Below are 144179 nucleotides of genomic sequence, written 5' to 3'. Positions count from 1 at the left end.
CCCAAGGTACCACTGTAATATCAGGCATCCTATATTCATATATATATATATATATATATATATATATATATATATATAGACACACAGAGAGAGAGAGAGAGAGAGATTATTCAAATTGGCAGAAGAAAATTTTGAAGAGCTTTCTGTGGAAGGAATGTTTTTGTTTCTCAGTTTTGGTGTGGTATGTACCGTACTGCCCCAAATATAAGCCACACCCAATTATAAGCCGCACCTTAAAAACTGGAGGGTGAAAAAGGAAAAAGGAAAAATACCCAAATGTAAGCCGCTGCTGCTCCTGACTGCATACTTTTTTGGGGGGGAGCCACTCTGTGTTGCCGGCGGCCTTTCCCCTTCCTCTCTCTCTCCCCCTTCCCGGCCTTGGGGGATAAGACAGAGGACTACGCACGGGGTGGGCGCCGCTTCGTCGAACTCCGTGCTGCATACTGTAAGGTCACAAATATAAGCCGCACTTTAACTTTTCACGGTCGAAATTTGGGGGGAAAGTGAGGCTTATATTCAGGCCAATATGGTATCATAAGAAAAGCATACACACAAACTGGCTCTTGCAGACCGATCAGGAGGAAAGGCAGAGAAGAGCAAGTCAAGAAAACGTGTAGAAACTTTAAGAAGAAAAGCCTAATGGCAGATTACTAAATTTGTATCTGCGAAGTAAATCTTTACCACACACTGATAGCAACTTGTTGTTGGCTTGGAGTGGTGGTGACAGTGGGGGTGGGCGGGCTCCCCCTCGGAAAAAAATAACGTGAATGTCAAGCTCTTTAATAATTAAAAGAAATAGCCCTGAGCTTTGGCAAGCAAAACACCTCCTTGTTTATTTTCTTGGACATTGAGATAGAAATTTATTTTTGAGTCTGGCAGAAGGAAAACCTTCGAAACACCCAAGAGAATGGCGGGTTTGCTTCAGAGCCGACTGTCTGCACCTGTCAGGAGCTTGATTTTCTTCTGCCGCACATATTGGCAGATTGGAAGGCTAACAAATAAGCAGCCTGCTTGGTGTTTTTTTAAAAAGGCACCCCCCCTCCCGCCACCATTAAGCTTAAAGCTTTATTGTGCGGGTGGGAGGGGGGAGCACAGATTTAACATTCTAAATTTTTTTTTAAAAGTCTCCGCAGAAACCCAGGGGCCATGCTAGAAAAGATTTAAGGGAGCGATTGAGAGTCAAGGAATCTGGGGGTGGGAGACATTGGAAGGAAATAATAATAATAATAATAATAATAATAATAATAATAATAATAATAATAATAAATTTTATTTATACCCCGCCCTCCCCAGCCAAGGCCGGGCTCAGGGCGGCTAACAACCAATAATAAAACGAGTTGAATGAATACAACTTAAAAACAAGATTAAAATACATATTTTACTGCCTATATTACCTAAGGGATTTTATCTTCCGGCTCAAGCAAGACATGCTTGTACTGTATAACATGGCAACGCAGTACTGAAATGGGAGGCAAAGGCTTGGGTTCAAATTCTCTTAGGACTTGTGGCTATGGTGAGGTTCAACTAATGAATCCCACCAGTGGACGGCCAGCACGAGGACTCCTACTTGTGCAATGGGGCTTTCCCCTGCCCCTCTTTCCCTGTGCCCCCAACCCCATCCCAAAATTGGCTCAGGAGAACCCATGAGGGGGGCGGATAATTCCATCTGGCAAGCTGCAGTGCTGCAGGAACGATCATGTTGAATTCCTCCCAATGTGTCCTACTTTCCAGAGGAAAGTCCTCTGTTCAAAACTGTTAAAAGGGCCAAGTCTGGTTTAGAGACGAAGAACCATAAGAAGAGAGCTCAGGAGCCTTGAAATTGTCTGTCAAGAGTTAAAAGGCTAGGGCAGGATGCAACTAATTATTAACACTAGCACAAGAATTAGTGGTGGCACAATGGGATTTCCTCCCTCTCCTCCTCACGTATGCACCCCGTGCTCTTCCTAAATCCCTTCTGGTGATATGGGGGGACACCCAAGCAGAATTAGGGAAGGAGAGGGGAGAATGCTCCATTGCACAAGGAAAAATCCTTGCAGTTGTGCAACAGCCACCTTTGCGCTACACGGAATGCAACCCCTAGACACAGCAGGCAGTCTTCCCCGCTATTGTGCTATGAACTGTATTTATATCGCAGTTACAATGTCAAGGAGATAAAGAACTATACAACTTTTAGAAGACATCTTGTCAGGGAACTGACATCGGAGCTAGAGGCGGAGGGAAGGCTCTCAAATGATGCTGGAGAAGGGCCCAGCAGGGAGAGAGGCAGCTCCGCAGATGGGGAAGCAAATCAGCGCAACACCAGGGATATAGAGGGGCTGATGGGGGAGTCGGTGAGAGGGCTCCAGGACTCTACACCGGACACCAGCGGGGAGAGCACGGGGAAGACTTCCGCACAGAGAGAGTAGGAGGAGACTGGGTGTCAAACAACTTTTATGTTGGAAAAGATTTAAGAAACGCCCACTGACGGATTCTGCTAGCGACTGGGGCAGCCACGAAGTGAAGGGCTGCCCAGACTGAAAGGTTTAGCAAGGCAACAAAGTCTGGAGAGGCGGCAACTTACGCACGAGCAACCCATACACATTACACATCTGAAGGCAGCCCTGTATCGGGAAGTTTTTAACGCTTGACATTTTATTTTACAGTGGTACCTCGAGTTACATACGCTTCAGGTTACAGACTCCGCTAACCCAGAAATAGTACCTCAGGTTAAGAACTTTGCTTCAGGATGAGAACAGAAATTGTGCTCTGGCGGCACGGAGACAGCGGGAGGCCCCATTAGCTAAAGTGGTGCTTCAGGTTAAGAACAGTTTCAGGTTAAGAACAGACCTCTGAAACTAATTAAGTACTTAACCCGAGGTACCACTGTATTTTATATTTTGCTGGTAGCTGCCCAGAGTGGCTGGGGAAACCCAGCCAGATGGGCGGGGTATAAATATTAATTATTATTACTATTATAACAAACTATTTCTAAATGTGCATCTGCACATTTTCTACAGATTTCTTCCATCTTTTGTCCTTCTTTTTGGTGACATGGTTCCTCTTTTTTGGCAATTCGCCATGGGCCACTCTACCTTGGGTTCCCTCTGGGTGGTCTTCAGTTAGGCATTATGATCTCGGATTTTCAGCTTCCTGCACCTAAAAGCAGGACATAAATGGCAAAATGCTTGCTACCGATCTGCCAATCTGTTAAAGATATTATGCGGTATTTCATAACAGATAATCAGGGCATGCCTCCTCCAATTGGAAGCTACCTTTTTGTAGAAATGATTCACTGAGCCAGCTTTTCTTTCATTCCAGGTGCCATATGTTTATCATAAAACCACTTCAGTGTGTTTTTCTAGCTTTCCAGTTACAAATTCACCCCCAAAGATACAAAATCTGGAAATTCCAAAATGGTTTTGGGACATTTTTGGTTGGTCCTAACAAAGGTACTACCCAGCTGTGTATTTTAGATTTCCTCCTCCACCTTCTTCTGGACCCAAACAGCTCTCTTGGCTTTTTATGGGCCTTCATGCTGGAAATGTTGGGTTTCTAGGAATGTTTAGTTTTATGTCAATGGATCATGAATTTAGTTCGGTTGAATTCAACGTTACCACTAAATGGGAAATGCAGTATATGAAAAATGGTAATTCCAGATGTGCGTCTATGAGAGAGTACCACACACACCCATGCACATTTCCCCTCTTGGAATAAATGGACTGATTGCAAGCAAGGAGATAATGACTGCTTCCAGTAAAATGTGTTTTGCAGACCTGATTTATAGGGCATGCCAGACCTGCAGGAGAAGTTTGTGGTTCAAAGCTTACCCACACTAGCAGTTAGCGAACACTGCTTTTAATGGCATTCCTTGAACACCAGGGCTAAAGAGACGTGTTCTTCTGAATGCTTTTTTTAACATAAAAAGTAGAATATTCCTCAAAGCTCATTACACTTAGCTTTGCATGCATTTAATCCCATGTCACCTAGAAGAACTAAGCATTACTATGACTGCAGCCTGAACTTTTATCCAATAGCTGCAGGGCTGAATGGAGCAACTGATCATTGCATGCACTGCCCTACTGTTTGCACCAGTCAGGGCAAAGGAGGGGGGGGCACAGAGTACAAATGCCCATTTTTGCTGCATAAGCTCCAGGCTAACACAGCAGAGAGGTCTGGAATGATCCCACATACGCAATAGCTGGTCTGACTTAGCAACTAGTGGGTCCTTGGTTAGCTCACCAGCTACACACCTATACACACACACACACACCTGTGCTTTCATCCAGCACAATGAAGACCCTGGGATAACCAGTCTCATGTAACCAACATGCTTAAGTCTAATTAATGCATGAAGGGGTTAAAACCATAGAGTAAGCTGTCCTGCCAGGCTTAGCTCACCTTGGGAGGGACTAGGTAGTCAAGCCTTTGTTTCCCTTCAAGTCAACCTGATGAACACAGTGTGAAGAGGTCTGAGCTTAATCGCGTGGCTCTTATAAGTTCTTGAGTTTGCATGGCTCTTATGAGGCTCTTGAGTTCCTATGCCAACAATTTAAGATCTTTCACTACTGTAAGTTTTACTGCCCATGCAACTTTTTCTGAATGCTGTATGAGGAAAAGCACATGATTCTGACCTTTGAAGAGTTTGTAAGTGAACCATTTTAAACTTGCCAAACACATGGTCTCTCTCTAGGGAAACTTTGGAAGGAACTTAGGAGGGCATATTTTAAAGGTCAAACCCCTCTGCATTTCCACAATTTATTTTTCTACATATTTGGTATCCAGGTATTCTCCTTTTTATTCCATTTTTTCCCCCTAGCCACCAACATACTATACCAGGGGTAGGCAACCTAAGGCCCGGGGGCCGGATGCGGCCCAATCACCTTCTCAATCCAGCCCGCAGACGATCCGGGAATCAGCGTGTTTTTACATGAGTAGAATGTGTCCTTTTATTTAAAATGCATCTCTGGGTTATTTGTGGGGCATAGGAATTCGTTCAAAAAAATTTTTCAAAATATAGTTCGGCCCACCACATGGTCTGAGGGATGGTGGACCGGCCCACGGCTGAAAAAGGTTGCTGACGCCTGTACTAGACTGACAGATACATTATCTCTGAGTTCATTTGCAGGTTTTTCTTTCCTCGTACCCTTATAATCACTGGTATACTTGCGTATACCCATGCAGTGTTGGGATGATCACATCAAGATTCCTTTTTTGCACTGCTTTCCCCAAGACACACAAGTGCAATCAATAAGCTGAAGAGTCGGGGAGGGACATAGATCAATGAACAGAAGGAACTACAAGCTGTGACAACCTGCGCATCTGTGGCAATCTTTAAGGAACTTTCACAATCCAGAGTAGAAGAATAAGAGTCTGGCGACCCATCAGGGCAATTCTGCAAATACCACTGAAAAATTGGGGAATATCCCCCGTGTGTGCGTGTGAACGCGCATGCGCATGTGAGAAGAAATTCAGAACTGCTTAAACATCCCTAATTTAAAAAGAAACCTTCATCCAAGCTAAAATAATTTTTGGTACAGCGTGTGTGTGTGTGTGTGTGTGTGTGTGTGTGTGCGCGCACACACACACACACACACACACACACAGGCAAGAACCACCTGGAATGCTGCATGAAACATTAAGGGTTTTCATTTGCTTACATATATTTCATTTTCCAATTTTTCTTTGTAGTTAAAACAAATCTATTATCAGCTGTGTCCTGAATGCCTATGCAAATCCCTGTATAAAAAAGCTTTAGAATATGAAAAGCAGGAGTTTAACAAGACACAAACCTTATTGTTTGTTCAAGCGGCAGATCTAATTGAGCTATAGTATTCTAAGCCATGCTTGTGTTCATACTGCAGAAACATAATTTCTCTCCCATTTGCTGCTTTAACCTTCATTTAAAACACTCCCATTTGGAACACTTCTTTCCTGCAATGTTTCCTCTGCTACACTCTAAATTTTTGAATGTTAAATTGACAGACCTGCGTGACTAAGCTGAGGGTAGTCATTCATGATCAAAATGAGGAGGCACATCAGCTATATCTGAAAAGCTTCTGTCGTCAATTCAATTAGTCACAAACAGAAGCAGCAAGAGTTCTGGGCATCCAGAAAGGTCCTGAGACCATTCAACCAAGCTTTACCTACAAGGCAAATGGTGCAAATACAACACTTGCCCTGCCTAATTCAAGATCATCAACTTTATGAATCAGTGTCCAACGTTTCCCAGTGCCCACCAATCATCAGCTGTCTGCCCCTGGTTTGCCATAAAATCGGTGGCATCATAACCTCTGAGCCCACGGAGAAGGTTGCAAGCCATGTGGGAGGCAACTGTCTCACTTGCCAGAGTCACTCTTGGGGGATTGCAGCAGAACAGAAAATGCATTAAGAAAGGTGAGCAGAAATCAAAAGCACAATGGGAGATTTTAAGAGTGAGGTCAGGGGACAAAGAGGGATTGCAAAACCACCAGCGTTCTGTTTCTTATACTTACAGTCCCTTAGTGCCACCAAGTGCAAGGTTTTTTTTTGAGCACCTGCAAACCTCTGGGTTTACTCTGAGCCCATTGATGTTGTTGTTGTTTAGTCGTGTCTGACTCTTCGTGACCCCATGGACCAGAGCACGCCAGACACTCCTGTCTTCCACCGCCTCCCGCAGCTTGGTCAAACTCAAGAACACCATCCAACCATATCGTCCTCTGTCGTCCCCTTCTCCTTGTGCCCTCCATCTTTCCCAACATCAGGGTCTTTTCCAGGGAGTCTTCTCTTCTCATGAGGTGGCCAAAGTATTGGAGCCTCAGCTTCACGATCTGTCCTTCCACTGAGCACTCAGGGCTGATTTCCTTAAGAATGGATAGGTTTGATCTTCTTGCAGTCCATGGGACTCTCAAGAGTCTCCTCCAGCACCATACCTCTCCTTTGTTTGTTTGTTTGTTTGTTTGTCTGTCTGTCTGTCTTTCTGTTTTTATTATATTTGGCCTTTCTGCCAAGGACCTCAAGGTCCCCTATATAGTTCTCTTCCTCTGCATTTTATCCGTATGACAACAACCCTGGGAAACTTCATGGCTCATTGGGGTCCTAGATATAAGAGAGGCAGTTTCAGCTCCATATGCATGAGTTCGCAGAAGTCTGAATCAGTATCAGATGGTCTATTATGATTGCGAAGGCAATTGTTGGCTTATTTCTTACTGCCCCAACCTCACGGGTGCCAGCCTATCCAAGCCAAATATTTTGAAGGACAGGCATACCATATTGATTATTAGAATATTGGATAACTCTAAGGCTTTGTCTTGGATCTCAGAGTTTTCATTGATAGAAACTTTGTTGCTTCCTTACTTCACTCCTGTGTACACAGCATGATTCCCAGACCTTTGCTATTACTATTTTTATTTCATTTCATTTCCCTCATTGATAAACCAACCATCATCACATTGCAACCCCTGGGTGGTTTCCAATGCAATGTCTAAAGCAGAGCACAGTAACTAAAGCCACAGGCTAATAAGAAAAAAAATAAACAATGCGAAATATGAGCTGCATGAGAGTGCATGTTGCATATAATCATATAACACTGAATTATGGCTATGTTTATGCCTACATGGGATTAAAAATATAAATCTAGTTCGGATTCCAGAGTAGCCTGTGTGGATTCATTCTGAAAGATACCTGCTGGCCACCACTGACAGTACAGAGCTCTCAACGCAGTCCTAATTATTTGTAAAAGTTCAATTTAAAAGATTATTTCATAAGGTCAGATTTATAGTTTTCAAGTAGCATCAATTTGTCTGTAGTGTCAAAAATGTACTTATCCAAACTGGGAATTTTGTAAGAGTTCCCCAGCAATATTTCCATAATATTTGAAGAATCTGATGTGTAAGCGGCGTAATTGTCCCAAAGAGTAGAACATTATTATTTCTTTCCAAATTCTTTTATCTTTATTCAAACTAAACTGACTTAAAAGTGCAAGGCGCGTTGCCCAAAATTCTGATTTCTGTGGGACTTCAACTCATGCCAAAACTCTAAGCCTGACCTTTGAGTTACTAGTTTGGAAGATTAACAAAGGTGATCAGTAGCTACTTGCATGAATGGCCCATGGAGGCTAATTTGGAACCTTTAGTTGGTTTTATATTAAGAACTCTGATTATTGGTTGTTGTTGTGTGTGTTGTTGTTTTTTAAAAAGCAGAATACTGTGATGAAATAATTATATGCAAATTAAGAGAACTGGACTGTTAAAGGAATCTATGCTTTAACCATGGCGTAGATTAAAAATAATTAAAAAATCAGGATTGGAAATTATGGGGGGGGGCTAAGTCATACTAACTTTTGGTTTTTGCATCTTTTCACGTTACTGTACTCTGTATCAATAGCTTCTGGCTGTGAAATGGTTAATAAATATATACAACACCAGCAGCAACTATCAACAACAACAAGCAAGGAAACAAACAAACAAGCAAAAGGCTAAATGAGATGACCAAGAGTTTACCATCTGGAATGTGGAACCATGTGAGGTGGCAGTTATTGATAGCATGTAGCAGTCCAGAAATTTAAAGAATTGATCATAACTTTACCTCAGCTATGCAGACAAAGCATGCAGGCCTCCCCACACTGAGCACAGGTACCACATAGAACTCTTGAAAGCATCTACTATAGTGACAGGAACCTGTAATTCCCATTAGCCCCAGCTAGCAAGGTCAATGACCAGAGATGATGGAAGTTCAAGTCCAACATCTGGAGGACCACATGTTCCCAACCCTTGATCTGCTGCTTGGTTTCTGGTGGTGCAACTCCACCCTTGTTCTGTAATGATGAAGAACCTTGATACTGATCCAAACAAAATCTAGAATGAAAAGCTCGAGGATACAGCAGACATTTCTTAATTAACCAAATGAAGCATGCTCGTCCAATAAAATCTTACTTTTGTAAAGCAAACAAGCTAGCACTTTTATGGATGTCTATAAAAATGAATGTTGTCTGTGAGATATTTATTAGCAGAACGCAAAGATGTATCCGATAGCTAGTCTAGAGACCTGCTGAATTTCATGGCACAAGCATGAAAAAAAATCCATTAGCAAGTAACTTGAAGGTATTAAGATGTGTGGAATTTTGTCAGTATAAACAGAATTCTGTTGGGCATGAATTATCTTGGCCTGGCAGTAGAACAGCTGACAGTCTTTCAACAACTTTAAAGATTGATTTACATTACTCCATAATTCCAGCAGTATTTTAAACCAGTTTAGGGCCCCAAATATCACTTGATAGTCTGATAAAAACATTTGTGCAGAGTTGTTCATGAGCTGAGTAAAAACAAACAGAAGATGTATGAAATCTATTATGAAAGGTTTGTGACCGATCGAGGCCTTAAGAAGAAAGACGCATTAGTTGTAAGAGTAATGATACCAACATGTGCAAGAAAAATTTAGATCTGTCACGCGTTGACTCTATGTAATTATATTACCAAAAATTCGATTAAAAACATCTGAAATCTGTGCGGAGGAAACGCTTACTCAAGAAAAACTGCACAAGTAAATAACACTGACGTATCTTTACTCATTTTAGATGAAATGCTATCATTTGCAGGTTTTCTGCAGGACCTAATTTATCAAAGGCAGAATTTTGGGGAGGGTATGTTTGTACAGTATATGTAACATGGAAGGGGAAAGATACACATTAGAATGACAGGTTTTCCCTCAATAATGTTCTAGTCACTGATTTCAAAGCCACTTCATGCCCCATCTTCTGTGGTCATTTGTGATCCGGCATATTCAGAGCAAGTTTATTCAGAGCACAATCATATACATGTCTCCTCAAAGTAGACCCCAAGCTAAGTGGGCACAAAATTGTATCTAGAGGTGTAAACAAATTGTCGCCTATCCATTGGGAAATCAAAGAAGAACCATTTCTTCAAGCTTCTCTAAGGAGCTTTCCCATATTGTTTCTTGAGTGTGAGGCTCACCATTAGCAGTGGCAGAAGTAGTACAGTTCATTTCTTTTTCTCTTCCCCTTAAGATTTTTGACAATGGTGGCAGCTATGTGGGCAATCTGGCCGCCATTTTGTATCTTCCACATTGCCCAAAACCTGTCATCATCACAGGGCATTGTGTGAGAGAATAGTGGAGAGGGTTGTTAGCTGCCACAGACAACTGAAAATATTCAAAGAAAATTCTGTAAAGTAGCCTTCTTTTGCAGGGGGGCCAGGGGGTGAGAAATAGAAAAATCTCAGAAGTTTGGGGGGGGGTTTCAGAAAAAAAGACTAAAGACAAATTTTGGTTCCGCTTTAATGGCAGCCTTACACCACAATCCTATACACTCTAACCTGAGAGTAAGTCCGGTTGAACACAGTGGGGTTTATTTCCTAGTGGACGTGCACAGGATTACGTTGTCATTAAATCAAATACATTTCTTCCTATTTCAGCATTGCATCCTCACTCTGAGGACTATTTCAGAGACTATTTTATTCAGCTGAAGAATGGGAGAGAAACTTGATTCAGTTCACATTTAAAAGTGAACCTACCTAGTCTGCAATGAATGCAAACTGAAACTTAGCTCAAAATCCACACTTCTCCAAATTTTGCAGCACAGTTATCCTGCCAAGTAATATGTAAAAAGGTAAAGGGACCCCTGACCATTAAGCCCAGTCGTGACCAACTCTGGGGTTGTGGCACTCATCTCACTTTATTGGCCGAGGGAGCCAGCGTACAGCTTCCGGGTCATGTGGCCAGCATGACTAAGCCGCTTCTGGTGAACCAGAGCAGCGCACGGAAACGCCATTTACCTTCCCGCCAGAGCGGTACCTATTTATCTACTTGCACTTTGATGTGCTTTCAAACTGCTAGGTTGGCAGGAGCAGGGACCGAGCAATGGGAGCTCACTCCGTCACGGGGATTCAAACCGCCAACCTTCTGATCAGCAAGTCCTAGGTGCTGTGGTTTAACCCACAGCGCCACCTGCGTCCCAAGTAATATGTACATAAATGCATATAAGTGAGTTACAGTATCCATAAAAAATTGCAGAGATTGGTGAAAAGAGCATACAAAATTGTATTATTTTAGGGGAAATGCCTCTGCAAAAAAATGTGCATATAAAAAAAAATTGCATGCAAACATCTGTATAATAGAAATTTGCACTAGAACGTTGGTGCATTTTCATGAGAGCTATTTTTTAAAAAAAAATATCACAAAATAGTGTGCAAATGTGGAGAATCGAATAAAAGAATGGAAAGATGAGAAGTAGAAAGAGACCAAAATTGAGAAATTCACCCACCCCTGAGTTCACAGAGAAAGATCTTATTTTAAGTAGCTCTGAGATTTGTGTGAGTCAAATGCTTGGTCTTTCCAGCTTTCCCTGGAAAACAACACGGGCCTGCTATTTTTATACCAGGGAAGAATTTTGTCGCCCTCTTTTTCAAATTAACACATGATGTAATGGACAAACACACATTGTATTAGTTAATATCCATAATGGATACATAGGCTTTTTATTGTTTTTTGGTTTTTTAAAGTTGGGATAACTGGGTCGGGGGGGGTGGAAATGCCCTAAAAGATAGGGGAGGAAAGAAAAAGAGTTAGCGTTGAATGAATTAATAGCAGGCAGGTGGCTGGGTGGGTGTCGTGGCAGATAAACAGTGTGGTGAAGCCAAGGTAATTATAATTATAATCTGGCCAGTAATGCTTTCAGCTGGGGGGTGCATAAACCTCCCTAAGTTAATGCTGAGTTAGTCCACTCCCCACCTGCTCCTTGCCCCCACCTCCCTGCAAAACAAAAACACCATCCATAGCCAAATTCAGACTTCACTCCTCTTGGAGCAATACAAAGCAGGGTCGATTTCTGAAAGGTTGCAAACCCCGGGAGGAAAACGCACACAAGCTTCTACTGATCTGAATCTGCCTCCTAGCCTCTCCCTACATTTCTGGACCGCATCCACTCCTTTCTGTGCTGCATTATTCACAAGGGTACAGCAGGCTCAAGCTAACAGAAGTCAATGGCAGATGTGTCGGCAGCATTCCTTTCTGTAATTTTGCTAAATGGATGTAGCCCATAAAAGCAGCCTTAATTAATGGGGGAAAAAATTAAACGCACTTATATTAGGAGGGGAAACGCAGTTGCCAAAAAAGCAAAACTTCACAGGTGGGAGGTGGTGGGAATCAAACCAACTTTGACGAAGATGGCCAAAGTAGAGGTGGCCCTCTGCTCTATAAAATGAATCTGTCTGAAATGTTGTTCACCGGCCCTTCGCAAAGGGAGGCATTTGTCTACCTGGGCTAATTAGTCACTTCACAGCCAGCTTTAGCTCTAGGTATGGTGCAAAGTGGAGATTTAAAATTAATCATCCCACTGTGTACTAGATATTGGGTGGGGGAGGTGAGCCTGCTTAATTCCAATTCCTCGGTCCATATGCAAACCAAAATGCAGCTATCGTCCAAATTTTGCGGGTCTCTTAATTTTGCAGAGCAGCGCCCGCCCCCCCAGTAACTTGTCTAAAATAATTTCTAAATGTTACAGTTTCCAGACAGACTTGGTAATGAATTGTTTAATTTTGTGTGTTCTTGTCATAGTTGAGGCAGGTTCAAGTAAGAAAATTTATTCAAAGCAATGCTTCTCAGCATACGTGAACTATAAACTACATACTGCAATTCAATGATCTATTCCTATTAATTGTAGAATTGTAGAGCTGGAAGGGACCACAGGGGTCATCTAGTCCAACCCCCTGCAATGCAGACATCTCTTGCACAGTGTGGGGCTCGAACCCATGACCCCAAGATTAAGATTCTCATGCTCTACTGACTGAACTATTGCCACATATATTCCTTGACTCATATGTTTGGAGTCTAGTAAGCTTTGGCAACACAAGTCTTACTGATGATATCCATGCTCTGCTTTGATGAGTGGTCATTTTTAATATAACCTTGTTATTAAACCAGCATTTAGAAAGTGCCTTGGGACAACTAGAGGTGATTTATCATAGGAAGTGATCTATACGATTCTAGCCTGTAATCATACTGCATGGACCAGGTGACGAAGTGTGATAATTTGCTACCCTTTCACCTTTGATGTCAAAGTGGCAGAGATTGATAAATCCAGACACCTGCATTTTCTCATCAGTGTTTTTATAGAATTAAATGTAAACTTAATTATTTATGTGCATTTATTTGTCTCCTCCTCCCCCCCCAAAAAAAAATTTGACTGGAAATAGCTAGAAATCCTCAAGCTCAACCATTTACCCAAACTCAGCATCCTCTTCCAAATTAAGCCTACATTGTCTATATTAATATAAACAGGAGCAAACAGCATGTATCACACCAGCTGGAAGTGACAATAGGGCAAATCCTTTTATAAATGTTGTGATTGTCAACATCTTCCCTTGTACATTACTTATGTAGCCCCACAGAAAACCTGATCCAGAGAGTGTTCAAAAGATCGGTTAGACCGTGTGTGTATGTGTCCCCAAGCCTTCTTTGAAATCCAAAATAAAAATAAAATCCCAGTAAGAAATAGAAAACATTGGGTTGTCCAGGCCAGGAGAAACTATTTATCCAGCAGACTTTTAACTATGCAAAATCATGAGGTGGTGGCAGAATGAATCGACCTACGGCAGATAGATGGAATCAGCAGAAATATCAAGTCGTTATTATACAGAGCCATTAATATGTAACTAGGGCTTTTTACAAGGTAAGCAGGAAAAGGCAGGGCCCCTGACCAAAGGAATGGCCTCCATTCATTGTTTGGACTATAACTCCCATCATTCCCGACCGCTTGCCATATTGACTGGGGCTGATGGGAGTTGGAGTCCAACAACATATGGAGGCCATAACATTGACTGCAGCCCCAGTCACATGAGCAATGAGTCTCCCATAATTATTATAACATCCCCTCCTGATTGTTAGCTCCTTCTTGTTCCTATGATACCTTGGCTACCCCTGCACAGTGAACAAGGCCCAAGCAAGTGGGATGACTAGCTACTGTCATCACCACCCAGCAGACATGGGACTGGTGGAGAAAGCCCATTCTCCGTCTCTTGGCCAAGACTCTCAAACCCTTAGAAATCTGACTGCATTTTTAATTACTGTTTTTCGGAAAGAGAGTGTTAGTAGTGTGCTTGCCAAAAGGTAGACACAATGCAGCCAAAAATTAAGAACTTTTTAAAAAAAAAATCCACTGAAATGTTGGCTCAATCATGTCTGAGATACACACACACACACACACACACACACACACCACTCCAGCCTGAAAGTCCATGGCAAATGGCACATCTCCCACAAACTTCAATAGGAACAGAACATCAAATTTGGAAAGTAGCTAAAGACCTAGTTATGTGCATCGCACAAAATGCTTTCAGATGGAAAGGGCTGCTTAATCTGACTCAAACTGACATTACCACTCAACAGTGCCTCCAGACTTCTGGACTACATCTCCCATCAGCCCCAGCCAGCAGGGCCAAGGTTCAGCAATGGTGGGAGTTATATTCCAAAACATTTGGAGGAACCTCCCCCCTCCCCACCAAGGTTGAGCTATAAGATGTGCCATGTCCTATGCGAGCAACAAGTTATTAGTATCATGTGGGACATTTTCCTTCCAGTGATATCAGCTTTCCATACTTCAGAGAAAGGAGGACGTTCAGGAAAGTAGAGTATATTTAGTCAATATATTTACAGACCCTCCAAGAGTCCCTATTTTGCAACGACAGCCGTCCCGGTTTCTTTTTTGTTCCCAGAACATCCCGCTTTTCCTTAGGACGTCCTCATTCATTGGAGAAATGTTGGAGGGTATGGTGGGATGTCCCTATTTTGATTGGATAAATGCTGGAGGGTATGAAATAGGACATCCCTCTATTCATCACAGAAATATTGGAGGGTATGTATTTAAAAGTTAAAGCTATGGTTTTCCCAGTAGTGATGTATGGAAGTGAGAGCTGGACCATAAAGAAGGCTGATCACTGAAGAATTGATGCTTTTGAATTATGGTGCTGGAGGAGACTCTTGAGAGTCCCATGGACTGCAAGAAGATCAAACCTATCCCTGAGTGCTCACTGGAAGAACAGATCGTGAAGCTGAGGCTCCAATACTTTGGCCACCTCATGAGAAGAGAAGACTCCCTGGAAAAGACCCTGATGTTGGGAAAGATGGAGAGCACAAGGAGAAGGGGACGACAGAGGACGAGATGGTTGGACAGTGTTCTTGAAGCTACCAGCATCAGTTTGACCAAACTGCGGGAGGCAGTGGAAGACAGGAGTGCCTGGCATGCTGTGGTCCATGGGGTCACGAAGAGTCGGACACGACTAAACAACTAAACAACAATGTATTTAAAAGCTAGATTAATGCTACAATTGCCAATTTGATTCTGATTTTTTTAAAAGGTAAGGAAGGGCTATTCATTTGACCAAGATTTATGTATTAAGGAGAACATAAAATTTGTCCTGTTAATCTAGTATGAAAAAGAATTTTAAATTGGGGGGAAGGAAGAGAGAGAGAGAGAGAAATACAGGCCAGGTAGAACCTAAAAGTAAAATGGAAAGCCAAATCTCTCTTTCTACGGTACCCATCTTAATATGAAAATTAGTGCAATACGATTAGCTCTTCGTCTCAACATGAACAAGAGGATATCATGGGGGATTATTCTGCACAGTGATAAAGCCAGCTGTATCTGATCCTAACCCAGGGGAAAATGGGGTTGGGGGGAGGTATATGGATTTCAATTTGTGCCATAATGAAATGGTAAGTGATATAGCTTGGGTCTTTAATGGCTGTATTAATTTCCAGGTGATGGCGCTAAATTAGAATAGAGAGGCCTAGGCAACAGCCATCTATCTGCACAGCAATCAATGCTACGTGTAGGGAAAGCTCTGCTTTGCTGGCGTGGCTTAGAAAGCAATGAAGTTAAAAGCAATGAATATAGCAGATTGTCTGAGAAAGAAGGTTACCATTTCTAAATCACCCCATTCACCTCTATAGGTTATTCTGGATCTCCAAACTCTAACACACGTTTTTGAAAATAGCAACTACCTACACGCAGACATTCCTGCTTTTATTATTTTCCCCAATACACCTTTATTTAAAAAAACACACACCTCCATTTATGGTAACTAAATTGAATTTGCACCTTTCACTTGGGTTCACATGAGACATTCAGATCTTATCTAACCATTTTACAAGTGAAAATCCACCCCAAGAATATTTCCCCCAGTGTAACTGTTTGACGTCCAAATGTATTCTTATTCCATAGACAACAACAAAATGGAATTCAGTGTAGACTGAAATTGTATTGAAATACTCAGTAATTTGCATGTATATTCTATGATGTTTTAGCATTGTGTAAAAATCAAGACACATAACCTAGACAAAAGTCAAGTGTCAGGATTGCTCAAGTTCAGGCTCGTGGAGAACAGATCAAGCTATTTCTGGTCTGTGACACTTTTGTGTGTGCTCATTCATAAACCCATTCTGCCCCATTGACCCTTTATTTATATTTCAAAAAACTGCATGAAAATTGTTATTTACATTTATAGGGTGTATCTAATATTGACCATACACAAGGCAGACCCATTGAAACCAATGGATTTAGGTAGCTTAAGTCCGTTAATTTTATTGGCTCTCCTCTGAGTCAGTGGGTCAGTTCTAACTAATATGGGATATCGCCCATAGTTAAATGCTTATTTATATACATATTTTATAACAAAATAGCATTAAAATACATATTTTATCTCAGTGTATGATTTCCTAAAATAAGCATTTTGGAACATTTCTTGACCTAAGAACTGTGGTGCAAAATTTTAAGAAGTGCAAAATTCAAGGATAGTTATATTAATTATACTTATATTTAGGAGGTGTGAATTAGGTCAGCACACTTAAAAATACAAACCAAGTGTAAAATCTACTGCATCCTCAGTTCACACACATCCAGAAACAGATTTATGTCTGGGCTCATCCGTCTCCTGTAGTCTTATAGTACTGTGCATATGTACCCAAGTAACAGGTCCTGTGAAAAGACCTTAGAAAACCCACATGTAACTGACTCAGTCCATGAACCCTCTGCCTCCCCTCCCCCACCTCTAACCCTATTTGAGCATTAAGTAGTAGTATATAAATTAATGAATTTGTAACTCAAGAAGACTGCAGGGGCATTGCCAAATAGTGAGGAGTCAGAATTCTGCACATCACCACACAATTCTTAAGAGAAAATATGTCTGGCACCAGAGACAATTTAGCTTGAGACACCATCACCTGGCTAAGTCAATTCCTTTTCTATGGTAGTAGTGAACAAAATAGATCGTTAGTTCAGTGAAAATATAATTGAAATATGCATTGCAAATAACAAATATGCACTGATAAGACTAGAGAAATTTATCAGGAAGTAAAATTTAGGCTGCAATCCTATGCCCACATTCCTTGAACTCAATGGGACTTACTTCAAAGTAGACAATACATAGGTTTGTGAAGTTATTTAACTCAGGTTAAATATAAAAAGAAGGTGTTTGTTTTGTTTGTTTAATAGAAATAATTCATTGGGAGGGGCACTACATAGGACTTCCTTTTGCAGGCCCATGAAAATCCCAGCTTTGTTCAATTGAGGGGGGGAGGTCCTTATAGTTCAGTGAGGTAGACAGGTGGGGTTTTCTTCTTTTTCTTCTTTTTACTTTAAACAAACATCTCCTGCCAATCCAAAGGGCTCGGCAGCTTGGCTGTCAAGTGCTTTGAAAATGAGAGCAAAAATACCCCATGACGACCAGGTAGCATCATCAGTGCACCACAGACCCCTCCAAGTTGTGCCTAATGTTCTACGTGCTTTCCCAACCTCCTTTGTGAGTTGTAACAACATAAACAGAAGGCAGCTAACAATAATTTCCTCATTTTAGTCTCTCCCCTGCCCTCCTGCGTGCACACACACATACCACAATAGGCCTGTAACAAATCCCACACATATACACACATACACTTTGTGATGAGATTTAGAAAGGAGCTGTTTTTTGTTGTTCAGCTTTGGTCTGTGGGCAGAAAGTTGTTTCATCAAATGTGTCAACATTGTCTGATTATATTCTGAAACTCCGCCGTCCTAAGCTGGTAGCAGCCTATCTGTAGCTGAATGATAAGACTGTATCGGCTATAAATAAAACAGCATCCTTCTCACACACACATACAGATGGATATAATGAAACGGCAACGAAATATCTCGCTTTACCAAATATAGAGCCCACTCAGAAATGATGCATTCTAGGTTTTAAATTCTCTCTGAAATTTGACATTCAGATTCCAGTTATCTCTGCAATAGATGTTGGTGGCGGCTCACTTGATTACAGTGGTGCCTCGGAAGACGAAATTAATCCATTCCACGAGTCTCTTCGTCTTGCGTTTTTTTCGTCTTGCGAAGCACGGCTCTTAACGGCTTAGCGGCTCTAAGAAAAAGGAAACAAACTCACAAGAACTCGCAAGACGTTTCGTCTTGCGAAACAAGCCCATAGGGAAATTCGTCTTGCGGAACGACTCAAAAAACGGAAAACTCTTTCGTCTTGCACGTTTTTCGTCTTGCGAGGCATTTATCTTGCGAGGTACCACTGTATTTTGTATTTTCTGTTCCAGCAGCCGATTATGTATGAGAATCAGTAATATTAGTGTTAGCAATGATCCCACTGTTAGCTTGATAGTGCTGGGACATGATGCAAAATCAAGGTAAAAGGAAAGGGGGGGAGTGCTCTTAAAACAGTCTGAAGGCCTGTCTAAGATCATATGATGAAGGGCAATATATAAATCTAATAAATAAATGAATAAAATTCATCAAGTGTTGGCTGTGCAGAGGATCAGCACATGCAGGTAAAAGGAAAAGGACCCCTGGATGGTGAAGTCCAGTCAAAGTTGACTATGGGGTTGTGGCGCTCATCTCACTCTCAGGCCAAGGGAGCCATGTGTTTGTCCACAGACAGCTTTCCGAGTCATGTGGCCAGCATGACTAAACTGCTTCTGGCACAACGGGACACCATGACAAGTGCCAGAGCACATGGAAATGCCGTTTACCTTCCCTACCTGTTTATCTACTCGCGCTGGTGTTCTTTCGAACTGCTAGGTTGGCAGATCAGCACATGCAGTGCTGCCAACAACTGATGCCACACGCTGACGTTGGCTTCTTACACACCACACTGCCACAAACTGCCAGAAAGCAGTAGTTGTGTGTGCGCGGTGGGGCAAGGATGCCCTCCGAATCACCAGCCTTACCGCTGTTTACATTGGCTGGACTGGGATTGGGAGGCGGTGAGGTTGGGGCTGCAATGTCGGGTCAGGTTGGCGATCATGGTCCCACCAGTGAGAACACGCTACCCTCCCCCATACCTCACCGCCCCCCTGCCCCTGTCCAGGTAAGCAGCAGTGATGCTTAGCCCCACCCATACAAACCCCCATGTCCTAAAAGTGTATTAGCATTGAAAACACATTACACAGAAGCAGAATGGGCAGAACCAGGACTGAATATCAGAGGATGCGGCTGCCGCCTCTGAGCGACAACTGCAGTAACCCCGTCATCTTACCTGAAGTAAGGGCAAGCTGCCACAGACTTGTATTCTTTGATTCTAAATCTATTTTTTGTATCCCACACATAGTAATGCAGCCTTGGGGCCAGAAAAATGAGGGGTGGTTCAACCATTCACTGTGAAAGGTACACTGAGTTTCTTATAGCAATCATAGAATGACACTGGGTATTTGATTCGCATGGGCCTAATTATTTTAGGAATTAAATGCAGAGATATGTTTCACTTTCTGGCAACATTACGTCAAAGTAGCACAAGGTTGGTGGCAGTGAAGGCTATTGACAGAGAACATATTAAAGTGTCGAGTAGGCTGTCTGTAATTTGTCATTTATGCATGGGGATATCATTTCTTACAAGGAAGAACTAAAACCTTCGTGGCAAAGTAAGATGTCGAAGTCCTTCCATATTGGTTATTGACACGGTTGTTGAAACACAAACTATGAAGAGATGATTGGTGGTCTCCCTAATATCACAAGATTGCTTAAATCTCAAAACAGAATGTGAAAAGCTGTGCAACCTATTTGCAAAGTAGGAAGCTAAGAGAGAGGTGTTCAGTGAAGGTTAAATGATTTTGGACCCGGTAGATATAATTCCGAACACAGGGAAACTGTACCCCATTTAGCTTGGCAGGTCTGGCAGCCTGTTCACACCATTTCGGTCTGCACTACAGATGGCTGACTCAACTGCTTTTCTCCTACAGTACATCATATTTCTCCCAGCATGCTGCCAAATTGTCCACCAAATTTGTAAACAGTCTCTCATTAGGCAGTGGGCACCCCCTCAGTTTCCCACTGAAATACACACAGGCACAAACTTGCCAGTGTGAAATAGCCAAACGTAATAGCAGAAACCACAGCACACATTAGTTCATAATGCAAAATGACCTACAGTACACGGGTTGGCAAATGAGGACAGATAAGTAGGTTAAGTGCTCTCTTGGCTAAATACTGGGTATGTATCTTGGCTCAAGGAACACTTCTAACACCATTGTGGCAGAGCACAAATAATCAGCCTTCATAACAAAAGAAGGTTGATCTAGCATTTTAGCCTTCAGGAGATACCACATGACCCCAAGTACCAAATGTTAAGAGAACACAAGAAAAAAGCACTTGAATGAAACATTTTAAAAGCAGCAGCTTCACCTGTCCAACACTCTGACCAGCTGTGTGGTCCTTGTTCAGAACAATGTTTATGATTTCACCTTCATGTTCCTTCGTACGGAACAACAGATTTACTGAAACACAAAAGTCTTCAGAAACTCAACACATCTGAGGCCTTTCAGCCCTTATTCGGGGAAATCATCTTGGTGATGAAACCCAGAGATTAAGTACATATGCATTTCAAAAAGCCCAATAGTAAAACTGAATAATTATATACAATTGTAAAAAACAAAAACCTGTCTTCTGGATTGACAACGGCTTGAAAATAACTATATCTATATCCAGGACTTTTTCCCCAGCTTCAGCACCTCTCAGGTGGGCGCCATTTCCGTTCTAAGAAAACAAGGAGTAAGTTCATTGTGAGCTCCAGAACTTCATTTTCTAGAAAAATAGTACTACTGAGATCTACATTGATATCAATTTCTATATTGATATCAATATCTGTATAAACACACATGTATATGTATACACAAACACACCCTTCAAAGTGCCTTAAAGGTTAGACTAAGTTAGTTCTTGGTATGAGCTTTCGTGTGCATGCACACTTCTTCAGATACACTGAAACAGAAGTTGCCAGATCCTTCTATATAGTGACAAGGTGGGGAGGGGTATTACTCAGAAGGGTGGTGGGAATGGGAGATTGGCAGATAGCTGAGATAAGTCTCATTATACATGACTAAGCCATTTTTCACCTTCTCACCCCTTGCCTTTTCCTCTAAAACCTATTGCAGTCGTTAAGAGTCGTCAACAGGCTCATCTCAGCTATCTGCCAATCTCCCATTCCCACCACCCTTTACTATATTGGTGTGTGACACCCCCCAAAAAAACCCCAAAAGTACCCCTGAGGATATGCAAACCACAACAAAAAAGGCCTAAAAATGGTTAACAAACATCACAGTGTTCCAACAGAAAGAGCATATGGCGACCTATCACTACTAATGTTTGCTGTACGCAGGAGCTTACAATGCCACATAGGGCTGAATAAGTTAACCTCTATCTAGGTCTGAGAAGATGCTCTACCACTGAGCTATGACTCCTCAATGGACCTTCACAAGTCACTCAAAATTCAGCAAGAGTTTTCCTCACAGGAACAGAATCTGCTCAGCTACAGGAAAGTGCACAACTATACTTTGCATGAAGAATCATTCTAACATCTTGCCCAGCTCCCAAACAAAACAAGGTCATACAGTACAAGTGAATTATTGTTTTTGGTTACACATTTCAATCTTACGGCTTAGTTAATTGACTTCGGCAGTTGTCAAGCCACCTTTCTTCCCCTGCTCCTTAAACTGAAATGGCAGTCTTGAAGACGGGGTGTGTGGGTGTGGGGGAAACCAATCATTTGATGAACTTAATCTAAGCGCCAACCACAGAATAAATGTCCCCTCTAGACCTTTCATCGCATTGGAGCGTTCAAAATTGTTGTAGAATGAGCAAAGCAAAGTCGAAAAAATACTTTCCAGATAAGAGACTGTAGCTTCCTATATGCACCCAGTGCACATGGTACACTGAAAAAGAAAATACTCAGTGGCTTAATTCAGCTGAAATGGCAACAATACCAAGCCATGATTTGGCAACCAAGGGTGCCCCCCGGGCTCACCCATTCACACGCCTCCCTTCTGCTCAGATGCATGTTGCGTTCCTCCCTCCTTCTATGATTCATGACAACACAAATTCAGTAAACTATGGTTAGCAGCAGAGAACATGTTCGGTTGGAAAACTAAGTCATGTAATATGGAGAAGTGCAAATTTTGAAGGATAGCTGTGTTTCATGTTGGTTTGGGATGTGTGAATTGTGTAGGCTCACATTAAAATGTGAACAAAAAAAATTCTCCTCAACATGCGGCTAAACCTGCAGCAGGTAGACTGGGGGCCGCCAGTTCACCTGTTCAGTTCATGCTACTTTGACATAGGAAAGGACTTAGGAAAGCAGGGGCATATTGGGTTTGTGCCAAAGAATGCCAACGCCACTCACGATACAAAGACTCACTCACTCTTATGCTTTATTTCTGTTCACAGGGAGAAAATACAGTTGTTTAAAACTCCATGCTAATTACATCCGCCCTTCTCAAGCTGGTATCTTTGCTAGTTTTGCAGGATGGTGGCGGGTGGGAGAGTCACAAACTATACAATTGCTTGAAAGCACTTCAGTATCATTATCCTTGCCCTCTTCTTTTTCAGTATTCTTCTCACATTTACATTTTATGTCTTGTCTCAACTTGTGAATTCTGGTGCATACGTATTTGTTTATTGTGCATGGTACTGTAAACCAATGTATTGTTTTCGGAATATTTGTAGCATCTCTTTCATGGGATCGACTAATTAACTCATTAAAATTAATAACAGCATCTCAATGCAGGGTGATATTCTAGGTATAGTAATGGAAATAGTAATTCCCTCTGCTCACATAGTACATAAAGAGCTCGGTCCTATGCATGTTCACTTGGAAACAAGTCCCATTGAGCTCACTTTTGCTAACAAGTTTGAATTAGCACATTCACACTTTGAAATAATTAGTCCGTTATTAATCATTACCATGGAAAGAATAGATTTGCTATCAATGAAATCAAGACCATTCATGAATGTGGCCTCATATTATGCACGGCATACCTTCAGAGAAGCCTCCAGATAGTCTCATTGTGCAGCTGTGTGCACTTCCTCACAGCAGGGGCAGGGCAAGAAATGGCCTTGGTTGGCACAACAATGCCCCTTTACTTATTATTGCTTTACATAAATCTCCCAGCATAGAGGCTTGTATTGAAGGTGCAGCCAAGCTGGTGAACTTCAACCCAGATCCTCGGAGCCTGCCCTACCATTAGGCAGAGTGAGGTGGCTGCCTCAGGCAGCCGATTTGGGGCATAATGAAAGGGCAGCACATTGTTCATTATTTAATTATTGTTGTGTTATTAACAATACAATTAGACAGAAAGAGACGTGCAGGGTAGTTTTTGCCGAAATAATTTGGCCAGGCTTTGTTACCATGAACCTGTCCTGTTCTGCCCCAGGCACCAAATGTAGGGGGCCAGCTGTGTAGATACTGTCTTTAATCATACAGACTTTCTTACTGGAGAGACAATGTGCCCACTCGGAGGCGGAGCTAACTGTGCACCCGGGGGCATGGCAAGCATAGGGGCGCCACCCACGGTGATGTCACACACACCCAGGGATGACACCCCGCACCCCCCTTCCTCCACCAGTGTGCCCACTCACTTTCTACCATTGTTATTATCACAGATTTAACCAGCATCAAATTTAGGGTTCGTTCGTTCTTTCTCTTTCTTTCAACATGTCCCTCTTCTAACCTTACACAGGACAGATCATAAAGTAGGAAGGGCACCAGGTAGGTACTGCTGACTTTTCAAGCCCCAATCCTATAGGTAGGGGAAGTGGAAATGTCTTTGCAAGAGTCTGTTTGGCTGCCTGATGCTCCCAGTTCCACGAGCAGCAGTGGCCCAGGACAAGTGACTTAGCAAAACCCTGTTCTTTGTAGCATTACAGAATGGTTCTTACAACCATTGAAAAGAAGTATGGTTTCAAGACCAGCTGAAAAGAACTAGGCTGGTATCCCACCCCGCTCTTACCCACTTCAAGCACTAAGAAAGCCCTGTTGAACAACAGTGACCTTAATTCCAAAGCAGGGCTTTTTTTGCAGTGGGAACTCACCGGAACTCAGTTCTGGCACCTCACAAGTGGGCACTATTGCCATTCTAAGAAAATGATGGAGGCATTCATGGTGAGTTCCAGCACCTCTTCTTTCTAGAAAAATAGCACTGATTCTAAGTAAATATGCATGGAATTGTTCTGCATGTCTGATGTATGAATCTAATTCCTTGTTTCATGATCTCAAAAAGGGAGGGTTCTTTCACTGTTAAAAATGTAATAAACATGTTGAAATCATAAAAGCGCTGTCATCATCTGGCCTTGGGCCTTATCTTCAATTCCGTCTCATATCTCCCAACACTTCCATGTTGGTTTTTGTTTTTAAGCACCTTCAAAAGCTTGAATCTGGACCAAAGAAAAAACCGTCTGCAGAAGAAGGTTTCAGAGTGTTCTGGTTGCAGTTCCTTAATGAAATAAAAAAAGAGCCCATCTATTCCCAAAGAACCAATTTGAACCAGTGGTTTGATCATTCCCAGTCAGAATTTGGTGAGTGTCAGTTATCACTAGCAACACTGTGAAACAAGATCTCTTCCTCAATTCGACAGCTCCTGTTCTGCACACGTTGTGGATCCAAGATGCACACACAGTTCTGTGGGTGTGAAGAGGGGCTGGCAGTTCAGAAACATGCAATCTAATTGTTCAAATCACACTGCTCAGCCATGAAGGTCACTAGGTGGCTTGGGGGAAATCACATTCTCTCAGCATAAGCAAATCCATAGGATGAAATGCGACAAAGAATGCACCTGCAAAGTACAAATGAGACAAACAGACAGGAGTCACCCACTTTGGGATACTATTCAATTGAGTTTTAGTCAGAATCAACCTGCTGTTTGTCCATTTCAATGGGTCTACTCTGAGTAAAACCTAGTTGACTACCACGCATGGGGAGGAATTCAACACGGCACTAAGTTAAAGTCCCTTAGTGGTGTACTATTTGCACTAGCAGAATGGTTTGCAAAAGGGAAGGGCAGGAATCCAGCACGGCTCTCATGGCTGGTTCTGCAACAGATTACTTGATGCTTCCCGTTGCACAACTAGCTGCATGACAAGCTAGTCCTGAGGAAAGCGTGCCTAGGATTGCAGCCTCAGGCCATTATATCTGTGAATATATTGTTGAGCACAGGAGGGGAAAGGTGTTGCAAGTGTTGTGTTGAATTCCATGTTGTCCGTCCATTATTCCTGACCGCACGCTAGTGCATCAGCCCTTGCGCTGGTGGCCAGAGAGAGTACTGAATCCAGGCCTTTGTCTCCAGTGACTTGTCCAAGGTCATACCTGTTCAAGAGCAGAGGGGGGAAAGAACTAAAATCTGGATGCAACTTGGTGAGACTCCCCTAATTCCAGACTGATGCTCAGAATGCTTATTATGCCTCCTACCTTGAATGAGAGGAAGATAATGGAAATACTTTGCCTCTGTTTGTTTTTTGTGTGTGTGTTCTTCCCCCCGCCCCCATGTATTCGAGTTTATCGCTTCGTTGTATCATCCCGCTTGGCATCTATATGGTACGGGAGGCAGGCTGAATATTAAGCATCCTGCTTCATCTGACTCATTCAGTCCTAACACAGGTTAATCCCTGTATCATAGGCTGCCACCAGTTTCCTAAGCAGCTTAAAAGGACATGTTATAACTTCGACAGTGACCCGCTAATGGTTTTACATTTCTCAGAAGTATTATGAGCTGTCTTTGTCACTTTTATCTTCTAATGAGATCAATAAATTTAGGGAGCAGACATCGCTGGTGCAAAATGCAATGCCTCAGTCAAGGACATGGCGTATAATGGCTATACTATAAATAATAATCTGGGAACTATCATCAGACCTTGACTCCCTCCCTCCCATCAGTGAGCAATACCGATACAGGTCCCCTGGAGGAAACAAATCTGCTTGTGCATTAGGAAAACAACATCGCCTGTGATTTTTTCTCCCTTTCAGATCGCACTGTGCCCCTCTTAATGAAAACTCTCACACTGGAAAACAGGTTCTAAGCATCACCTTTTCTTTCTGTAGGCTATTATAAGTATGGGGGGATGTCTTCTTCCCCATTTTATCACTGACAGATCTTGTTGGGTTTAAATGTGAAATAAAGCATGTAATAAAGGTCCAACTACATTGCGTTTCCCCCCAGTGTGGACCTTCTCCATTTACATGTAAATGTGGTGGGTTTATCATTTAGCTTTTATCTAAATGATAAAAGCTATGAATCCTAAAAATGCTGCTCCTGGCCTTGCAGGTCTTTCTCCACCTGGCCTAGGAGGGCAGGGCCCTGACTGACTCCAGCTACAAAAAGCTAAGGCTGCTGCACAGATAATTGGGTTAATTAAATCCCTAAATCCTAGCCCTCTAACTTTAGTCATACCAAGTCAAATACCAAGGCTAAATGCTCACAGACTGACCATTTAATTATTTGTTCTAGGACCTTTTGTGGTATTGACGTCAAGCTCACCTGGGTCTTCTTTCCTTCCCCCCGCTTTTAAAGATGGGGACAACATCTGCCTTCTTCCAGTCTGCAGGGACCTCCCAAGAATTCTCGAAAATTATAGACAGAGGCTCTGGGATTACACATGCAAACTCCTTGGTACTAAACCATACTTTGGTTTAGTGCTATGCATGAACTGAGCCATTGGGAATAAATATGCCTGTGATCCTAGCATGGAATCATAAGATACAGGTTAAAGATCAAAGCCAACGTTCACATTTGGACAAACACTGTTTTCCAAACTATCAAAAACTACCAAGGGGGTGGGGAGGGAGGGGTGGAAATCACAGGCCTCTCTGGATCGTCCATAGTGCATTAATTTTGCTCATCACACAAGAGGCGCCAAGGAAATGGCACTGAAGCCCACAAAGAGCCTCTCTCTCCGCAAGGCACAAGACTGGTATGTGCAGCAGCTGCTTCAAGGCGGCAGCATTTATGAAAACGAGATGTTATGAATATTGCACAAATCAAACCATCCTCATATTCCAAGTTCAAGCCACAGGAAGGTTCGGTGGACTCTTGACATATGGAAGGGGAAGAGGAAGCCCTGAGGTTTCCAGAGCCAATAAAGCAAATATGCATGACAAAGGAAAACCTCTGAAAGGCTACCATCAGAATGGCAGCATGCGTGCACATGTGCCCAATGTCTAAAATAAAATAATAACATTTCTGTTCTTGTCATATATTTTCTTGGTGGAGGGAATGGTATGGCATAGATATTAAAAGTGATACAGACCTTTGACTGCATGTGCTATTGATGTCTAATCATGGCCGGGGACAGGGGGGAGAGAACAGGCAAATTGACATAATATACAGATCCAGACAGAATCAGGTATTCACCCGCTAACCCTCCAAAGTGTTCAGAATTTGGATTAATGAATACAATGTTCTCCCAGATGTTCCTTCAATGGGCCAGAGTGGGAAGGAAAACTGGCTGCAGACCAAATCAAATTTTTATATTCCTCTAAGATAGTGCCAGACACTAAGATTTCATCAATGTAACATCTGAGGCACAGAGACAATGCACCACGGTTGGCTAACCCCCCATATTCAATCCATTTTGCTGAAGACAGGACAAATAAACTCAGAATCAGAGCATTCAACGACTCATATCAAAAGGTATAAATTGAAAGTCAAAACTTGTAGTGCCTATAATCTTGCCAAAGAAGAATTTATAGCTGAAAATTTTCCTATGTAGAGAAGTGCTGCTGTTTGCTGATAGGCTCCAAATGCTAGCTTTAAACATTTTGAGCCCTTTCAAGTCGAGAGTTTTGCTCTCTTTGCAATATCTGCTGCGTGCACACACCCTTCTAAGGCGTGAGAAAAAGAGGAAAGTTGGAAGAGAAATGAATGACTAAGAATGCTGTTTTAGTTATATTAAACGACTGGGGGGTGGGGGTGTAGGCGTGGGGGTGGGGGGGTGTAGGCCGTAGTTTAGCCATTTAAAGAAAATATAATAACAATGAAATAAGTCCCAGTGAGAAAAATCAATCAGGGAAAGGTTGAATGCCTACTAATTTTTCAGCCAAGGTGTTCTGTGCAAATGAGTCGTTTGTCAGCGATATCTATAATGACCACCACCACCCTCCTAGAAGGGAGATATCCATTCATTGCCTTATATAAATCCAGCAATATGTTATGCTTCATGTCGAGGTAAACTATTCATGTGAGCACAAAACCTTTTGTTTCCTAAACAGCAGCTTGCCAGGCATGCGCCAAGCATTTTGAAATGGAGGCTTCAGAAACAAGTTGGAATAGACACCAGAGTAATGCTCAGAAATAGCTGTTGAAAGGGGGGGGAAATCAAACATTTCACTGGTCTTCGGCAAACCTTATGCGTAAGACTAAGCAGCACTCGGAACCCTATCCAGGTGATGTGTTTTAATATTGTTGCAGTGTACTGGTTAGTTGCCTTGATTTTCTTTTGAAAATTAGACAGGATGTGCTTAAAATATAGTATGTCGTTTCCATTGGCACCAACAGAAAGGGTTAATCTCCTTCCTTCATGTTGTGGTCCTGATCCTAATCAGGGAGCCCAGCAGCTGCTATTTACAGCAATGAAAAATGCACTCCTTATTAAGCCACTGTTTAACCTATGTGCGGCTTGACCCTCAGACTCCAATGCAATGCAGTGTACTGAAGGAGTAAGTTTCATTGAATACAATTATATTGTTCTTTTTCTCTGTTGCTGCTTTTGATTACAGTGGTACCTCGGGTTAAGTACTTCATTCGTTCCGGAGGTCCGTTCTTAACTTGAAACTGCTCTTAACCTGAAGCACCACTTTAGCTAATGGGGCCTCCCGCTGCGGCTGCGCCGCCGGAGCACAATTTCTGTTCTCTTCCTGAAGCAAAGTTCTTAACCTGAAGCACTATTTCTGGGTTAGCATAGTCTGTAACCTGAAGCGTATGTAACCTGAAGCGTATGTAACCTGAGGTACCACTGTATAAGCCTCTTTGAACGGGCCTTCACTCAGACAGGGTGTCTTTAAAAATTTGTTTAAATAATAATTCAACTGGACTTACTTCAGAATAAACATGTATAGGATTTATATAAAGGTAAAGGTACCCCTGCCCGAACGGGCCAGTCTTGACAGACTCTGGGGTTTGTGCGCCCATCTCACATCTATAGGCCGGGGGCCAGCGCTGTCCGAAGACACTTCCGGGTCACGTGGCCAGCGTGACAAGCTGCATCTGGCGAGCCAGCGCAGCACACGGAACGCCGTTTACCTTCCCGCTGGTAAGCGGTACCTATTTATCTACTTGCACCCGGGGGTGCTTTCGAACTGCTAGGTTGGCAGGCGCTGGGACCGAGCAGCGGGAGCGCACCCCGCCGCGGGGATTCGAACCGCCGACCTTTCGATCGGCAAGCCCTAGGCGCTGAGGCTTTTACCCACAGCGCCACCCGCGTCCCATATAGGATTTATATACCAACCCTCTAATTACAAAATGTCCAGCAGCATGCTAGAGCATTGGCCCATAATGAATAAACGTGATCTTGACTGTACTTAAACTAATTAAAATTGAAGATTAATGCCCATCCACTTTATAAATCAATTTGTAATCATTAATATTTTGACAATGAAGGACATTGGCTGCAAGAAACTGCAGAGCTGTTCCAATAAGGTATATAAGAGCAAAGTAATTACAATTGTATTAATTCGGAAGGAAAAAGAGCCTTAGCTCTCAGTTTACTACTGCAGTCCACTTTTTGCACACGAAGAAAGTCTTCACGGTATTTCAGTGTAGAAATGGGATGAAAATAGCCAAGTGAGTACTCACCATGTTCACATTACAATCACACTTGCCTTAATAGACTGGTGGTGGGCAATTTGCATGCCTGGGAATTTGGGTATATGCCTCACCCTTGAAGGAGTCACAGTCCATCTGAAGGAGAAGGACTGTAGCCTAGAATTCCACTTGAATTACGTGCCAGCATTGATCCAGCTGGATGCCGTGAAGACTTCCTGTTACTAGTTCTGGCTGTTCTGTGCCACCTCTAGCTTTTCCTGGAATGAGACAGCCTTGCCACTGTGATCCTCGAAACCTCATGTCTAGACTACTGTAAGCTACCTCAAGGCGCATCTCTGCCTGTAGTCATATAACACCAACTTGGGGGGGGGGATCTGCACTGCTGGCCAACGTTACTGTGCCTGACTGAAAATGTCAATATTAGCCTTTAATGAGCTGCGACCCTGCCACCCGTCAGAGCTCCTCCCATATCAACCGGACTTCTAATTGTTCTGCGGTTGGATATAGCTCTTGGACAGTGACACAAGGTAGGACCTCTGTTGTAGCAGCCTACCTATGGAACTCTCTGTCCACCTGGAGATGTGATGATGAACGGTGTGAGGACACATTTGTTTTCTCACCTTTGGGTGAACTTTATTGGTTATTTCAGGCTTCAGGTTTTATTTATGCTGAGTTGTATTGCAATCTTGTGTTTTGTGGATGATTATTTTTATTTTGTTTGGTTTTGCCTAGTATAATGGTTTTATAATATGTTGTACACAGCCCTGCGATCTCTTGCACGATGAAGACATTTCATAAATAAGTGAATCAAAATTATACCTTTGGGCACCTGAAATTTCCATCCCTTGTCAGCTGTCATGGGTAGGAGCTTTCGTTATGGGATCATGAGGTTTGCAGGTGATGTTCAAGAGGTCCAAACAGTTTGTGGATGCTCTTTGAAGAACACTGAGCTCCACCAGAATAATACTGCTGGAATGTTGCATTATATATCTGCAACATATAACTGAAGATAGGTAGTTGAAAACTAAAAGGCCTCACATTGTTTGAGTGAGCGTGTGGTGTCATTGTGAAACAAATGCATAACAAAGCTTTGATCAACAATAGAAGATGCCATATGAAGCCATCTAAGAAAAGGACTGGATGAGACTCTTGAAAGTCCCATGGACTGTAAGAAGATCAAACCTATCCATTCTGAAGGAAATCAGCCCTGAGTGTTCACTGGAAGGACAGATCCTGAAGCTGAGGCTCCAATACTTTGGCCACCTCATGAGAAGAGAAGACTCCCTCTCAAGGAGAAGGGGATGACAGAGGACGAGATGGTTGGATAGTGTTCTCGAAGCTACCAGCATGAGTCTGACCAAACTGCGGGAGGCAGTGGAAGACAGAAGTGCCTGGTGTGCTCTGGTCCATGGGGTAACGAAGAGTCAGACACGACTAAACGACTAAACAACAACAAGAGAAGGACTCAAACAGAAGAAAGATGACTGCCAGATGTGAATATTATCAAAGGCCAGTCTTACTTATTCAACGACAGCCCTACAGATTTTGGCTAATCAAATGTACTGCCCCATTGGCTCAGTGTACCTTGTAACTAATTGCACTCATGAGGAAACATTGGGGCCTGTCGTTTATTCTGTGGTGAAACTTGCATCTCACTCAACCAATAGCATTTTACTGCTCCTAAGAATGTACCCATGCTCATAACAGTTTTAGTGAGAGTAGAAGATTAACAAAAGAGGAATTTATAGTGGGGCTTAGTAATCGTTAGGAAAAATCAATCTCTTTAGTGATAGGCGGTGTTGCTCAATATACATGTTCTAAGTCCCTTCAATGCAACTGATAACAAGTTTCTGGGTGTGGGAACATGCTGGGAGGAGAACACTGGGATTTTTTGTTTCACTGGGAATGCAGAAGTCTCAAAATATGGACCACAAACACTAGCAAGCGGCCAGGGCATTAATTAAATTACATTTAGGGATATGGGGAGGAAAGAAAATTGAAAAATAGCAATCTGGCAATCTGCTTTGACAAAGTGCACAGACTGTAGAGCAGAAACAAATTTTGGCAAGGGAAACAAACCAAGCAAAATCTCCTTAGTTGGAATTTCAAGTTCAGCATTCATTTCATTTTTAGTATTTCCCATTCAGGGTGCTGTGGATCTGGGGATTTAAGAGGGTGGTGGAGGTTTAAAAACATGTAATTAATTTTTTATTTTATTTTATGTCTTTAGGAATTTAAATTTAATGTCTAAGTTACGTGTCTCTGAGAGTCACACTTTGTAAACAAATGTTAGAAATTCTGATTCATAAATTCTGGTTTGTAATTTTGAAATGGCAAGAAATGTAAGTTTCCAATCCATTTACCTGGTGGGAAATGCAAAGAATCCTAGAAACTGCAGGTTCCTAATGCTGATGGGAATTGTAGCCCTCTGTTTCCAGGATTCTTTGGGTGTTGCTTTAAGTGCAAGGTGTGTGTGAGCCTAGACTTGAACCCAGGACTTGAACCCTAAATTCAACCTGCCGAATTTAGGGTGAGAGTTACTTGATTTATGGAACACACACCCCACACACATATGTTGGGCTTCCCTAAACTGCCTTTGGGACTCTTGCAGCTGAGAAGGAGGGGGGAAGTCCATGGATCAATTATTTGGCTTGGAGAGAGACCTTGATGGAGCAGCTATATTGACAAGGGAAGGAGAAGTTCCAAAACTGGCTTTACAGCAACATGGAAAGGGGATTAAACAGAGGAAGAATGGGAAAACTCCCTTACAGATCTTCAACCCTCCTCAGAAGAAATAACAAGCCCCAAGCTGTTCCCCTTCCATGAGCCTGTCAGCTTCCTTCCTGCATTTCTTCACTGTCCCCAAAGGGACAGATCTGACCTTGTTTGGAGTAGGACAGTGGGATAAACTGGCTGGATTTTACACTTTTTTAGTGTGGCGACCATACCCTCCAACATTTCTCCAATGAAAATAGGGATGTCCTAAGGAATAAAACGGGGACGCGGGTGGCGCTGTGGGCTAAAGCCTCAGCGCCTAGGGCTTGCCGATCGAAAGGTCGGCGGTTCGAATCCCCGCGGCGGGGTGCGCTCCCGCTACTCGGTCCCAGCGCCTGCCCACCTAGCAGTTCGAAAGCACCTCCGGGTGCAAGTAGATAAATAGGTACCGCTTACCAGCGGGAAGGTAAACGGCGTTCCGTGTGCGGCTCTGGCTCGCCAGAGCAGCGTTGTCACGCTGGCCACGTGACCCGGAAGTGTCTTCGGACAGCGCTGGCCCCCGGCCTATAGATGTGAGATGGGCGCACAAACCCCAGAGTCTGTCAAGACTGGCCCGTTTGGACAGGGGTACCTTTACCTTTACCTTTAAGGAATAAAACAGCACATTCTGGGATCAAATCAGAAACCGGGGTGGCTTCTGTAAATTTGCAACTGTCCCTAGAAAATTGGGACATTTGGAGGGTCTGTGACTCTTCTCTCAGATCAAGGGCCATCTAGCCCAGCCAACACAGCCAACAGTTAGGGATGACAAAAGGTGTTTATTTCTCAGTCTGCAAATTGAAAAAAATCTGTGTTCCCAAATCTTGCATGCATCTCTTACCCCGTGGCTGTAAAAAGGCAGTTTGGGAAGGGCAATTTTGAACTGGTTACACAATTTATCTCTGGCGGTCTGCCCAAGCTAATGTCAGCTTTTTAAAATGTGGCGTAGGGGGGGAAATGGACAGAATTCAGTGTAATATGCACTTTGAGCCCAAGATACTGGTATAACACAGACCTCTTCATTCCAATCCTGTAAATATATTACACTGCTATTTGGGGTTGCCAGATTATTATTTTTCTTCTTCTTCCTCTAGCAAACCTCTTGTAAATGTTCAGAAATTCAACAAGTGAGGCATATTAAATCCCTGCATCTCCATGTTCACAAAAGTGCTTCAGAAAGCTTTACGTTATTTTTATTTGTTTTTTCATATCATGCAGCAGTTAAAGTGCACAGGACGATGCCAGAAATAAAAAGGCATTCCTGCTGCTTTTCCAGAAATTATGTTTTCATCGAGTTTTAAACAAATCTCTTGGAATGTCTCCTCTATTTACCAAATACTTGTCTCTTTCCTCATTTTTTTTTCACTGCCAGCCATTGGAAGATTTCAGAATGGGCTATGTGGAGAAGCAGCCTATTCTGGCCACCGTCCTGTGCAAGGCTTGTGTTAATATTCCCTGAGGTAAATATTTTCACATAGAAAGAACAAATTTATTTAAAGATACTCTTGAGATAGCACAAGGGCTTTAATGTAAGCATTGTGTCTGTCAGGCACTCGTGTCCAAAGGTTTGAAAACACCCAGAGTGGAAACTAGACAGAAGATAGGCTGACAGGGTAAGGAATGGTCTGGCCATCTCCATCTGTGAAAGGTTACTTAGGGTATGTTCACTTACGCTTCATGTGAACGCAGCACATGTCGAGTGCAGTATTTTTGTGTTCACGTAATGTTCTCAGAATGCATGCACACCCTGTTTCTTTTTGGGTGGGAAATGGTTGAAGCTTTTTTTTCTTTCTTGTCAAACTGGCTTCGCAAACATTAGAACCTACATGCTGATGCAGATTTTTCTTTACTTGGGCATGCTGATCGGAAGGTCGGCAGTTCGACTCGGTGCGACAGGTTGAGCTCCCGTTGCTCTGTCCCAGCTCCTGCCTACCTAGCAGTTCGAAAGCACACCAGTGCTAGCAGATAAATAGGCGGGAAGGTAAATGGCATTTCTGTGCACTCTGGCTTCCATCATGGTGTCACGTTGTGCCAGAAGCAGTTTAGTCAGGCTGGCCACATAACCTGGAAAGCTGTCTGTGGGAAAATGCCAGCTCCCTCTGAAAAGTGAGCTGAGCGCCATACCCCATAGTCACCTTTGACTGGACTTAATCGTCCAGGGGTCCTTTACCTTTTACCTTACATGCAACAACACTAACAGGAAAGACATGCAGACCCTCCAAGTGTCTCTATTTTCCAGGTTTACAGAAGCCTTCTCCTGGAATGTTCCGCTTTTGCTTAGAATGGCCCTATTTTCATGAGAGGAATGTTGGGAGGGTATGGAGTTATGTGACCCGTGCACCCCCAGGCAAGGATAAGTAGCTACACAACCTTTAGAAGACATCTGGAGGCAGACCTGTACAGGGAAGTTTTTTTTTAAAAAAAGTTAAATGTTTTATTATGTTTTTATATCTGTTGGAAGCTGCCCAGAGTGTCTGGGGCAACTCAGTCAGATGGGTCGGATATAAATAATACATTTATTATTATTATTATTACTACTACTATCATTATTATTGAATAGGACATCCTGATCAAAAACGTAAGAAACAGGAAACCAGCTAGGGAGGAAGTTAGACCTTTGGATGACCAAGGAGTCAAAGGCTGGATCTAGACATGTCAATTCATTTAAACGCGTTGTAAACTCATACAGGGAAATCTGGTAGGGAAAGACAGGACTCCACAGTGCCATCTGGTGTCACAGTGTTATATCGTATATACAATGCATATAAAATGCTTTTTCTTTACCAATCCAGCTGAGTCCAAAGGAGAAAGTGGTGATTGTAGAGTAACTGAATTATTTGTGCCTGTCCCCACAGCAAAATATGTAGGGCAGATCCCTGCACTTGAACTAACTTTTTCAAGCAGAGAGTCTGAAAAACTGAGGTAAATAATTGTGACAAGAGATTAAGTTCTAGTCCTTATTGACAAAAACTGACCAAATCACCAAGTCTAGGTGGCACCCACCCAAAAGTTCTAAAGGAACTCAAATGTGAAATTGCTGATCTTCTAAACACACACACACACCCTAAGGTGGACCCCAGGACTGAAAAGTGTTTAGTGCAACACCATTAAAAAATAATAATAATCCAGGGGTGATCTAGAAATCACAGGCTGCTTAGCTGATGTCTGTTTTGGTAAAATTGGTGGGCCTTGACATCTAAAATCCTGATTTATAATACAGTGGTGCCCCGCAAGACGAATGCCTCGCAAGATGGAAAACTCACTAGACTAAAGAGTTTTCCATTTTGGAGGTGCTTCGCAAAACGAATTTCCTATGGGCTTGCTTTGCAAGACGAAAATGTCTTGCGAGTTCCTGCGTGTGTTTTTTCCTTTCCCCTCCCCTTTTTCTAAGCCGCTAAGCCGCTTATCAGCTGATCCGATCAGCAGATAAGCCGCTAATAGCGCTAATCCGCTAATCCGTCAATGGGCTTGCTTCGCAAGACGAAAAAACCGCTAGACGAAGAGAATCACAGAACGGATTCTTTTCGTCTTGCGAGGCACCACTGTAGCTATATTCATAATACTGACTGTGCCAGCAGAAGGCACCATCTAAGATACACTTTCTAAAGTGAGCTTTTCCTCTTTCAGAGAAGTGAAATCAGGCCATGGGAGGGAAATCAAAATATTTCCAGATTATTTAAAGAAGCACAAGATAATGTGAGTGTAAACAAAAGCTTAATGTTTGCTGCTGCTGTGAATCAGAACAAACAAAAACAGCCTTACCTGAGAATCTGTAGCATGAAAACAAACACTTGGATGTCTGACAAGATTTCGAAACAGACTCAAGAAATAAAGCTTCGCTAAAGGGCTGGCAGCCTTTCCTTACTTCGATTGCAGAATTTGAAGTGTATTCCAAGAAAGTTCCTTCCTCCAGCGTGAGGTGTTTCCCCATCCACAAGTCATGCATTGTGATTTGGGTGGAATAATGTGCTCATACATTACATAGGAAGCGTAGACAGGGCTGGCACCAGCGCCTGGCATCCTTGGGTACGTGCCAGACCCTCATTGTCTGTGGGGCTCGCAACTAACACATGCACCTGGTCTCTTTCCTTCACTTTTCATACCAGTGCTGTGAGCAAGCACTGGCACTTGCCTACGCGTTAAGTAAATTTCCCACAATGTGCCTGATATTGTGTCACCCTGGTGCATTATGGGAAATTAAAATGGTTCTTCCGTAGCCACGTTGTTGCTACCAATGGTCCCCGTTGCCATGTAAGTCTTCCAGGGCTCATCAGAAAAGAGGGGGCACCAGAGTCAACTTTGTCCAGAGCCCCCTGAACACTGGATAGTCTGGTATTTCCTTAATATCAGAAATGTGATTGAAAGGACCAAGAGATCGGAAAATCTGCCTTGGGATCTAGGAGCAGTTACTCAGGACGGGAAATACAATCATTTGGGAGAAAACATGGCTCCCCTGGAGCACGCACACATGGTTTGTCTAGTGATGGAAGATAGAAAAGTTCTTCATTACAGTCTTGGTTCTTAAAACTTGTTTTAATTTGTTGGAAGCCACCCAGAGTGGCTGGGGCAACCCAGTCGGATGGGCGACATATAAATTATTATTATTACATGAAAAGAGCAGGAATGAAGATGATGAGCTGACCCTAGCTTACAATTCAAAACACAGGTTAGGGACTGAGACAAAACCTTTGGGTTCAGCCTATCTTTCTACACAATGCACCCCCACAAAAAAAAATTTGGCCTCCACAAACACACACAAAGCAGCTTCTCAAGCTATCACATTATGTTATCCAGGAAGTTAAAGACACTAATCTGCCTCACCTTTTCCAGACACTCCAAGTGTCCCTATTTTACAGAGACAGCCCCAGATTTATAGAAGCCATCCTGGTTCCTGGTTTGATCCCAAAATGTCCCACTTTTCCTTAGGATGTGCCTGTTCTCATCGGAGAAATATGGGAGAGTATGGAGTGATGCGATGCCCCAAGCCAAGGAGATAAGTAACTGTACAACTTTTAGAAGACATTTGAACAGGGGACGCATACCCCTAAACATTTTGTGAATCTAAGTTTGGCCTCATTGAGGGGCAGTATTTCAATACGAGTAGGAAAATGAGAGTACCCCCCAAAAAAAATTAGACAAAAAAGGACTGCGTTTGAGGTCAGCCCTGTACAGGGAAGTTTTTTAAAAATGTTTAATGTTTTTTATATAGGTTGGAATCGCCCAGAGTGGATGGGCCAACCCAGATGGGTGACGTATAAATAATAAAATTATTGTTGTTATTATGAACAAGGACGTCCCTGTTTTCATCGGAGAAATGTTGGAGTGTATGGTTTCCTAAAGTACTATTCTCCCTCATGCTACAATCTAGACAAAGCAATATGTATGTCAGGAATCAATGCTGCTGAGATGATGGGGAAGTATATCTAAAGGGACCCAAAATAGATTTTAGCGGGGATGTGCATAGAAAGCTGCTTCATACCGGGTCAGAATATTTGTTCACCCAGTCCTGTCTGGCAGTAATACAGTGATGCCTCGGGTTAAGTACTTAATTCATTCTGGAGGACTGTTCTTAACCTGAAGGACCACTTTAGCTAATGGGGCCTCCTGCTGCTGCCGCGCTGCCGGAGCACAATTTCTGTTCTCATCCTCAAGCAAAGTTCTTAACCCGAGGCACTATTTCTGGGTTAGCGGAGTCTGTAACCTGAAGCGGATGTAACCCAAGGTACCACTGTACACCAGGATCTCTGGCTGACATCTTTCACATCACCTGTTACCTGTTCACCTTTTTTTAAAAAGCAGAAATACCAAAGTTGTAACCCCACAACCTTCAGCACGGAGAGCAGGTGTTCTGACACAGAACTACCCGATCCACCTCGGCAGGTCTTGTCTAGGATTTGAACCCAGGAATTCTTGCAAGAAAAATACCCCTAGAGCAAACCATTCCTTCTTTGTCTTTGGAGGTTCTTTTTTTAAAAAAGTATAAGTTCAAGATGAAGTAATTCTAGTGGCTACGTTATGCGATAGTGCCCTAGAAAAGAGAATTTTGTTGTTACCAGACTGTTTCAGATATTTGATCTTTCCTGATTCCATGAAAAAGTTTCAATTTCTAAGCATAAGAGGCTAGCAACAGATGAAGTTTGTTTAAGGTGCTCCATTCAATTTGGTTCCGAAAGTCACAGTTGCTCACATAAGTACTCCAGTGATCAAAAGTAAACTTATGACGATGGTTATATTGAAACGTATTTCCTCTAGTCTCTTGGAGACTGAGGCCGAATAGTGGGTGGAGTGGACTTCTGGGATCATTTTATTCAATGGGTTTGCTTGTGTTTGTGTGGCATGTATAGATTGTGTTTTTATTTCCTCATCTTATTTTTATTCTGTGATGTTATTGTTGTACTTTTATCGAAGATATTGCTCCCCGTCCTGAGATACTTAGGTTAGGAGTGGGATATAAACATCTTAAAATAATTTTACATTAAAATTTAAATATTTTTGAACAACATACGCACAGAGAGAAGGCTATGACTGGGAGTAAGAGTGAAGAGAGGTTGCTCAACCTCCCACCTGCTGATAAATCATCAAGTTGCTTTCATACCTAAAGAAAAAAATGTATGGGGGAACATTATCTTTTCTTCCCTATGGCGAGAGATATTTAAACAACCCTTTGAAATGGAGCCATTTAGTGCATGTTCTTCAAATTTGGTTTGATTTGCTAACATCATTGAGCAAGTAACTAGTTAGAAATATGTATTTTTCTTTTAATGAACAGAATCCTATTCCATCAGCTAGAAATTTCCATGGTAATACGTCTCCTTCTGAGGCATGAGATCTCTGACTTGCTTTTTTTTTCCTAATGAGAGGAATAGTGGGGAGACCATCTGACTTATCGATTAAGCTACTATAAGGCATATGTTGGTTCTTTTCCTGCTGCTGAGACAATGGCCTTGGCGTTAGAAGAGCAAAATGAGCTCAGTGAGAGTTCAAACTAACCCAGCAGAAGTCTTTTGGGGCACTTGGAAAAATTGGGTGTGGTGCTTTGTGCCTTCTCAGTCTCTGTTTTAGCTTGTAGACAATTTTAAATGTACACAAAAAATTCGAAAAAAGGTATATGGACAAGGGAGAAGGTCTTTGAGGGGTGAAACCGTCACAGCACATGACAGGACACTAGGGGTGGGGGGGTGGCAGCGGGAGAGGAACAAAAGACTTGTCATAAAGGCATTATTTAATCAGTCTCTTCTAGAATGCCAGACTTCATTTGCACACCATGACCTCCCTAATCAAAAGCCATCCAATTAAAGCAGTGAGAGGGCAATGAACCTATGCAAGAAATTCATAGTTCTCCTCTGTGGATTGTTCATTAGTCATTCCCAAGTGCCCATTACGGGCTTTACCCATGAAAATGCACCTTGAGAATAAAAGGTCTACATCAACAGCACATACACACCCGCCAGGTGAATGGTATTCACTTTTAAAATCAACCCCTCCAGAATGGATAAAGTACAATAACCTTTGCCTACTTGAGAGGGACAAGTGATTTATCAGCTGGAACAAAAACAGAACCCAGTAAGATTAATTTCATACTAATCATAAAGTATTATATGAAAAACTAAACACACAAGCACAGAATGTGCAAAAGATTTTTAAGGAGACGTCTATGTAGCAATTAAACACAAGCATATGGTCATGTTTCAATAACTGCACGCTGATATATTCTAGAACTTCTAACAAATATGAAGTCACAATAATTAGCACTTCCAGTTTGACATCATTTTACAAATGAAAAACGAAGATATTTGCCATTAAGCAGTATTGACGATATGCATACAGTACACATATTTGTCAATTTCATTAACCTTCCAAAATTCACAGTGCATTAATGATAGCAATACACATCATTCCAATATTCAGTGCAATTTCACGGGGGCAAATTCCACATCCTCTCTTCCTTATAGCTGCTAGGAAACATTATACTTTGCAAATATCCCATTGGGGTAAGCAGATGCTAAACAGTTGAATCTGAATAGACTATATTATGCCCCAAAATTATTCCCAGATAAAAAGTAGGGGGCTGTTTTGAATCTATTCATCCTTTTTGGATACACAACCTGCAGGAGTTCTTTCCACTAAACACAGTCACTTCATCTGGAAGAAGGGATCTTTCCACTATCAAAAGTAGGCTACTTTTCTAAGCCACATAAAAGGGATATCAGCCTTAAATACATAGTTGATCTAGGCAAAGTAATGAAATAGCATCCCATCTGGTTATAAAGCACCCATGTTTGGGTTTGCCACCCTCATCCATTTCAAGGCAGGCCCCAGGCTTGAGTAGACACTCGGCATACTGCTGCAATTGCCCCCTCTGCCTATCAGCCTACCTGGAACTACTGGGGACCCATCACCATCCCTCTTGGTATTGCCACCATCTCCTGATGCTGCTTGGGCCCCCTGGTGGCATGACAATTAGTCCTGCCTCTGCTTATTAATCTGGGCAGGTAGCTCCTCCAGTTGGTGCCAAGCAACAGCCATGTTCTATCTCCACAATGCAATGTCCAGCACCCAAATGAGTCAGAAAATATGGAAGTTGCCCAGCAGAAGATAACAGCTGTTGAGTAAACCTGCTGGGGCAATGGGAAGAGGAGAAATGTTGGTTCCCAGCTGCAGAGCTGCCAGGGCCAGCACCCATCACCTGCTGAAACAAGTGATGTTGGGAAATATGCATTGTTATTATTATTCTGAGTTCACACCTAACTTTCACTTTAAGGTCCCAGGATGGTTCTGGTGGGCCCTCACAGTGGCCACCCCTCCATATTCTATAGTGTGTTTGGTCTTTGGTTTTTTTATTACGAACCAGATTGCCAGTTGCCATCACAGCCTCTTCCCATCTTCTGGCAACGTGCCCTGAACCCTCAGCCTAAAGGTAAAGGTACCCCTGACTGTTAGGTCCAGTCACAGACGACTCTGGGGTTGCACACTCATCTTGCTCTATAGGCCGAGGGAGCTGGCTTTTTTCCACAGGCAGCTTCCGGGTCATATGGCCAGCATGACTAAGCCGCTTCTGGCGAACCAAAGCAGTGCACGGAAACGCCGTTTACCTTCCTGCCGGAGCGGTACCTATTTATCTACTTGCACTTGGCATGCTTTCTAATTGCTAGGTGGGCAGGAGCAGGGACCGAGCAACGGGAGCTCACCCCATTGCGGGGATTCGAACCGCCGACCTTCTGATCGGCAAGCCCTAGGCTCTATGGTTTAGACCACAGCGCCACTCGCATCCCCTGAACCCCCAGCCTACCTGGCAGCAAGTCAGTATGTCAAATCCTCAGTCCTGGCTCAATCCACATGCCCAGAGTCCAAACCGAAGCACAGTCCCACAGAGATCCTGAAGCGTCCAAGCTGAGGGCCACCAACCTGGGCAGTTGAGCAGACGCAGCCCCTCAGCTCTGCTTCCCTTTTGTTCTTTGAATGCTGATTGCAGCATCTGCGCTTGATGAGGCAGGTGACCCTCACCTGTCCTGAGCCTACTCCAGCTGAGGAACCACACCCCTCCTCCCTGCTGTCCTGCCGGTTCATGACACAACAGAGCTGAAACAGAATCCCAGCCCAAAAGTACTGCTAAGGCTGGATATAGGCTCAAAGGAGCGTTTCAGTTTAAAGTGTTGTAAATTTAAACATGGAATGCCTGGCGTGTTCTGGCCATGGGGTCATGAAGAGTCGGACATGACTAAACGACTAAACAACAAAACAACAACAAATTTAAACATGGAAAACAGGTAGAGAAAAACAGGACTCCATGTTGCCACCTGGTGGCACAATGTTATACCGCACATACAACACCTATAAATCGCTTTTGCTTTACCAGTCTAGCTGACTGCTAAGTCTCAGTACTGTTAGCTCTGTCTCTCTCCCTCCCTATGTTCACTAGCCAGACTGGTTGGGCCTAAATAACTTGCACCCTTTTTCACTTGCAATGGTTCAAAGGTTTTCTCCTCCTTGTGCCTCTCCCTGCCAAGGGTCTTCAAAACACATTGTTCTGCTTTGGGGGGGGGGGACGTATTCTATAACATGAAGAGATGTTAACATTGTAATCCTATCTGTATCTACTCAGAAGTAAGTCCTGTTGGGTTTGGTGGGCCTCACTCCTAAGTGAGTGTATATAGGATTTCAGTCTAAGGCTGTGCAAACCTATGCCAACTTACTTGGAGGTAAGCCCTATTGAACTCGGTGAGATTTACGTCTGAGTAAACATACATAGAATTAGGCTGAATGGCAAGTAATGAAACTAGAAGAATTCAACTGCTGCCACATTCTAGGAGCCAATACAGCATTTCCCCAAAGAGGTGTGATGTATATAAGCCATTTCCTTTTCCTATCTTGAGTTAATGTAATTTCACACTAATTTAATATGGCTTTATTTCATTTTATTTTACTTAAAAACAGGCACCAAAGTTGCTTATTGGCTTGATAGGAAACCTTTCAAAATGTTCCCTTTTGTCCCACAAATCCACACTTATTTTTGTGAGCTCTTTCTATAGGATCAGTTGAATTAGGCAGGCATTCAATTATTTCTAGGAAGATTTGATTTTCAGTCTTCAACGTTCATTGTTTCAACATGATGAAAGCGGGAAGGGGAGGATGACAGCAACTAAGAAAAAAAATGTTTGCACCGTTTTGAGCTTCTCTGTTATGATGAACAGAGAAAGAAATTAGTGCAATTATATACATGTCCGTGCACACAGGTCTTGACATATTTATGTCTCAAACATTCCTCCAACACACACACAGAGAGACAGAGAGACAGACAGACAGACAGACAGACAGACACACATTTTTTCACATTGAGGAGTGGAATATTGTCAAGCACAGTGCTGAGGCTACTTGGCTTGTTCCCATACAGAAAGAACCTTTGGCGTTCCCATATTCCAATGGGCAATTCAGTCATGGCAGAAATGTGCCAATGGATGCTATAAAGCAGCAGGCAGTGGGTGTGTGGTGTGTGCAAGCATTTCAGAACTGCTAACAGCAGCTCCGTTGTGATCCAAACAGCTGTGAGCAAAGACACAGGTGTGCTAACCCAACAAGGGCTGCTTGTGCCTTCCCAGTATGGTGTTGGCCAGGTTAGCAAAGTTGCAGCTGACCACATAACAAACAAGGCTGCCTGAGAAACATCCGCTTGGAGTAAACATTGGGTATGCTTAGTGTTATGTTCAACAATCCATAATTCTAAAGAGCAAAACACAACAACAGCAAATCCCATTGTCCTAAACACTGGCTATTATGCCAAGAAGGTCCCTCATCTTGGTTTGTGGACAAGTTGGGGCATTCCTATAGGTGCAAATGTACCCGTCCAATGTGCTGGTGCGCCATGACAAGCTGAAGAGTTCATCTGCCTTTTTATTGACACTTCCATTCTTGTGCCCATTCTCAGACATCAGCACAGTTAAACAAACTTCAGAACAGGGCCTTTGGATATTTGCATAAACAATGCATTCCCTTGCCATTTAGAAAAAAAGAAGATGTCTTGGCAGTGTAGATTAGTTGGAATTCAACCAGCTTACACTCCACAATAAGAGTTCAAATTGGGTTCCCGCACTCACCCTCTGCAACAATTATCACCACGTTATGAGAGACTGCTGGATTTGAAGTGGATTGCAGAGCTAAGATTGCTTGCCTAATGAAAACTAAAAATTTCTTTGACTTTGTGTGGGCTAGCTGTGGATCTCCAGCTCTTGTTGGGTCTACAACTCCCATCATCCCTAACCACAGGCCATGTTGGCTGGGGCTGATGGGAAGTGGAGCCAAAACAAAAATCCAGAGGGCTGCAGGTTCCCCATACCAAATGTCCAAAGAAGACGCTCTAAGAATTCGTGCTGGTGCAAGTAGAGTGCCAACCTAGCATTCGTTCCTCTCCTTCATGTCATGTTCCCCCTTTTTTGTGACACGCCATAAAGCACAATGTACACTGAGGTAATAAAAAATATAATCATCTGTCCATCATCATTCTAGTACCCTTGAGAGATCCATGTCAAGAAAATTATTCTGCCCTGACTAATAGGCACACACACACTCCTTCAACTCTGCAGACAAAAGCCCTTGCACATAAGTTTTGAGAAGACGCAATGACTCTCCATCAACAAACTGGAACTTGACTAGTTTATGCACACAGTTCTCTGCAGTTAGGACCTAAATTAGTCCCTGCAGAGAGTGTTGAGTGCAGCAGTTCTGTCTAGGAATTCAGTTCACTTTTACCTAGGAATAACTAATGGCACCCCCTCACAAATGTTACAGGAGCAGCTTTTACATTCTTACAAGCATCTGAAACCAGAAACATCCCTCTGCAAATTCACTAAAATTAAATCAATCCAGTTACCAAAAGTAATAGGACCAATCAGACTTTTTTCACAAGAAACAGAGGTTTTTAATGGTTTTCTGTGATTATTTTTTGAACAACTGCCTTGAAGAAAATCAGATTTCTAGTTTTGATTTCTTTTGGAAATGTACTTATTGCATATAATAAACCCTTTCCCTCTCACACACACCATTTTTCAACTAGTCAACAGTAATATGATCATAATGTGCCAGTAATTATTTTTTTCAGAACCTGGAAAACTTGACATTATTTTATCATGAAAGGATATGTCCCAAAATTTGATGGAACTTTTGTTCATCGTGACCCCAGTAATTTCACAGATTTCCTTCCATTTACAGAAATCTATTCCTGTCCACCCTGCTCTACACTAATAAGCCAGTTCATAGACCTAAATTTATGATGATGATGATGATGATGATGATGATGATGATGATGATGATGATGTATACCTGCAGGCCTTAGGGAGGTTTACAACATAAAAACAAAATACAAAAACACAAAATACATAATAAAAATAAGAACAAGAACAACCTAGCACATTTTAAAAGTTACTGATTTAAAAATAAAAATAACGAGCAGCACAAACTTCTTCACATTTGCTCAGTACTAGGTCCTACTGTTTTCAGTGGGTAATACTTTTAGGTAAGAATGCATGGGATTGCAACCTAAGGTTGTCTTGCAAGTAAATTCTGCTGAAGATGGTAGTACTCATGTTTTTAGTGAGAATTCATAGGACTGAATGATATCCGAGCATGGCCAATGGCCAGCGACAATGGGAGCTGTACTTCAGCTCCATCTGAAGGGCCAAAGGTTCCCCACACCTAGGTTAGGAGGAGATTTAGCATCCTGCTAGCCATAGATCTAATTGCCTATTGAACCTCCTCTTAATGCTTGATTCTTCATAGAGCCTAGAATTTCACTTCACTGTAGGAAAACTTGTCTGGATCCCCATGTATTCTACTTGTGTAGAGTCATACTGCTTGTTCCTATTTTCATCAAAACATTTGGTTTCCTTTCCCTATCTTGCATCACAGCCAAGTTCTCTTGCTCTTTAACTTCTCTGTCACATGTCAGAGGGATTTACTTCTATGGATCCAAGATCAAAAAATGCAGACTACAATAACTACAGCAGAAATAGAGAAAGGGGTGGTCAGTTTTGGGGGCGGGGGGAAGAAGTCCATTTTTTTTCATTCATGAAGCATGATTTCTTTTTTCTTTTCTTTTTTAAAATCCCCATTATTATTATTATTATTATTTTGTACCATTTCTCCAAAGCAGGCTGCAGAAATTAAAATCAATTCACTGTTATAGCAATTCATGCTAGCATAGTCAAAAAGCATACACAAATCGGCCTCATGTCAGCCTTTCATCATTCAGAGCAGTGAGCTCAGTGGCGACAATAGAGCTCACGCTATTGCATAGAAATGTGAAGCCCAATTAACATCAGAACACACGCTAATGTTCTAATGAAGTAAATGGACTTCAGATGAGGAGGGGGGGAAATGCCTATGCACCAATTAGCTGACACCGAAGGCATGTGAAGAAATAGCACGAATAGGAACGAAACAAAAGAGAGGTAAAAGTCACAATTTAAAGTAATTACACACAGGGGCTTATGCCAAGATGTTGCAGTGCCCTTCATCACAGTGAGAGGCCGGCAATTCTTGTTCGTAGGATGTGGGCAATTCACATTTCACATTGTCTTTCCATGGTGCCCACATGCTCAATTTTACAGAACAACAGGCCCCACTGTAGTTTATTTACCTACTGAAGCGAAAACCCACTTTAATGTAAGAACGTACGCCGAGGTGTCGGCTTGAGCAGAAACCAAGCACAAAAGAACTCCTCCAACTTCATTTGAACAGCTGGGGAGAGTCTGTTATGTATGGGGGGGGGAATTAACAAAGGCCAAAAAGGAAAGAAAGAAGGGAGGGGGGGAGAAATAACCCAGTAGCTCAGCATAGAACCAGAGAGCTAGCACTGCCCTCGCCCAGCTGTTGCACGATATGGAAGCATCAGAAGAGAAGAGGTGGAGAAATGGAAAAGCTGCAGCACTTCTGAGCAAAAGGGATGCTTCCTCCTCCACACCCACCCACCCCCGTATGAAGAAGATAATATTATATAAAACGAAAAGCAAAGTCAACTCTGTTTAGATCTAAATGCGGCCTTGGAAGACTGTGAAGGCAATAGCTCTAAACAGATTGTGCACCAGAGGAGAGGAGTATTTTGTGGTAGAGGTAAAGGGTAAAGGGGGCCCTGACCATTAGGTCTAGTCGTGACTGACTCTGGGGTTGCGGCGCTCATCTCGCTTTATTGGCCAAGGGAGCCGGTGTAGAGCTTCTGGATCATGTGACCAGCATGACTAAGCCGCTTCTGGCGAAACCAGAGCAGTGCATGGAAATGCAGCACCACCCGCATCCCACTATTTTGTGGTAGAAAGGCTATATAACAAGGCTAACCTGTTTCCTGTCCATGGGCCATATCCCCCCTACACCTACACACAGACACACACACTCAAACTGGTGTACTCTTTAGGCAGATAGCTAGGAAGCTGGCTTATAGCAAGTCAAATGAAGAGTCCATCTCAATCAGTATTGTCAACACTGACTGGCAGCAGCTCTCCAGGGTTTCAGGTAAGGGTCTCTCCCAACCTTACCTGGAGATGCTGCCAGGGATCAAACCTGTCATGCTCTGTCCCTGGACTATGCATCTTATATGCTTAATATAATTGTATGTGCAGTGTGGTTTTGCATTGAACTGGCCATAACTCTTTATGGGCTGGAGCCCATAAATACTTGGACACGCAGATTCAAATTCACATTTAAGTACACTACTGAAATACTAGACTACTTGAAGTCAGGGTGTACAAAAAATATTTGGAACATGGATGGGGAAACCGTGGCCCTCCAGATATTGTTAGAGTCCAATTTCTATCAGCCTGCCTCATCTCTCCCTCTTGGCCCCCCTCCTCTCCAGCCTCCACGTCTGCCTCTGATTCTGGACTGCTCTCTGCCACAGACTCTTCCTTCTCACTAAACCCTGTTACCTCTTCAGCTTCCAACACCGACTCCTCCCAGTCTGTTCCCTCTTCTCCCTCTGACCACTCGTTGTCATCCCACCGCCAATCCCCCGGCTCTGAGCCTTCTTCCCTTGGGGGTTCCCCAGTGCCTCCCACCACTCCTCTGCATAACAACAAATTTAAGAAGGACGTCATAAGAACTATTGGCAGTGAAGTCCTATGCATGTCTACTCAGAAGTAAAAAATCACTGAGTTCAATCGAAATTCCTCCCAGGTAAATTTGAAGAGGACTGAAGCTTTAATGCCTGCAGTCTTATAATCCTATAGACACTTTTTGGTGTCATAAAACTCAGAGGGGCTTACTTCCTCCTAGCTAATGTGGTTTGTTGTTGTTTAGTCGTTTAGTTGTGTCCGACTCTTCATGACCCCCTGGACCAGAGCACACCAGGCCCTCCTGTCTTCCACTGCCTCCCGCAGTTGGGTCAAACTCATGCTGGTAGCTTCAAGAACACTGTCCAACCATCTCGTCTTCTGTCGTCCCCTTCTCCTTGTGCCCTCAATCTTTCCCTTCATGGATCACTGCCTTGCCATGGCGAAGGGGCTTGAATAACTCAGAGAAGCTATGAGCTATGCCGTGCAGGGCCACCCAAGATGGACAGGTCATGGTGGAGAGTTTTGACCGAACGTGATCCACCTGGAGCAGGAACCGGAAAGCCACTCCAGTATCCCTGCCAAGAAAACCCCATGCACAAAGACAACAGGCATATAAAAGCTCATGTGGTACAAGAGGTTAAAAAAATAATAATCTGAAAAGAGTCTTCTTTGAAAATCTGGGACCAGGCTCACTGGTTTCAAGAAAGGGTTGGTTTTAAAAAACAACAACAACCAAATATTTAATATAATGAATTCATCCTGTATATATCTGATCAAATCAAATGTTTAATTAAATAACTGACAGAATATGCTTTTGCACATTAGGTTTCTTATGTATCATATTCCAGTATTCAATAAGGGGTTTCCTGTTATCTCGAAAAGTCCTGGCCTTTTGTTTCCCTTAATATAATCAAACGAAACTTGACAGTGTATCCATTATATGCTCTGCTGAACCCATTACAAAGATCAGGTGCCTTTTTATTTTGCCAGTTTTAGTCAATATTACCTTCAGCATGATTAATGAATTTCTTACCAGTCCTGCTGTTTTGCAATACAGTGGTGCCCCGCAAGACGAATGCCTTGCAAGACGAAAAACTCGCTAGACGAAAGGGTTTTCCGTTTTTTGAGTCGCTTCGCAAGACGAATTTCCCTATGGGCTTGCTTCACAAGACAAAACGTCTTGCGAGTTCTTGCGAGTTTGTTTCCTTTTTCTTAAAGCCGCTAAGCCGCTAAGCCGTTAATAGCCGCTAAGCCGCTAAGCCGTTAATAGCCGCTAAGTCTCTAATAGCCGTGCTTCGCAAGATGAAAAAACCGCAAGACGAAGAGACTCGCAGAATGGATTAATTTCGTCTTGCGAGGCACCACTGTATCTTTAATTAATCCAAGTAGTAATACCTTGGGATCCAAAAGGTAAGCTATAGCTAATCATTTCTTTTAAAAGAAAGTATTGAAATAAGTCTATAACTCAACCAAACACTGTGTGTATTTGTATTTTGTATTTCAAACATGTATTCTATTTTGTATCTCAAACAGCTTAACAGATACTTTCTGAGATGCATGCACAAAATGTACCATTAATATACCATTCTATAGGGGGAGAAGAGGAAGTTCCGGAAAGTGGAAATCTAATATTCAGACATACTATGGACCATCTCACGAAGGCCCTCCATCTAGTCAAAATAGATTAAAATGGCTGTGAAACAGAACAAGAATTATCCTGATTAGTTAGGAAGATCATCAAATATCAGCTCAGAGATGGTTTACCTTCATTAGCTCAAAGCAATGAGAAAGTGCAAAGCTGTTGAAACCAGAGTCCTTTTCGTTGGAAATTCCCAGGTGTCAAAAAAGGTTATTTATGTATGCCACCACTGCGGTCCATATTTTGTTAGTCTAAAGATGGAAAAACAAGTGAGGTCCCAACTAAAGAAGAATGGCAACTTAAACTGATGGAATATGCACAGCTTGCGGACCTAACATATAGAATAAGAGAACAAGAAGAACATACATTTAAAGAAGATTAGAATTGGAAAATGTTTATTGAATATATGGGGGGGGCAGATTGTGTACATTTGGAAACTTTGGCAGGCTTGAGATAAATTCAACAATGTAAACAAGTTTTGTTGGTTGTAATAATGGAATACGGAATGGTTTAGCTTATGTAAAACATGCAGGGATATATGATATGCAAAATGAACCATGGAAAGAGAGGAGGGAAGTCACTGACATTTTAAGGTTTAATATTCTAAAGTGTGAAACAGAAAATTTAATAAAAAATTGTGTGTGTGTGTGCGTATGAAAATGCAAAGCTGTTGCACATCCTCCAGTTCTTTCCCCACCTGCTGAGCGGACAAATGGAACAGGAAATGGAGCAGGAAACAACTATAGCACCTCAAATTGTAGTGGTCACAGTGGTTGCCTGTCTTTAAGGCTGCAGCTCAGTGAAATAGCATCTGCTCTGCATGCAGAAGGTCAATCTCAGGCATCTCCAAAGCAGAGCTAGGAGGGACTCCCCATCTGAAATCCTGGAAAACTGCTAAGAGTCACAGTAGACAATGCTGAACTAAATGGACCAGTAGTCCAGTCTATGGCAGCTTCCAGTGTTCCTATCTAGGAGACTTCTTCCAGTCACAAGGCCCACTTTACGGCACTATTGTGAACCTAATCCAAACCCACAAATTATGTTTCTACAAGGCTTTGGCCTAGACCTGATATCGGTATTCTCTCAGGCTTAGCGTTAACATTACACTCACCTCATGATGTGGGGAGTTCTCGTGTGATGTCTTTCCTCATTGGCATTGTATATCATGTGCAGGTGACATTCTCTTGCTTTTCACCTCTGGAATCAAGCCCAGTAATTTCATGATCGCTCAGTTTGCCATCTTGCTCACATAGTAATTGCAATATTTACCTTAAGTTTATGAGGAGAAACTTTCAGGAGCAGGAGTGCCAGCGTGGCCCTGCAACCGTGAGTGCCTGGGGCTGTGGGTGCCACACACCATGGATGGCCCTGGCACCAAAATTTGTGGGTGCCCAGCCCCTTCATGGGGAATTTTGTGGCTGCTCAGGCACCCAGAACCCCCAGGGAGTTGGCACCTATGTTCAGGAGAAAGATATTTCTCCATCAGAACAGAATACGCAGCACACAGATGGCCAGTAAAGTGCAGGGGCGGAGGAAGGGGTGTGGTGGCTGCGGTCCGCCCCGGGTGTCACCACTGAGGGGGGTGACAAAATGCCAGGCAGCACTCACCACAGGGCCTGCAGAGCACCCGAGCCACGCATCTCTCCTGGGAGAGACACAGTGGCTTGGGTGCTCACAGGCTCCATGCCTCCCCCCAGCTGTAGGGCGACTGAGTGGGAGGAGGCCGGCTGAGTGGAAAGAGGCCCCAGCCCTATAGGTGGCTTGCCCTGCCCCTGAGCGCGCCGCCCCAGGCACCCGAGCGGCTTCCTCCACTGCTGGTAATGTGGAGACAGTCTAGCTTTCTTCTTCTCTGTGGTTTCAGTCAAGGTACTGGCACAGAGGGACTCTGCCAGAACCGAGTGGCCATATTTGTAAAGGGCAGACACTACGGCCAGGGTAACCAATATGGAACCCTCTGGATGTCGTTGGACAACAATTACCATTGTCTCTGTCCATGACCAATGGTCATGCAGACTGAGGCTGATGGGAGTTGGAGTCCAACAACATCTGGACCATACCTCTGCTCTGCAGAAACAGAAGTCTTGACTTCCATTTTATTGTTAACTATTGTTGATGTGGTATCTATCCCAGGGGGTTTTCTAAAGAAAGTCACCAACAACAGGGAAGGAAAGTACATTACAGAAGACTCACCTAGGGCAAACAAAACATGTGTCAACCAACATTACAGCTCATTTCCTATACCAGCACATCACAATGTAGTAAGGATAACTTTTAAATTTCACCTCAGTATCCAAAGCTGGTAGCTGGCTTCAGTTTTTCACACCGTGTAGTTTTGTTCTAAAGGGATGTCTATTTACAACCTTAACTGTACCCAAAGAAGGTGGTGGTGCTTGTTTTTGTCTGATATTTATAGGCTATACTTTATAGTTAAAATATATAATTACTGAAGAAGGCATAATGAAATCTTCTATTGTTAGACAACACATAGCAATTCTAATTAACAGGGGAACTGATAAAAGAATTTACAGTGGCACTGCTACAGGAAAATGCAATTTCTTAGTATGGCTCTTGCCGTTTGTTTTACGGCACTGTGGTTCTTTTTGCATTCATGGTTGATTTGGGGAACTCATCTACAGCAAAACATTTTAGGTACCACCAGCCGTGTCAAAACTACTACAGTGTAACAAGCAACAGAATTTCTGGGATGACACCACAGCTAGCAGCAGAGAGGATGGTGGGACAGAGGCACTTACCTGACCTCCTGGCGGGTGAATTGTTGCTGCTTACCATGAGGACAAGGCGTGAGGCAGTGCAAACACACAGGCAGGAACCAGATTGGTTCAGCTGATTCATTTTACCGTATTTTTCACTCTATAAGATGCACCAGACCACAAGACGCACCTAGTTTTTGGAGGAGGAATACAAGAGGAAAAAAATATTATGATTCTCAGAAGCCAGAACAGCAAGAGGGATCGCTGCGCAGTGAAAGCAGAATCCCTCTTGCTGTTCTGACTTCTGGGAGAGCTGCGCAGCCTGCATTCGCTCCATAAGACGCACACACATTTCCCCTTACTTTTTAGGAGGGAAAAGGTGAGTCTTATAGAGCAAAAAATACGGTATATTATGAACCGCCCTGTGATCCTTGGATGAAGGGCGGTATAGACATTTAATAAAGAAAATAAAAAATAATTTGCGCCACATTCCCATGTTGTGACGTGTGAAAGGACTCCTTTAAAAAGTGTCAAGTGTGTGTTTTGAGAAGTTGTTGTTGTTTTTTGTTCCACTACATCTGCAGGAACAAATCCTTCCAGCTCTACAGTTCTACGACTCTATGATTCTGTGAAAATAAAAAGTATGTAAAAATTAATTTCATGATCATCCCATGGTAAGTTTTTGTCTGTAAAAGCTGATTGCACCTTAGCTTCTGTAAACTTAGCGTCTGTAAAAGCTGAAAGTACCTTAGCTTCAATGCAAGGTACTGACAGCAATATCACCCTTTAATTGTTTGTATATTCACCATCAACACAAACTTCTGGATTAAATGAGAATAACCCATCACACCACATTAGTGTTGGGTTAGGACTGGCAAGAGCTAGCTTCCAGTTTCCACTTAGGCATAAAGCTCTCTGGTAGGGTTGTGCAAATCTTGTCGCTTTGGTTTTTCGTTCAAATCTTAAGTTCGGTTTTCTACACTTCCACATCAATTTGCAGCTTCTTCTTTTTTTAAAAAAAAGACCGTCTGCATAAGAATCCATCAGCATGCTAGCGTGACTTTCTACAAATATGCACAAATGCAATTTTGCCTAATACCCATGTTTTTGCAATTTTTCTCCAAATATTTACATTTTTTACACACATTTCACCCGAGCGTATATGCTTTTATTTATTTTTTACATGTTACTTGTCTGGAGATCTGCATTGCAGAATTTGGAGAACTGCAAATTCTGAAGGATGTCTGTTTTGGTTTATGTCTTGTTTCAAAAAAGAGGAAATAAGGCAAGTTTGCCTTGGAATGCAAACTGAATCCAATTTCTTCCCCAACCCTGCTCTCTGGTGATATGGGCCCAGTCACTATCTCTTTCCTTTACCCACCTTGACAGGGTTGTGGTGAGAATAAAAGGGAGGCATGTACCTTGAGATCCTCAAAGCAAAGGCTGGATATAGATGGATAAAATTAATAAATAGTGCGAGAATTGGGGTGAGTTTTTCTAGGGCTCTGTTAATAACTCAAGAAACATGAGAATGATGATGATAAATTTGTATCCCATCCATCTGACTAGGTTGTCCCCGCCACTCTGGGTAGCTTCCAGCATATATAAAAACATAATACAGTGGTATCTTGGGTTAAGAACTTAATTCGTTCTGGAGGTCCGTTCTTAACTTGAAACTGTTCTTAACCTGAGGTACCACTTTAGCTAATGGGGCCTCCTCCTGCTGCTGCTGTCGCCGCGCCGCCGCCACATGATTTCTGTTCTCATCCTGAAGCAAAGTTCTTCACCTGAGGTACTATTTCTGGGTTAGCAGATCTGTAATCTGAAGCATCTGTAACCTGAAGCATCTGTAACCCAAGGTACCACTGTAAAACATGAAACCTTAAAAGGCTTCCCTATACAGGACTGCCTTCAGATGTCTTCTGAAGGCTATAGAGTTGCTCATCTCCTTGACATCTGATGGGAGGGCGTTCCAGAGGGTGGGTGCCACTACCGAGAAGGCCCTCTGCCTGGTTCCCTGTAGCTTCACTTCTCACAGTGAGGGAACTGCCAGAAGGCCCTCGGTGCTGGATCTCAGTGTCCCGGCTGAATGACGGGGGTGGAGAATACAAGTGTGCAGTACTGAGGCCCATGCATCAAGCAGCAGTCAAGAGCACCCAGATCTTATTAAAACAAAGAATGCCTACATCTGTTACTCAAGTTATTACAAAGCCACCAGTGTCATACTTAATAAATAACGAGGCAGGCTTTTTAAACAGAAACCTGATGTAAACTTAACACTCACCCATTTTTTTTTTATTTTTTTTTTTTTGAAATGTAACGTTAAAAGCGAGCTGCCTATGTAGAAGGAATCTGACGATTTTCCACGCAGAGGAGGAAAGTGGAGCAGCCTGTGCCAAAACTTGGCTCTTTTTGCCATAATCGCTGTGCTGGGATAGCTGTGCTTTAGTACTATTTGTGTAAAACAGCGTCCCAGTGAAATGTGGGCCAGGAGTGAAGGAGGGGGGAAAACGCACAGAGAGAGAGAGCAGCCCAGACACTGCTGGTTTATTAAAGTGCCCTTCATTCACCTGCTCCATCCAAATCAAACAGCTCTGATTGGCGTTCCGTCTTGTAAAACGGGTATTGTGTGAGCAGTGGGCAGCTGGAGTCCTCTGAGAATCTTCACTTGTCAGAGATGAATCAATCATCTAGAAAGATGTCAGCATCTGCCCAAACCATTTTATATTAGAATAAATGGCAGATGGTGGTGTTTTTATATTTAATCAGTTCCACCAAATGCAGTTTCATCTCTTATAAAACTAAACCATCTGCAGCGTGTAGGTGTACAGATCTAGCTAAATGCCCGCTGCAGAAACCTCTTCTCTTAAAGGTAAACGGTACAAGTTAGTGGCAGCATTTTGGCACCATAAACTACAGGAGGAAGGGGAGGGGGGGGAGAGATTTGACTTTTGCTTTTTAAATATCAGTGTGTTCTTGCAAAGGCTTTCAGTGTAATCATGCCAATAATTTATGTGTAGTATCAAGGCCCGTGCTTAATTCATAATTTAGATGGCACATATCTGCGTCAGCCTGCCCTGGATTGCATGAAAAAAATCACCTCCCCCACTATGTGTGTATGAACATACTTCTTTTTTTTTGCAAACGCCTTTGGCTATGTGCAATGAAGTTTATTTACTTCGCTCTGGGTGCAATATTTGTCCATCTGCAGGCCGGTGTGATGAATCTTTTACTTGGAGGGAAGTCCTGCCAATGTGACAGGTTGCAACGCACACTTACCTGGGAGTGAGCTAGATTGACTAAAACAGGACTTACTTCTGAGTAAACATATATAAACTAGTACTTACCTTTAAAAGGTTGTACTGTTATTCCCCGATAAGTGAGCACAGAATGAATTCTAAAGCTTTTTTTGTCATTGCTTAAACCTATTGATTTTACTTAGCATTTTATTGATCAAACGTTGATAAATAGTTTTATCATTTTTCGTTGTGAGCATTTTTCCTCATTGTTTTCAGGGCAGGGAGATGCTCGAATCCTCTACTTCAGGGATGAGGAAACCTGTGGCTGCCAGCTCAACAACTTTGTCTGGATTTTCACTTTGGGGAATATGGCATCCCTACCCAGACCACAACTTTCATTAAGCCTTCCCAGGGGTGCCAACTTAAATAAAAATAATTGGGGGTGCCTAGGTAAGCCCTGCCCTGCATAATTGATCACATGATGCAGTGCATGCACACCATTTGAATGGCAATGCCCATCAACTTGGGGGGCCCAGTCCCCTCAAATATTTTATTCAGGGAACCGAAGGGACCTTGGCCCCTATGTCCCTTCCCATTGGGACGGCTGGCTGGGGCCAGGAAGTTGCCTTATACCAAGTGAGGCTGCTGGTCCATTTAATCCAGTATTGTCTACACTCTCCCGGGTTCCAGGCAGGAGTCTCTCCCGGCCCTACATGGAAACGCCAGAAATTGAACCCGAGACCTTCTGAATACAAGGCAAATGTGCTACCGCTAAGCTACAACCCATCTGCAAAACCAATGGGAGTCTGAAGGGCTACAGATTCCACCCCCCTGCTCTCACCATATAGTACAGTGGTACCTCAGGTTGCATACGCTTCAGGTTACAGACTCCGCTAACCCAGAAATAGTACCTTGGGTTAAGAACTTTGTTTCAGGATGAGAACAGAAACGGTGCAGTGGCAGTGGGAGGCCCCATTAGCTAAAGAGCTAAAGTGGTGCTTCAGATTAAGAACAGTTTCAGGTTAAGAACGGACCTCCAGAAGGAATTAAGTTCTTAACCCGAGGTACCAATGTATATGTTTAGCTGTAGAAAGGCATGGTTTCCACCACTCCCAGTTAATCTCTCTTTCTTCCTTTCTTTTTTTGGTCACGATTTCTGAGTAGAGCAGGTTGGGTACGTTGGCTGCATGGTATTTAACCAAGATGAAAAATAAAAATAGACACCCACAACTTTAACGTAGATTATCTTTTGAGCGCATACGTCTGAGTAGCACCATCTGGGTGGGGTTTGACCAACAGCAGGTTAGAGAGCTGATTTCAAATACAAGCAGATGGATTTCCCCTTACTTTTGGCTGTATGAAGCAAGTACACATCTTACCACCAACTGGACTATTTGTGAGCAAGTAGCATTGTGGAGAGATCAACTATTTCAATATATTGGGCTGTGTTTCAGCGTATGCTTCGACTGTAGCATTTTTGATGCTTCTCAATTCTTGGCAATCAACTTTTTGAATTGGAGTGTTTAGTATGTTCCAAGTCCAGTATCTTAAAAGTGCCTACAACATGTCAGAGGACATTTACCCCTTCTTGTTGGTGAACTAAAGTATATATGCAATAACATTACTAAGTTGCTAAGAAAAGTCTGGATTTATTTAAGCATGAACAAACACACAAACAGAGAGAGAGAGAGGGAGAAAGAGAGAGAGAGAGAGAGAGAGAGAGAGAGAGAGAGAGAGAGAGATTTTTTGGAATACCATCTAAGACTGCAGTCATGTATCTAGAACTAAGCATCATTGAACCCAATGGGACCTTTTAAGACGGTCAAAAACTAAGGATACTTCTAGGCCACCACTATTTTTGCTTGGGATTCAATCACATGGCGACAAATTCAGGTTGTACAATTATAGTGGATTTCGCAGTCCTGTGCAAAAAGAAAAATCCTGCTTATCGGATCAAAAGATCAGGAAAGGGCCAGGAAAATGCACCTGGAAGTAGGAATGTGGGTTACCATCTACTCAATTTGCATTTAAAGGCAGACATGCATAATTTGCATTTTCCAAAACAATATGTGGCAGGTCATACTCTGGACTTTGTTTTCTCAGCTGGGTGGGAACAGCGTGATCTGAAAGTGGGGGATCAGCCCCTTGTCGTGGTCAGATCACTTGCTGCTAAGCTTTAGGCTTTCAGCACCATTTCCCCTCAGCAGAGGTGGGGGACCTGTGAGATCATCATCTGAGGCCCTTCTCCGTGTGCCTCATCCATGAGGGGTCCAGAAGGTGGCAACATAAGAACGGGTCTTTTCTGTGGTGGTTCCCTGTTTGTGGAATGCTCTCCCCAGGGAAGTTCATCTGGTGCCTTCATTATACAACTTTAGGTGCCAGGCGAAAACATTCCTCTTCAACCAGGCCTTTGGCTGATTAACATCCAATACCCTTTTAAAAGTGTTGTGGGATTATTGGTGTTATGTACTGAGTTGAATAGGATCCAAAATGCAGAGTCTGATTGGTCCTAGAACAATAGGATTCAGAATGCAACAGTCTGATTGGTCCTAGAGCAATAGGATTCAGAATGCAGAAGCCTGATTGGTCTTAGAGCAATAGGATTCAGAATGCAGCAGTCTGATTGGTCCACAGGAGCCACCCAATCCAGCTCCAGGTGGAAGTGAATCTGCAACCTGATTGGCCTACAGGAGAATCCCAGAATTAGCCAATCACGTGGGGCCCATTGTGTAAATAATGTATATAAAGCAGACATTCTGGGGGAACTTCCATTCCTCCTCACCACTATGAGCTGAATAAAGAGCATGAAATTCACTCTCGACTCCAAATATATTTCAATTGGTTTGCTTTGTTCTTATTTTTTATTATGCATTTTGTGTTTCTAAGGACGTATTTTTATGTTGTGAACCACCCTGAGATGGGTGAAGGGCGGTACACAAATTCATAAATCAGTAAAATACAATAAAATAAATAAAAATCCAGGATCTTCAGAAACGGCAAGTTTTACTCTCAGCTACATATAATTGTGTATCTTAACAGCCTAATGCATATAAACAACACCTCCGATTGCCAAATACATTTCGACCATACGGATGTAATTTACCTATCAATATGTGCCACTGAGGAAGACCGTATGGTCAAAATGTATTTGGCAACTGAAAGTGTTACTTGCATTAGGATGTTAAGTGGCACTCTCTTCTGTCATTAAAAAGACCCCTAAGGATCGGTATTGGGGTCTGTGCTTTTGAGCTTGTTCATAAATGATTTGCACTTGGGGTAGACAGCTAGGTTGCCAGGTTTGCTTGTTCAAGGTGGTTAGAACAAAAAGGGATTGTGAAGAGCTCTTAAAGGACCCCGCCAAACTGAGTGAACGAGCAGAACAGTGGCAAATGCAATTCAATGTAAACAAGTGTAAAGTGATGTTGGGGCAACAACAACAAAAATCTTAATTTCACATATACACTCAACTGGCGTTGACTGATCATGAACAAGACCTTGGGGTCATAGCAAACAGCTTAATGGAGACGTCGACCCAGTGGACGGCAGCTGTGAAAAAGACAAATCGCATGCTAGACATTATTAGGTCAGGAATTGAAAAACAAAACTGCCAATATCATAATGCCCTTACAGTGGCGTAGCATGGGGGGTGCAGGGGGGGCCAGCCGCACCGGGTGCAACATCTGGGGGTTAGTGTTAGGGGGCGCAAATCCACGGGTTAGGAGGCGCAAATTACTTGCCTTGCCCCGGGTGCTGACAACCCACGCTACGCCACTGTGCCCTTATACAAATCTACGGAATACTGTGTACCGTTCTGGACGCCTTACTTCAAAACGGATATTGTAGAGTGGGAAAAGCTTCAGAAAAGGGCAACCAGAAGGGATGGCGTGACTCCCCGATGAAGAATGGTTGCAGCGCTTTGGACTTTTGAGTTTAGAGAAGAGGCAAATATGAGGTGAAATGATAGAAACTTATAAAATTATGAATGGCTTGAAGAAAGTGGATAGAGGTTGGGGGTAATCTGCCCCTCTCCTAACAGACAGGAGGTTCTTGTTATGCTAAAACATTTGTATTTCCTCATTTGGTTCAGAAGCTGTTTTTGATTGGTATACACTGTACACAAATACATTGAGCAAAATTTACAGGGTAGGGTTGGTAGGTCTTAACTTTGTACATTTTGTTACTCAACCAATCTGTAGATCAAGCAACAGGTCAATAAGATCTGACTGCTCAAGACAGCAGTCCAATCAATGGAGACTGGGATTAACCCAGAGCACTGAAATTAAATCCAGCTCCTGGATCTATATCTGCGCTGACCACCCACTGCCTTGGAAGATAGCCTTGTACGTGTGTGAAGCCTGGGGCAGCTACCCTTGCTTCCCCCCAACACTACTCCAAATGGCCTGTCACCATAGGCCATGGGTAAGCCCAGGAGCCAGAGCTGGCGCAATCGCCTTCTAAATCCAGCCCACGTACGGTCCGGGAATCAGCGTGTTTTTACATGAGTAGAATGTGTCCTTTTATTTAAAATGCATGTCTGGGGTATTTGTGGGGCCTGCCTGGTGTTTTTTTACATGAGTAGAATGTGTGCTTTTATTTAAAATGCTGTGGATTTTGGGGGTTTGTAGAGATGAATAAAGACAGACAAGAGATGTTTTCTTTCTGAGAGCTTGCGTGTGTGCCAGATGAAAAGTGAGAGAGAGAGAGATAGAGAGATAGATTCTTTCTCTAGCCTCACAGCATCTCCTTTTATTCAAAGTTACAACCAGCATGGCCACGAATGTGCCAGTGGCTGATTGGCTCAATACAAGACAAAGAAACTGAAATCCTATTGGCTCATTTGTATGTAAGGCGGGCTTACATAGCTCCATAGATCTTTGGCACATGAAAGACAGAATGTTAGAGCTGTATTTAGACAGGCATATAAGCTCTTAATCCACCTATGACTAAGATTGATAATGTTATGACTAAGGTGTTTACTAATGTTTAGATTGTTATATAAACTCACACAATTAATTATACATTGAGGATTAACACATCATTGTGATTTACACATCATTGTGAACTAAAGGTGAACTAAAGAGAAAAAGTGTGGTATGTAAGGAATGCTATACAGAAAGGTCTGTGCCAGGCACAGACCTTTAGCCTTGTGCGTGAAAGAGAGGGAGAGAAGCGTGATTGATTATAAACAGGCCTTATAGTCTGTTTTAGAAGCAAAGGAGCTAGAAAGAATTCCCAAAATGCAGGGGGGAAAATAACCCGTGTTTTACTACACTGGGACATAGAAATAACATGTCTACATCTCCTCCTTTTTTTTCTTCTTTGCGAGGTAAGGCAACTAGGTGAATAAAGCAACAATACTTCCGGATCAGTGGTTTGCCATCAAATGCCGGAAATAAGACTGCTAGGTTTGATGGGGCAAAAGTACTTCAAGATTAGTGGTGTGCCAACGAATCTCAAAATAATCCTACCCACATCTCCCCTTTTATTTTTGTTTTTTCTTACTGGTGGCGTTGCCATTTCGCATAATAGGCTGCAAGGAGCGCGCTAGGTGGTGGTGGAGGAGAGAGAAGGCGAGAAAAAAGATTTGTAAGGCTAGGAATGCATTGGAGAAAGCAACAAAACAAAATTAATATACATACAATAACAATGGTATAATAAAAGACATCGCGTAGCCATTTGAGATTAGGTAGCCACGCCGTCGACCACAAGGAAAAGGAATCCCAGAGTCCTGAAAATCCGATATCCTTTTTAATGTGATGAGTGAGATTTTGCAAATGAGAAATTTGCCTTTGAACGGCCTTAGAATTGTCAGTGATGTTAAAACAGCACATCTCCTCGAATTGTTCACAACCATAATGATGTACCATGAGTAGGTAGTCCAAAGTAGATTTCGACCTTAATAAACCGTTGCGAAGTTCAGCTTGCTCTGTGTTGAGAAGATGAAGCGCCTTAGACGTAATATTCAGGGATTTTGCTGCAGAGCAAGCTAAAGAATTAATATTTGCGCTATTACGCACAGCCAAACCTGGAACACCTAAGAGAGAGACAGCTAAAGAGATGTATTCAGACCTGCTAGGGAGAGAGACAAGATCATCACAGTCATCAGACAATTCAACACTACGCTGATGTCTAGAGTAAGAGAAATGATGTTTCTCAGGCAATATGATAGACAGACGGCTTAAACAGCAAGGTGTGCCGTGACTAATGTTTGCCGGAATGTAATTGAAAGTGTAACCTGGGCAGGACCAAAACCAGCCTGCTGGCAGTTCTGTGTACTTATATATATAAGAAATGTTTACATAATCAGAGCAATTGAAGTTATTTTTGCCCATTTTTATGCAATTTTGTTTCGTACAGTTGACCATACGTGCACAAATAGCATTATAAGAGGCCACATATGGTGTTGTCAAATCAATAGCTAAAGGTGGGCGTTTATGCAATTGCGTGCCCCAATTATGATAACCTTTATATCCAAGGGTACGAAGTGAATCATTTTGAGGTAGGGATGTGTAAAACCAAGTATCATTTTGTATGTCATGAGGATCATGGCAAACTGGAATGAGACAAGAGCCAAGGATATCACCAATGGCTACTTGCTGAGTAAGGCAAAATGCTGAGACATTGAGCGTCCTTGCAAACGATTCCCATACATTTAACGATGTGGAATCACCAGTAGGAAGAGCTGAAGTAGAGAGAGGCAAAATTAAAATACTGAAAATGAGAATTATCATGGAATTCATATTAAGACAAGCAATGAGGGATAGAAGCTGGTTAGTAGGGCTTGCTTCCAGCTGCTGTTCTCTCCTATACTGTTCAGCTTGTAGAGAGAGCGATTTTATTTGGCCCCACGTCACTGGGGGATTGCGATGTCCCCGCTTACGAATCCTGGGGGGGCTGGACGTCACATCGCTGGTGATCTGGAGTTGGTGGTTGAATTGAGGCAATGGATCCGGAAGAACCTGTCGCCACGCCATGGTGCAGCCGGATACAACGTGCAGGAACCCACCGAGCACCCTGTGGAGTAGAAACTGCAGCGTAACCCTTACCCCATGTAATCAATTTCACTGGTTCACTCCACTCATTGGAGGGTAGAATTTTATAGCGCACCAGTGGAGCTGGAAGAATTTCCTTTTGCTGGAAATGCTTTTGAAGACGTGTGTAAGATTGGTGATCCTGTATGGAGATATTCAAATGATTAAGAGTGAAAAGCACACTTGACAACCAACTTTCCTTTTCTGAAAGTGAGTTTGGAATGCCTGCTTTCTTTTCCTGCCTGATCAGTGCAGTTTTCAGGGTACGATGAGAGCGTTCAACTATAGCTTGACCTTGAGAATTATAAGGGATGCCAAACAGATGATGAATATCCCAAGTTTCACAAAATTTAGCAAAGCCTTTTGCACAATACGCTGGGGCATTGTCAGTTTTTATAGAATGAGGCTTGCCCATAACTGACATTGCACGAACAAGATGATTACAAACATGTTTAACTTGCTCTCCTCTTTGAGGCGTAACCCAAAGGTAGCCAGAGTATGTGTCGACAGAGACATGCAGAAACTTCCAGGGTGAGAAAGGGGCAAAATGAGTTACATCCATTTGCCACAATTGATTTGCTTCCAGTCCACGGGGATTAACCCCAGGGCTGGGATGGCCAATCTGATTGGAGCATTGAGGACACTGCTGAATTATAGCTCTTGCCGCTTCCAATGAAATTTGAAATTGGCGGCTAAGGGCTTTTGCATTTTGATGATGAAAAGCATGACTTTCTATAGGAGAGACAGGCAAAATCTTTAGCAAAGAATCTGCTTTTGCATTTCCATCTGAAATGAAACCTGGAAAAGGTTGGTGAGAGCGAATGTGCACTACAAAGAGTGGGTGAGAACGATTAGAAAGAAGCAGTTGCAAAGACAGGAAAAGACTCAACAAGTTATCATCTAATAAAGGACTTACATAACTGCCTTGCATTCTACATATGACGTTTGAAACATATAAGCTGTCAACAATCAAGTTAATTGGTTGTAAAGAAAAATAATGCAGAGCTTTTACAGCAGCTGCAAGTTCAGAACGCTGAGCAGACTTTTGTGGGAGAGTGTACAGGCTATGCCACTCCTCATTCTGTTGCCAAGCAACAACTCCTCTAGAAGGAGCCCCGTCAGTGAAAACAGTCAGGGCATTCAAAGGAACAGGGGAAATGATAGAAGAGAAAGACATAGGGAATTGCTTGCTCATTTGCAGGCGCGTATCGGGTGGAATATGACAATCCACCTGACCCACAAAATCAGCGAACGCACACTGTAAATCCATGCTCGTGGAGAGAGCTGTTTCCCATTGTTCTAAAGGCATAGGGACAATAATTTGATTACAATCAACACCAAAAAGATGCTTACAACGTCGTCGTCCCTTGCTAATGAGCTGAGCAAGGAGATCCACTAAAGGGTTTACTGTGTTTCTTGGTGCATGATGTAAATAAAGCCATTCTAGTATATGAACTTTTGATGGACCTTTCTGAATAATTGCAGCAAAAGGTTGTACAGAATCCGTCATTATGACCAAATCAGGCATAACATTAGGAATCGCTCGATCCACCCAATGAATACGCATGAGTGCTTTCAACTGTGCAACAGTTTTGAGTTGATCAGAGTTCAAGGTGATTTGCTCACCTGGAGATTGATGGCCTTTTAAGGCTGAAAACAGTGGCCTTAGCACTTCAAGAGGGATTTTAAAATAAGGCCTTATCCAATTAATGTTTCCCAGCAATTGTTGCAGTTGTACATATTTCATTGTTTTTGAAACATGAAGTTCTGGGATTATTGGAATAGAGTAACTAGCTATCATTTTATGTCCTAGATACTGAAAGGGGGGAGATTCCTGAACCTTCTCTGGAGCAATTTTTAAACCATACAAAGACAAACTGGTTATTAAATCATGTTTCCAATTAGGGGGAAGGACTGGAGAATAAAAAAGTATATCGTCCGTATAATGTTGAATCTTAAGATGTGGGTACTTAAGACGAAAGGATTGAAGTGCCTTATCCACAAAATATTGGCACATAGTGGGGGAATTTATCATGCCTTGTGGCAGAACCTTCCAGTGATATCTCTTAGATGGTCTACTATTATTTAATTCTGGAATTGTAAATGCAAAAAATTTGCGATCCTTTTCATGCAGGGGAATAGAGAAGAAGCAATCCTGCAGATCTATTATAGCCAATTGATATGAATGTGGAATCATATTTGGATTAGGCATACCACATTGCAAAGGCCCCATGGGTTCAATAATACTATTTATGGACCTCAGATCGTGCAAAAATCTATATTTCCCATTTTTCTTCTTAATTACGAAAACTGGGCTATTGAAAGGGCTGACAGAAGGTTCTATATGGTCAGCTAATAATTGCTGATCGACCAATTGTCTCAAAGCAATCAATTTCTCTGTTGTAAGAGGCCATTGCGGAATCCATATAGGATCAGTGGACTTCCAAGTAAGTGGAAGCACAAACTTACTCATTTATTTGAATCGTTGCTTGTAATTGTTGCAACAAATCTCTTCCCCACAAATTAAGATGAATTTTGAGCACACAGGGCTGAATATATGCAATAACTTCAGAGCTATCAGGCAAAGAGACAGGCAGCCACTGTGCGCTTTTGCAAGAAGCCTGATTACCTCCCACGCCCCACACTTCAGGAGAAGTTTCAAGCGGCCAAATTTGTTCCCAAAAATTTCTCGAAATGACCGAAACATCCGCACCAGTGTCTATTAGACCCTCTAATATTTTTCCATTGATTTTATACTTACGAAGGAGTTTCTCTCTTCCAATACGTTGGGTCACAGCTAAAAGCTGAGGGGAAAAAGATAAAGAGAGCTTGTGCAGATTAGTGTCAATAGCACAAACAACATCAGGTGGTGAAGGCAGCATCACCAAATGAGCAAAAGATTCACCCTTTGTTAACTGCATGGGCATATGGCTCCAAAATTGAACCATAATTGTGCCCACATAGTCAGGAGGCAAGGCACCTGGGATGACATGAATGCCTTGTTTTGCAGCAGAAAATTTAGGTAAAATTAAACCTGTGATATTAGGAGGAAGTGGACCTGCCATTTGGCTGGCCATGATTATGATTTCACCAGGCAATGCAGTGTTTTTGGTCTCTTGATTAATCAAATCAATGGCAAATTCAGAAGGCATATTTTTAGTAACTTTTGCAGCAGCAGAAACTAAAGGCTGACATCTCTCTATTCTTTGGGGCCCGAGAGACTGGGCCCAGTGAAGTTTCCCTGAGACCTACATTGATTTGCCCAATGATATCCTTTCCCACACTTTGGACATTTTTTGGAAGGTCTGGTCGTGGTATTTGCATTATTATTCTTCTGTGCAGTCCCACCTTGGGCCTTGCACTGCTTTGCAAAATGACCTGGACGATGACAATTATAACAGTTTCCTGTTTGTATCACGGAAGCCTGAAGTGCATTGGCAAACAAAGACATTGTATGAGATTGACTCCCTACTTCCGAACACGCTTTTATCAAATCTGCAAGGGAATATGTTGAACGGCTTATGATTGATTGCAGCATTTTTTTACAGTCCGTGTTAGAGTTCTCATAAGCCAATTTTTTTAGCAACTCATTCTGAGCCGTTTCATTATCTATCTGTCTACAGATAGATTCCTTCAGTCTATCCACAAATTGATGGTATGGCTCTGTATTCTGCTGTTTAACATTTACAAAGGAACTCAGTGGCTGTCCTGAGACAGGAATTTTACGAAATGCACGCTGCACGCAAGTTGCAGTGCGCTGAAAGTGTGAAGGTGACAACACGGCTTGGGCAGCCAGGGTCTCAAATGGAGGAGCGCCGAAAAGCTGGCTAGCTGTATGCGTTTGATCAGCGAGAGCTATGGCGGCATGTTTAAATTCATTTTCAAAAACTAAAAATTGCGCTGGAGATAACATCATCCTCATCAGATCTTTCCAGTCCATCGGAATCATTGAATAAGAGGTAGAAATTCCCTCTATAATTCCCATTACATAAGAAGATTTAAGACCTGAATCACTAATGGCTTTCCTGAGATCTTTCATGACAGCATAAGGCAATTTTTCATGATAAACTTGTAATTGCTGACTTCCAGGAGCATTTTGATATGTGAGAGGAAAAATTAATGGCATTTCACCAGCCCATGCAGCTGTTTCTTCCAATGAAAAAAGCCCATCTTGCTTAGCCTGTAAAAGCCCAGCACGGACGGCTCCATATTGTTTTGGCAAAGTAGCATGGTCTAGAGACAAAGAGGAAGGGACAAAGACATGCTGATTTGCTTGTTCAGACAGAAAAGGGGGGTGAGGGGGGATTGGGGGGGAATTTGTAAACTGAGAAGGAGCAGCAGCAGAAAAAACAGCAGGCTGAGCCACAACTTTTACAGCAGGGAGAGGGGGAGGGGTCTCAGAAAGCTGAGACGACGCAGGAGCAAGGGAAGGAGAAAAGGGAGGGGGATTTCTGCTAGGTGATGAAGGAGACAAAGGAGGCAAAATAAGAGGGTATGGCGGGGGGGAGGTTTCTGCAGTTGCCAGCAATGGAGAAATTGAAAGAGAAGCTTGTTCTAATTTCGCAATGGCCGTTGCACACTTTTGCCATGTGAGTAGGCAGCTGATTTGAGCACGTGGCTCGGAAAATAAAATTTTGCCGATTTTCTCCCATGTTCTAATTTGCAATGCACCTTCTGCTTGATAAAAAGGACATTGATGATTTATTTCCTGCAGCAGCTGTTCAATCTCTTTTAGAGAAATTTGGACTTTGTCTATTGTCTGTCTTACTAACGAAAGAAGCTCTTTCGCATGAGCCTTTTGCACCTTACTTAAATCCCCTCCCATACTAACGAATTAAGCGCTTTAGACTTTTCCCAGTCGGATTAGTATGAGGAATGCTTTTGGCTCTAAAGGGATCTCTATTGGGATCTGATTACTTACCCTTCTTCAGGATCACGTCGGGGTCACCAGATGTGGATTTTGGGGGTTTGTAGAGATGAATAAAGACAGACAAGAGATGTTTTCTTTCTGAGAGCTTGCGTGTGTGCCAGATGAAAAGTGAGAGAGAGAGAGATAGAGAGATAGATTCTTTCTCTAGCCTCACAGCATCTCCTTTTATTCAAAGTTACAACCAGCATGGCCACGAATGTGCCAGTGGCTGATTGGCTCAATACAAGACAAAGAAACTGAAATCCTATTGGCTCATTTGTATGTAAGGCGGGCTTACATAGCTCCATAGATCTTTGGCACATGAAAGACAGAATGTTAGAGCTGTATTTAGACAGGCATATAAGCTCTTAATCCACCTATGACTAAGATTGATAATGTTATGACTAAGGTGTTTACTAATGTTTAGATTGTTATATAAACTCACACAATTAATTATACATTGAGGATTAACACATCATTGTGATTTACACATCATTGTGAACTAAAGGTGAACTAAAGAGAAAAAGTGTGGTATGTAAGGAATGCTATACAGAAAGGTCTGTGCCAGGCACAGACCTTTAGCCTTGTGCGTGAAAGAGAGGGAGAGAAGCGTGATTGATTATAAACAGGCCTTATAGTCTGTTTTAGAAGCAAAGGAGCTAGAAAGAATTCCCAAAATGCAGGGGGGAAAATAACCCGTGTTTTACTACACTGGGACATAGAAATAACATGTCTACAAAATGCATCTCTGGGTTATTTGTGGGGCATAGGAATTCATTCAGTTATTATTTTTTCAAAATATCGTCCAGCCTCCCACAAGGTGTGAAGGACAGTGCACTGGCCCCCTGCTGAAAAAGCTTACTGACCCCTGTTCCATAGGTGCTGGTTCCTGGGGGCCAAGGCACTTTGGGCCCCCAAATTTTTTTTAGGGGGGCAAACCCCCTTAATATTCAGAGGGCATTCAGCTCCTCCCCTTGGGTCCTCACAACCTCGTGTGTGCAATGTCAGGACATTGTGCGACCTCAGGGTATTGTATGACGTTGCACACATAGCACCAGGACGTCGGGCCCCTTCGGTCGTATGGAAAAGCTGGCATCTCTGCCTATCACCAACTCTCTTCGTCCCCAACCACTAGCAATGTACAAGGCAGGGGGAGGCTGGTGTGCTCTAGCCAACAGTGACACTTCGAGGTCTGAGCCAGAGAGCCCTTCTTAGCCTGTCAGCTAAGATCCTTTAAATGGCGATGGAAATCTGCTGTGACCTTGTTCTATCTGCTTCTGTATTCTCCTCCAAACCTGATGGAGCTTTGATAGCCTGGTTTGTGCATTCACATCTATGGCATTTTCAGGACTCGAACAACAAGAATACTAATAATTGTTCAGAGACACCCTAAAAGAAATCACAACATCAACTAGCAGTATGTGGGGGTTTGAGTTTGGTTGGTGGTGGTTGTTTTTTTAGGAAATTCACAGCTTGCAACTTTTGGCTAAGCAGGCTCCTACCAGCACACCCTTTAACTGAGCCAACCAACCACACAGGAAGGCCACCTCTGCTGAGAATTCAGCGCATCTTTTATAGAAAATGACAATATGGCACGGTGATTATCTAGAGCTCTCCTGTTGTCCTGGTGAAACATGCAGTGGCCCTGTGATGCATGTCGCGGCAAAACTTTGTGAGTCCCCCCTCCAAAAAAAAATAATTTGATGCAAATAAATCACAAAGCCTACTGACTCAGCTAGGTGGGCAAATCAAGATAACAGAGGCAAAACATTTGGTTCTGTGCTCTGAGCCAAAAAGAGACCAAGTGCATCATTGATTTGAGGAGGGAAAAGAGGGATCAGTGAGAAATGGGGTTCCATTTGCATTTAAATACAGACCTGCCTAATTCACGTTTTCTGAACCAAAAGAGCCATCCTTCACAATTTGCGCTTTTCCAAGTTTTGCAATGCGGTTCTCCAACGTAGCTATCTGTACAAAAATGCATATACTAGAGGGAAAATTGTGCATAAAATGCACTTATTAGTGAAAATGACATACAGAAATGCATTGTATCGGGGGAAATTGCTTTGCAAAAAAATGCATATTGGTCCAAATTGCATGGAAAATGTATATATTGGGATAAATTTGCTCTAAAATACTAATGAGTGTACATGAGGACATTTTTATTTTTAAAAACTCACATGTGGAAAAGTGGAGAACTGAGCATACAATTAGAAAAACTAGAAACTGAGAGAAACTGAAATTGATGAATTCTCCCGACATGCTATGGGGCAACAAGACTAGCAGTTGAATCTTACTTCCACACTGGTAACAGGACAGCAGGCTAGTATAGTGGGCACAGAGGAGGCCACACAACAACCACAGCTCTGCCTTCACGTCATGGATCTCTAGACCTTTTCATCACAAATTAATATATTTGGTACAATTCAATGGTGAGCGTGAGACTTTGCATCTCTGAATCTGGCTTTGAATGCTCCCCAATGGAGAAAATAACCATGACATGTACATTAAAAAAATCATTTTGGGGATAAGACTGGTCTAAAGCCTTCTCTCACACATGATAGTTTTAGCTCTACAAATACAGTGGTACCTCGGGTTACAGACGCTTCAGGTTACAGACTCCGCTAACCCAGAAATAGTACCTTGGGTTAAGAACTTTGCTTCAGGATGAGAACAGAAATCATGCTTCAGAGGCGCGGCGGCAGCAGGAGGCCCCATTAGCTAAAGTGGTGCTTCAGGTTAAGAATGGACCTCCGGAACAAATTAAGTACTTCATCCAAGGTACCACTGTAGTCTTTTGTTTTAGTTCAAACATGCAATCCCTGACCTACAATCCAAAATGGCACAGGAAAAATATTTATCCTGTGATTCTACCAAGTACGTAAACTGCCCTGCAGATTCCAGAAGGGAGGCCATTTTGAAATGTGCAGAATTTCATTACAGCTGCAGTTCGATATGCATTTCCTTTGGAGTAAGCCACATGGAACTCAGTAGGGTTTACTTTTGAGTAAGCATGCATGGGATTGGACTGGTAGAGGTCAATCCCGAAATTGTCGAAGCACTCATTACACCGTGCTTCAACAGAATACATGCTGTGAAAATTTGCCGCTGATTGTAAATATGATTCGCTAATGTTCTCTGGGTTGAATGTACTGCGCTCTCCCCCCGCCCTTCCCATCTTTCCCCCTGCATGTAAATTGATCTACTGCGTCAAAACAGTACCATTTAAAACAAAAGGGGTTGATTTATAGCCGGTCCCTAGACTCATAAATCACACCTGCAGTGTGGTGCTCCAGAACCCCTGTGTTCTGCCAGCATTTACCTTTTATAAATGGTCGGGGCTTACCTCCCATTGTGATGGAGCCTAATACAATTGCATTCTTCTCTCCCAGCATTCCCTCTCATTATTCTCACTGGGGAATTCAGACCTCGATTTTGCATCCATGTCAGGTTTCTTTTCTTAAAAAGAAAAACAGGAAAAGAAAAAGGAATGCTGAATTAAAGATGTAAACTTGTATTTTGTAGCTCTGCCTACTCTCAGACATGTGAGGTTGGGTCTCTACTCCACCCCTTTGAGTTACCTAAGAAGAGAGAGAGAAAAACAAACATATTATTTTACTGATGAGGTAACTATTTTGAACAAAAGTGGCCGTATTTCAAAATATCACATGCAGAGAGTTTGCGATCTGCAACTAGCTGAGATACCTGCTTTGGCCTTGATGCCTTTAAATGCTGGTATTTGACCCTGTATCTTTCCATTTCCTTGGTCCTATTAAACAGGTTTTACCTGCAAGGTGTGTAAGAGAAGTGGGGAGGGGGGAGATACCAATCTACTGACCCTATCCAACCCTTTTCTGTATTGTGTAACACAATAGATAGTTGCTAGGCTCCTGAGAAATTTCTACCTGCTTTGGCACCAAGCATTTGCCCACCCAACTGCTGATAATTTAGGAGCATTCCTCACACACAAATCAATGGGCAAGAATGTGTAAAGTGGTACCTCGGGTTACATACGCTTCAGGTTACAGACTCCGCTAACCCAGAAATAGTACCTCAGGTTAAGAACTTTGCTTCAGGATGAGAACAGAAATTGTGCTCCGGCGGCCCGGCGGCAGCAAGAGGCCCCATTAGCTAAAGTGTTGCTTCAGGTTAAAAACAGTTTCAGGTTAAGAACAGACCTCCGGAACGAATTAAGTACTTAACCTGAGGTACCACTATTTATTATTGCTACTGGTATTAAATTCACAGACCACTCATCATTCCACAAGAGCCCAGAGCAGTACAGGAGCCTAGGGCAGTCTTCATGATGGACTTGGCCAGGCTAACTAATATTCACCTTCTTACTATGTAAAACCTAAATGCTAAGGGTTTTATCCCAATGGCGGTACCCCTTCCTTTCCTTGTGCTCCCCCAAAATCAGCTCTGGAGGGTCCCCCAACCTTCTGGAATAAATTTGGAGGAAGTGTTGGGAACAGCAGGAGAGAAGAGAAGAGGGATTTTTGTTGTTGTTGTGCAAACTGAAGTCTGCAGCCCAAGTGAAAACGCAGTGTTAGATACAACTCTAAGTCCCCATTTCCCTGCTCTTCCAGCAGCAAATGAATGCATAGGCCTTCCAAGGTGGCATTAGGTGTGTGCATTGTGAGTACACCTTCAGCAGCAAACAATCAAGTTTGCTGAGCATTCGTCCTGATTTGTTTGCACAAAGTTTGCACAGAGGTTAGACAGTGTTGGCTATTTATTGAGCAATCCTTTTTATTTGTTTGCACTGGGGGAATTATACAATGTTGTATCAAGTATTACCCTACACTTCCAAGTGCAATTTTATTTTTATTTTTATTTTATTTATTTATTATTATTATTATTATTATTATTATTATTATTATTATTATCATTATTCCACCCATCTGGCTGGGTTCCCCCAGCCACTCTGGATGGCTCCCAACAGAATATTAAAAACATGATAAAACATCAAACATGAAAAACTTCCCTAAACAGGGCTGCCTTCAGATGTCTTCTAAAAGTCAGATACAGTGGTACCTCAGGTTACATACGCTTCAGGTTACATATGCTTCAGGTTACAGACTCTGCAGAAATATCAGAAATATTACCTCGGATTAAGAACTTTGCTTCAGGTTGAGAACAGAAATCGTGCTCTGGCAGTGCAGCAGCAGCAAGAGGCCCCATTAGCTAAAGTGGTGCTTCAGGTTAAGAACAGTTTCAGGTTAAGAACGGACCTCCGGAACAAATTAAATACTTAAGCCGAGGTACCACTGTAGTTGTTTATTTCCTTGACATCTGATGGGAGGGCGTTCCACAGGACGGGCGCCACCACCAAGAAGGTCCTTTGCCTTCCTAACCACAAAAAGTGAGTTGGGGGCGGGAGTGGCTTTGTTGCTCCCAAGCACCAAATCAATTTTAATTGCACAACCTAATTTTGATTGAATCTCCCAGCTCTCAAATAGCAACAGTCTGGAAGCACCTCAGGAAACCAATGTACATGACTTGTACCATGATGGGATCTCCTCTCATGTTGGTTTCAAAAGACTGGAACTGAAAAGCTAGGGAGCTGGGTACAGTACCCGTATATATCAAGAAGCAAATTATTTAATCAATAGAGGTCTTTAGCCTCCCTCCCCCCCCCCCCCGCCAACCATTCACACATTAAAATAGCAGCATTCTTCTTCATGAATTCTTCAACATGAACAAGTGGGGCCAGGGGCAGAGAGCTGAACGAAGGATTTCCCTTACTCCTTCCCCCATTTAATTGACACATGAAAAAGATAGTCCAGCTAATCTCTAAAAATGGTAATCCTTACAGTCTGAAATTGTTTTAGAAGAAAATCTAGGCGCCCTGACAAGCAGGCTGAAAGGCTTTAATTGAGCAATGGCCTGGATCTGACCCTTATCCTGCTCTCAGGGCTGACCATACGTGCTCCAGAAGGGCTATCCAATAGCAAAGCGTGATTCCATACTCTGCATTCCATTTCACTTACAAAATCTTTATTCGGGAAATTTGTTCTCTCAGCTATGGTGATGGGAATACACTGGGGTTTTGTTTGTTTGTTTGTTTTGCTTATCTAGACTTCTATGTCAGAAATGGCTCATTCCAGATTCTGCATTTGGGCATTGTAACACCGCTGATGTATATATCACACGCAGGGCCGGATTTAGGTTTGATGAGGCCCTAAGCTACTGAAGGTAATGGGGCCCTTTATATGTCCAGCTGTCCTTTGTCGACAACAAATTGCCACTGTTTTTTGGGTTGAATATATGCTATATGGTAATTTATGGACCTAATAGGTATCTAAAGCCATTTGCACATGCAGAATATAGGCGCCCTATATATAGAAATGAGGAAACCAGTGATATTTTAGGGAGCAGGCTAGCAGGCGGGGCCCATTATTAACATCACAGTAGCCTACACAACACAAAACACTGTTGCTGTATGGAGGTTTTATTTTATTTGTTTTTTATCTTATATTTTGGAAATGTACATCCAGGTTTTTCCCTTTAATTTTTTGGGGGGGCCCAAGAGGGAGGGGCCTAAGCTATAGCTTGTTTAGCTTATATGTAAATCCGGCACTGATCACATGCACCATGTAGACGTTGCTTACAGCTCCTCTGCCACTACCACCCCAATATGTCTTCCAAGTTACATGGGATTATAAAAATGCCTGGTGCACTTTATCACTTAAAGTGAAACCAAAAAGGGTGAATAATTTGCCATAATGTAGATTCCGTCACATCTGCATAGCAAGGTACAGATGTAGATGTAGAGATATCCCTGAGAAGGACCATACAGTATGTGCAGTGATTCCTGCATGCTGAGTGACTCTGAGTGGGAAGACTAGGAAAAGGCTGGGGTTTGATTGGCGTGAACGAAATCCTGAATACTGACTGACGGAGGCTCTACAGAGTTTCAGGCAGGGATCTCTCCTCCTACTGGAGATGCTGGGGAATGAAACTGGGACATTCTGCACTCAAAGCAGGTGTTCTACCATTTTGCTATGCCCCTTCCATAGGCCTCAGGAAATTATATCCTTCCTAGAATCAGTCTCCACTAGGGATGGGTGAAACTGAAAATTTTTGTTTCTCTCGGTTTCTCATTTTTCCAGTCTTAAATTCAGTTGTCCACATTTTCACATCAGTCACTGTTTTCTTTTTTTTCATTTCATGACAATTCATCAGCGTTTTAGTGCAAATTTACCATGGCATGCATATTTTTGCAAATCAGTTTTCCCTTATATAGTGCATTGTGCATATCATTTTCACTAACAGATGCTTCTCTGTGCATCTCTCCCCTAGTGTGTGCATTCTTGCACACATTGCTTGTCTGGAGAACTGCAGTGCAAAATTCAGAGAAGGGGGGCGGGGGGAGAAAGTGCCTGATGTGAGTGATGCACTGGTCATGAGCAAACACTTACCTGTGGAGGTGTTATATGCAGCCAAAATCACTTTTTAAAAGGCATTTAATCTTTATACAACTGCTCTGTGAGCCTTGTGTTTTATTTCAACAAGTGATCCCTTTGGCAAATTTGGACTTGTGTTATATCCTTGGAGAGGGAGTTTGGTAGATAATTGTCATATTATCACCACCATTAATTTCAAGGCTTGGTTTAGGATTGAAAAAGCTGTTGCACCTTTAAGGATTGATAAAGCAGAAATTCAGACTGAAGTGGCACTGTGAACTTCTTCAGAACAAGTTGTGTTTGTTTCCTTTTAGCACAGAAGTGGCATAGCAGTGTAGACTCCCTAGAGATGCCACAGCTATTTTCAGTGGTGACAGGCACCCACCCAGAGCATGACTTCTAACCTGTTCAAACCTCTTGGAATACTAAGCAGAAACTCTTCCTCCATAAAGCAAACGGAACAAATAACACACTCACCCTTTTATTCCTGTAGCATCTGCCTCTCTTTCTATGGCATGCCGGCTTTGCAAGCTGATCGTGTGGTTTTCTACTCATAGATTTCAAAGGGAGCTGGATTAGACCAAATATGCTCTCAATCTGGGGCATGAGATTCCACAGGGAACTGCGCATTTAAACCAAGGGCGATATACAGCATCTAATTAGAAATGAACAACAATAGAAGAGCAATGATTCATCCTCAATACATTATGATAACTCTTATTAGGGATGCAAAGCCATCTCATCTATGCTTTGGTTATCAACTCAGAAATTATGAAGTAAATTAGGTCTTCAGCAAGCTGATGTAATACTGGGGGGAGGAGGCGTGTGTGTGTGTGTGTGTGTGTGTGTGTGAAAAATAAAATTCAAGCATATAAAATGTTATTTTACATTAAATGAACCTGCTCGATAGGAGGAAGGAATACATCTACGAACTGCAAAAACATGTTTTAAAGGCACAGGAAATTGTTTATGAAGTTCAAATGGAAGTTCGAATGTGTATTAAACAACCACAATTACCCTAGTAGATGTCAGGATCCAGACTCAATCCAGACTGAACGCAGCATGTTGATGATGAACGTGAATAATTCCAGATTGTGCAAAGACTATATTTTTTGTGTTACCGACAAGTTAATGCATATGCAGCATAAGAGTAGAAGTCTATCCCTCTTCCAGGATCTCTGGAATTTGTAGCTGTTTGGGGGGAATAAGGGCGGGTGGCGCTGTGGGTTAAACCACAGAGCTTAGGACTTCCCGATCAGAAGGTCGGCGGTTCAAATCCCCACGATGGGGTGAGCTCCCGTTGCTCGGTCCCTGCTCCTGCCAACCTAGCAGTTCGAAAGAACGTCAAAGTGCAAGTAGATAAATAGGTACCGCTCCGGCAGGAAGGTAAAGGGCATTTCCGTGCGCTGCTCTTAGTCATGCTGGCCACATGACCCGGAAGCTGTACGCCGGCTCCCTCGGCCAATAAAGCGAGATGAGCGCCGCAACCCCACAGTCGGCCAACTTGTTGTGGGGATTCAAACCGCCAACCTTCTGACCAGCAAACCCAAGAGGCTCGGTGGTTTAGACCGCAGCACCACCCGCGTCCCTGCATTATAAATATAATGAATAATAAACCAACAGATCCTAAGGAAATACAGAACTGCATTATTTTGCCAACTATGTAAAATAACTTCTTTTCCATTGTCCTCTCATCAACACATTGTTAATTCTTGCATACTGTTTCATTGTCTTTATGGCAATAATTGCAAACCTGGCTCTCCTTGAACTACGGTATGTCTCCCATCCTAGTTGACCACTGACCATTTTGGCTGGGGCTGAAGTGAGTTGGCTGAAGTGAATGAAATCTGTGAATGAAATATGTCTATTGCTGTGGTTCCCAACATAGGGCACACACCCCACAGGGGGGCTATTTGATTTTTAAGGGGGGCAATTCGAGAATGAGTTAGACCAAGCTAATGGCCTCTTAGGCTTCCTCCACGTGAATATGAGCTCACTTTTTGAAAAATAAGAATTATATGTTACAGGGGGGCATCAGGATTTTAGAGATCCTTAGGTGGGGAATGGCCAAAAAAAAAGGTTGGAAACCACTGGTCTGTTGCAAGACAAATCATATACTGATAGTGATCATCTACAAGTCAGGCACCATAAAAAATATTTTTGTAAAAATGCATTTCCTTCTCTGCATCGATTCTGACCGGGCTATAAATGAGGTGCAGAGAGATTTGCAGAGATTCTTTTTTAAAAACTGAATATTACAAATATATAAGCATTTGCATATGTTTATGCCACATACTTATATTATGGAAAAAACCATAAATATTTGACCTGCTTCCATAATGCAGTGCTAATAAAATCTTTTAAAACAACAGGCTTCAAGAGGGATTTGCAACACGAATGAATGGTTGTCTTGCGTAATTGTGTTAGTTTTCTTGGTTATAGTACTACTGCTTCTGTCTTTGTTTCCGACGTCCTTTTACACTGCATTACTTGTGGCATTACACAACTGTAGCTTTTTGATCAATATGCTCCCATGTCACACTTAATTTCACTCACACCAGCAGATGTGGTGTGATACATGGCATGTCACCATCACCACCCTTTATGCACACATGTGCTTCTGCCCCCCCCCATGCATCACATGTGTAAATGGCAGGGAAGAACTGCATGCTGGGATACCATCCCAATCTTCATCCTGCGATTTTCCAGGTTAATGGAGACGGAAGACATTTTATTTTCCTGGAAGCGGTTAACAGGGAAATGAGTGCTTAACGTCCACTAGAGTCACAGAAATGGCAATATTCTGCCTCCCTCACAACGCTTTGCAATACTCGCTGTTCAGCAAACCTGCACGGCATGAACAAAAGATGGCCCACTTGCGTTTCCCAACTTATTTTTAGCCCCAAGTTCAGTTCCAATCTTTTTATCTTTTGAAATCATGAATTTCCAGTATGACAGATAAGAGATCAGATATGTGTGGAGTTTTTACCCATCTCTTCAAAAGGAGAGCTGCTGACTGTCTACTGTATTATAATGGAAGTGGCGCTTGAATAACAATAGAAGGAACAGGCCTATTATTGCCTTAAGCTATAATTAGTTTTCTGTCAAAGAAGTAAGCAGATTTCAATCAGAACTGGTGTTTTTTTCTAAAAAGAAAAAAAGGGGGGATTCAGGATCTTTGCAGCAGAATAAAGTGATTAATTCTCCTCCCGCAGAAGTCATATCCCCTAGATTGCTTTTACGGGCCTGTACAAATGTATAGAACTTTTACGCATTTCTAGAATGAGAGTTGCTGTTGTTGTTGTTGCCTACTTAACTGTCACAGCTATCCACAAAGAATCCTAGGATCTGTAGTTTTGTGAGGGTGCAGAGAATTACCTGATAAAGATCCATAATGTCCCTCACAGAACTACTGTTTCCAGAGTACCAAGAGAGAGAGAAAGAGAGAAATCAGTGTTCGAATCAATTTAAATTTGGGGAGCATAGGGACACCCTTAGCGACACAGGTGGAATCTTTTGTTGTTGTTTAGTCTTTTAGTCGTGTCCGACTCTTCGTGACCCCATGAACCAGAGCACGCCAGGCACTCCTGTCTTCCACTGCCTCCCGCAGTTTGGTCAGACTCGTGTTCGTAGCTTTGAGAACACTGTCCAACCATCTCGTCCTCTGTCGTCCCCTTCTCCTTGTGCCCTCCATCTTTCCCAACATCAGGGTCTTTTCCAGGGAGTCTTCTCTTCTCATGAGGTGGCCAAAGTATTGGAGTCTCAGCTTCAGGATCTGTCCTTCCAGTGAGCACTCAGGGCTGATTTCCTTAAGAATGGAGAGGTTTGATCTTCTTGCAGTCCATGTGACTCTCAAGAGTCTCCTCCAGCACCATCATTCAAAAGCATCAATTCTTTGGCGGCCAGCCTTCTTTATGGTCCAGCTCTCACTTCCATACATCACTACTGGGAAAACCATAGCTTTAACTATAAGGACCTATAAAAACCGTTCTGAAAATGTTTTTTTTTAAGCGTTTTTAAAAATACATCGAATTTTCCATGAGGCTCACCATCGCCATCTAGTGTCACATTGTATGTTGCACTTAAAACACACTTAAAATGTTTTATTTGCAAAGTTCAAGTCTTGGGAAAGGCAGGGCAAACAGGGGTAGAGAAATGACTGCCAGGTTGTAAATGGATTCCAATGCCTTAAATATTTCAGAGTTTATAAATGCTGAAAGGCAGCAATGAAATCATGGATCACTAGGAAGTACTAAGGAAAGGAAACTTTTGTTGTTGTTTAGTCGTTTAGTCGTGTCCGACTCTTCATGACCCCATGGACCAGAGCACGCCAGGCACTTCTGTCTTCCACTGCCTCCCGCAGCTTGGTCAGACTCATGCTGGTAGCTTCGAGAACGCTGTCCAACCATCTCGTCCTCTGTCGTCCCCTTCTCCTTGTGCCCTCCATCTTTCCCAACATCAGGGTCTTTTCCAGGGAGTCTTCTCTTCTCATGAGGTAGCCAAAGTATTGGAGCCTCAGCTTCAGGATCTGTCCTTCCAATGAGCACTCAGGGCTGATTTGAGCACTCAGGGCTGATTTCCTTAAGAATGGATACGTTTGATCTTCTTGCAGTCCATGGGACTCTCAAGACTCTCCGAAAGAAAACTGGTGTGTGGTTTTTTGCAGGGACTGAAACTTGAGAATGGAGACCTTCATCTCTCTTCTGCCAGCTCCTTTGCTAAAATATTAGTTTAATATTATTTGAGAGATTCATCTCCTTCTCACCCTCCTCTCCCCTCCCTGCTCTTTGTTGGCATCTCATTAGAGCCCATTAGTGCAATACTTGTTACAGTTCATTTAGGGAGGGGGGGAAATCATTAAACACATGTCACTTCAAAACTGTGCGACATAACATGAAATTGAAATGACCTTCGTTCTGGCACGGAGCAGCACTGACTTAGAGAGCGCACTCCTGAATTCTAAAATAAAAAATAAAAAATGTTACTTAGCCTGATAATAGAATTCCAGCAGCATGCCAAGACAGTGACGACCATTACCTACTGCTTGATAGCAGAAGTCTGCAGATTTCAGCTAGAACAAAGGCATTAAGGGTTAGTAACCTTTCCTTGTGAAACTGAACTAGAAAGGGGTGATGTAATGGTTCTAGGGGTTGCTTGTGAGTAAGCAGGTACCTATCTCCCCGGCTGGGTGCAAACACCTGGCTGCGTTGCCAAAGTGAACCTTTTTCTGTCCGGACAGCCACTCACCCGTGGCTGACTCAATCGCTGGCAGAATCTGTGAGTGAGTGTTTCTTAAACTTCTTCCAGCAAAGAAGTTCTTTGACGCCTAGTCTCCGCCTACCCTCTCTGCACGGAAGCCTTCTGCGCAGGGAGGGCGTGGGCAACGGAGGACCCCTATTCTCCCCGCTGGTCCCAGGCAAGGAGTCATGAGACCGCCTCGCCACTTCCCCCAGCTGCCCCCCTTCTCCACTGGTGCTACGCTGATTCTCTTCCCCAGAAGATGGGCTGCTCCTCCCGATCCCTGGACGCTCTCTGGAATCCCTCTGGCTTTTGCTCTCCCCCTCCAGTACTGATGGCAGTTCCCTGACAGGTGAGGAGAATTGCAGGGGGGACTGGGAAGGAATATAACAGAGAGAGGACAAGGATGAAATTAAGAGTCTCCAAGCTGTTTTTACACCATGCAGTTAAAGAATCCTGGGAACTGTTGCTTGTTAAGGGTGCCGGGAGCTGTAGCTCTGTGAAGTGTAAATCAGGATTCTCGGGGAATGATAACCGATTTAAAGGCATGGTGTGTCCGTGGCTTCGATTGCGGGTTTTTATTCTAAATTTAAGGTTGTGGTTGCTTTGATTTGTGTTATAGGTTTATTATCGCATTTTTATCTGAAATATACTCGGAGTTGAGTGTGGATTTCATGCTCTTTATCCAGCTCATAGTGGTGAGGAGGAATGGAAGTTCCCCCAGAATGTCTGCTTTATATACATTATTTACACAATGGGCCCCACGTGATTGGCTAATTCCGGGATTCTCCTGTAAGCCAATCAGGTCGCGGATTCACTTCCACCTGGAGCTGGATTGGGATGGCTCCTGTGGACCAATCAGACTGCTGCATTTTGGATCCTATTCAGCTCAGTACATAACATTGTCTATAACCTTTTCCTCAAGAGGAGCTCTGGGAACTGTACGCAGCCTGTTACTCCTCACAGCAGCCTATGGGGTGGATTAGGCTGAGAAACAGTAACTGGCTTTCCGCAAACAAATCAGGATGACTGTTCAATAAGCAGGTCATCTGGAAGCAACCCCAAGTTGTAACACTCTCAACACAACACCACACAGGCTTTTATTATCGTTGCATGCAGCGCATTGGAGATCGCCTTGGGCACTGGGAAATGTGGAAATATGATTTTTGATTTCGTAAAAAAAAAAAGAACAAATGAATGAGGATATAGATCTAAGCCCAGCAATCAATTGAGCCGATAGTCCTCATTTGATTAGACTAAAGTTGTTTCCACATGGGAACACTTTAGCACTCTGGAAGCTTTGATTTTTCTCAATAAGCTGGAAGTGAAAGAACAATAGCGGTACCAAGTAGTATTTAATATAATGCCCTATTATTTCCTTCCCCCATGCCCAAGTTCCTTCTACAATGTTTACCCACAGGTGATTCCCACATGCTAAAAGTCCTTTTCCAATTAGAATTAAAAGCTTCCGGTTTGTTGATTTTGCCCATTTTATTGCTTCCTGTTCTGTGTGGTTGTGTGATAAGTGACAAATTACCCAAAGGATGCAATCCTATACATTAGGAATTGCCAATCTGGTCCCCACAGGTGCCATAACACCTATGAAAGCCTTCTTTGGCATGCCTGGGCATCCTGGAGAGAAGCAGCACTGACTATACTCTTTCTAATTTTGTGTTATGCCACCCAATGGCAGCCATGTTGTGTTATTCCACAACTCCATGGCAGCCATTTTGTGAATAGCGCCCGCAACACTTTCCCAAAATTCAAAATGTACCCACTGGTCCAAAAAGGTGGATGACCCTTGCTATACATGTTTACTTAGAAGTAAGCCCTACTCACGTCTATGAGACTCCCCAGAAAACGTGCTTAGAAGTGCAGCCCGAATTGCCCCTTATTAATTAGCTTCTGATCCATGCTGGGAAAGGTGTTAATTACTGGTTTCTTTGCATTATTTTTATTTTATTTCTTTGCACTTAAGCAATTAACCCTGACTTGCTAATTAGAATCATCTGTCTATGGAATTATATGGTTGAGGAAATGCCACAAGCCCTAAATCTCCTGTCTAAATCTTAACACGGGTAAATCATGGAACGGTTTGGTGATGAGCTGGCAAAGGTGGAATAGGAGCATTGAGTCTTCAGGGGGATATTCCTTTTTTAAATAAAACATTTAAACACTGCTTTTCAGGACAGCTGTCTGCACAAGGCAGGATGTGAGGAAATGGACAGAATACAGCATGAGGGCAAAGCGAGATGATATTGTAGGTGTGAAGTTTCCAATGAATGCATTTATTCTGTGTTTATAACTACAGTGGTGCCTCGCAAGACGAAATTACTTCGTTCCACAAGTTTTTTCTTCTTGAGAGGTTTTCGTCTTACGAAGCACGGTTTCCCATAGGAATGCACTGAAAATCAATCAATGCGTTCCTATGGAGACCGTCTGGGGACAGAGGGGAAGCGCCGCGCGCCTTCCCCTCTGTCCCCAGACCTGTTTTAAAGCAAGGGAAGGGGCAGCGGGGAGAATCGCTTCTCCCCGTTGCCGCCCCTTGGTTCAAAAGGGGTCCGGGGAGAGAGGGGAAGGCGTGCGCGCCTTCCCCTCTGTCCCCGGAGATTGCGGGGCTGGCAACGGGGAGAAGCGATCTTCTCCCCGCCGCCCCTTGCTTCAAAAGAGGTCCGGGGACAGCGGGGAAGACGCGCTGCGCTTCCCCGCTATCCCTGGAGCTTGCGGGGCAATCTTCATTTTGCGAAGCAAGCCCATAGGGAAATGCGTCTTGCGAAGCGGCTAAGAAAACGAAAAACTCCTTCGTCTAGCGAGCTTTTCGTCTTCCGAGGCGTTCGTCTTGTGGGGTACCACTGTACATTTAATAACTATCCACCTGTAGACAGCAGGACCATTTAAATAAAAAAGCTAAATCTAGATGTAATAGTCACTGTACGCCATATTCAGAGTAGCGCCACTGAAATCAATAACTTGCCTATTAGGTTTATTGAGTCTACTCTTGAGTATGACTAACATTGTATATATCACCCATAGTCTCACTTGGCACCCATGTGTGGGTGCCCTTTTTATTTCTTGGTATCTGTTCACTGGTTTAAACCATAAAAACAAATCAATACATTATTCTCATACAATTGCAGTGCACTCCTAACCCCTGATCTGTTCTGCTGGAGAAGGTTCAGATGTGGCAGAGATGAGCCATCACCAGACTCAGCTATACAGGTGCAAATAAAATGTTTCAAGTGTGTTGTAAAGTGCAATATACAAATGTGGCACTAGATGGCGACAGTGAGCTATGGCAAATTCAATGTATTTTTTTTTTCCAAAACATTTTTTAAAAAAGCATTTTCACAGCGTTTTTTAATACATGTGTAGATTCCACTTCAAGGGTGTGGAGAGCTCCACTGCCATGAAGACACCTTCTGTGGTCAGCATAGTAAGAAAAGCCATTGAACAGGGTGTTTTGGAACAGAGTGTTAATGGCTTTGGCTCTGCTGGATCCAAAGAATTATGGGTTTCCAGAGTGACCCAATCCTCAGGTCATATTTCTCCCTGAAAAAACGCTCTGGTCACTTCAAAAACTCAACTGTAAAGAGCTATATTTGCAGCAGCTCAACAGTCCGTGGAGTGGACAGAACAGGTACTAGTGCAATTAAAAACAAAACCAAGTGTCACAACCTTGCCAAACTGTCTCCTCATTGCCCAAGGCAGGCACCTCAGAAACATCCACAAACCTTGCATCATGACCACCACATCACTGAAAGAGAAGGAAGGAACGTGCTCAATCTGTTCCTGGAACTACCAATGCCATGATTATGCAAACTATCACAAGTCCCCAATTGTTGCTAAACAATTTTTAAAATAACGGGAGGACGGGCCTAACCAACAATAATGTGAGGACAGACCATGCTAGCTATGCCGTAAGTTACTTCAAAGCTCATTTCAAGCTGTCATAGATCTTAGAAGCTGCAACTTCAGAACTCAGTCTAGGCAAATAAGAATAATGTTTAGACTGTGCATAAGATGTTCTACAGCTTCAGGAATGTCACTCCGATGCTGAGGGTCATTAACTTTCTGCATAATTCATTCATTTGCCCCCTCGGCTTAGGATCTCCCCTCCCCACTGTCAAGCTTCAAAACTCCAAGATAAAGACATGATTGGTTCCTCAAATCTGCTTGAATGAGGGGGTCCCTTGCTACTCCACCGGGCGCGCTTTCCAAGCAGTGGCCCTTCTCTTAAGGTCTAGAAACACAAAAGACATTTTGTAATTGCCAATCCTTGAAATCGAATTGGTGATGTTTCAGTGCATGACCCATAAAGGAGAGCTGTGGGGAACGCACATGTGTTTGACATACACTTTCCACCTCTTCGAGACTTACAGATGGAATCAAGATGTGCGAACAAGGCTTCCCAAACAGAGACAAGGGGATCTCAAGGTACCTGGCAGAGTGCCATGTGTCAGAGTTAAAGGAAGCAGATACGCCATGGGGTTTGGGACCCGCCTAGGTGCTGCTGACGATATCAGATTCCAGAACCTTACAGCAATAGGACTTTGCGAATAATGAAAAGCAACACAGCAATTCCTTTGGGAGAGGCTGGCTGCCAAATGGACATGAATGTTAACGAGAGTGTCTTCTCCGTTTTGGAATGTAATAACGATTGTTTGATGGGGCTGTGTGCATTCCTTCATTTGGTGCTCTTTATTAGAAAGAAGAAAACTCTGTTCCAAATAAAAAAAGAGACAATAATTGTGTTATTAGCGTATGAGCTGTGAAACCACCAGCAACTGTTTCCTGCAGCAAACAACTTCTGTGGAACTTGTAGCAGAAATTTCACATGTGACTGTGAAGTGATAGGAGAATGTTATAGAGCATGAACGTGCCATTATCATCAGCCTAAACTGATCGAATGCACAGTACAGTGGGCGCTCGGGTTGCAAATGTGATCCATGCAGGAAGCACGTTCGCGACCCTCGGCATCCGCAACCTGCAGCGCCACGTCTGTGCACGGACGAGTTGCGATTTGGCACTTCCGCGCATGCGCAAAGTGTGATTTAGCACTTCTGCGCATGTGCAAGCGCCGAAACCCAGAAGTAACCCGTTCGGGTACTTCCGGGTTCAGCACAGTGCGCAACCCAAAATCACACAACCCAAAGTGTCTGTAACCTGAGGTATGACTGTAGTATCACTGAAGTCAACATGATGGCCCCAACAATAAAGTTTGAGTTATTCACAGTGCAATCCTGTGCGTATCTACTCAGAAGTCATTCTTATTAGTTTCCTTTAAATTCAAAGGGATTAACTCCTGGGTCTGCTTGTATCTGGCAACCACCTTAAACACAGCACTTAACGCTAGATGCCAATTTGTGCGCACCTGCCACGCCTTCCTCCTTTTTGCCCAAGGATATTTCTGGGTGCAGGAACAGTATGGGCAGAACCAATGACATGGTTCTTTCCTACGTATATGTGTTTAAGAGACTATTGTGCATATTAACCCCATAGGTAGTGTGAGACCTAAAGTGTAGTCACAGTAAATCTCACTAGTTGGAGCTAGTGATATTAATGCTATAAATTTTATAGTATAAAAGATACACCAGGCAATATTCGTCTGTTTGCACAGCACCCACAGCAGAACATTATAGGCAACTCTCTCAGTACCGTACTAGAGAGGACATTTAACCAGTACTATTTTACTAGAAAAAGAGGTGCTGGAACTCACCATGAACGCCTCCCTTGTCCTCTTATAATGGCAATGGTGCCCAACTGAGAAGTTCTGGAACTGAGTTCCGGCGAGATCCGGCTGAAAGAAACCCCTGCGTTTAACCCCATTTTCTTGCCCTAATTTAATGTGCTATTACTTTCTCAGGCATATTGGGGGGGGGGGGACGACAGCCCTAATATGAAGTAGAAATTTCCCTACATTCCTTGCTTACATAGCATTCAAGAGTGAATTAGCCCTCACTGATCCAACAGGATAAAGGCTGATGGGATTTATAGGCTTCTGCACTTGACTGACAGGCATTGAGCCACAAAGGAAATGAAACCCACACATGCAAGCAAACAAGGGCTGGAGAATGGCATTTGGGGCCTTAGAAATATGACGCCAGCAGGTAAAGTTAACTAGACCTTATAAACATCCAGCCGATGTGAGTAATTTCCATCTCAGTACATGTAATGTCCCTCCCATGTAGGGAGATGGGGCACGTAAGCATTAGAGCATTTATTTTATAGGAAGGTCAAAATATACAGTGAGAGAAAGCAAATGCATACATATCCCAGATCCTTAGCTACAAATGCAGCTCCCAAGAGTCCACCTGCAACTTTTAAACCCGCCATGAGAAACAAGCAACCCTCATATATATGAAGTATTTGTAGAAAGCAGAGGGCATCCCCCAAATGCACTGGCGACCTCATTAAAGCAGGACGTTTCGGTCTTGAGCCTTCTACTTGTTTTCCTGCCACCGGCTATTCTCAGCTGATATGGTGGTATATCTATGTCCCGGTTTTACCATTTCAGAGGCTGGAGCTCACCTAATGGAATGTTCCTCCATACAACCAACTTAGGACTCAGCTACACTGGCAAAGAAAAAGCGCTTGATAAGCGTTGTATATGCATTATAACACCGTGACACCAGATGGTGCTGTAGAGTTCAATTTTTGCCAAACCCGATTTCTCATACAAAGTTTACAGTACAGTTAATGGAAACATTTATTTGATGTGTCTAGATCCAGCCATAGTAGCAGTAGCTGTAGTATGGTGGGGCTGCCATCTAAACACCTGAAGTGACTCCACCGATACTGGCTGGTCATTGCTTGAAGGGTTTCCTGTTCCTAGCTTGAGCAACATGGTCTCTTCCTGGGCTCTGTTGCATTCCTGTATCCTTGGTTATTCTGTGGCCCTGGCTCACTCTCTGATCCTGTCTCCTAGTTTTTCTTTCATTGGCCCTTTTGGCCCAGACTTCTGGCTTGTTTCACATCTTTTGGCCCAGGGCTCTGCTCTGATTCACCTCCCACGGAAATCTAGTGAAGGGCCACAGACAACATGGTGCCTCCAGATTTTGCTGGCTCCCATCATCCCTGACCATTTGGGCATCCAATAATAACTGAAGGGCAATGGCTTCCCCAATCCAGATCATAGGCTTCCCACTTAGGGTGTGGGTGCCAAGGAAACCATGGGGTGGAATTCCAACTAAAGAGTCCCATCAGCAGAAGTCCTATTCAAGGACTTCTGCCTACGCAACAGAGATTCTCTCCCTCTTCCTTCCATATGCCCCTGAAATTGGCCTGGAGAGTGTGGGGTGGGGTGGGGAGAAGCCCCAGAACAATGTGTGGGAAGAGGAGAGGGTGGTTGTTCCATATTGCAATCTGCAATGTTTGCCCTGATGGACTGATCACTTTAATGCAGCACTGAATTCCTCCCCATGTGAGGTTGGGGGCAGGGCTAGCATTGAGTGAAGGTGGCTCTCCTGTTTGCGAGAACTAGGCTTCTATCACTGTGGGGAATATCCGACATTTAGCACATTCTCCCATAAGCTGTGTAACATCATCAGAAAGCCAGCCCAAGATAAGGGCACTGCAGGATGACTGAATAATATATGAAAGCAGCTGCTCGTCAACAAATATGACAAAAGTGCATGATTAGCTATGATTTATTACTCATTTTTACAGTAATCATCTTTACTTTCCCACCTTTTTCCCAAGGAACAATGCACAGTGGTTCAAACAATCCCTGCCTTGAACTGATTTGGTGCCAGTTTTATGGTGTACACTGCAGACTTGGGCAAATAAAAGGCTTAACCGTTTGTTTCCCTTCACGACAATTAAGCATTACATTGGAATACATAGTTAAGCATTGGCTACAAGCCAGAATAGGAAGCTATGACAGGAAACTATGCCTTTATAACATAAGCAAGACAGGTTCCTCACCTCCACAAGGTGACATGCAGGTGTCTTCCTATACACAACTTCTCAGCTGGGGCAGATGGGGTTAGGTCCTCAAGCAAGAATCATGATTTAGGGTCTCAAGCAGGGCTGAAACAGCAAACCATGGTTAGCACCAAATATAGCTGTTTTATAAAGAAAATACTGCATACACTTACACAAAAAGACATTACCAAAACACTGGGGGCAGTAACCTTCATTGTACATAGATAAGGGAGGAAAGAGGGGGAAGACAGGACTGGAGGGAACCCTAAATCAGTAACCCTGACTTAAAATGTGATTTTTAAGCAACCTTATGCCAGTTTATAAGGGACGCAGGTGGCACTGTGGGTTAAACCACAGAGCCTAGGACTTGCCGATCAGAAGGTCAGCAGTTCGAATACCCGCGACGGAGTGAGCTCCTGTTGCTCGGTCCCTGCTCCTGCCAACCTAGCAGTTCAAAAGCACGTCAAAGTACAAGTAGATAAATAGGTACCAATCGGGCAGGAAGGTAAATGGCGTTTCCGTGCGCTGCTCTTGTTCGCCAGAAGCGACTTTGTCCTGCTAGCCACATGACCTGGAAGCTGTATGCTGGCTCCCTCGGCCAATAAAGCGAGATGAGCGCTGCAACCCCAGAGTCGGTCACGACTGGACCTAATGGTCAGGGGTCCCTTTACCCTTTACCTTTACTATGCCAATTTATCCGTAGGAGAGGCCCAATAATTTTCCACCCTGTTTCCATTTATAAAGTAGCAGTAAATATAGTTAAGCCGGATGTCTGCACAGGGCCCCTCTGTCAGATTTGAACTACCATAGTTTTCCGTGTATAAGACGAGGATTTTTTATGAAAAAATAATCATAAAAAGGGGGAGATGGTCTTATAGTGCATAGGGGTGACAGTGGATTGGTTGCTGTCGCATGCTGAACTTTGTCAGCGTTGTTTTGGCAGGTGATTGGTGGCTGCTTTCCAGGGGCTGGTGTTGATTGGCTGTCGCAACGGTAATTTTGTGGGCGATATGCGGCTGCTGGCATCACAGGGGCAGACAATCGCTGGCAAACCCCCCCCCCCAAACAAAGCTTAACAATTCTGCACAATCTCCCCCATTTTCCTAAATGTGAGTCCCCCAAAATAGGGGGGGCGTCTTATACATGTGTTATACACGGAAAAATATGATAGTTCTATTTTCCTTATTAAATTAGCCTTCAGCTCTGTATCTCAATCCTAACCATATTTATATGGAACTAAGTGACACGGGTGGAGCTGTGGGTTAAATCACAGAGCCTAGGACTTGCCGATCAGAAGGTTGGCGGTTCAAATCCCTGCGATGGGGTGAGCTCCCGTTGCTCAGTCCCTGCTCCTGCCAACCTAGCAGTTCGAAAGCATGTCAATGTGCCAGTAAATAGGTACCGCTCTGGCGGGAAGGTAAACGGCGTTTCCGTGCACTACTCTGGTTCGCCAGAAGCGGCTTAGTCATGCTGGCCACATGACCCGGAAGCTGTACGCCGGCTCCCTCGGCCAATAAAGCAAGATGAGCGCCGCAACCCCAGAGTTGGTCACGACTGGACCTAATGGTCAGGGGTTCCCTTTACCTTTACCTTTAAGTGACACTGCCTCCAATTTCCCCCAAAATGGGAACAGGGCAGGAGGAACTGGATGTTAACAGCAGCAGAGGGATGGACTCACAGCCCCTTTCTACATTCTTCCATTGCATATGAATAAAGTCTGAATTGAACTATTGATGTAAAGCTCCTTTTTAGATTATATATATATATGCAAGAAAGTGTGACAGCCACCAGCTTTACCACTTGCTCTTGTTCCTTACTGTGCAGCTGCTTCCCACCCTAAGGAACTCGTCCTGGATGATGCTGGAACGGCATCATTCCTGCAATGGATCTCCACTAGCTCTATGATGAATACATGCCAGAAACAGCAAGATGAAGGCAATTGTTCTTGCAAAGGGGCTGGATTCCCAGCTGCTGAAATGGCTGGCCGTTTTGACTGACACAACTGACAAAACGGTTAAATAAATTATAAAGTACGAGAGCCGCTCCAGTGGACGAGCAGGGCTAATTTTAAGCATGTGAAACTAACCGTCTGCTCTCTGATTCTTGGCTTTTCTCCCCAGCTCAGTTCTTGGTTTGGCCTCAGCCATGAAAATAGCCTGTTTTGTTGGAAAGCCACATAATACCAGAGCTCTCCATTAGTACCAAAGATCAAAGAATTGGTGCTCTTCCCACCCTATTGTCATAGTTAAAAGCCGGGAAGAGCACACCATGTAGATAGAGAACTGCTGGAAAATCAGCTTGATGGTTTATAAAAGAAGAGAGAGAAAAGAGGCAGCAAAGAATATATCTGCAATGCCACCAGTAGTACCATAACAGTACAGGAGTACATTTTTTTTAATACTGCCCCCCGTTTCGAGAGGAAGAAGAAAAATGTGGCCACAACAGCTGTGTTTTGAATGCCGAATGGTATTTTTGGTCCTCCTTCCTTGCTGAATCCATATTTGGTGCTGAGGCAGCCTCAGCAGGGTGAAAAATAATTCCATTCTTGACTGGAAATTCCATGAGATAAAACATTCTTGCACTTGGTCCAGTAGAAATAACTGCATTTCCATTGCAAATTCCACAATAGTTATCTTGCTTCTGGTGTTTACACTGAACTTAAATATTACAGATCTCCTCCCCACCCCCTTCTCTCTCTTTCTCTCATCACACACAGACTGATTTCTGCGATTCGTTCACACCGCTAAAAGTTATCTTCTTCAAGCCAGACTGTGGGTTGATCTATTGATTATTGTTTATATCCCACCTTTCTTCCAGGCTTGCCGATGTTAGGCCCATCTGCCTTCAGAAAAAGTGCAGTATTGCACACTGAAACCTAGAGCATGACCTACAGCCCCTCTTCCACTGGAAAGTTGAGACTTCACCTATGTATTGCCACTGACCACGCCTGCCACCTGTCCTACAGTAGCTCTTCGTGTCCTATATTTTCAATAGGGAAATAGAGTGGAAATTTTAAACAGCTGATTAAATGTCCATTCTTTTCTTCTAGGAGTTACTTCATGTACTTACACAAAAGCCTTTAGGGGGGGCGATTACTGGGTGTGAGCCATAGCCCTTTGAGGAAACACATGTTTTTTGTGGAGAAAGCTCTCTATGTTCAATCCATAGCACTTCCAGTTAAAGCAGGTGTCAGGGAACTGCCATTGGCTCAGAGGCAAGAGATAGAGGGGCAGTTGTGTTACAGGGAGCCTCCGAAAATCTTGCGAAGCAGTTCCTCTTCCGGCGAGGAGGAAAGCCCCACCTCCAGTGGGGAAGAGGTGCAAGGACCAGAGGATGCTAGTGAGAGCCTTAACACCGCACCTGAGCAAGCCGGAGAGGAGGGAAGCACACCCCTGCCATCGCCCATCATGCACAGTAGTTTGAGGCGCAGGGAGGGGCGAAAAGGGCTGGGGGTGATGAAACTTTTATGTTGGGGGAGGTACAAAAACAGACCACTCCAGGATTCTGCTAGCGATTGAGCCAGACATGAACTTATGACGCACTTCACTGTAAATAGTTTGCACCCAAATAAAGTCTGTAAAAGACAGGTCGGAGTCCTGCCTGGTTACTCTCCAGCACCTGGCAGCAGGGGTGGGCAACCTCAGCTTTAAGGCCATGATCGGCACCAGATTTAAGGGACCCTCAGCATAGTGCTGGCAATAGGCCCCCACACAATCCAACACACACACACCACCACCACCCCAATGCAGCTTCATAATATTTTTTTGCCCCTCCCTGGGGACCCAGGTGGCTATTTGAGTAGTAGGTGGGCAACAGTGTCACTTCTGAATGGGAGCCAGCTTAGTTTGCATCCTGGATGGCTGCCTTCCACCTTAATTTGCCCAAATTGCAGCACTCCAGTTTACCAAAGTATGAGGCAGCGTCGCTGCCTGCCTACCACTAAAGTAGTCATCCAGTGGGGATGAAAATGAGTATCTGGGACCCTCAGTCAGCAGACCCCACAATCACCTAATCTAAAAAAAAAATTGATCCGGCAAATTTAACTATTTTAAATTATGAGGAAATTAACTGATCTAATAATAATTAGATGGTGCCTTTGTGAGAAGAATCTAATTCTGCAAAAGGAGAATAATATTATGAGTTAATAAAATGTAACAGAAATTATACTACTTTGGCCAAGGCTCTGGACACTATCACTGATGATATATGTTACTTGGTACTCAAACCCTATGAAATTAAAGATTTACTTTTGGGGAGCGGGGGATATATTCCTATCCAGATTATTAGATATGCAGACACTTTGCATTTTGCTGAAGTAGATTTATGAAGACCTATCAAAATACCTTTTCAAGTTGCCTGCCTTGAGGGCTGCCATTTAACAATGTTAATTATTATACTTCAGCTCAAAATAGATATGGAACATAAATGTAAAAAGTTCATCATTTGCAGTCATACAGCTGGGGAAATAAGATTACACACTGAGGAAGGGGGGGAAAGAGCAAGACAAGTTAACATAATACAATTCCCCCTGGTATTACTGAGCAAAATCTGTGTCAACAAAGCATTCCTGAAGGAAAGGGAGCGGGAGAGAAGATCATTATAATGGAATTGAAAAGCTGCAACTAGAAAAGCTAAGTTGAATAGTAAGTGGTAAGAACCCAATCAAACTTTCACACCATTTTCTTAAATTGGCCAAATTCAGAATGGTGAATCCTGAATTTCAAAGGTTTTTGCTTTGGATTTCAGAATTCAACATTAAAGGTAAAGGTAAAGGGACCCCTGACCATTAGGTCCAGTCGTGACCGACTCTGGGGTTGCGGCGCTCATCTCGCTTTATTGGCCAAGGGAGCTGGCGTACAGTTTCTGGGTCATGTGGCCAGCATGACTAAGCCGCTTCTGGCGAACCAGAGCAGCGCACAGAAACGCTGTTTACCTTCCCACCAGAGTAGTACCTATTAATCTACTTGCACTTTGACGTGCTTTCGAACTGCTAGGTTGGCAGGAGCAGGGTTAAGGGGTGCTTAAAATACCAATTCTTAAAGCCTGATGAATTTTAAAGTTGATATGGTTAAGAATCAGCTTCCACACTCAATAGATCAACGTAATAAAACAAGCACAGCCTCCTCCTTTGTCATTCAGAATGTTGAACCTTTACTTCTACAAATTAATTTTTTTAAAAAAAATTTCCTAATTTAAAGTTGATGTAGAATTTGCATGCATATGCCAACCTTGCCTCCTATGGGGGCGCGCGCGCACACACACACACACACCATTTCAACTCAGTAAATGATGAGGGATATGCTGTTGTGATAATATGACCAATGGTAACATCTCGTGTTCCAAGTTGCTTCTGGGAGCATTTAATCAGAAGTGCTCCTTTGGTACCCTCAATTACTCTGGAAGCTCTATAGGATGTCAGGAAGTAGGACTGTCAATGATACCATTTACCAATGGTCGCTGCAGAGGGCAGGGAAGGGTTAAAGCTGAGGGGTGTCTCCCTCAATATCTGGCCTCCCCATTTCCCAAAGATGCTTTCCTTTTTCATAAACAGCAGCATGGCTTTGTTTCATACATCTGTGTGTATTGTGCAGTTAGCCCCTGGAAGGCAGTGCTTTGCCAAGGCCACCTCTGTGTGGGATTGACAACTGAAAGAGGACTAGAATATGCATTCCCCAGAGCCAGGCAAACACTTTAGAAACTATGCCACAATAAAAGAATATTTCATGAAGGCCTGACCCTGAACCTTAGTTATGATCACAAAATGAGATGCCTTTCGTGCCCTCCAACATTTCTCCGATGTCAATAGGGATGTCCTAGTCAACAACAACAACTATAATAATAATAATTTTATTATTTATACCCCACCCAATTGACTGGGTTGCCCAAGCCACCCTGGGTGACTTCCAACATATATAAAAACATAATAAAGCATTAAACATTTTTTTATAAAAAACACCACCCTGACTGGCTGCCTTCAGATGTCATCTAAAGGTTGCATAGTTACTTATCTCCTTGGCTCGGGAGTCGCATAACTCCTTACCCTCCAACATTCCTCCAATGAAACTAGGGGCATCCTAAGGAAAAGCGGGACATTCTGAGATAAAATCAGAAACCAGGATGGCTTCTGTAAATCCAGGACTGTCCCTGGAAAACAGGGACACTTGGAGGGTCTGGCCTTTTATTGGACCAACAAGTCTTTATACCAGATGAGACCTGCCTGTGACAGAGAAACCTCCTCCTAGAGCAGGGATGAGGGGATCTGTTGCCCTCCATATGTTGTTGGATTCTATCATCAGCCTCAGACTAGCATTTTCAGTACAGTGGTACCTCGGGTTAAGAACTTAATTCGTTCTGGAGGTCCATCATTAACCCTAAACTGTTCTTAACCTGAGGTACCACTTTAGCTAATGGGGCCTCCCGCTGCTGCTGTGTCACCGCCACGCAATTTCTGTTCTCATCCTGAAGCAAAGCTCTTAACCCGAGGTACTATTTCTGGGTTAGTGGAGTCTGTAACCTGAAGCATCTGTAACCCGAGGTACCACTGTAATAAGAAACGATGGGAGTCGTAGTCCAACAACCTATCGAGAACCCCAGGTACTCCATCTGTGTTCCAGTGGCTACTTTCAGAAACACTTCCATCACACATTTTGGTTGAGATGTCATCTTAAAAAAAAAGACAAAAGAAACACAACCACCTTCTGCTGTCACACTGAGAAATGGAGCCATCATTTCTACTTACAGGAATCCCTTCATATATATTGATTTACACACACCCACAAAGCAACTGACATAAAGTCAGTTCTTAAAAGCCGTTGGAGAACGTTACTTTAAATGTCCCAATACACCTTAAAGAGTGTGTGGAGCCAAAGGATAAGATGTGGTTAAATATGGTGTGACCCCAAACAGCATAAAGCATATTCATTTGTGCCCATGTGCACACACACAAAGACTTCATGTGCATACTGATATTCTACCAAATTTCCCGTCTTTCCTCTCTGGTGGTTATCCAGGCATTATAGTTAGCTATATGTTATACTGAGGCATGTCTTATCAGTCAAGCCAGACAACTTAATAAGAGAAGACCTGTCAAGCAAATAGCATTAGCTCTTGAGAAACCCTTTCACCATCGTTCCCCCAAAACAGGAAGGTATTTAGCAAGAGGTGTGCAAACTGGCTGTAAATGCAATACTCGGGAGTCAAAGGTGGATGTCATCAGTTAAAAACAGGTTTAGGAATGTGCAATTCCTTGCAGCAGAAATACTTGAGCCATATGTTGAAATCTGTTTCTGTAGCTTAAGAACACGCATTACCTTCCTCCTCTCTAGAGTCACATGTTGTCTATTCCTATTTCTCTTATTGATCGGAAGGCTCTCCCCATATATACCTTTATATGACCATAAGCAGCAATCAGTCGAAACAAACAAGACATGAAGTATTTTCAATTATTTTGTTGCCAGCATACATCAGCTTCTATATTATTCACTCATTCCAAGGCAAAGGACAGAATAGGTTACTCCCAGGAACCAGTGATGGCTAATTTGAGCTCAAAAACTACAGCTCACCTACAACAATTCATACAATGTTATTTAGGTGCAAAGAAATGTCTCTGTGTTAGATAAGTGAATTGGAGGAAAGTTCTCTATTACTTTGGCTGCAATTCTACAAACATTTGCCTAGAAATATGTCCCACTGAATGCAGTTGGACTTCTATAATGCTGTGCACACACAACATTTTATTCTGGCACCTTTATTATATAGCTTTCAGTGAATGCTAAAGATCTACCTCTTCACCCTGGCTTTTGACACGAGATGTATACTTTTAGGACCCACCCTATTTATGTAGCTTTAACTTGCTTTAAACTATTTTTAATATTGTGTACTATTTGTTATGTACTGCAGTTCTCACCCTGGGCCAGCAGGGGGATACTGTAGATAGTTATGCAAATGAAGGATCGAAAGTGACGTTCAGTGATTGGATAGTTTTAGAAAGTTGTTACAGTAACGTGGTACTGGAGCTCTATATAAGCAGGCTGACTGAGCCCTTCAGTTCAGTTCTGTCCTGGCCTGTGAATAAACAAGAGCTGTTTGAAGAATCGCTGTGTCGTCTGATATGTTCACCCACAACTTAACACTATTGTACTGTATTTTAATATTAATGTTGTGTTTTAATTGTTCTAGCCTGCCCTGGGAATTTAGGGTGAAGGGCATGTAATAAATAGTAGCAGCAGCAGTAAAATCAACGAAGACATGGACTAATGTGGACTAAGAACATAGTCCACACACAATCTAAACCTCTTGTTTTGCCCCTGAAAGGTTCTTCTTGAGAGTCTGGTTTTGTTTAGAAATAAAAGCTCATTGCAGAAGGATTCTGTTATTACCCTGCAGCATGGCCATTTCAAAACATATGTATGTGGTCCAGGCCATTGTGTGCAGGGTGAATCCACACTTGCCCAATGACACTGTGGGTGGACATATACCAATATTGTGTTACGTGTACGTGCGTACATGTACATTTTACGTGCAAGTCAAGGAGAAGACAGAACCACCCAGTGCCTTTCCACACTGTATTTACACACCCCGTATTTAGATAACCACACTACATGTGTGGCTCAGCATTACGGGCAATGACTTTGCCTTCATACCTGTCCTTTCCCACTGCCTCTCCCAATGTCCACTTGAATAGCATGGCCTAGGGGTGGCACACCCAAACCGTGGCCCCAGCACCAGCTGCTGCTATGCCAGGGCTGGGGGCAGAACCTGCAACTGGACTAAAGGGCATATTGTCTCTTTGTGCCAGTGCTAAGCCCCTCTGGTGAGCTGCTGGCTCAGGTCTTATCCTACATACATCTGGACTTTGCACAGAAATGGCACTGACCTCCTGTACTTATTACATTCCATGGCCTTTTGGCCCCACTATTTAGAGTTTTTTTTCCTGTCCGTCTTTGACCTGGTGCCCTTTACCTGCTTTGAACTACAACTCCCATCAACCCCAGCCATTGCTCTCTAGATTCCCAGCTGCAGATCCCCAGCTGAACAGAGAACTTCATGAACATGACAAAGTGGCGCTGCAGTCCGTGGATGTTTATACTATAATTAAACTGTCTTTAAGGTACCACAGGACTCTTTATTGGTGGTTTTTGTTGCTGCCTTGGGTGGAGGGTGGGGGCAGCTCCCGGGATGAGAATGTCAACCTCCCAAAGCCAGCTGAAACTATGGTGTTTTGTAAAGCTGTGTCCGAAACTGCTCAGAGTTTTGCAAGCCTTCAAGAGGAAGGAGTTTCGATGTGGGAGGAAAAACCCACCATCTTCTCCTGATGTAACCAGTTTCTTCAAGGTCCGTCATGAGCATTAGCTACCACAAGCTCCTCAGCTCTGCCACATAACTAAACCCGGGGTGGGAGGGGGGAATCCAAGAAATTATCCAGCAAGCTTGTTAAGGTACGCCCTATAATAAACTCATAAAATGTGCCATAACAGTCATAAAGTCACCTTCATGTTGGTGGAGAGAGCCAAGATGAGATTTACACACCTGTTTACCCCACCCCTTGTATTCAGGATTAAGTGGGATGTAAGCCGTGTCTGGACCTTGCGCTGGCCTTCTCTGTTGGTATGGACTTCACTCAGGGATAACAGTGTTTGCTCAGGTGCACTATCTTGGGTGTTCTCCTGAATTCTAACACAACAACCATTCTCTCTCCCGGCTAATAAAAGCCATTGACAAGGCCAGCAGCCTATGAGTTTTCTCTCATGTACTTCTTCTCCTTTCATAAACCCCTTTGAGTATACATGGGTGTCAACCTTTCTATGGAAACACCTTAGTTGGAACACACTTGCATTTTCTTCATCAACTTTTTTACTGAGACGTGTAAACCAATGACATGACATCAAAGTAGCAAAAAGCACATGCTGCAATCATTTAAGGATTGCATATTCCTTTAAATGGTTCCCAGTTACGTCTATCATCCACTCCCTTTCCTCTTAGATTTTTAAATAACTGGTTGATTTGTCTGTTCTAATTTAACCTCTCCTGTACAATTAAGTTTCTTTTGCTTTCTTGCTTCTAGGCAATAACCATCTTGGCTTCAGCAGAAAGGCTATGTATCAGACACATCGGTTATCTAGAGACGAAATATGCTAAGGTCATGGCTATACAATACACAAATACGCCAATTAGAGAGGAGTAAAGTAAAACCTAAGTTGCCCCCCCCCCAAAATCAAAAAGATGTAGCCATATCCTGTACCCCACAGTACCATCTTCCGAATCACATTGTTCCTATCCATGACATGTACAGCCTGAACAACTGGAGGGAGGGAGAGATCACTGGTTAGGAAATCCCCCTTAAAAAAAACAACTGGACCCGCCCCCACAACCCTGAAGGATCTGGTTTGCAAATTAGGAATCTTGAGTTCAAGGTTGCAGTTGTGGCCAGCAGCACTTTTGCCCAGCTTCAGCTTCTACACCAGCCTTCCCCTTTTCTTGGAGAAAACCAGTCTGGCCAATGTCATACATGACTTGATTACACCCAGATTAGATTACTGCAATGCACTCAATACAGAGTAGCCTTTGAAAAGCATTTAGAAAATCCAATTGGTTCAGAATGTGGAAGCAAGAGTTATAACAGAAGCCCCTTTTTTCAGGTCACAAAACACCAATATGTACCACTTTATTTGCTCCTGTTTTCCCAGGCAAATGGAAGTTCTCATTCTTACCTTTGAAGCTCTAAACACACGTGAGGCCGGGAAAATATCAGAAGGACCAGCTCCTCTCATATTAACCTAACACATATTATATCTTGATCCAACATTGTCTGAAACAGATATTGTGCTGTGTATATAAAACTCTTTGACAGGACACCCAGGGTGTGGAGTTTGTAATCTTTAGAGTAAAACTTTGTTCCATACTTGCTTTGGTTTAGGTGCCAGTCCAGGATGCTAGTATTTAATCAATCACCTGACCTGAGCAGTGGTTGAAAATTCTTGCTCTTTTTAATTTGTTTTACTGCCTCTGCTGTTTTGTTTATTGTTTATTGTTGTTATTGGCAAGTGGGTCATTTTAAGAATATTTGTATTCTATTTTCCTAGTTTTCTGTTATCATGAGTCACCTTCATTGCCCCTCGTGGACAGAAGGCAGGACAGAAATATTCCAATAAAAAAGAATTCCCCTTCTCTTTTCTTGATTGTCTAGGGCAGTGTTTTTCAACCACTGTTCCGTGGCACACTAGTGTGCCGTGAGATGTTGCCTGGTGTGCCGTGGGAAAAATTGAAAAATTTGAAAGATTTTTTTTATAAAAAAAAAAGTCAAATTTTTGCCCACTAGGCGGGCGCTGGACTGTGTCCACCCTATTTTCCATCCATCCTGGGTGAGGATCAGATCGGATGGGATCGGATGAGAGCGGACAGGCGGTCCGCTCTCATCCGATTCCCCATAGAGAGCAGCGGGGCTCTGACATCTCCCTCTCCGCACACAGTGGTGGTGTGCCTCGTGATTTTTTTCATGAAACAAGTGTGCCTTTGCCCAAAAAAGGTTGAAAAACACTGGTCTAGGGCAGGGGTAGGCAACCTAAGGCCCATGGGCCGGATGCGGCCCAATCGCCTTCTAAATCCGGCCCACGGACGGTCCGGGAATCAGTGTGCTTTTACATGAGTAGAATGTGTGCTTTCATTTAAAATGCATCTCTGGGTTATTTCTGGGGCATAGGAATTTGTTCATTTTTTCTCCCCAAAATATAGTCCAACCCACCACATAGTCTGAGGGACAGTGAAAAAGGTTGCTGACCCCTGGTCTAGGAGGCTTCCAATGCAAGTAACTTTTTACATGGCAAAAATGTGCTGGAGGATATTTCAAGAAAGAAGGAGGGAAGCAACCTGTATTGAGAATGGAAAACGAACGCAGCAGCAATGCTTCTCTGTTATTGTTTTGTTGAAAAAAAGCATCTTGGAGGCTGAGAGGTGGTGCTTTTGATGAGACAAAGAGACAACTTAGGAACTTCAGAAGGCAAATCCAAGGAGTGCCGTCAATAAAGGAAAGAACAACAAGAGATACCAAAGGAGCAAAATTTGGATTTGTCCTCCCTCAGCTTCTCAAGATGATCATACCTTCATTAAAGAGTTCCTTTCTGTCAAAGGGCATATCCTCTATGGTCCACCACCATGCTGTGAAACAGAGGTACCAAAAGTGGAGATCGTGCTTTAAGGAAGAATAGCACATAGCTGAATGTACAGTAAGGTTTTATTTCACCACGCTTCATACAGAAACCTTGGTCCAAGTGTTTTTTCCAATATATTTTCAGAAGATTATAAGGATTCTTTTTTTAAAAAAAAAAAAGCAATATAAAATTGCTACTTTTATAGAAACTGCTGTCCAGTAATAAGCCTTCTGGCCCATAATGTCATGTCTGCAGGCTTTGTTGTAAAAAGGAGTGGAGCACTGGCTAGATTTCCCTTCATCTGTGTAGCATTAATTGTTAGAGGAAGCAGGAGCACAGCTTCCAATTCCAGTAGGCCTGTGTCATTTGACACCTCAACCTTCTCCCAAGCATGATAGGCGCAATGGCTGAAGGTCCCCATCCTCATTTATTTCTTAAAGGACTAACAGATGAAATTTGTGAATTTCATTCCTACAATAGTAGGAGATTTAAAAACAAACAGCACTTGCTGTTGCGCCTCTTGGAAAGTTGACACAGAATGGGGGGGGGAGTCCAAAGGACAATGATTTTATGAAGGAATAAGTGGCTCTCACAGGACATTTATTGGGAGAGGTCCCTTCCAGCTGGCTGTGTCTCCTCACCTTACGTGTGGGATGCTGTTGTGTATGGGAGAGATAGGAGAGGCCGTTGATCCTAATCTTCCAGAGATTTGTAGAAGATTTTACCTGTGGTCTGCACAGCCACATTCCCATACATGGAATTGAGCAGAACCTACAAAGAAGAACACCTGTATATTAGAATAGCTTATGGTATCGGCTGGTCTACTTTCAACTGCAAAAATGAAATTTGCTTTCTTACATTTATTCACCACGTCTTACATAAATGCCCACAAGCGGTGACTGGAATGTAGAGAGGATCCCGTAAGAGCGGAAGTGCATGGCTTGTGAGGAAGGGAGAAATCTTCCCCTTTTGTTTTTATCAGAAGGCTTCCTCTTTCTCTTCAACTCCTCTCCAGAACTCACTGTACCATGCGCAGGTCATGCAATCCTATCTGTGACTAATAGAGGAGACTTTTGCCAAATATTTTATTTTGAACTTTTGACAGTGTGAGGATAAAATATTGTATGTTTTAATCCAGAAATGTATCCTGCAGAAGGTTGGTGGGGATGAAGATGATCTTTCATATATTTGGGGCCTTAAGATATTTATGGCTTAAAACACCAATATGAGCTCCTTGAATCATCCCCAGGAATAAACTGGCAACAAGTGCAGTGGTTTTAAAATGGGAGGTTATGTGAGTTCTAAATGATTGAAGTTACCAAATCATCTTCAAAACCCTTTGTGTGCTAGTATTCACATGCTGACTATGTATTACTGAACTGCACTTTTCAGAAAAAGGCTTTTTGAAGCATATTTTTCTGACTAAAAATTGCAGCTTCACTTTAAAATAAGGTCTCTGCTAGATGAACGGCTAATTACACTTCACAATTAGTAATATTTCACTTTCTCGATGAACTCATCAGAAAGTGCTGCAAGGTAATGTGGCTGTTCCGCGACAATGTCAATAGGAACGCATTCAATTTTCTCACACGCATACACACGGACGTTGTGAGAAACAATTAACACTTCATTAATATGATATAAAATGCTAATTTACCTTGCATCCCAAGAGACCCAAAATACCCTTTTACCCATATGGGCAAATAATTGTTATCGTGATGCAGAGTGTTTGAACCAGGTTCACGGTGCATTGGGAGAAATCATTGTATACGTTCTCTGTACAATAGCAATTAGTTAATGAGAAAGAAGAGTGGCACATCTTTAACCCTGTGACAGATGAAAGCACCCTGTTATTCCACTTGGCTAAGGTACTCTGTGTCACACCAGGCCCAAGATAAGTATGTATATTGGTGAATGGCTTCTAATCTCATTTTTAAGTGTGGATTGAAATGAAGAGCTACAAGCACTGCGATGGTAGTTGTTACAGACAAGAATTGCCCACCGTAAACTCCACAGCACAGACATTCACTGGCAGTTCCCAGTGATCAAAGTATTTGACTTAAATAATTGATTTATTTACACTAGTAAAAAAGATATTATCATACCACTGAGGAATTAAAAACACTCACGCACGCTTTGCGCTTCGCAATGCCCTGCGGGTGTGATTAGGGTATCGCACATCAAAGAGGATTCGCTCTGAAGGATTTCATACAATAAATTAATAAAAATAATTGAGTTAAATAATTCCTCTGATTGCCGGGATGCCTTCTGCAAGATCTGGCACAAGATGCTCTGTGCAGAGTTAACAGCTGCGCAGCAGTCAGATATAGACCCATCTAGGAAAATTTAGAACCCCGCTCAGTTTGGGGCTCTGGCATTCCAAATTGCTCTGCTGAAATACACACACTTTGCAATATGCACAGCCCCACAAGTGAAAATTAGCAGCTGTTTGACAGGTTCCCTCACCCCTTCTTAGGGTGTAGTAAAATGTACCCATGTCCAAACACAGCAATGTTTCTCTTCTCCCACCTCTGTTCTGCATGCTGCTGCCAGAATCAGAGAAAGGCCTCATCATGATGAAGGAGACATTAATAACTAGATATTATGAAAGAGAAGAGAAGGATGCCATTTTTACTGGCGTGCTCGAGTGTATTGAAACATGCTGTTCCTCGCATAAGGAGTTCCCTTTCATTCCTTTGTAAAGAAATGTCTTTGCACGGTATCTTGTGTGTGTGTTACAAGACAACAATATCTAGGCCCCATCTGCACTATAATGCAGTATCATGCTGCTTTATACAGGCTTGGCGCCCCCCCCCCACAATTCTGGGAACTGTGACTTGTTAACGGTTCTGAGAGTTGTTAAAAACACTCTTATTGTCCTCAGAGAGGTACAATGGTCAAGAGCTTCCTGAAAAGAGAGGTGTTCATTAAACCATCCTGGACTTGCAGCTCTGTGATGAGAATAGGGGGGGTCTCCTAACAACTCCCAGCATACTTAACGGCGGTGCTATTTTTCTAGAAAAAGGGGTGCTGGAATTCACCTTGTTCTCTTATAAAATGGCAATGGTGCCCACTTGAGAGGTGCCAGAACTGAGTTCCAATGAGTTCCAGCTGAAAAAGCCCAGCTTAACAGCAGTGGTTCGCTGGACTCTTTGGGTGAAGTAATGGCGGTTTAAAGTGGTGCGATAATGCTTTAACTGTATAGTGCAGATGGGGTCCTAGTGTGGGGTTACTGGGCAGAGAGTAACCCAGTAGAAGGCTTGAAATCAAGATCCTGTCCAGCCATGACAGTCACTGGATGACCTAGGTCAAGCATTATCTCTCAGCCTAATCTGCCCCACGGGTTCACAAGGATGGGCAAAAGTGGGGAAAGCCAATGGATATTGATCTGCACCCAGGTCTTCAGAATCCAGTAGATAGATAGTCCTGGCACACTGTAAGGAGAGAAACACCAAGGGAAAGACCAACGACCCATGCTCAATGAATCCAGCTCCTTGTCATTCTGCCTAGGCCGGCAAAGCCAAAGTAATGAAATTGCAACAATTCTGGTTGCAGAGTAATGACAGCCCAAAATGCTCCACATGTGAATTGGGCTTTATTCTACTTTGCATTATTTCAGGGAACGTCATATTTCAAGTGACAGCTGTTGTTGCTTTTTTGTTCTCTATGTTTATGTGGACCTACGGAAGTGAAAGTAGTTCTCATCAGCAGTTTGGTGCCTGTGATAGGAGCAAATCAATCTATTTCTAGTCCACACTATTTTCACATGTGCTCCGTCCTAAATCCCATCCCATTTCTGCATTAATCCGCACCGGTTATTATTTTTAAGTTCAGGCTGAAATTCACAAAGATCAAATTCATGAAGCCTCCCTACTCGGGAACAAGACTGGAGCAGAACTAGTGGATTGTCCTCCCCACCCCACTTCCACCCCAATACCATTAACTATCAGACCTTTGGAAGTCATTAAATGATTCACTCGCCCAACATTATTGACCTATTAAAATGCTTTACATGGAGTTGAGCATTGTTTTCTTTGGATGGTGGCTACTGGGAAAACACAGAGACATTGTTCCCCTTCCTTCTTAATGGGAGATGTTAGGAACTGTACCTGTATTTATGTGGAACTATGTAGAAGGATGAGGACAACAGTGAGAGGTAGAAATTTAGTGACCACCGAGGGAATAGCTACCCAGAAATGACTCCGCACAAACAGTGCAACAACAGAACAGCAGGGAAAGGCATGAATGCAAGTTTGTTTAAATAAAGTTCTTCATCTTATATTACTCCTGCTTGATAACAAACACCACTTGTTATAGGCGAGGATATTAATAGGCAAGATGTTAAATTGTTTTTATATGCAACAACAGCGGCAAGAGTATTGTTAGCCCAGAATTGGAAGCAAGAAGAAATCCTGACAAAAGAAGAATGGCAGATAAAATTAATGGAATGCGCAGAATTAGATAAAATGACAGGAAGGATTCGAAACTTGCGGGACCAGAGATTCACAGAAGATTGGAAGAAATATACAAACTATTTGAAGAGCAATTGTAATCAACAAATTACGTTAATAGGACTACAAGAAGTTTTGTAAGGAGAAATATATGAAGTATTGCACAGTAAAGAAAGAATAGGATATTAGTTATGAGATCCGAATGTAATAGTGAATGTAATAAATGTATATTAAGTGAATAGATTGGAAAATTTTCAGATGTGATTGATGGGAGTAAAAAAAAATGGTATAAGATATGAAAATATGTTCAATTATTGTTGAAAATGATATGTTGAAAACTAATTAAAAAATAGATAGATAGATAGATAGATGATAGATAGATAGATAGATAGATAGATAGATAGATAACAAACACCACTTGAAATAGCATCTGCTCTTCAGAACTCCTCCCCAACCCATCCCATGTCACCATCCCATGTCATACAGGCTCTATCTCTATCACCTGTTCAGCACCCATGGAAAGATTTCTCCTTTTTCAACAAGCCTTTTAAGTAGAAATCTTTATCCCCACCTGTGTCTCTATTGGATTTGGAATAGGTTTTGCATACGAAATGGCTTTTAATTTTCCACCCACGTGGAATTGTTGGAATTGTTTTTACATATGGGATTTTTTTAAAAAAATGTTCTTTTTGTTGATATTTTCACTGTGAAATCGCTGCAAGGTATTTTGTGAGGTGCGATCCATAAACGCGATCAAATGCATAAATAAATACTTGTGTGACTCAGTTTATGTTTCGAACAACTAACCTGGGCTCAGGCCATACAAATATACTCATTTCTGAAGCTCAGGCTTGAGAAACATCATGAGATGCTGGTGTGCTTTTCAGTTGCTTGGGTGGCAGGGGTTAATTAAAACAACAGAATTTTTTTTTAACTCAACAACAATAAAATTGGCTCAAAACCTGTAGAAGCAAATTAAACATTAAAAAAAGCTTCAAATATTAAAAGTGAGCTGTGTGGGCTGACAGCTGTTCCCATGACAAGGGTCTTTAAAAATCTCTTTCAAAGGTTTCTGAAACAAATCTCTGTGGCAGTGTGGGAGCAAAGAGCTCTATTAAAGCTTTCCCAAGCGGAGGGAGAGGAAAAGCTGAGAGCCAGCTAGGTAAATAAAGGAGGACTCCTATGAAATCAAAATGATGCCTATCACAAATCTGAGAACCTCCGTGTTTACAAGGACTCACTGTTAAAGGGGAAAGGGATTTTACTTAGAAATGTCGGAAATGTTTAATTAGGCCCAGTTCAAGTGGTAACAGCGACCAACCACTTTTTGGCTCCACAATCCTGTGGAGCTGTCTTTTCTGAGAACTCACACTGCCACATGGAGCCATAGAAATCCCGTTCAGACCATTAACAGGTAGTGTTGAATTCATGGAAGGAGGATCACAGCTGTAGTTCACACACACACCCAACCTCTGGGCATTGAGCCAGACCTCTGTTCAGAGCCTAAACACAGAGTGTTATGTGCACATGGGCCCTGTGCAGAATTTACACAAAGGTTGGGGTGGACCTGCCATTGTGGCCCCACCTTTCTTCCCATCCATACAACATACCCTATTCTTTTGCGATGTAGGCAAATTGCCCAACAGGTTGCTTCAGTCCCAAACCTGCAATCATACAAATCATATTGGACATGGAGACCACACTCACAGAGGCAGAAAGGTAGCACAAAATTGTTTCGGACCGAGTTCTGTGGGCCTATAATCTCTGAGGCACTTGAGCGGGGAGTGCCTGTCTTTACATTTTTAACAGATCCTTAATCAGTTAACTATAGGGATGAATGAATCTGTTAGCTTTGGAGGGGGTCAATCTTAAATCCAGTTTGCATATGAGTTTGTGATAAAAAAAGGTAACCTCACAAAAATCCATCAGCATATCAGTACACATTTCTCTTAATATACACATTTTGCAATAAATTCCCCCCCAATATTTTTGTAATGTTATTTCCCTAATTTTTCTGCACATTTTGTCCTAACAGATGCATTTTTGTACACACATTTCGGTCAGCAAACTGTATCATGAAATTTGGGAAAGTGTGAATTTTGAAAGATTCACTTTGTGTGTTGTGCATTGTTGTGTTGAACAGCAAATTAAAATGCAAACCAAATCAAAAGCCTCCCCAAGAGGGCCATTTTGTATACACAGTGAGCAAATATGTTCATTATATCGTGCCTTACTTGGGACGAGAAAGGAAGACTGTAAGAAGCATTCATAACACTTTTAAATAAGAAGGAATCATCAAGCTTTGCACTTAATTCTGTTTCGACTAAGAAGCTCTAAGCATTTTGCACTTATTACAATAATACTTACAACAGTTTTTTAACACCAGTAGTTTCCACCCCCATTATAATTCTCTGCTATATTGCCAAACTGCACGCTAATATCTGAGGGGGGAAAGTTCTCGTGCTGCAAGACACCTAATTTTCACATGAAGAACCGTTAGCATGAGGTGGCTGAAAAAACAAAGGACTCATTTTCAAACATTTTCCCTGGCTTTGTACTTTTCCTCTCTTCCTTGCCCCCAAATTAGGATAGAGCTCCCACACACAAGCCACTCAACATGTAAAAAATGAGGCAGTAAAAAGTCCCCGCATGTGAGAACATAACTACCTCAAAAATAAATGTGTGAATTGGTTGCAAACCCTCACTGGCTCACAGAATTTGCTAAATCCTTGATGTCTATGGAGGATATCAACACTGTCTTTGACAGCCACTTTGTTGAATACCTGACTGAACTGTAAAATAACAGTAGCTAAATTCTAACTACTAAAAGAGTCAAAATACCCCCAAGCCAACCAGCCAACCATCTTGTTCATGTGTGCAATGGGGTTTGGGCTAACATTATTTGCTCCACGTCTGCCCATTCTGCCTTATTCTGTCTTCATGGGAGGGTAAAGGTAAAGGTAAAGGTACCCCTGCCGGAGCGGGCCAGTCTTGACAGACTCTGGGGTTTGTGCGCCCATCTCACATCTATTGGCCGGGGGCCAGCGCTGTCCGGAGACACTTCCGGGTCACGTGGCCAGCGTGACAAAGCTGCATCTGGTGAGCCAGCGCAGCACACGGAACGCCGTTTACCTTCCCGCTGGTAAGCGGTCCCTATTTATCTACTTGCACCCGAGGGTGCTTTCGAACTGCTAGGTTGGCAGGCGCTGGGACCGAGCAGCGGGAGCGCACCCCGTCGCGGGGATTCGAACCGCCGACCTTTCGATCGGCAAGCCCTAGGCGCTGAGGCTTTTACCCACAGCGCCACCTGCTGTCCCTTCTTGAAGAAGAACATGGTCCCAGTCACATTGAGGGAAGTGTTCATGATGAAGAAGAAACTCTTTCTGGACCTTAACAGTCGGTGACAAATATCCTTTTGAGGAGCATGGTACTTGAGCAGAAGATGCCTGTCTGCTCAATTCCAGGATGAAACAGGTTGCCTAGACCTGTGACAGGGAACATGTGTTCCTCCAGATGTTGTTAGACTCCAATATTCAACTGTCCCTGCCAGCAAGACCAATGATCCCCAGGCCACAGGTACCTCATTACTGACCCAGGCCACTACCAATCTTGAATCAGATGCGGATTGGGGACTGAAGCAACTTTGGTTGCCCTGTTGGACAGTTATTGCTCAAGTAAGAGTGTAGCTGTTGATTTTCTGGACCTCTCATGGATTTTCAATACTATCAACCCTAGCATCCTGCTGGATTGGGGACCATTCCGTGGAGATGCACATTGGCGGATTAAGGGCAGGCAAAAGGTGGGATTCTGATTGTGCGGTGGGCTTTCACCCTTCTCCTCTCTCTCCATGCCAACCCAGTTGGTTCAGGGAGAGGTTCAGGAGAACCCTCAGGACAGTGCATAGGGAAGGAGAAGGTGGTGATCGGTCTATCTGTCAAGCCGAAATGCTTGCCCTTATGGAACAAGCATGTGATGTTGAATTCCTCCCTGTATATTTAAACTTCAGAATCCACTGCCACAAGGTGCGTTGATGGCCCCCAATTTAGGAAGCTTTAAAGGGCAACTGGGTGAACTCACCATAAGAGCTATATACTACGTGCAGGATGAGAAGGAGCAACATGCTTCTCTGAATACCAGTTGCCACAGAGGGCTATTGTCTTTATATCCTTCCTGTAGGTTTACTGGAGAAGCAGCTGACTGGCTGCAATGGGACAGAGGAGGTTGATCTTGATGGACTTGTTGGACTGCTCCCATAGGGCTCCTCGTGTTCTCATGATAACCAAACTCAAGCAAGGGAGAGAGAAAGTGACATTATTTTTTATCAAACAAGAACACACGCACACCAATCCATGGAACATTAAGCAATGATTGGCTTCCATTTTGGATCATGCCCATTTAAAAAAAAAAATTGCACTCAACTTGGCAATGAAAAATGGTGAAACTTGAAACCGGGTAGAGTGGGGCAAGAAGAGGACTTAATTCTAATTCCTAAACAACGCTTCAGTGCCACTTGTGAAGTTGGCCAAAGTTTTGACATCATGTCGTTTGCGCTTATCAGAAGCCCTCAGGCAAAAGGGGCAACAGGAAGTAGGTAGGCTCCAAATTATTATTGATAAGAAACTCTCATTCTTTATCGTGCCTGGATAGGTACACTCCGTTAACTGGGGAGGGAGGGGGGACACAGAAATGGTGCTGGGACTTTAGTTCTCCATTTCCTCCCCCTCCTGAAGGACAGAAGTCAAGTGAAAATGATAAAGGTGGTAACATTCCCATTTCAAAGAGGTGTGATACCATTTATTCTGGCATGTGCCCCCCAGCCTCCCACTATCATGCATACAATTAAGTTCAAATCTCTAAAATCTTACCTGTAATTGGAGCCAGCTGCAACCTTCTGACACGTGCTAATTGCCAGTAATGATTTAAGTGCAGTAAATCCACATGCTGCAATTGTTTTAAATAAGGGAATCTCTTGCAGCATTTTTTTCCCTGAGAAGGGAGGGGCGGGGGAGAGAGATGAGGACCTGCTAATCTTTGCTTCTGACTTATCAGATCCTCCAGTCACATGTTTGCCATCATTTTCATGACCTGATAATGTGTTTATTAGAGCCATAATGTGCAGGTGGAAGTATAAAGGTCTCAGTAGCCTATGAAACCCGCCTATAATGTATTTACTGTGGGAAACCTTCAAGTCAATCTCTGGGCTTGCCTGTTCTCAAAAACAAGGGCAGCCAAACTAAGCGCCTTTCAAGTTAAAAGTTCTTTTGATATTAGTGACCTGCTCCATATGCGGAGCAAAAACAAAGGGTTTTCTTTAGGGTTGCCAACTCTTTTGCCAGACCCTGCTGTTCTTTCAACAGCAGCTTCATCTAAAGGAATTAGCAGGCGATAAAAACTTATACCATGCCATGGAAAACACATCCACTACATCATGCCAAGATCTTGTAAAGGCACAGGAGCAGACCAGGTCATCTTTTTTCCCCCTGGTCAGTTGACAGTCATTTTCTCCTTCCCAGTCTCAGGCAATGCCTTCAGCCACAATGATAAGTGTTTAGTCTGGTGTCACTGCAATTTTGGAAGATCCCTTTAAAAACAAACAAACAACCATTTACTGGGTGGGTTGGTGGGTACAGTTCAAGTGAAACCCTGCCCAAAAAATCGAGGAAGAGGGTGACAGTGGTACCTCGGGTTACATACGCTTCAGCTTACAGACTCCGCTAACCCAGAAATATTACCTCAGGTTAAGAACTTTGATTCAGGATGAGAACAGAAGCTGTGCTCTGGCAGCACGGCAGCAGCAGGAGGCCCCATTAGCTAAAGTGGTGCTTCAGGTTAAGAACAATTTCAGGTTAAGAACGGACCTCCGGAACGAATCAAGTACTTAACCCGAGGTACCACTGTATTACTTATCATGCTTAACCTAATGAAGCGGCCATAGGTTTTCCATTCCCTTTGCCCCTCAAATTTTCTAATGTTAAAAAAAGCTGTGCATGGCTTGTAATAGTGGACGGCTCTTTGTACAGCTGGCAGCCAGCAACTCTTTCTACCGCTGGCTACATACCCTGAGAATATCCCAAAAGGGAAGCAGCAACACACACCCCTCCACCTGAAATACTTCTTCCCCAGCAGAAAAGCAGCCTCCATTTTCAGAGGAGAAACTATATTCAAGAAATTGAGGGTGGAATGAGATTTTCGGTCCCAGCCTGCGTTTGTAAACATGTTGATCCACTAGTATTCTGATTTCTCTCTGTGTGTTTTCCCCCAAGCAGATTTTATTTTTCTTATTAGAAGACTTACCTGACCACTGACCTACTAACAAGGGCAAGGCATGGGCTGGCGACATCAGAGCAATGGAACTTGCATAGGATGCATTGTTGGCCAGCAAATTGGATGGCTTTAAAAGAGTAGACAACTTCCTTGAGGACAAGGCTATCAAGGGCCACTAGCCATGATGGGCATGATCCACCTGCAGGATTGGAGGCATCGTGCCTCTGAATGCCAGCTGCTGGAAACTGCAGGTGCGCAGAGTGCTGTTCTGCTAATGCCTGACTTGCAGGATTCCCATAGGCACCTGGTCGGTCTCTGTGACTAGATGGGCTAGATTGTTTATGACAAAGGCTCCTCACCTATATTACAACACGCATAGTATTTATTAGCTGGGCTAGGTAGCCTGAGGTAAAATTCCAACATTACAAGGCAGAGATAAAAACCCTAAGTTATCAGGGTGCATTGGGATCTTATCTTGCAATGCAATGTTCAGGCACACACATGTTCTTCTAGTATATACCTTAAGGACTGCTGACTTCTAATTTGCCCCCCTGCCCAGATGTTAGGAAATCTTCCTCAGATACCTTTGGCATCAAAGATGACACAAGTAGTGACCCAAGGCGGGGTCTTTTCAGTGGTGGCATCTCATCTCTGGGATGCACTATCCAGTGAAGCTAACCTGGCAGTGCCACTGATGTCCTTCTTGGCACCTTTTAGCCAGAGTTGGAGAAACTGGTCCTCAAGGTGATGCTCGTTCGCATTCCCATCAACCCCAGCCAGCAAGGCCAGTGGTCAGGGCAGATGGGAGTTGGAGTTCAACAATGCCTGGAGGGTCACAGGTTCCGCACCCCTCGCTAGGCTTTTAAATCTCCTGTTTTACTTGTTGGATCAGACCAGAGATTCATCTAACCCAGGATTCTGCTTCCCACATGTCCACAAGTAGGACGTGAAAGCAGCAGCCCTCTCACATTGCCTTTAACCCTGAAGAAAACATAGGATATAACAAATAAGCATTAGTAGTAGCCTTTGGCAGATTCCCCACCCACCCCCACTCCACAAATATGCCTAAGCTCATTTTAAAGCCTTCTAAACTGCTGGCCATCACCTCATCTTGTGGAAGTGAATTCCATAAATTAGCTGTGTGCTGTTTGTCTCAAGAAAACTGTCCAGAATCTCCTTTTGTCTGAATCTCTTCCAATTTCATTGGATGACCCTGAGTTCTGGTATTCTGAGAGGGAGGAAAACATGTCTCTTTCCCCTTTCTCCATGCCATACATAATCACCATCTTATCTCCCTCTGTTGCCTTTCCCCCGCTTGCCCCCTAAACTAAAAAGTCCAGCACTTTGGAAATTTCCCTCTTAGGGATGTTGGCGTGTTAATCATAACCTAGTTCTAGTTTTTATCTCTGTTCTCCTGCTTTTGAACTAATTCTTCCATGATGATGAATAATTTTATTATATGTATTGGTTTTTAATTACCGTACTGTACCTTAAGTATCCCCCTTTTTTTTACCTTTTTTTTTGCTCAGTTGACAAATGGAAGAGAAATGTTCAAAACTGGGAACCTTTATGTAGCAGTTACCTTTTTCTACGTTTGTTCTCCTTCACCGTTGCAATGTGGACTCAGTGACCTCTTGCTAAGATTTCCCGAAATATTTTATTTGTTAAATTTTAAACAAAGTAATCCCCATAACGGGGTGAGCTCCCATTGCTCGGTCCCAGCTCCTGCCAACCTAGCAGTTTGAAAGCACGTCAAAAAGTGCAAGTATATAAATAGGTACCGCCCCGGCGGGAAGGTAAGTGGCGTTTCCGTGCGCTGCTCTGGTTCGCCAAAAGCGGCTTAGTCATGCTGGCCACATGACCTGGAAGCTGTACGCCGGCTCCCTTGACCAATAAAGCGAGATGAGCGCCGCAACCCCAGAGTCGGCCACCACTAGACCTAATGGTCAGGGGTCCCTTTCCCTTTACTTAATAATAATAAATAAAAATATGCACCCCCATCCCCAAGACCACTCCATTGTAACTATTCAACTTCCCAAAATGTCAACATCTCTCGCGATGGTTTGACCCCTTTCCGTTTTAACAGTACCAATTCTGCAAACCTTCCATATCTCCTCAAAATCATTTCTCCTCCATATTCCCCATCTTATCATTAATAGCTAGGTTCCTGGAATATATTTGCAGGTTGGGTATCATCATTTATCAGCAGATAGGTTGAATAACTGATTCTTATTAGTATTGGACCTGATCTTGCAAAATACACTAGGCACAAACCAGCTTCAGCTCTCAAACCTTCGTAGTAAGTTTACATGCAAGCACAGGGCATGGGGAACATAATTAAATAATAATAATTAAAGAACAGTCTCTGAGAGGAGATATGCTATTTTGTACAGTGGTACCCCGCAAGACGAACGCCTCGCAAGATGGAAAACCCGCTAGACGAAAGGGTTTTCCGTTTTGGAGGCGCTTCGCAAAACGAATTTCCCTATGGGCTTGCTTCGCAAGACGACAGCCCATAGGGAAATCTCAGGGACAGCGGGGAAGCACAGCGCGTCTTCCCCACTGTCCTCGGACCTCCTCCGAAGCCTGGCGGCGGGGCGGGGACACCTCCTCCCGCCGCCGCCGGGCTTCGGAAGGCTCCTCCGAAGCCGGGCGGTGGGGCGGGAACACCTCCACCCGCCACCGGGCTTTGGAACGGTGCTCCGAAGCCGGGCGGTGGGGCAGGAACACCTCCCGCCGCCGCCCGGCTCCGGAACGGTGCTCCGAAGCCAGGCGGGGGGGAGGGAACACCTCCCGCCGCCGCCCGGCTCCGGAACGGTGCTCCAAAGCCGGGCGGGGGGGAGGGAACACCTCCCGCCGCCGCCCGGCTCCGGAACGGTGCTCCGAAGCCGGGCGGGGGGGAGGGAACACCTCCCGCCGCCGCCCGGCTCCGGAACGGTGCTCCGAAGCCGGGCGGGGGGGAGGGAACACCTTCTGAAGGCGGGCGGGGGGCGAAAGCCTTTGCTCCCCCCTGCCTGCCTGTCCCGGAGGGCTTTTGAATCGCCCCGGAAAGCGGAGAAGTCCTCCGCTGTCCCGGGACGATTTTAAAATGCCGCCCGCCAGCATTTTAAGATCGCCCGGACAGCGGAGAAGTCCTCCGCTGTCCCGGGGTTTTTTAAATGCTGGGGGTGGGAAGAAAAGCCCTTGTCCCCCCCCCCCAGCCTTCAGAAGAGGTCCGGGGACGGACTGTCCCCGGACCTGGTCTGAAGGCGGTTTCCCTAGGAACGCATTAATTGATTTTCAATGCATTCCTATGGGAAACCGTGCATCGCAAGACGAAAAACTCGCAAGACGAAGAGACTTGCGGAACGAATTAATTTCGTCTTGCGAGGCACCACTGTACTCTCAAACATATTGAACCAGTATAATAATTCCAGCAGTATGTGAAGCAGTTGTGCAAGGAACTGGGGTGAGTGAGAGACACCCCCCCCTCCAATGAATCATGTTGGAACAAGGCTCTGCTAAGTGTGCACCGCATTCAATGCCAGCAGAAGACAGACAAAGGGGGCAAGTGGAACAGTTTAGCTCAACAACGATGGCTGAGCTTCTGGGGTTAACGTGGAATTTCTGTCTTCACGTAGTTTGGTTCACAGCTTGAACAGTGGCAATGTTGGGTCCTAGCAAACAATTGGTCTCTGAAAACTATAGAGGTCCCTGCCAAACATATCATCAGTGGCTGCCGGCCATCTCACAGCCCAGTCCCTGAGGACAATGAGACACTGTCTTGGCGGTTCCAGAACAAATGCCAAAACTCTCTTTTCCAAAGAGGTGTTTAGAATGCTCAGAGCAAACGGCAATCTTGCTGGCTTAACATTCTTAAGTGCTTTAACATTTATAATGTTCCTGAAGCCTGTTCTTGTGCCCAGTAATCTCCTGAATCTTCATTTTATGTAAACTCTATGCCAGTGCTGACCATGCCCAGACTAACACCTCTTGGAACAGGGTTCCCTACAGCAGAAAACCATGCCAATGTAAATAAATACACCAGTTTATTGGGCGATCTATTCCAAATCTCCTTCCAGCTTTCACTACTTCCAGTAGTTTCGAGACCTGCAACAGCAGCAGATTTAATGGCTCCACCTGAACAAACTGTTTGTTCTAACTTTAATTTTGCAAATTGCTGGCAAACTGTTGCTCTGCATGCAGGGCAGAAACACAGCAGTGGGGCACTGCTAGACTCCTGGAGCCAGTTTCCAAGAGTGGAGACTCCATAACTCAGTTTAGGAAGGTAATAGCAGATAGATGGGCCAGTTACCAGGTTGACCCAATGCCCCTGTTGTAGATGCTTGGATTTCTGCCTATCCAACCAACTCCATTTCTTCACACTTGGTAAGAACTTCGAGGCAGTTCTATCGCTCAGCAGTAGAACACATGCTTTGCATACAGGAAGTTGCAGGCCCAATGTTTGGCATCTCCAGGTAGATCTAGAAATACATTGGCCAGTTGTCCACTGTTACTCTGGACAGTTTACTATTTTAAGTTTCGGTCCAGTTAGAAATTAGTCCCCCAAAAATCCGGGAGGAACTCTGTCCATGTAGCCATGATCCCCCGCAATTTGTTCTTTGTTATTGGGAGAGCACACTGCTGAGACTGCAAATTTTCATCTGGCACATGTTGCAATGATTAACGCTACTGCTCATAATGCTCAGCTTCTTACTTTTTCCTGACATGGCTCTTGCATGCTTAAATCATTACCTGAAAGAATTTCAAGGAACTAGTTGAGGTTGGTCAATTAAGGCAGATGGGTTGGTGTCCTATCACCTCAATTTGTCCTCAGCTAGCTACCTAACCTGCCTTCCTTCTTATTTACAAACTACCTAGGGCCCTGTCACTGCCTACGAGCTTCATCCTCCTTATTCTCACTGTTACCTGTATAGAAGTCAACAGAGAGGAAGAGCAAAACAAAACTAGAATTACCGTATTTTTCGCCCTATAGGGCGCACCGGCCCATAGGGCGCACCTAGGTTTTTTTGAGGGGGGGAATAAAGAAAAAAAATTATTTCCCCCCCAAGGCGTGGGGCTGGGGCGGGGGAAGCCCAAGCTTCCCCCGACCCCAGCCCCCAGAACAGGCTGCTATCCGCAAGCCTTGGGAGTCCGGTGGGAAGTTGCGCTGGGCTCCCAAGGCTTGCGGAGAGCTGCCCGAAGCCCGGGGCGCGCTCCGCTGTGCTCCCCAGGTTTTGGGCTGCAGGCTGCTGTCCACAAGCCTTGGGAGCCCGGCGGGACCGACCCCTCTCACTCTCCAGGCTTCAGCGAAAGCCTGCATTCGCCCCATAGGATGCACACACACTTCCCCTTCATTTTTGGAGGGGAAAAAGTGCGTCCTATAGGGCGAAAAATAAGGTAGTTAACTCCCCTTGTCATTGGCTCCAGCGCCATCTAATGTTGACCTCCATGCCTTTCACACTTTTGCTTCTAATTTGCATGAGCAAGCAACATGACATTTCCTGGCATGGGGAAAACTGCGGCAATGGAGAAAAACTTCAGCAGTTCAACTTCTACTTGCCTGCGGAGGAGCAGCTTTTCTATTGTCTCCTTGGTCATCATTATTGGCATCCTTCATTGCTGGTTGATGAGAGATGAAACATGATGTTCTGTAGTGGGAAGTTCTAAATAAATACTGGGGGGGGGGAGGAGATCCATCAACATAGCAACAAAGGAGGGATGCATGTCAGAGGCCACAAATATATTGAGGCCCAATGTATTTCAAGTTATAAGAAGAAGAGTTTGGATTTGATATCCCGCTTTATCACTACCCGAAGGAGTCTCAAAACTGCTAACATTCTCCTTTCCCTTCCTCCCCCACAACAAACTCTCTGTGAAGTGAGTGAGGCTGAGAGACTTCAGAGAAGTGTGACTAGCCCAAGGTCACCCAGCAGCTGCATGTGGAGGAGCGGAGACGCAAACCCGGTTCACCAGATTACAAGTCTACCACTCTTAACCACTACACCACACTGGCTCTCATGTGCTGGTCCTATATACTGTCCATGAATTTGGCTCTCACAAAATGTGAACCCCAGTTCCAAATGCTTCTAAGAAACAACTGACAATTAAGCAAGGAATAAACTTCAGGGACCCCCCACAATACAATACAATGCAAAACAATACAATACAACTTATTCCTTGTAATCAAATTCCAGGGCAAGTGGAGGGGGAGCGGATGCCTCAACAACTAACACTGAAATTTAACTCACAATTTTTTTGAAATACAGGCCTAAATTAATTTATGTTATTAAACTGCTTTGAGATACTTGCTTTGCATAACAATGCAGACAATAAATTGTAGCCTGACAATACTGTAATAAAAACAGCAAGAGGGAGGAATGTCTTTGTCATATCATTGTTTATAAGATTTAATGCTCGGTTTGAGCTTGACATTCAGGGCCAAGGAAAGTGATGTTTTCTTGCCAAAATCTCCCCGACAATATACGTTATATTTTGTCTATTAAGAGCAAAGGCATAGAAGAACAAATATGATGAGTCATTTATGTGCTTAAAAAAACAGGGAGTAGGGAGAGAGAAATGTGAAGCTTGCCTGCCTAGTCACCTGGCGGCCAAATATTATTCACCAGAGGAGACCAGGTAAAAGCTTATCGGGTGAGTGGGGATGGAGCAGGTCAAGTGAAGATGATGGTGACGATGATGGATGAGGATGGTGATTTTATTTATACCCTGCACATCTGGCTGGGTTTCCCCAGCCACTCTGGGCGAATTCAGACTTTAGATCAGTATGAAGTTCTTTAACTTCCCACATGTTCTAGCCATGGAATCCCAGGGCCTTCCTAAACTTTAAGCTCAGAAAGGACTTTGGTTTGCTTACTTGAAACGGCTTTTTTGTGTTCAGGACTAAGCTTTCAAATGCCTGCGGTTGTAGCAGATATTCCACTCCCCCATCTGGTTCTCACAAGAATGTTCATTGCCAGTTGAAACACACATCCAGTGATGGTTTGCATGTGCAGATCCTAAGCACCATAACAAGTGTGTGCTTCCCATTGAATTCAGAGGGACCTTCTTTTTGTGTACTGCAAACGACAACAGTTTACATTTTCCAGTGTGAATATTTCACACATCAAGTAGCGATAAATCAGCTGATGGGATCAAGCAAAGTATATGTGTATGTGAACCAGTCCTATGACTTTTTTCTCTCTCTCTAGATATTTATATGAAAATTGAAACATGCCAAGATATCAATATCAAAGCACTAAAATATAGGCAACAAATTAGTGGATGAACCCTACTCAAAAGAGTGATTATTAGGTTGGACAGGGATATCAAGTGGAACTCTGCAAAGCGCTGTCGCAGTTAATCATGATTTTGCTGGATGGCTACAGAATATTATTCTACTAATAACCTACAAAAACTTGTGTGAAATTCCAAGCATTTTGGAGGACAAGCTTGGAATTCTAAATCAGAATCATACCCTAGACAACTGGACTGAAAATTTTAGAACAACCATTTTCAAATCTAGGAGGTCCAAATGCATGAGGGGCAGGAATGAATTAGTTGTCTTATTCTTTTCCTTCTCTTACAAGGCTTCTATCTCTACATGTATATAGGATCGGATCCCTTGTTCGTTTCAAATGAAGGTTGAGCCTGGCAAAATCATAAAAATAGAGAATAACAGATTTAACTGCATGCTTGCACTACTTCATAAGTGGGCTGCTGAGAGCCATACATGTTTACACTCCTCCCCTCCTCATGCAGTCAAAGTAAATGTGGGGGGCAGGGGCCGTCCATTCACCCATTAAAAAAATGATTTAATAGCTGTGATCCATACATATAGGTTCACATCGGCGAGTGTTAGGTGGTTCTGATACTGATGCACTGTGAGGTAACTTTTAGGTTAGGTAAAGGTAAAGGGACCCCTGACCATTAGGTCCAGCCGTGGCTGACTCTGGGGTTGCGGCGCTCATCTCGCTTTACTGGCCGCTTCCGGGTACAGCTTCCGGGTCATGTGGCCAGCATGACTAAGCTACTTCTGGCAAAACCGGAGCAGCACACGGAAACGCCATTTACCTTCCCGGCAGAGTGGTACCTATTTATCTACTTGCACTTTGACGTGCTTTCGAACTGCTAGGTTGGCAGGATCTGGGACCAAGCAACAGGAGCTCACCCTGTCGCGGGGATTCGAACTGCTGACCTTCTGATCAGCAAGCCCTAGGCTCTGTGGTTTAACCCACAGTAACTTTTAGGTTACTTCAATTAAAATAAGTAGTTAAGGATGCCAAGAAGTAGCTAATCCAGAAAACGGCTTTGACAATATTGCAGAATAGTGATTTTTAAATTGGATTTACCCTTCTTAATGACTATGATGAAGAGAGAGAGAGAGATGCAGGAATCTTTTGCCCAACATGGGGCTTGAACCCACAACCTTGAGATTAAGACTCTCATGCTGTACCGACAGAGCTATAAATACATACATGACAAATGCATGGCCTTGCTCATAATGTAGGCACAACTTGCCAGCTTGTGTAATGTGCAATGACTATTGACTATTGCAGTGAACTACTTGAGCGTTGCAATGTGTGATGTACACTGTTTCAGCTCTGCTTTTGGAAACGGACACTCTTGCCTGATTGGTGTGAACAGTTGCTAACAAGTATTGAGGAAACTCTTACGATGCTGAGGCCTAATGTTCACAGGAGGACTGTGGGACATGGCGAGGGCACCTAGAAACTGCTGTAGTAGCTGCCTAAAGTTGGGTTTTATTTGGTCCTCCTTTATTGCCTGCATTTATGGACCCATAAATGTCCCAGCATGCCCCTCACCCCCTCGAAGGAGACCAGTCTGCAATGAGAAACAGCATTGTACAATAAACTGTTCTGTCGAAACAGCCTCGCCGTTAAAAAGTTCTGTGATATTTATCATGTAAAAAATCCCATGTAAACAATAACTCACCAACCCCAGAGGACCTTTATATCAACCACAAAAGAGAACCGATGATTCAAATCTCAGGGGACAGTATGAGGGAGAGAAGGGGAACTTGTGATAAGCATCTTTCCCAAGGAAGACTGAATTATGAATCATTTTGATAAGCCCTTTATTATTGATGTGGTATGGTCCATGCAGCCATGATGCTAATTGGATACTAAAGGGTATGTAGACCAGTATATATCAGAAACAGAAACTATGAATAAGTACATTGTTTTCTCATGTTCGCCCCAACCTACCTTCAAAAAATTAAATCCAGGCAGTTGCTCTAGTCTAGCCATTCTTTATTGGTGGCATGACATCTGCTGAATACAACCTCCCTCCATCCTTCAAGCAACTCAGCTGAACACAACCTGTTGTTTCTTGCAGCAACACACGTGGATTTCCTGGAAGACACCACAGCATCTTCTAAACTCCTGCTGCATCTCCTGCCACCTTAAATTTTATGTATGCTTATGCATGTATGGGTCAAGATGAGCAGTGCTTTGTGCCCAGTCAGACCATTGGATCATCTAGTTCAGTACTGTTATGAACTGGGCGTGGGGGGGGGTCGGTCTGGCTGGTATCTTAGGTCCCTTCCAATTCTTGGGATCCTGTATCCCAAGCTTACCAAACCAAATCCCTTTGGCAACTAGCTTTGGCTGGCTAGTTAAGGACCACAATTTAGCACAAGGAGGTTGCTCTGTGCCATAGAACAAATGGATGGGCCTTCCCCCCAACACTGCTCACCTAGCTGCTACAAGGAGAACTATAGCCAAGGTGGGTAGGTTTGAATCTGGAAGCAAGCTAGAAGCTGCAGGTAGAGGACATGTTTCAACCTTCAGCTGAATCAGGGTTTCTCATGGAATCTAACTGGGGAAGCAAGTTCGATTGGTGTATTAATGCTGTGAGACCCTTTTTACCCTATGCTCAGGTTGTATATATGCGTAAATATAACCACATATCCTAAGGACACCACAGTCTCTGCTGGTCTTCATTCCAAGGAAACCAAACCCTAGGTGAGGGCTTGGAGACTGAGGTTGCATAGAATGTCCATGCTGACTGGTAGTGGCTTTCCATGACCTTAGACAGGAGTCCTTCACAGTCCTTTTTCAAGGTGCCAGAGATCAAAGTTGGGACTTTCTATATATACTAAGCATGTGATTTACCACTGAGCTATAGCACTTTACCCACAAGCAGTTTGAAGAGGGACTAACTATGTCCTCAAACATTAATGCTTCTTAATGCTAGGAGGAGAAAAGAGAGAGGGGGCGAGCACAATTGCCAGTCACCTGTTTCTCTTGGGTGCAACAATTCAAAGACTTTTTATCACTCCGCACCTGGTTGATCTTTTGACTGGCCTGGCCAGGATGCTCTTTTTATTTTATGCCTGGGCTATGTTTATCTTTAATTGCCTGTTCCCTGAGGCTGAGATTTAGAACAAACAATAGATTGCAACACTACCTGCATGTCACATGGCTTGATATACCTGCCTCAAGGCCCCGGATGAGAGGCCAATCTACTGTACAAGTTTGTTTGTTTTATCTAATTATACTTGTGGAAGTGATGAGTGTTTCCTTTACTACCAGAGTCTGAGAAACCCAACTCTCTAACAGGTGAGTCCAGCATACATCTCTGTCAATAGACCTGCTGAGGGCATCTATCTGCCTGACCGTGTCATTAAATAGTAAAAACCATAAACCAAGCAGCTCACAATATGGATCAACAGATATTAGTATTACACACAACTGAGAGTCCTTGTGACCTCCTTAAACACTTCTGTTCATGGAACTACTACAGTACAGTGGTACCTCGGTACTTAATTCGTTCCAGAGGTCCGTTCTTAACCTGAAACTGTTCTTAACCTGAAGCACCACTTTGGCTAATGGGGCCTCCTGCTGCTGCCGCGCCACCAGAGCACGATTTCTGTTCTTATTCTGGAGCAAAGTTCTTAATCTGAGGTACTATTTCTGGGTTAACGGAGTCTGTAACCTGAAGTATATGTAACCTGAGGTACCACTGTAGTTCAGCATGAGCGTGAAGTTGTGGTAGGCAAAAGGTAGGTAAAGGTAAAGGATACCTGGACAGTTGAGTCCAGTCCAGTCAAAGGCGACTATGGGGTGCAGCACGCATCTCACTTTAGGCCAAGGGAGCCGGCGTTTGACCACAGACAGCTTTCAGAGTCATGTGGCCAGCATGACTAAACTGCTTCTGGCACAACGGGACACCGTGACGAGTGCCAGAGTGCACCTTCCCGCTGCAGTGATGCCTATTTATCTACTCACGCTGGTATGCTTTCAAACTTCTAGGCTGGCAGCAGCTGGGACAGAGAAATCCCCATCATGTTGATTTGAACTGCACCTCTTTCTGTGGTTAGTACATTACATGGGTACAGTAGTAGATTACATGGGTGCCTGTAAATAGTGAGGTAAAGCTGTTCTTATCTGTATGTATTTTAACTTCACATAGAAATGCAGCAGACTTCCTGCTATCAATCGCATTTCACATTGTTATAGCCAACACTGCTGTCCCATTTGTGCAAGAATTTCTGCCTTTGCAATGGGAATCCCCCTTCCTCTCCTCTCTCCATGCTCCCCCTATGGTCCATCAAACCTAGCAGGCCTAGTGTCTCTCGCATTGCATTGCATTGCATTGCATTGCATTGCATTGCATCGCATTGCATTGCATTGCATTGCATTGCATTGCACTGTACAGCACCTTGCATTCAGGGATCAGAGCATTCATGAGGAGTAAGAAATTAGCTATAATCACCATCATCTCCCCCTAGAAAAGAAGCTGCAGGATCACCTTCCTGTGGAACACGGAGCTGGAGAAAGCAGCCTCACTGTGGTAGGTTGAAATTGGCAGCTTTTGGTAGCTGGAGAGCACTGATATTATTCTATCAATTTTGGCCACTTAGCACTGATCACCTGTGTCAACAAGGAATTTCCTCCTTTCTGTATATTGTGAGCCATCCCTGTTGCACCTGCAGGTGAGCGAGGAGATTAGATTACCTCATGAGTATTTTTTAAAAAAAGAAAAGAAGCAAACAAACTTTTGCTCCCTCTTCCAAACCACTTTTCAAAGAAAAACACCCCTGAGTCAGTCCTGAGTTGCCATTTCACTCATGTCCAAAATTCCCACCCCCATAACCTTCAGATTTCACTGCTATGTGTGCACAGCTCAGAAAGAATTGCCTCAGTGTGAGCAACCAAACCACCACCACCCCAAAAAAGTGGAAGTTTGCTTATCTCAACACACCCACACTGCTGGGACACATTCTACACCTGCAGTGATGCACTGCTGAGTACAGAGAGAGCTTTTTGTTATTTGTAGTATACTGCATGTGTTCTTTCTCTGTGTGTGTGTGTGTGAGGGGAGAGGGAGCAGGCCGCAAATGGAACGCACATGCCAGAACATGTTGAAACATGTTGGTTTCACTACCTGAACTGAGGTGACGAGAGAGAGAGAGAGAGAGAGAGAGAGAGAGAGAGAGAGAGGTGGGGTGGGGTGGGGTAGGAGAGGGAAAGGGAGAGAAAGGCAGTGGGAGTAATTAGCGAGCCAAGTTTCCAATGCTGCTGCTGGCATCGCTCCAAGGTCCCATGACCCCTTGCAAAACTGTCACCCGAGGATATTGCTAAGCCAGCAGCACAGGCGAGAGAAATAAAAGTCCCTGGAGTTCCTGTTTGCATTGTGCAGCACCTTGGGCTTTAGTTAACACTGGTCTTCCACGATTCCAGTGTGGTCTTGGTTTTTTTAAAAGAAACAACAACAACAACTTACCAATAACTGTACAGTGGTACCTCGGGTTAAGTACTTAATTCATTCCGGAGGTCCATTCTTAACCTGAAACTGTTCTTAACCTGAGGTACCAATTTAGCTAATGGGGCCTCCTGCTGCCGCCGCGCCGCCGGAGCACAATTTCTGTTCTTATCCTGAAGCAAAGTTCTTAACCTGAAGCACTATTTCTGGGTTAGCGGAGTCTATATCCTGAAGCGTATGTAACTTGAAGCTTATGTAACCCGAGGTACCACTGTATTGGTAAGAACTGTATACAGATGAAGTTGAAAGGTGAGAGCTTGCAGGACACACCTTCCTCTGCAGGGGATGAAAGTTAAGATATAGCAGTGAAACAGGAATTTGTAGTTTCTTTTTCTGTTTCTTCTTTCTTTTGGTTTCTTTCTTTTCTTTATTTCTCATGGATCAGTTTGTTCTCTTATAATTGTAATGTGAAAAGTGCAAAAAAAATAAAATCTAACAACAACTTGCCCAGTCTATGTATACCTATCAACTTTCCTATGGAAATATATCCCCAAAACATGTGCATGGGGCGGGGGGGGAGAGGGTGAGAGACTAAAGAAGGAAGTGCTACTCAGTGCCATAAAATCTAAGGCCAATTGCCCATTAATGGAAACCTGGCATATAAAAGATCCCTCTCATGGTCGGCTCCTTCAAGAAGCAGCGGCGATTGCAGCAGAAGGATAAACAGGAACTTGTTAATGCCAACTTGCAAAGGTTAGATAAGGAAAGCAGGTGCTGAAAAACCCTTTTCTTTGAACACTTGGCTTCCACCTGCGAGAAGATCTCGCTGCAGTATTTCTTTCTCCCTTACAATGCAGACCTTTCCAACAGATACACCCTATCGATTACAGAAGCTTTCGCTTTTTTTTGCTTTTTAATAACAATCTCCTTATTCAGTCCATGTCCTTGTAGTGGGCAGCTTTACAAAGCTCACAATCTACTCCTTCCTCTCCTCCTCAAAGACTTCATGTCCACATTCTGACCTCCCCCCTCCCAACACCCGTCGCCGTGCCTTGGCTTTGAGGGGGGGTCTCCCGCACTTAACCTCATCTTGTACAGCTGCAAGAATTCTGCTATACCCATGGAGGGGTCCTCCATCTGCAAGTGGTTTCCCCTTGGTTGCCAGGACATGCAAATGCTACGAAGAATGATTGGAGATGTGGAGTATCATGGAAGCCACTGTGCTGTGTACACATTTAAAGCGCGCGCACACACACACACACACACACACACGAGAAACCTTTGAACTATAGTTTACCTCTCACCAGTGCTATTAAAAAGGGGTGCCAGAACTCACCATGAACACCTCTCTTGTTCTCTTATACAGTGGTACCTTGGTTTACGAACTTAATCCGTTCCGGAAGTCTGTTCTTATACCAAAGCATTCTTAAACCAAGGTGTGCTTTCCCATAGCAGCGGGGGACTCAATTTACAAATGGAACACACTGAACAAACTGGAAGTGGAACATGTTCTGCTTCCAAGGCAAAGTTCACAAACCAAAACACCTACTTCCGGGTTTGCAGCATTCTTAACCCAAGTTGTTCATAAACTTAGATGTTCTTAAACCAAGGTACCGCTGTACTGGCAATGGCGCCCATCTGAGAGGAGCCAGAACTGAGTTCCAGCTTGGGGGGGGGAGCCCTGCCTCTCACACAGCTACAATTCCCCTTAACAAATTGCAGCTCCCAGGAGGAGGTGCTTTAAATGTATGAAGTGGCCCTAAGCTATTTAGGACTGGGAGCTGTCAGCCTTATAAGGGCTGTTGGGTACCATCTCCCCTCAGCTCCAAACAGCACAGCCGGTGGTCAGCTACGATGGGAACTGGAGTTCAACGACATCCCAAAGACCACTGGTTCCTTGCTTCAAAGCTTAGCGCTAACATTTTGGCACTTGGTGCTTCTGCTGGGGGGGGGGGGTTGTTGAATGTTGGTTATTGCTCTTTGTATAAATAAGTGAAAACAATGAAATAGATGAGATAAATATGTATAAAAGCAACCAAAAAGCAAGCAGTTCTTTTCTAAAGGGCAGGTTTCACATAAATCACTTGATTTCTCTGCACTTGATGATTGACAGCTGTATGCGTGAATGAGCCCCATTATAAAAGCCCAGGGACGAGGGGGACGTAAAAGCCACGACTACAAGCATCAGATCATGTGTGCCATCACTTGATGTTGCAGCATGTATTGAAAGCGCAGGGGACGCGGCTCAAAAATCCACCAGATTCTGAATCACAAACTGTGCTCATTAGAGAAATGGGTTTTCTTAGCTGCTGTTGTTGTTTTCAAAATCCCCAAAGCACCGCTGGTAATATTCATTTGACTTCTTTACAGTCAGCATCCAAATATTTATTTTGCCAACTTATCGTTTTGCAGACACTTGGGGCGATTTTGTTGTTGTCGTTGTTGTTGTTGCTCCTTCATAGTCCAAGACTGAGGAATAAACACATCTTTTTCATTTTAGGGCATTAAAGCCCTCTTTAGTCAAACACTTTATTAAAAAAATTCAACCGGCAGTAAACTGAGCACCACATAATACATACACATTGCTTTATTACTCCATTCGTGTTCTTATATTACAACCAGCTCATAATGTACCTAACCAAACCGTCTGCAAGTGTTAATTACAGAGCAGAAAAGAAATACTGTTGCAAAAAGCCTATACATTCATAGCATTGTTCTCCTGACACAAAACTGAGAACGGCTTGCATAATGTCAACATTTGTGGATCCATCTAATCTATGGAAGCCGACAGGAATCATTTGAAATCTTTTCATGAGATTTGCATTGAGTGTGTATCTGTTACATGAGGAATCTGCTCCCAGCACACACTGAGCTGTGACTGTGAGGTCCTGCACTGTGGTAGTGGGTTAGACTAAGGCAGGATGGGGAGACTCTGGCCCATGAGTCAAACCTGGTCTTTTAGGGGTTCTAATTTGGTCCATGAGGCTGTATTCCCCAAACTACACCTGCCTGCCCATACACCTAATGTCACCTGCTCCAGAGAAGTGGACACGGAGCAATGGATCCAAACTACAAGAAAGAAGATTCCACCTAAACATTAGGAAGAACTTCCTGACAGTAAGAGCTGTTCGACAGTGGAATTTGCTGCCAAGGAGTGTGGTGGAGTCTCCTCCTTTGGAGGTCTTTAAGCAGAGGCTTGACAACCATATGTCAGGAGTGCTCTGATGGTGTTTCCTGCTTGGCAGGGGGTTGGACTCGATGGCCCTTGTGGTCTCTTCCAACTCTAGGATTCTATGATACTATATGTAATACCTTGCAGAGATGCATCCCCTCCAACGTTTCTCCAATGAAAATAGGGATGTCCTATTCCATAATGATAATTTCATTACCTTTTACCCAGCCCTTCCGACTGGGTTTCTCCAGCCACTCTAGAAGGCTTCCAACATATATAAAGACATAATAAAACATTTTAAAAACCTTCCCTATACAGGGCGGCTTTCAGGTGTCTTCTAAAGGTTATATCTCTCCGTGGCTTGGGGAATGCATAACTCCATACCCTCCAACATTTCTCTGATGAACATAGGGACAACGTAAGGGAAAGCAGGACATTCTGGGGTCAAAACAGAAAGGGGGATGGCGTCTGTAAATCTGGGACTGTCCCTGGAAAATAGGGACACTTGGAAGGTCTGTAACTAGCAGAAGTGTATCCATGCAGCCCAATCCCCAGTCAATGCCTACCCTGGGGCACTGACATTCTACATTTCTGTTTACCCAAGAATACACCTCAGTATGAAACTGCCATAATCTTGCTCTTTCTGGTCTCAGGGCTAAGCCATTGCTTTCTGAAGAAACCCTAAATTCAGCTTTTGTCTGGAAATGTGATGCGCTGAAACCAGAGGTAGCTTGAGAAATCGTAAGCGGCTTGTTCCTCTCCCTCACCTCCATATAGATAGAGATGCAAAGAGCAAATGGATCTGGGCGAGATGTATATGACCCACATTTCCAAGCAGGCTATAAACAAACAAAACAAAAAAGAGCAGAAAACGTTCGCACCAACTTAAGGGAATGGATTTATATGATGAGGATATGACACGGAACTACAAAAGGAAGTAAATACCTCGTAGACATTGAGCCAGCTTAACTCACTTTAAGATCCTGATGCTAAATATTTGCTCAGCCTCTGTGTTTGCAGTTCCAACAGATCACATTCCTATAAGTCACTGCTGCTGTTTCCTCTTAGGATGGAAGGAAATTCTACAGTCACTTATTTTTTATTTTTTATTTTGAAAGACCATGTTACAACCATAGACGGTGGCCTGCAAAAATAAGGTTTGTTGTAGCATGCTTTAGTATGCTCTCCACACAGAAGTGTACGTAGCGCAGAGCCTTATGTCTTTTCAGAACAAATTATTATTATTAATCGAATTTGTTTTCCTCCAAGCCTTTTAAACTTTCATTCTGTCTTGTTAAGGCTGCTGGAATATTCTTGCTCTCTTGTTTTTGTGCAATGCTATTCAAGGCTATTCTGACTGTATGCACAAGCAAAAACAGGTCTCCTGGTGTCATAATGCTGTCAGGTGAATAGGGATTTGATCCCCAACTCTGCTGAATTGGCTGTATTCAGACCCGCCAAGTGGACAGTCCTAGATTTACAGAAGCCATCTCCAATTCTGATTTTATCCCACTTTTCCTTAGGATGTCCCTATTTTCACTGGAGAAATGTTGGAAGGTTTGCTGCATTCTTTCTATTACCCCAAGCCTTTTAAACTTTTATTCCATGTTTTTAATGCTGCTGGAATATTACAGCAGGGGACATGGGGGTGGCACTAACCTTCCAACTTTTTCTATCCTTCTTCCTTCTCTGGGAGCTCTTTGGAGCTGAAAGGCGAGGAATGACATTTGTCAAATCAATAATAAACAAGTATGCATCCCTTCACAACTGCAGGTGGCTTTCTGTGTTCTGTGTTCCTATCCTTTGGGCCACACCACCAAGCATTTACTCCAGGATCGGGGGTTGCTGGACCCTGACACCCACCATCAACTCACATGACCAAAGATAATGAATGATGGGAGTTGTAGTCCAAAAACACCTAGAGTGCCACAAGTCCCCCATCAATGATTTATTCAGACATCCCTGTCTTGAACTGACTGTGAGCGAGCCAGACAAAAACTGAAAGCCAGCTGAGCATTATTTGACGCTGGGGAGATGGAAAGCCCATTTGGTTTACGACACGCAGACTGGTCTAGTGAACGCCACAAAACTACCCAATAACAAACTAATTAGAGATGTGGCATTTGCCCGAAACTTTCATTACTAACTTGAGCAACAGGAAGGGGAAGGTAGAAGCTTGTGGGTTCCAGGGGAAATTTCAAAATCTCCCCCTTGCCATCTGGAACTTCATCTCACTTAAATGACTAAAAGGGAGACCAAACAAGCCTAAACCTTAAAGATTACTGGTGCATGAAATAATTGAGAAATACTTTCAACCTGAAAACAATTTCACTTCCTGCATGTTACCACAAAGAACCTACTTAGTAAAGTTCGTGCCAATGCAGTTTTGCATCTGCCCTATTTATCCGTGTAAAAAAGCTTGTCAAACAACTTTTGCAGGTGTCAACCCCAGTGCATATAGACATCAAAATTCTATAGGTCAGCTACCACCCCTTCTAACAATTATTAAAATAAGTTGCTCTTACTATAAAATATAAACATTGAATGAAGAAGAAACTTACAAGCATCTGCTAGCTCCAATAGATCACAATTCAAGGCTGGTGAGTTCCACTTGGTTTGGTGTGTAACCATTCTGCAAGGCCTGAACTGAAGTGATGATTACTTCATGGCCGTCTTCCATGATTTTTTGTTCCATACATCACACGTAAGTTGATTAAGCTAGCTATTCTGTTCAGAACCGGTGGGGTGGTCATACCAATGGGCTGGAAACCAAGCCCTTTGATTCACAAACACTTCCCAGTTAGAGAGCTGGGGAAAGGTACTCAGAGGCATTCTGTTATTATATCACAAGTCTCAGGATGAAACCTGGCATTTTCTGGGAAAGGCAGCATTCCGGGTCTAAGCTGTGGAATGTATTAAGCACAGTTCAGGACAAATGTATGTTTTGGTTGCATCCATTATACCCCATTTTCCATATAACGTTCCTTCCTAAAGATCTGCTATTGACTACTCATTCATGATTGGCTCAGAAACGATCCATAGGGCCATGTGGCCAGCCCATGACGCCTATCTGTGCACAGGTATATTTCTAGATTTTCCCCATCTCTCTCCCACTTCCCCTGCCCCAAAGGTCCAAAAGGGCTCTTCAAAGACACCCAGATCTAAGAACAATTTACAGAACCAGAAACCCATCACGACCAAACTTGGGGAACACACCAGTCCCATCTGCAGTTTTCCCAGGCAAAAATCCCAATATTTTAGCCTTCTGTTTGGTTCCTTTTTTCAATTCTTTTCTTTGCACTATGTGATCCACTGTCTTAATGTCACATGAGAGAACCGCACTGAGCTTCCTTGAGATATCTGTGTTAAATTCATTAGTCTCAAATTAATGCCTTTTAGATCATATCTAGTTATCAGGTGCACAACACAGGTTGTCGCTGTAATGTTATCTCTTCTGAAGTTTGTTGACATCACTACGGAGGCACGTTCAAAATTATTACAACCGGCACTAGTTAGACAAAATACTCAACATAACACAGTCAAACTAAAAACTGTCAGAGCTGTCAGACAGTCAGTCACGAAAAGCCACAGTTTTAAAAAAAAAGGTATTTGAATGCCATTTTAAAATATCAATAAATTCTTAATTACGCAGAATGAAGTGATAGACTGGAGTGGCAGAACTCTGAACTGTACCACTTCAGCCTGTAGGTGAGGAATGATCATATTTTTCAATGTGCGTATAGGAAACTAGCATAACAGAGAGAAGCTATGCAAAAATATTCTCTCATGGACTCGCTCACTGCATGCATGGAGTTTCTCACATGGGATTAAAAAAACAAAAAGCAAACCCTATTGCCTATACTTCAAAGTAAGTAGATCAGTCCCTAATTCTATCAACTTCGGTCTACCCTTCCATTTGTATAGTGGTTTGAATGGACATACTTTTTATTATTTAAACCTATTATTTAAAACCCCTCCCATTGACCCTTGTTGCTGCCAATGCTTTTATTATTTTGACTTTCAGAAATCCTTATTGTTGTATGTGAACTGTTCAGTCTTTGTCTGCAAAAGATACACACACACAAACACACACACAGAGAGAGACACACATATGTAGTAAGTCTAGCCACTCAAGTGTAACTAAAACAAGCTCAGATACGCGAGGAAGAATGCCTCTCTTTCCACCCCCATCTCTTAAGAGATAAACAAAAGTTGCTAAATAGTACATGTCAACAGACACATATATAAATCCCTGGTATTGTTGCTGCACAATTTTGGGCTTTAGAAAGGATGGATCTGTGGGGGTGGAATAGTCATAAGGATAAAGATAAACCCTTATGGAATATAATGTATATAATTTCCGTTGCCGCTGTGTGAGCCTAATGCTTCCTTGGTGATTCAAGTACAGCCCCGACTGCTGATATTTCTAATACAGCTAATGCCCCTGTGTGTCCTCAGTACACATCCACACTCTTCATTTTTTAAAAAGCAGTTCTGATCTTTTTTTTTTTTTCATGCTTCACTTTTAATTAACAAAGGGAAAGAGAGGCAAGTTTCTAGTAAAGAAAGGACCTGGTGCAAGGAAAGTTAGTGTGCTGTTGGCAACCATTCCACGAAAGCAACGCCAGTGCTGCAACTTCCTTGTGATCCTGCGTGCTCCCAGGGGCAAAGTGGAAAGCGTAGTAGCTGCAGAAGAAATGACGTCTATAGGTATCCACACCTATCTAACCATGGCACCACCCACCAATCAAAATAATACTAACCCAGGACGCCCCTATATTAGCCATACATGGATGGTCCCAGTCAACAGAAGGTGATAGCTGGGACATAATGGCGACATGGCGCAACCTTCCCTGCATGCATACAATGCACTGCACAGGGGTGGGGAACCTGAGGCCTGGGGGCCGGATGTGGCTCTTTGCCTGGCTCCCAGGCCACACCTCCTCACCAACCGTGCTTGGGTCCCCAATAACTGAAGGCTTGCTGCTTCCCATATAAACCTACCCAAGTCCTGAGATTGTCAACACAGGACCATCTCCATGTCCCCTTACAAGTTAAGCCAAGGTGGGTGGGTGGAACAAAAAGGCATTCTCATTAGTGCTGCCCCCTCACCGACGCAGAAGACACACACACACACACACACACACACACACACACACAGTTTGGTTAGTGACCACTCCTGTGCCTTTTTGTAGCCAAGCAAAGACCTTTTCATTTCCATGCTCCTAATATTTGGACGTACTTTAATGTGATTGCCAACCATGTATAGAAAGGTATGGGACGTTTTCTTAGCACCGCTATTTGGAATTGTTGAGGTAAGTGAAATGCTTGCTTTCAACTATGTTATTATGTGTGTGTCACTCAGGGAACAACTGCTAAACAGAGGTACCTCCAGCATACTAGTCATCACCAGGACGAAACCAAACACTCAGTAGACAGAAACATGTAGCTTGGTTGTTTATATCAGTATACCTGAAAGAGCGTCTCCACCCCCAGTGTTCAGCCTGGACACTGAGGTCCAGCACTGAGGGCCTTCTGGCGGTTCCCTCACTACAAGAAGTGAAGTTACAGGGAACCAGGTAGAGGGCCTTCTCGGTAGCGGTGCCCTCACTGTGGAATATCCTCCCATCAGATGTCAAGATGATCAAGAACTACATGACTTTTAGAAGACATCTGAAGGCAGCCCTGTATCAGGAAGTTTTTAATGTTTGACATTTTATTATGTTTTTATATGTGCTGGAAGCTGCCCAGAGTGGCTGGGGAAACCCAACTAGGTGGGCGGGGTATAAAATAAATATTATTCTTATTCTTATTCTTACTTGCCAAATGAACTGGCTCTGTGCTTTTGTCATCTTGTGCTTACCCCATTTAGACACACAGAGACACAGACACTTTCCCCTATATTTTAAACTAAAACTGCTGACACATTTTCAAATTTGCCTCTACCATCATGTGGCCTAGCAACATGGCTTTAAGTTGCTTGTGTTCTTGGGATTTCGTGCTAGGTGTCATGATTCTATCTTCGTGGCACACAATCCGAGTCAGGCAGGTTTTTAATTCCACCATGCAAGAGGGCAAAAGTGTGCATGTCTCTGGGGGAGCCATCGACAGAAAGCTGAGCTGCATCAGCTGACACAACTCTGCCTTTGGCACTTGACACATATTGAGCAAAATTTCCACTGAGTTATCTGCAATACAAAGAGAGCCCTTGATTATCCTTTCACACAGAGGCAGCAGAAAACTTTGCCTTCCTATATTAATCAGCCCTATTAGCATATGGACTAATTGGAGCATCATTCTGATCTTGCTTTTACACCCTAGATAACTCTTTGATGCTTTGCTCCGGCTTTAGACAGGATACTCTGACTATTTTTGCAGCTGTTATTAGCAACGCTTGCATATTCCCGGTGCCATCTCACACAGCCAAGCTGTCGGTCCTGCAGGGTCCTCCCATCCAAACCCTAATTGCATCCCATATTCAAGTATTGTGCTATTTGATTTTATTTTAAGTTATGAAAGCATCTTGGTTAAAAAGGAACATTTTGCAAAGCAGGCTTTTTTTTCTGGTGGAAAGTCTTTACTTCCCAGAAGGCAAGAAAACAATTGTTTCCAGTAATTGGACAGTTTGATTAGAGGCAGGTGGTGCCGAGCTGAGGAAACTGGAGCCACGAAGCCAATTTTAGCGTCAAGCACATTTCCTTTTACTTTAGGATCCAGCAGCATAACATGCAAATTGCTTCCAACAACAACCCAAAAGACAGGGGGAGAGAAATGTAAATTTAGTTCCTATTTATTACCTCTAAGTAACAGGCACTTTCTTCAAAGTTGAGGTTTGCAACATTTCATACCTATTTTGTGTCTAGCAGCACAACAGCAGCAGCAGCACAGGGATATAGGATCATGGGAGTTAAGGAGGCTATTGGCTAGATCATGAAGTACATCTTTCTGCAAAGGCAGATTAGAGGTAAATTTAGGATCTGATCCCACAAATGTCTGCTCAGGCAACTAATCTTAGCTAATGCTAATAATCTCATTGACTTCACTGGACTTTGACTGCAGGTTGTTCCAAGGGGATCTCATTGGAAAGGACTCGAATGAACTTCAGCGGAACTGCTAGGCTCCAGAGCCAAGCCTGTCTTTGCCTTATGTCCCACCCCCCAGAGAACCCTGACTGACATCTGTCATGCAGACATCAGATACATTAAATCTTGCACAGAGAGAAGTGCTGAACCGACCGCCACACCGGCTACTTCAGTCCGACAGATTACAGCATTGAGCTCAACACCTTCGAGGTAATAAATAAACAAGAAGCATAGAACAGGGGTGGAGGAGAAAACTGAATACAGTGGTACCTCGGGTTACAGACGCTTCAGGTTACATACACTTCAGGTTACAGACTCCGCTAAGCCAGAAATAGTGCTTCAGGTTAAGAACTTTGCTTCAGGATGAGAACAGAAATTGCGCAGCGGCGGTGCGGCAACAGCGGGAGGCCCCATTAGGTAAAGTGGTGCTTCAGGTTAAGAACAGTTTCAGGTTAAGAACAGACCTCTGGAACGAATTAAGTACTTAACCCAAGGGACCACTGTAGAGTGTTACCTCGGGTTAAGAACTTAATTTGTTCCAGAGGTCCGTTCTTAACCTGAAGCACCACTTTAGCTAAACCCAGGCTTCGTTTTGTGACACGGTTCTCCAACCATGTAATCTGTACAGAAATGTGTATATGAATCTCAGAATCACAGAAACGTAGAGTTGAAAGGGACCCAAGGGCCATCTAGTCCAGCCCCCTGCAATGCAGGAATCTCAGCTAAAGCATCCATGACAGATGGCCATCCAACCTCTGCTGAAAAATCTCTAAGGAAGGAGAAAGTGTACCTAAAAATAACATTTAAAACCCATTAATTAGGGGAAACTGTGTTCAAAAATGTGCATATCAGGCAAAATTGCATTAAAATGTGTATAGTAAAAATTGCAAACTGATGCAGAAATGTGGAGAACTAAATTTAAGATGAGATAAATGAGAAAGTGGGTGACCCTGAAACAGACAGATTCATCCATTCCTAGTCCAGAGTGATATCTGCATTTATTGAGGGCAGGGTGTTGCTCATTACTATTTTTTAACTTTATTTTTCAGTTGACAAAGGGATAGTGGGGGTCTTTTTTCAATTAATAAAGGTGTTACATTTAACAGGAGCTGTTTTGCAAAAGATGTGGCAGAAAATACGCATTTATCATCATGGGAAAATGCTGCTAACTGCCTCCATAGTGTGCATGACATTTATGGTGTTAAAATGCATGTTTTGTCCCATGCAGATTGCATTTGGGTGCAATGTGCTTACAACCATTTGCGTGCATGCGTCAAAACCCGATGAAGCCCTTAGGCTCAATTCAGAGCACTGCATGTCCAATTGTGCAACACAAAACGGGTAACTCTAGAGGTTAAGATGTCCAGATGTAAAATAATATTTCTTTAACATATAAAGTGCAGGGGGGATTCCCTCCCAGCCGCCATGAATTCCCCTTCTCCCCGTGAACTCATCGCACATGCACACACCCAGAAATGCTCTTATATTTCTGCTTGGCCCCAAATTACATTTGGGGAAATCAACATGCAGCTGTAGCTGTTGTTCCTGTTCTTCTCTAGACTCTGTCATTTAAGATTTTCCATCCTGGTGTAAGCAAAACCTGTGCCTATGTAATGCCCACAGACCCGGTACAATAAGGAGATGCTAAGCTTTCGAGCACTTGTGTGCAGACTGGGTTGGGGAGCAGGGGAAGAAGAAGAAGAGGAGTTTGGATTTGATATCCCACTTTATCACTACCCGAAGGAGTCTCAAAGCAGCTAACATTCTCCCTTCCCTTCCTCCCCCACAACAAACACTCTGTGAGGTGAGTGGGGCTGAGAGACTTCAAAGAAGTGTGACTGGCCTAAGGTCACCCAGCAGCTGCATGTGGAGGAGAGGAGACGCGAACCTGGTTCACCAGATTACAAGTCTACCGCTCTTTACCACTACACCACACTGGTAGATACACATGGAAGGAGGAAAAGCTTTCCAGGGCTTTGGAAGTCAGGAACTCCATCTCCCATCAGATTGCCTTGAAGGGATCCTTCCTCTTTCCCAGTAAGGGAGGACAGCTGGCGAAACTGGGGATCAAGGATGCTCCATTCCATCGCCAAAGAATCAGCCAGAATTCTGTTTCTACTCAGCATGCTCAGTTCTCACTGAGCTGCATTAGGGTGTCTCCCCCTTGAGTTTTTCCCAAATATTTTTTGTACTTCTGTGAAGCTTGGGGTCGCTCCTCCCAAAGCTTGCCAATACCTCCTTCTTGTGTCCAAATGGTGCTGTTTTGTCTGCATAAGAACCCATAGTTGAAGAATTGGTTGCACTCAATTTATTTATGGACTGTGTTTTTCCACAAATACACCTGTATTCAAAGCAATTCACATAAATACAGCCTAAAAACAACAACGATAAATAATAAAACTTGCACTATCAGTACAAGGTAACGGAAAAAAATGATTAGCAGATATCAAAATCACTAATAGATATCAAAATTTAAGTGAGCATAAAGCTCACCAATAGGTGAAATGAAAATACTCACTAACTTCCCATTCAAAAGTAGCTCCAAAGCTGAAAATATGAACACCTAGTACCTAGTACACCTAACCCTTTATGTCTCAACCTCAAAGGCCAGGAAGTCCCGTCAGAGATCTTCTAAAAGCAACTCCTTTACAAAGGTTCTCAGGGGTCGAAGGTGAAGCAAGGCGGGTGGGTGACAAAGTCTCTCTCACCTCACCATTAAATTGAGACTGCTGTTAGTATATTTAATTTATGCACTAAGTGGAAGCTGCTAAAATTTGAACTAGCAGATGGGCTGCTCTTGAAAACCCTTTGCTGAAGCTTGAGAAATGGCATTCTATGTTTTTAAATATGTAGTGAGTTGCTTGAAGACTTCTGTGTAACAAGTGACTAACAAGTCCAAGGAGGAGGAGGAGGAGGAGGAGGAGGAAGAAGAAGAAGAAGAAGAAGAAGAAGAAGAAGAAGAAGAAGAAGAAGAAGAAGAAACATTCTTTTACTTCCACTGACTGTCTTAAATCATCCAACATTCAATGAATGTCCTTGAGTTCTGGTGTTATGAGAGACTGCAAGAAATGTTTCTCTGTCTACACCTTCCATAATTATACATGCCTCTGTCATGTCCCCTCTTACATTGCCTTTTCTCCAAACTAGAAAGCCCCAGATGTTTCCTCACAAGGGAGTTGCTTCATCCCCTTGATCATTCTGGTTGCCACCACAGAGCACTTCAAAAGCATCCAGTTCCTCTTTCTTCGTGTCAATGATGTTAGTTGCAGAATCTGGTAAATGGATAGAGGTATAGAGGTAGATAGATAGATAGATAGATAGATAGATAGATAGATAGATAGATAGATATAGATAGATAGATAATAGATAATTTATTACGGTCGGAGACCAGCTTATAAAACACACTTGGGGGTTCAATCCCAGAAGGAAAACAAACATTTGAAACAATGTACAGCAATAAATTTAAAAATTATAAATGTGATAAGCGTATAGACACTTAAAACTTTAAGATAAGCTACCGCAGAGAGATGACCCAGAGTCACCCATGGAACCGAGTTTGGGGATTTTCTTAACGAACCAGTTTGAGTCGAGGGATGGTCTGCATGTACAGATCTGTACAGAGAATCTGGCGACCATCCATGTCATCTTATGATCTTTGCCTAACTGGTAAATGTATGTGTGTCTCAAAATTAGGGATGGGGCTTTCTGAAAATCTCAACGTCAAGCTTATACACATGGATTTCCACCCCCACCCACCCCAATCTTGCTGCTTGATCTTGATGAGAAGCAAGTTGTTGTTCTTCTCCAGTTCCACCAAAAATATGAACAATTATCCTGTGAATTACTGCATGCATACTGTATGCATCGTTACATGCATACTGTATCCAACTTTGCATTACAAAGATGTGTGCAAATGTATGCCAAAAAAAAAAAAAGCAGAGACATCACCTTGCCAACAAAGGTCAGTATAGTTAAAGCTATGGTTTTCCCAGAAGTGATGTTTGGAAGTGAGAGCTGGACCATAAAGAAGGCTGATTGCCAAAGAATTGATGCTTTTGAATTATGGTGCTGGAGGATACTTGAGAATCCCATGGACTGCAAGAAGATCAAACCTCTCCATTCTGAAGGAAATCAGCCCTGAGTGCTCACTGGAAGGACAGATCGTGAAGCTGAGGCTCCAATACTTTGGCCACCTCATGAGAAGAGAAGACTCCCTGGAAAAGACCCTGGTGCTGGGAAAGATGGAGGGCACAAGGAGAAGGGGACGACGGAGGACGAGATGGTTGGATAGTGTTCTCGAAGCTAAGAACATGAGTTTGACCAAACTGCGGGAGGCAGTGGAAGACAGGAGTGCCTGGTGTGCTCTGGTCCATGAGGTCACGAAGAGTTGGACACGACTAAACGACTAAACAACAACAATGCAAATAAGACATGAAGTCAGTGACCAGAGGAGGAATGACTGCTGGGAGAAGCGCAGAGAGAAGAAACACCATGGTGTGTCTGCAGCAGCTCAACTGGGCAACCTCATCTACCCCAGCTGCAATAAAACATAACTCTCCTGTATTGCTCTCTACAGTCACAGCAGGTGCTGTAACCTTCCAGCAGTTTGACTTAACCTCCAAAAACGGACCCCTCCAATGTCTCCTGAGACAGACAGATACCAGCAAGAACTGTATGCATATACCCTCCACGTTTCCTAAAGTATCCAGAATATAAACAGATACATTCAGCCATGCAAAGATACTTATATATTAATACTTTTAAAATTATGCAGCAGAAATACAGAACCACATGAAGCTTGACTCTTTCATATGCATTATACATATGATATACAAAAATAATGTGGAAAATTTTGCATATGATTAGTTGGGCCTTAAAAAAATAAAAAATAAAAACCTACAGTCGGGGAAAAATAGGCAGGTGCTTGATGCAAGAGGTGCTTGAAGATCGATCAAGTCGGAACCGCCAAATTCAGTTTATAAATCCACTTCTTCATCCCTAGTCAAAATAAAAGGTTTTCTTGTACGAGTCACATCTCTGCTTGATTCTTATCTAGATGGTGCCTGATTTTCTTTGGTCATGTGGTTTACTTCCTTCCATTTTCTCCTGTGTACAGCATCGCTCAAGATTGTGGAATGCTTCTTAGTCTGTCTTGCATTTCTATCAGTCCACTGCAAATTAAGTTTTCAGATAGTTTGATTTCAGAATCACCTGTTAGGTTTGATCCCGATCTTCTGTAGCAATTCTGCTTCATCCCATGGGAAATTTGAGTCTGTTTCTGCCATCTGTCCCAATTTTGTTTTTTGAATGCCAAAGAAAAGGAGGGGGCAGAGCTTTCTCTCTCTCTCTCTCTCTCTCTCTCTCTCTCTCTCTCTTTCTTAAGCAATATTTGAGCCTTCATAAATGTCCTCGCCACTGGGCGCTCTGGTCCTTTGTTCCAAAGGCAATCACAACAGTGCTTCGATTTCTGCCAGAAAGTACACCAGAGAAGTTAAAACAGACAAATGTAGTAACCTTTACAAGCTCAAACAATTTGGCTCAGCAGCATGCTCTTGTCTTCCTTAGGTCAGACGGCACATTAGGTTAACTGCACTTTAAAAACTGCCCATTTTGTTTTGAAGGAAAAGCAGCCAATCAGCAGCTGTCGTTGGTGAACAGACATAACCGCACAGCACATTACAACGTCCTCTCACTTCCCTTGCCATTGACCATTGGCTAGAAAAAGAGGAGAGAGGGAATGGAAGACCCCAGCCAGGAAGCTTTTGGGAGCCCACCCCCTGCAGCACCTTGCATTAGTGGCCACATTCACAGCATACATTTAAAACACTGTTCACCAATTTAAAGAGTCGCAGGGATGGATGAGAAACTTGGTTCAGTTCATATTTAAAGGCAAATCTACCTCATTCATACGTGCTGCAACAATGCATAAACCGAAATGCAACCATCCTTCATAAATTTCCTCCTGGTTTTTATTTTATTTTCTTGTAAAGCACCTGTTTCAATTTTTCAGCGCAGTTCTGCAACTAATTAGTGTGTAGGAAAATGCATGCACCGGGCAAAGTGTGCATAAAAATGAACATATTAGTCATTTACACAAAAAATGCTTTATATTACTGTAGAGGAAATTGTTACAAGAATGTGTACATCAGGCAAAGCTGCTTAGTATAGGAAATTTCCACTAAAATTCTAATGAATTTTCACAAGATTTTTTTTAAAAAAAACCTATAAACTTGATGTTTGGAGAATTAAACTTAAGATTGGGGAAGTGGAAACGTGGAATTGAAATAATACTCATGCTGACTCTAGACCCTTCTTCTGTTGGGAGGGAATTTCACAGTTTTGGAGTTACCACAGAAGAAACCCTGTCTGATGCCATCATCTCTCACACCCCAAAGAGTGGTGAATGATTCTAGGGACTCCTAGAATATTGAAGTAAGCAAATTACTTAATTTGCGCACAGAAAGAATAAACTTGAAAGGTGTCAACAAATAAGGCTTGCTCAGAGAACAGAAATCCAAGCATGTTTCAAGCACACAACTCCAGAGGAAGTAGAGTATATAAAAATATGGCTGAGTAAAGGTCTTTGTTATAGAACATGCTTTGCATGCAGAAGGTTCCAGGTTCACATCCTTATATCTCCAGGAAGGGCTGGGAAGGACTCTATGCCTCAGACCCTGGAAAATTGATGCTGATCATTGTTGATAATACAGTGGTACCTCGGGTTAAGAACTTAATTTGTTCTGGAGGTCTATTCTTAACCTGAAACTGTTCTTAACCTGATGAACCACTTTAGCTAATGGGGCCTTCTGCTGCCGCTGCGTCGCAGCCACACGATTTCTGTTCTGATCCTGAAGCAAAGTTCTTAACCCGAGGTACTATTCCTGGGTTAACAGAGTCTGTAACCTGACGCGTATGTAACCTGAAGCGTCTTTAACCCAAGGTACCACTGTACTGAGTTAGATGCACCAATAATATAAGACAGCTTCTTGTGTTCCAAAATCCAAAATTCTGGAGGAACATATGCATTTCTGAACCTCTTAAAAATCATATTATTCCTAGTGAAAAATCATATTCTCCCTAGTGGAAATTGTGTTAGGGTTCCTGTTCTTTCCATAAATTCTGTTTTGCACCCACTGGTTCAACTCTCGCTGATGCCCGTCTACTGGGTGCTATTCTCCAGTTTCCCTGGGGAAAGGTTGCAACTTTACGAAACTTCGTAAATATCCCCGAGGGTTTTAACAGGTGAGCAGTTGAGATGCTCCTGCATAAAATAACGTAGGAAAATACTTAGTTACCAACAGGTGCATCTGTTGTCAAACCAGATGCTTACATGAGTGACACTGCTCATTAGTTCTGCTTCCAGCGAGTAGCTTGTGTTTGTACCATCCCTACCAGAAGTCTTCACAGCCTGAATCATCTCCGGAAAGGACAAATGCTGCCACTTAGTAATGTCTCAGCTAGCAGGCATGCTGGTGATGTGACAGGTGTTTGGTTCTCTTGGCAAGTCCTGATCTAGTGTCCATGGGATTTTGTTTTGTTATTTTGTTTTGTTTTGTTGGAGGGAGGGGCAGGTTATAGGCAGATTTTTCTGAAAGTTCTACAGCATCTCCAACCTGTGGCTCTCCGGCCAGTTGTGGCTAAGGGCAAACAATAATAGGAGTTGCAGTCCAGCAATATCCAGAGGACACAAAGCTGGGGAGATGAGCTGCTCTAACAGTTCATGTACAAAGTACTCTGTTTACACTGAATGCTTTAGTGCAGTCCAGAAGAAGTCAACAGTGCACACAATAGACCTAATCATTGCTTTCAGTGAGAAGTCATTTAGCGATGCTAAATCAGGTGGCTGATTTTAGTACAGTGGTACCTCGGGTTAAGAACTTAATTTGTTCCGGAGGTCCGTTCTTAACCTGAAACTGTTCTTAACCTGAGGTACCACTTTAGCTAATGGGGCCTCCTGCTGCCGCCACGCCGCTGGAGCACGATTTCTGTTCTCATCCTGAACCAAAGTTCTTAACCCGAGGTACTATTTCTGGGTTAGCAGAGTCTGTAACCTGAAGCGTATGTAACCTGAAGTGTATGTAACCCAAGGCACCACTGTAATAAGTTGCCTATTTAAGTTACAAAACCCACAAATTTCACATATGAGTTCCGTTTGAAGTCACAAATACATGCCACCTGATCTCTGAGCCTTGTTCATTTTTTAAATTTCTCAATTAGCTCTTGCAGGCATCAGGTGAAGCACAAACGGTTAACTCATTCCCAGACCTTTGTTCTGAGAATGCTGTCCAGATATACAAAGGGCGCTAAGAAATAATCAGTCCCCTCTGTGAAAGGGCAGAATGCAAATATTGTTAAAGATTTGGAGTACTAAGAGTCTGTTGGTGAATTTGAGGGCAGTCTGGGGACTCAGCTCGACTGGTAAAGTAAAAGCGATTTATATGCGCTGTATATGCAATATAACATTGTGCCACCAGACGGTGCTGTGGAGTCCTATTTTTTTCTCTACCAGTTTTCCCTGTTTAAATTTACAATGTGTTTAAGCTGAAACACTTCTTTCGTGTGTCTAGATTGAGCCTGGGAGAGACACCTTGGATTCCAGTGCTGCACTGCTATGGGGAACAAGCCCCTTTTGATATGACCATGCGGTAAGATCTGGACTCCCTCCATCCAAACTCAGGTGTAGGTATGTGAATAAATCATTTTTCTTAAAGCTATGACAACCTCCAAAGGAACACGGACCCTGGATGAGCACCTGGGACCCCCTGAAATCTTATCATAGCTCAGCAGAGATTGCAGGTGGTGTCCAACTATTTTAAACAAACAACCTAGCAGCCTACTGCATTGGGTGGGGCTTGCTGCCCACCCCCAGATGTTGCTGGACTCCAACTCCCATCATCCCTGTCTGTGCTGGCTGGGGCTCATGGAAGTTAAAGCCTGCCAACATCTGGAGGACCACAGGTCCCCCCACCCCTGGTCTCAACAATGATCTCACACACACTTCCACATATTCTTCTTAGTGCTCAACAAGGCTTACCTGATCATCTTATACATCCTGTATTAATCTACTTATACTGTGTGTGCTTAACACACACACAGCTGCTTAAGTAGAGTGTGTGATGCATAGCACTGGCTGATCTCGTTGGCAAAATTTACTCCAGCCTCAGTAAAATTCCATTTTTGGATATTTATGGGTTGTTGTTTTTTTCATTTTCGCTGAATAATTTCGAGTAGACATGTACGTAGAGAGCTTGAATGGAGGAACCTTGAATTGAGAAGCTGACTGAATGTGCAAAGCACAAAATAAATTTAATTCCATCGTAATTAGAGTCAATTATGTAATCCCCACCACTCTGAAAACATATCATTACACTTCACATGCTTTGTGCCACTCATTTCTGGAATACTAAAACCATTTTGTAAATGGCAGGCTGCAGACTGAGGAGCTGCTGGTCATAGCACAGGGAAGGAATGACAGCAGTAAACAGCAGCCTTTCCCTATTCACTGAGCCACTTCTAGTGAATCTCAGTGAAGCTTAACCCATCTCTGAAGTTATTACTCCCAAACAAGGGTCTAAGAACGCAAGCCATTAAATCCCAAAGAGGTTCCTCTATGCTGGAAAATGCTGAACGTACGCAAGTTCCACATCTATTGGCCAAGCCTCAACTCCCAAGCAAAGTTTTCTCCATCTGCCTTGCCAACTTGCCAGTCTCCTCTTCTTAGCCCAGACTAAGTTTCACTCCAGCTGTGCAAATGGCCATTCCATGAACAGCTGGATTTACAGCATGGTATGGACCATAACCGGGACGCAGGTGGCGCTGTGGGTAAAAGCCTCAGCGCCTAGGGCTTGCCGACCGAAAGGTCGGCGGTTCGAATCCCTGCGGCGGGGTGCGCTCTCGCTGCTCGGTCCCAGCGCCTGCCAACCTAGCAGTTCGAAAGCACCCCCGG

The 144179-nt window shown here is 43.3% G+C and overlaps 2 long non-coding RNA genes across 8 annotated transcripts; both read right to left on the bottom strand.

Annotated features, from left to right (window-relative positions):
• Positions 1–52988: 52988 nt before the first annotated feature.
• LOC309528297 lies at positions 52989–111105 on the bottom strand. Of its 6 annotated transcripts, XR_014217622.1 has the most exons (8): positions 109873–111104; positions 109085–109276; positions 101198–101327; positions 100507–100563; positions 88411–88515; positions 75727–75904; positions 71187–71299; positions 52989–53287 (listed from the first exon to the last, which is right to left on the bottom strand). It is a non-coding gene; the product is annotated as an uncharacterized lncRNA (long non-coding RNA). The 6 variants fall into 6 exon arrangements; XR_014217620.1 differs by having other exon boundaries at positions 109085–111104; XR_014217618.1 differs by lacking the exon at positions 52989–53287 and adding an exon at positions 57715–59446 and having other exon boundaries at positions 109085–111105.
• Positions 111106–116669: 5564 nt separating this feature from the next.
• LOC309528328 lies at positions 116670–123198 on the bottom strand. Of its 2 annotated transcripts, none has more exons than XR_014217667.1 (3): positions 123026–123198; positions 118128–118329; positions 116670–116916 (listed from the first exon to the last, which is right to left on the bottom strand). It is a non-coding gene; the product is annotated as an uncharacterized lncRNA (long non-coding RNA). The 2 variants fall into 2 exon arrangements; XR_014217668.1 differs by lacking the exon at positions 123026–123198 and adding an exon at positions 120478–120686.
• Positions 123199–144179: the final 20981 nt, after the last annotated feature.

The sequence above is a fragment of the Podarcis vaucheri genome (assembly GCF_965113315.1).
Source record: "Podarcis vaucheri genome assembly, chromosome: 3".
NCBI lineage: Eukaryota > Metazoa > Chordata > Lepidosauria > Squamata > Lacertidae > Podarcis > Podarcis vaucheri.
This window is presented reverse-complemented; position numbering and strand designations above follow the sequence as displayed.